The sequence below is a fragment of the Clytia hemisphaerica genome, unplaced genomic scaffold, assembly GCF_902728285.1.
Source record: "Clytia hemisphaerica strain Z4C2 unplaced genomic scaffold, Clytia hemisphaerica genome assembly, whole genome shotgun sequence".
In the NCBI taxonomy this organism is placed as follows: domain Eukaryota; kingdom Metazoa; phylum Cnidaria; class Hydrozoa; order Leptothecata; family Clytiidae; genus Clytia; species Clytia hemisphaerica.
Window position 1 is genome coordinate 131,614 of NW_027104041.1, and position 144,179 is coordinate 275,792.

Below are 144,179 nucleotides of genomic sequence, written 5' to 3' on the forward strand. Positions count from 1 at the left end.
TGTAGTGTCACTCACTTTCTGTAGTGTCACTCACTTTCTGTATGTGCCAGCTCTGTCATAAATCTACTACTAATAAGGTGTAGAAGAATGAAGAAGGGGTACAAAGCTGTAATAAGAATTGCCTGATTTGTAATAAGAAATATTTGCTGAGTCATCAAAAATCATCATCTTATCTCAGATCTGTAATAAGGTGTAGAAGAATGAAGAAGGGGTACAAAGTTGTAATAAGAATTGCCTGATTTGTTATAAGAAATTTTTGCTGAGTCATCAAAAATCGTCATCTTATCTTCGATTGTAACAAGACTATTTTCGAACTTCATATGAAAACTTCATATGAAAACCTGTAACAAGGTGTATTAGGTAGTATCAAAGTGTATCAAGATGTAACACATTGACTAAAACCTGTAACAGGAATGTTGATATCCCACATTTTTGATCTTGATATTAATTAGTAGAAACCTAGACTTGAATAAAATTGACATTCACATTTCTTGAAATTGTAAAGCTTCTTATCGTAATTGGTATTATATATATATATATTCCACAAGCTAATGAACTAAGTAAATTTTCTCTACAACATATTTTTGAATATAAATATTTAGTTGTTAGGTATTAATACAATACAAACCCAAATTTCTCAAATGCAAAGGCATATAGATAAACTCGACAAAGAATTCTCATCATATCATGCCTTGAAATTTTTGATAAATGTGTCTATTATTTTATCATCTTTGATACTGATCAAGTTTTTGCTTTCCTCTTTCTTTTTAATTTTGCTATTTTTAGGACTTTCAACTCTCAGCTTTTCTTGAAATTGTTCTGTTTGGGAAGATTCAGATTTGCTCTCATCTCCAGATAGCATGCACATGCCTTCCCTCTTGGAGCGCTTCAAAGTTGGTTTAGTTTGTTTCTTTGTTCTCTTTGGAGGTTGACCAGAATTGAAAGCCTCAAAATCAAACTCCTCAGATTCTTCAGAAGATGACATCAATTTGAATTCGTAAGAAAGTCTTTTAGGTCCCGTGTAATTGTTGATCTTATTTTTTGACATTTTTCAGTTATCTTAAAAATTGAAACAAGATTATTTAGAAAGCTGCTCAAGATAAAAGTAAAATTGAATAGAAATGAATGAAATATCATAATACATTTTAACACATTTGATATAATATTTACAATTATTTATTATCATTAAAAAGCTTTCTAAAGCAAGCACTATCAGCTCTAACCCTCAAAGAATCTCTACTTCTAGTTTCATGAAACTTTAAGTTAGGGTCTTTCAAAATTATAGCCCATGATTTACGACCGTATTTTTCGATGCCCTGCTTTAAACAATGATCTTCTGCACTAGTGAATTTCACATTTTTAGGTTGTTTTCTGTTAGTTTGTTGTCGAGCAGCCTCCTTTTTGATAACAATATTGTCATTTGGTATATTTAAGATGCTGACTTCCTGTACATCAGCCACGGCTGGAGTGTTATTAGTAGGAAAAGTTTCTGTGATGACCATATCTGTCGATTCGTTTAGTGATTCACTCACTGGTTGGTATGGATCGGTATCAACTTCCATATGGCTTGATGAGCAAGAAGCACTCGAAATCGAATTTTGAGCGTTAGGTTTCATACCTTCTATTATGCGTCGACTATGACTCAATACGTCGTTATCGAAAGAACAAGATATATTATTAAACATTTCAACAAGGTTTTTGTTGCCGTCAGACCTTGCGTCCTTTGTCATCTTTTCCATACATTTACGTCCCTCTACTGCAACGATCCTCGATTGAGTCTTCTTGTAGTGTATTTTAGCTACAGTAGAGCTGTGCTTTTGATCTTCGGTGATATAATGTTGCTCTTCCAAGTTAAGCCTTTCGCTGCTTTCCGTTTCGACTATTTGCCTATAACGAGTTGGGTTGATGTGCTTGCCAATGGCTTCATGAACGAGGATCGTCATAGCTGAAGTCAAGGATTGAAATTGAGTTCCATTTGTTGAGAGTAGAAGGAAGTCGCATTGTGGATTGAGACGAGGTCGGATGTACTCTAAGTACAAATCAATAATCTCTATCGTATCGTCTGATAATATCAAAGTGTCGAAGATATACCTTAAAACAATAAACATGCATTGTTATTATATTATACTATTAATAAAACAGTTTAAATATCATAACAAAATAATAATTATCATATGATAGATGTGATTTAAATGAGAATTAAACTTTGATTTAAAGATACAGTAAGTGATATAAAATGTATGGTATCATTTATTAGATCAAAAATCATCGTTTCTTAAAATTAGGATATCAAGCAGAAAGGGTAGACTTTGTCTTAATCTAATACAAATTCTTTAGAACCATAATCATACCTTGATGCTGTTTTGAACTCTCTTTGATCGACAAATCCACCATTATTTCTTGCTTTGTTAACCATTTCAACCGTGAGAAACTGGTACGTCATAGGTCTTGAGCATTTAACTCGGAGGAAAAGCAAAGTTGTGATGAATCGAATACAGAAGACCAATTCACCTTTCGTTAGAAATCTTGCTTCGTGGCTTTCAGAACACTTTTCAATTATCTTTTTGAACTGTTTCATGTGGAAAGGTATGACCACTTCCATTTCCTCCAACGTTGCCCAGCTGTTTCTGGCGATAAGGGTTTCCAAGTCGAGGTTTCGATTACAGTCTAAGTTCTTTTTCTTTCGAAGGTTTTCATTTGCTCGCCTGAGATAAACTTCCACAACTGTGAAGCAACGAAGAGTATTGTCAGAAACTCCATTTGCTTTTCGAAAATCAATGAAATCTGTAATACACTTTACGTAGTTTACAGCACCGGAGGGACCAACTTTCCATTCTTCTTCTATCACTTTTAGAAACGATATGAAAATTGAAGCAGATGACAAACAACAGTCAACAAATTCGTTAGTTAGGTCAATGTCATTTTCATTGTTACCCATGGCATGCATAAAATATTTCATAGCTCGTTTGCCAATCTGTCTAGCCTCCTTATTGCTTTTTCCACCTCCACAAGATGTTCCAAGCCAAGTTAAAAGTCTCTTCCAATTCCTTCATCCAATGAAAAAGACGGCTTACCGGCAGTAGATGCTCTCTTTGGTGCAACAGGAAAGTCAGTCATGTCCTCACGTTTAACTTCAGGCTGCTCGTCAAAGTAATAGTACCAAGGATGTTTAGTGTTGATATGCTTTCTCAACCCTCTGCAACTTTTGAAGTCACCATGTAAACATAGCTTTATAGGACACGTGTAAAGGTCCCGCTGGTTTGGTCGGAGTTTTAGCGTTCTTTTACCATGTGCAGCTCCCACTAAGCTCTTCCAGTTGACCTGGAGTCGCCTTGGGCGACGCATTATGAATGACCTGATTTGAGAAGAGCCTTTTATGTTTTTTCTTGTCAAATCTTTACAAGGGGGTTTCATTTTACTTTTTATTTGTTCGAATTAAAGAATAGAATTGTTCAATTGACCCCCGTTAGCTAAACGACCAATATATTCCCACCGTTAGCAAACTTGTTCTCCAATAGGGAGAGGAAAATCATACGTCTAGGGAATATAAAAACTTGACATTAGTCATTATTTCGTTCCCGCAATAGAAAGTTAATAAGGAACTCAATATTCTATTATTAAAAATACATTAGTGTACAAATTGTTCCTTGTTATAAAATTGAAGAAAGAACAAATTTGCTCCTTAGCGAAAGTATACATCTTATTCTTTTGTAAGAGAACAAATTATCTGTCAACACAAAAAGAACAAATAATTCATCCTATAAAGGAACAAAGGAACAATTGAAACACAATTTTGAGATTGGAGTCTAAACCATTCCTTATTGAACAGTTTATTCCTTTATGAAAAACAACACAGAACAAAGAGATCCTTAGGGATCAAAGAGTTCTTCAGATAAAGGTTCCTTGCGAGTTCCTTAAATACAAGAACAGACCAGAAATTAACTACAGTAAGGTATATACGATGGCCCACAACTGCCACGGCTAAAAAAGAAAAGCTACGTCAAAAAAAAAATTTCATGGCAAAAAAAGAAAAATCACGGCAAAACGAGTACTTTTGACAACTAAAAAAGAAAACCTACGGCGATCAGAAAAATGTCACGGCAAATAGAAAAGTTCACGGCAAAAAGAAAAAACGATCACGACAAAAAGAAAATGGGCCAGCGGAAGAATTCTGTCAGTAGGGTACTTGCAGGGGCTTGCTACCTCAACCAGCTGTTACCTTGCAGCTGTACCGAACAAAGTTTTTCATCTCTTTGGAGATTTTTTTTGGGACATTTTTTTACCAAAGTATGAAGAAATTTCAAAGAAATATGCCATGCTAAATGAGTGTAAATTGTACCTAAACGAATTCCAATCGGAAAAAAAGCTTCGTTTCAATTGGGATAAAAAAGCAAGGTGATTATTTATTCATGCAAACTGAAAATTAAGATATTAAAGACATAGTGCTTTTTTACATTCCTGACAAACACCAAAAATAAGCCAAGATAGGTCATTCTCACTGGAAGTATAAACTTTAGCTCCTACCGTGAAATCGGGTATTTAGCATCTGTGGAGAGAAACTTATATAGCCATCAAATGCCTCACCAATCAAAGCAGCAAAATTTATAAAATTGCTAAATAATCGATTCTCAAACTAAGTGGTTGTATAATTTTAGAGCTCCCCCATTATGGTGGAGAGCGACCCTTTTTGGTGGAAATACAGATGACTGCTCTCCCTCATAGGGCTCAAAACGCTGATTAGTCGATTTTCAAACTAAGTGGTTGTATAATTTTAGAGCTTTTCCATTGTGGTGGAGAGCGACCATTTTTGGTGGAAATGATACTTAGGAATAGTGGCTAACATATTTTGAAGTTTAAAAGTGCAACAGATGACTGTTCTCCCTCATAGGGCTCAAAACGCTAATTAGTCGATTTTCAAACTAAGTGGTTGTATAATTTTGGAGCTCCCCTATTGCGGTGGAGAGCGACTATTTTTGGTGGAAATAATACTTAGGAATAGTGGCTAACATATTTTGAAGTTTAGAAGTGCAACAGATGTCTGCTCTCCCTCGTAGGGCTCAAAACGCTAATTAGTCCTCAAAACGCTAATTAGTCGATTTTCAAACTAAGTGGTTGTATAATTTTAGAGCTTTCCCATTGTGGTGGAGAGCGACCATTTTTGATGGAAATGATACTTAGGAATAGTGGCTAACATATTTTGAAGTTTAGAAGTGCAACAGATGACTGCTCTCCCTCATAGGGCTCAAAACGCTAATTAGTCGATTTTCAAACTTAGTGGTTGTATAATTTTAAAGCTTTCCCATTGTGCTGGAGAGCGACCATTTTTGGTGGAAATCATTTTTAATGGAAATGATACTTAGAAATAGTGGCTAACATATTTTGAAGTTTAGAAGTGCAAAAGATGACTGCTCTCCCTCATAGGGCTCAAAACGCTAATTAGTCGATTTTCAAACTAAGTGGTTGTATAATTTTAGAGCTCCCCCATTGCGGTGGAGAGCGACCATTTTTAATGGAAATGATACTTAGGAATAGTGGCTAACATATTTTGAAGTTTAGAAGTGCAAAAGATGACTGCTCTCCCTCATAGGGCTCAAAACGCTAATTAGTCGATTTTCAAACTAAGTGATTGTATAATTTTAGAGCTCCCCCATTGCGGTGGAGAGCGACCATTTTTGGTGGAAATAATACTTAGGAATAGTGGCTAACATATTTTGAAGTTTAGAAGTGCAACAGATGACTGCTCTCCCTCGTAGGGCTCAAAACGCTAATTAGTCCTCAAAACGCTAATTAGTCGATTTTCAAACTAAGTGGTTGTATAATTTTAGAGCTTTCCCATTGTGGTGGAGAGCGACCATTTTTGATGGAAATGATACTTAGGAATAGTGGCTAACATATTTTGAAGTTTAGAAGTGCAACATATGACTGTTCTCCCTCATAGGGCTCAAAACGCTAATTAGTCGATTTTCAAACTAAGTGGTTGTATAATTTTAGAGCTTTCCCATTGTGCTGGAGAGCGACCATTTTTGGTGGAAATAATACTTAGGAATAGTGGCTAACATATTTTGAAGTTTAGAAGTGCAACAGATGACTGTTCTCCCTCATAGGGCTCAAAACGCTAATTAGTCGATTTTCAAACTAAGTGGTTGTATAATTTTAGAGCTTTCCCATTGTGGTGGAGAGCGACCATTTTTAATGGAAATGATACTTAGGAATAGTGGCTAACATATTTTGAAGTTTAGAAGTGCAAAAGATGACTGCTCTCCCTCATAGGGCTCAAAACGCTAATTAGTCGATTTTCAAACTAAGTGGTTGTATAATTTTAGAGCTCCCCCATTGCGGTGGAGAGCGACCATTTTTGGTGGAAATAATACTTAGGAATAGTGGCTAACATATTTTGAAGTTTAGAAGTGCAACAGATGACTGCTCTCCCTCGTAGGGCTCAAAACGCTAATTAGTCCTCAAAACGCTAATTAGTCGATTTTCAAACTAAGTGGTTGTATAATTTTAGAGCTTTCCCATTGTGGTGGAGAGCGACCATTTTTGGTGGAAATAATACTTAGGAATAGTGGCTAGCATATTTTGAAGTTTAGAAGTGCAACAGATGACTGATCTCCCTAATAGGGCTGAAAACGCTAATTAGTCGATTTTCAAACTAAGTGTTTGTATAATTTTAGAGCTTTCCCATTGTGGTGGAGAGCGACCATTTTTGGTGGAAATGCTACTTAGGAATAGTGGCTAACATATTTTGAAGTTTAGATGCAACAGATGTCTTTTCTCCTTTGCAGAGGAAAAAGTCGAATATCAAACTGAATTTCGAATATCAAACTGAATATCAAACTGAATATCAAACCAACTTATTTTTAATACCAAAATTACATGGAATTGAAATATCATATTTACCAAATTTACAGAGAATGTAAATATCATATTTCCTATGAAATTGTAAATGTGGTAAGATGACATCCCGGATATTTACATGGAATGGAAATATTATATCTACCAAATTTACAGAGAATTAAAATATCATATCTACCAAATTTACAGGGAATGGAAATATCATATTTCCCGTGAAATTGTAAAGGTGTTAAGATCTGGTAAGATGACAATCTTGTAAAAAGTCCATATTACAAAAACTACACAGAAAGGAATTTTAATTTATAATCAATTTTAAACGACTCCCAAAAAATGGAAAACAAATAGGTACTATGGAGTTTAGAAAACACAGAATGAGGGTCTAATAATAAAGTATTCTATTTCATGAAAATACACTTTTCTTTTTTAAGGTAATAACAGTTTTAAAACATATTGCAGTATTTATATATCTACTCTCTTTAAAAAGATAAAATAAAATGAAAACATATAAAATATAAACTTGTCTTAGACCAATCACACCAAAACGTTTCAAAATGGCACCTTGAAATAAATCAAATAGCTAAAATGTAATAACCTTATAGAAATTAAGTTTTAGTCTTGCTAAATTTTCATACCTGCTAAGCCCAGCTGATATTAATTGCTTGTAAATGCAATGTTACTTGGACCGCAAAAATTAGTTCCGATAATGTAAAGGACTGTTCATGTAGTCCATATGAACATTATGTGAATTTTCGGTTTTCTGCTGTGTAAATAAACTAGTACATAGCTTACACTAACATGCCACCGCAGCAATATAATATTTAAAGAATTCTATAATAAATTGTATAATCATAACAATGTCAATTGCAAGATTATAAGAAATGCATGGGGACAAAAAAATAGTAAGTAACTACACGTTTGGTTAAACGAAGAAATAAAAGATTTTCTTTTTTCCTGAAAACCATATCAGAGTAATTAGACTACTCGAGTACCTAATAAACGTACAGTAGCGAATAAACGTACAGGGTCGAAAATGGAGGCATGCAAACCTAATTGAAGGATCTTTTCAATGAGGTTAGGGGGTAAATATTGGGTAATTTGCTTTCTTTTGACGAGTAGAACAAACCTCAAATGTCAAAGATGGATATTTATCATTAGAAACAAAAGTATTATATTTTTTATGTTCTTCTTTTCGTTTTGATTTTTTTACCCTTTTGTCAATTTTTTTGAACATATCATCAAGTTTGCTTTTTTTATTGCTTTGATCGCAAAGACCTGCATAACTGGTTATATTTCGTTTTCGGCTAGGATATTCTTTTTTGGTCTCAATATTCTCACTGACTTTCGTTGAAGCGTCAGCTTTTTTGTCATTAGTTTTAGCTGATTGAAGAATATCAGTATCAATTGCAAAATCAATTTCTTCTGAATTAAGTTTTTTGTAAAAAGCAAAGAACCATCCTCCTGTATTTTCTGCGAACAATTCATTTATATTTTGATATAATATTTTGTCAGGATTTAAATCATCAATGTAAACCCATTTGTTTTCAATAAAAATTGCACACGCAAAATGGAAACCGCAACTCCTTACAATGGCATGTAATTTATAGTTAATTTCTTTCACTGAAATCTGCTCAAAAAATCTGCAATTGTTTAGGCATAATGGAGTGGAAAATTCTATCAAGAGAAAACTTGGAAGATCAAAAGCTTGAACCTATATTGACAGAGCAAGTATCGCAATTTATTACTGAACTTGGATTAAGAAGAGAATTCAATACACAGTTTGGCCATGAACTTGCATCAATCATTATCTCTGGATACATAATTTCTGAAAGGATACTAACAATGTTACCTGTTTCTCTACGTTCTTTTTCACAACCGCAACTATTACATGTACCTTGAATTACGGAGCTCACTTCAAAAACATGTTTCTCTCTTTCTGATAAGTTCTTGAAAATGTTACTTCCAAAAATCTCTTGAAACTCTGCGTCACTATTTCTTTTTGTAAACGTACTACAATTTTCAATGATCCTTGACCATAATGGTTCTCTAATTTCATCCAGCAGTCGAAAAGCATTACTTTTAACATCGTCATTTTCAAATGGAATTTCCATTGATCCACTTATTTGAAGCAAATTAAAAAAGTCACTTGATTCTTCAAATGATATTTTGGCTTTTATTTCTGGGAGAAACAAGCGATAACAAATTTCAAGAAAACAGTCAACAGCACAAGAAAAAGTACGTCCACCAGTTGATCTGCTAGAATTTCGGAACTGCATTGAATGTTGTGCAGTTCCGAAATTCTAGCAGATCAACTGGTGGACGTACTTTTTCTTGTGCTGTTGACTGTTTTCTTGAAATTTGTTATCGCTTGTTTCTCCCAGAAATAAAATTAAAAAGTCCTCCTCTTCCATTTCTTTAACTTTAATTCCTTGTACTTTCAATCAGCTTGAGGTGCTTACTCAAACTGGGTTTGACAGTGTTTAACCCAACTGGAGGTGCTTACTCACAGCTGGCAGTTGACCGTGCTTCGATCAAACTGTTCGGCCAAAAAATTAGTCAATCTGAATGTCAAAGACAGGAGACAGATTGTATAATTTGACTGTCAGCAAATTCACTGGTTTATATGTCAATTTTTGAAAAAAGTAATGCAATTTGACTGCAAGAGACCTTTAAATTAGAGAACCAAGTGCTTTTGAAAATCCAACTGCTTTTGAAAATCCAACATGTCTGCCAAAAGCCAGAAACGTGACTTCACACTGATATTTACACAATACACTTGATCAATTTCCAAGAACCAATCAGATTGCGGGTACTCAAACATGGCGGCGTTTAACGTAATTTGATTTGTCAATAAAATCTTAAGAGACCAATCAAATCACGCTATTTTCGCCTAATTATTATAGAGATCAGTGATTTTTTACCGTCATTACATGGCGTTCTAAAAGCTGTAAAAGATCCTCTCAAAAAACATGAAAAAATGTCCGCCGCGCATGCCAAAAAAGAACCACTATATTAAAGCTAACCGGGCAACAAACTTTACGGAGCATAATATTAGCCGGAACATACAATACGAACAAACGCGCGCGCGCAAAAATTCGAGATTCCTGTCCAATATCCTTGCGTGAAGCTATGAAGGCCTCCTCACTCGCTGCGCTCGTTGCGGGGGCAATAACATACAAAGAAAATGAAACTAAAGTAAATAAACGTGAAAAAAATAAAAAAAATCTGAACAAAAAGATGTATACATAAAAGAAACACTTTTTAATACGAAAGATTTTGTTATAGAATAAAAAATTCTTATGGTCAAAGGGGTGATTAAAAAAATAAAAGCTAATCAAAACTGAAAATACAAAACGTAGTTTCTCAAAATTTCAAGAAAATCATGAAAATTATTTTAAAAAGCTCTCACTAGGGTTTCAAATTTTTATGACTTCGACAGAGTTAAAATATATAGTAGGGGCTTTGTAATAATAACACCAACAATAAAGGCTCTTGTCTTCTCTTTAAAGTTATATAAAGTTAAGAAAAGAAAATACTTACCGTGAGATCGGGTAACTTGCATCAGTGGAGGCTAACATACATGCATAGCCCTCAAATGAAAGACTTGGCTGGTCATTAAAATTTCTTGTCTTGACCAGACAGGTCATTCATTTGAGGGCTATGCATATTTGCCTCCACTGGTGCAAGTTACCTGATCTCACGGTATAAAATGTCTATCAGTTACATCAATATGCCAAAAACATTTTGTTCAACCACCTTCACTTCAAGATAGGCCACCATAGAATGAACTTCCTTTTATAGGATGAACCATATTCATGTCGCTTTCAGCCTTGCACTCCATCGCAGAGCCTATTTGAGATATTTTTATTCATCCTATAAAAGGAAGTTCATTCTATGGTGGCCTATCTTGAAGTGAAGGTGGTTGAACAAAATGTTTTTGGCATATTGATGGGTCTTTGACAGGTTTTGACACTTTTTGACGAAACATATGGGAACCTCAAAAAAATGCTTTCTTGGACAACCTATCACATAAACACAAATTAATTGATAAAAAATAAAATTGAAATAACCTATCTACATTGGAGCACTAAAAGATAACCCTACAACAATCCAAACAAGAAACAATGTCGCCGTTAAAACATCAAAAAACATACTCCAAGCCAAAATGCAATGTTTATCAAATACAAGTTCACAGTATCTCGTCAGGAAAACAACCAAAACAATCACACAAGTTTCAAAAGTTTATAAAATCCACAGAACCTCTGCTCTGACCTCATTAATGTAAGAACAACTAAGCATTAACTTGTTCCAGAGGTATTGTCCATATAAGAGTTTGTATTCCAAAGCAAATATTTCTTGTACTGTCCATTCTTCTCAACAATTCTTCAACTTGAACCAGTTTCACATCTCAATAGAATAGAATGTTAATACCATTTTGCCAATCATTTAATGTCCAAAGTTATGGGGATGTAGCGTTTTCTTCGTGTCAAGCAAATGTCTCTCAAATCTTTAAGTTGGTTGGTTTGGTATACGTATACGTTCAAAGTGATCGTTTGTCCTTCTCTCGTACCCATGTTGGGTTTTTAGCTTCAACCACTGTCGAAAGGTTGTCTGAGTCATCCGAATATTTTTATCTTTCATGAGGCCCCCCCCAGCGGTTGGCGTGATGGCGTGATGGAGGGTTTTTCATGGCGTGATAGCGTGAAATTTTGAAAAAAACGGCGTGATGGCGTGAAAATGAAGTGCCGGCGTGATCGTGAAATCGAGGTTTTTTAGGCGTGATGGCGTGAAATTTGCAGTTCAGCATGATCGTGAAAGTTATATTTATTATTTGAATCGTAATTCTATGTCCATTTTAGCCAATTAAGAGGGTTTAAATTTCAAAATTTTCTTGGTCGGCCCCAAATATGGTGGGGCCTCCTATAGCTCTCATTTTAAAACATAAAAGAAGCGGTGCAAACAGTTTTAAACACCTGCCATTTATCCTTGTAACATCCAATTGTCTTTAGCAGTTGCTAGCTAGTCTTCAAAATAAAGTCGAATGCTATGAGAGGCTCAAAATTTAAAAATTTTCCCGTCGGCGCAAACCATGGTTGCGCTTCCTCCGTAACTAACATTTTCCTCTCTTTCTTAGATGCTTATTCTTAGAAGCATCAAAGACATCGGGTCCTTTATTTCAGGAAAATATATATTTATAGCAAAGGCTTAAACAGAAAGAAGCAACAGGTTCATTATGAGGTGTAATTTTGAGCAGATTGGCATTGATCAAAGGAATCCTGTGATGTTTAAACCATATTTTGGAAAAAAGAGAGTAAATGAGGGCGATTGTAGCCATACTAAATTGAAAATTTCTCCCGTCCGCGCAAACCATGGTTGCGCCTCTTCGTTCCCCATTTAAAAACTATTCACGCTAATTCACAATTAATGCCAATGGGTCCCGTCAACAGGGGGCCAGAGGGGGCATGGCCCCTCATGTTTTACCAAAAACCTTTGTACTTTTAAAAGATTTCCATTATTTTTACATGAATTATTTTTCAAATTGAATTGAAATGGGTCCTAAAATAGCACTTTGAACCCTTCATAATTCAAAAATTTTCTCCGTTGCCAACCCCGTGGGCTTTGTCAATTTGCTCAAATATACCTCAGCCCTAAAAACCAGGGCCCTTTGATGTGAGCCACCAGTTGTCAAAGAATTTTTGATATGCATAAGTCAAGATAACGTCATTTTTCTATCGGAAACACCCGAAAAAGCTTGAAGTTGACCGCTGTGTATTACTAAAAATGGAAAAACAGGTCAAATTCCTTCAAGATTTTTCGGGTGTTTCCGATAAGAAAAATGATATATTCTTGACTTACGCGAATGAGAATGCCAAAAAACTGATAGACGATCAAACACATACCTATTTATAGGCATAAATTAAGTTTTCATAGCAGCATTTTATCCATACCAATGGGTCTAAACGTGGTCTAAAATAAAACTGAATCAATCCAGAGAATACGAGCGTGAAAACAAAAGTTTCTAGGCGTAATGGCGTGAAATCGAAGAAAATTGGCGTGATCGTGAAAATCAAATTTTTCAGGCGTGATGGCGTGAAATCGAAAAAAAATTGGCGTGATGGCGTGAATTTGGGGTCCGCTGGGGGGGCCTCTTTCATTTTAGATTTGCTTTTTCTCAATATTGCTAACTGAAAATAATAAGTGGTAGATCGATTCATAAAAGGAAATAAAGATAAGACACAAAAATTGAGATTTCCAACTTTGCATCATTCTAGCTCATTACATCAAATTTGACTCTCTAATGTATATCCAGCAATATCTTGACAATCCCATCGAAATATACTCTCAAACTTGGTACTAGGTTTGCGAGGTGACGGGTATGTCCGAGCCGAAAATCGAAAATCGACCCTTTGAGAGACAAAATTTTGGTGATTTTGGGACCCTTTGAGAGACTTTTTCCTAAATTTTGGTCCATTTTTTCCAAATTTTGGTTTGATTGTCACCAAATTTTGGTCCAAATTTTTGGAAATCGTGACCCTTTGAGAGAGAAATTTTTGATTTTCGTGATTTTGGGACCCTTTCAGAGACTAACTTTTGAATTTGTACCCCTTTGAGAGACTTTTGAGGAATGAGAAAAGGTACCCTTATGGCTCGCACATACCCGGCACCCATTTTGCCTAAGTACCCCCCCCCCCGGATTTCAAGTTGTTCGAAAAATGTCGAAATCTCATATTTCGATACATTTTTATTAAATGTAAAGTTCAAATTTACAAATTTTGAAAATATAGTAAATATCATATTTCAAGTTCGTCGAAAAATGTTGAAACATAAAATTTCCAACATATTTCTCAAATTGAAAATTGGACTTTCCAAATCCATTTGAAATATAGTGTAAAGTTCGAGTTTACACTATATTTACAAGTTAGGAAATCTATGATTTCGCCCAGTGAAGATTTTTTCTGCTACAGAGCTTAGTTTACCACTTACTTCAATCCAGGTAGGAGCACTAACATAGGGTGTCGTATCGTCCGCATAATTCGCAACCTTAGTATCCTCAATGATGAAAAAGAGGTCACAGATATAAATAGCGCTGAAATTCTATTGTCACGTGACCTAGCTAGGATTTCCTACTTAGCACGACATCTAGCCCTTCGGGCTTTATAACAGTAAGTCACTAAATTATTTGACTATGGCCCCCCCCATAGGATAGGTAGGGTATAACAATTTTCAGTGATTTACCCCCCGGACAAAGTGACTTTTGGTCCACCGGACAACCCAAATTACCCCCGGACAGAGCAAATTTACCCCTGGACACAGCAAATCTTGATGATTTTTCGCAACCCCCGGACAATATATCCTGCACCCCCCCCCCCATGTACGGACATTTTGTGGAAGAGCCCAATCCGGCAATTACTTCCAATGCAATAGAAAATCATAGTAAACTTCCCTCAGCCTTCTTCAGGCACTCTCAACTCAACACCACTTTGCAAATGATAAATCAAAACACTTTTGACAAAATATAAACAAACTGAAACATTCGATCTGGCCTAACATCCTAAGAAAATTGAATAAATTAATGAACATAATAATACGATTTCCAATGCAGATTCATTTAACAAAAGCTGTTAAACTTGATCTTCTTTCTCGCGGATTACTAAATCTCGTAAGTAGTGCGTTGCTAGTAAGTAAAAAGAAACTGATCCTAATGAACACCCCTGTCTCAGTGACCGGGTGATGTTTGAAAGCCACCGCCTTGGCTATGAAAAAAAGTTAAATTTCGCTGAAATTGAGTTTGAGTTCTCAAAAACCTAATGGAGCCGAGAACTGTTACTTTCACCCTGGGTAGGGAGAATTTAAATTTCAAGCATTAGCAAGTCAGGCTCTCCTAGAATTCATTAAAATGTTGTGTTTTTTTTCGATTTTGACCGGGTCGATCTAGATTGACCAAACTGAAACGCTTATTAGAAACCATAAATTTCCAGGTTTTGATCGGAGTAGAGAAATTCGATTAATTTTGACAGGGCTTTCTCCTCATCATAATACTAGGGCTTAAGATTAAGCTGTTTTAGGTTCGGGCCACTTTTACAGAGGTGAGAAAGAGAAAGAATTTAGAGCTTTAATTTTCCAAATAGGGTACATTTACCCACTTCTCATACGAGGCTTTCAAAGGGTCCCTATAGTACAAACTCTACCATACAAAATAATTTCTTTAGTTAGTGTGGCCATTTCCCTCTCATTTAATTTTCCTCACTTTAAAGTATCATTTACTAAACCACTTGGCACGTATTAAGTAACCAGATACAAAAACATACTTTAAAAAGCCCGAGCGTAAACAATAAAAAGGCAAAAAGTGTTTCGACCCCATTAATTTTGACAGGAGCTCAATTTACTGAATCGAATATCAAATCTAAAGTTTTCTGTGTTTGTATAAACTCCGATTTTCGAATCAATGTTTTAAAACTTTACAATAATAATATTTCTATAGCTTTTTATATTAACATTTGTCAGATATAGATTGCCCATGTAATAGTATATGTTAATTTTCTCTAAAACTTAACAAACCCCGCTAATTGGGCTGTTCCATTTAAAATCTATACAGGGGGAGACAAGCCCTATCAAGAATAGGAGAATTTACACAACTACCTACTTTTACTACTGTAAAAAGGATTCTATTGCCCTTAGTTAGAGCGCTTCCAAATCGTTTGTGGCTATAAGATTTCGTGGGAATTTCCCTTTTTTCTTAAATTTAAGATAGGGTTCCACTAGGTCTGTAACGAAAAGGCATAAAATCTTTTTATAAAGATAGATGTGAAATCTAAAAGGAAGCCAAATTCAAAATTATACTTAACTTTTCAACGTGGAATGAATCCGATCTCCCCTCTGTACATATAGTATAGTGTTGTATCTTGAAGCCACTTCGTGAATAACAAGGCAAAGGGGTTTTCATAGCAAGGGAAAAAGATGACAAAACAGGGTATAGTACCAATCAGGACAACACCTCAAGTACACATATTTTTTATAAGAGCATCCAAAATTATTTAAGTCTTCAGATGTTCTTAAACTTTTTAGCTTTAAGACTTAAAATGTTCTTAAAATGTTCTTATGTGTGCACCTTTTAGTGAGGATTCAAGGGCGATTTAGAGTCCGCGAAGCCTTAAAATGTTCTTAACTTGTTCTTAATATTTTGATCATTGAAGCCTTTTCTCTTATATAGTCTGCCCTCGTATAAAAAAGGTTAAAAGCCTTTTCCAAAGAGTTTTTCCGAATTCAGTTGGAGTTCCGAAATACATAAGGATTTATTGAAGATAGCCTACTAATAAATGTGTGAAATTCGCAAGATGGGTATTAAATATTTAGAGTGCTATATTTTTCATTTCCGAATGAACTTCTTTTTGTCACGAAGACAAAACTTACTATTCGAACTAAGTCCTATCAGCTGAAAAGTGGTTTTTAAATACTCCCTGTAATTCGAGTCTTCCACTAAAGAATAAACCGAGCCTCGGTCAAAATTTACTTTATTGTTTCTAATAGAAAAGCTTCACACCATACATCCCCTTCTCACAGACCCGGTGGGATTTTTTCAGCTAGTAGGGGTAAAAATAGTAGTCCAAAACTCGATGGGGATCGATATTCCCATGTTTGATTATGACTGGGGATTTGAATTCCATTGTTTTCGAGCCAGAAAATTCAGTGGGGATGGGAAGAATAGCACGATAATTTTCAGTGAGGATCGGCTTATCTGTTTTTTAGCGGGGACAAAAATTAGAGTATAATTTTCGACTGGGGACGATATTTTGGCCAATTTTCCAGTGGGAAGGGTTCCCATTGGGTCTGTGAGAAGGGGGTCTTACCATCTTACATCAATTTGAGTCAGAAAATTGATTTATTTTTTCCACATTTTATTCAATTGTATATTATGAATGTTTTACAATATCACAAAAATAACAGTTTTGGTATACATATTAACATTTGATCAAATATTTACAAGATAATGCTTTTAAAAAAAATGAAAAAAACCCTTAGTTTTCTCCCGCTTACAATATATCATTGATGGAATAATGGAGGGCAAAATAGGGGGACAACCACAGAAGGCTAATACCCCGATATACCATAGACAAGATAGTCACATATTTGGGTTGGCTTCAAAATTTTCAATTCTTGAAAGAATTTAAATGAGGCGATTTTGCTCTTTTTAGCTTTTTATGCCTTTTGAAATGTTTTTATTAGGTTTTAGTTAATTTTTCTGTTGCTTCTGTTATTATTTTACTGATAAATAATTTTGGGTTTTTAAATATAAACTGATTAAGTTTTGGTTTTAGATTTTTGTTTATTTTTTTTTGTTCGTTGATGATTTTGTATGTTTCTTCTGGTTTCTTTTTGAAAAAAAATTCTTTATGTTTTTTTGTTGCATGTGTTTTTTAAGGTTTGTTAGTTTTATTTTGCTTTTTGAAAAAAAAAGTTTTTGTTTTTTGTGCATGTGTTTTAATTTTAATTATTTTTTTCAGGATTTTGTTGGATAAGTTAATTTCGAGATCGGGTATGAATAGATGCCATGAAATAAAAAGGTCAAATACCTAAAAAGAAATTCCAGAAGTTCTTTATCGGTTTCCCAAACATTAGAATATATGAAAATTAATTTAAACATGCTGTGAAATCGAAAACGAAAAAAATTTCATCTTTTGACAAACAGTATTATAGTTGAGGGCAAAGAGATCTTGTTTGAATACTGTTGACCAAGAAAATAAATTTCAAATGTTTTAAATACAACATCATGAAAAGAAAATCAATATAAAGTAATTTTTGAAAACCAAAAATATCCGTAGAAAGTTCTGGAATTTCCTTTTGGTATTCGAACTTTGTTCATTTGTGTTTTCACGAAGTAATGTTTCATACGGAAGCACTCAAAAAAAACTGGGTGTTTGCCACTGATTTTGAATTTGTAATCATAAACCTAGTGAGAAACACCCGGGATATTTTGGGTGCTTCTGCATAAAACATTACGTCATGGAGACCTCGACCGACCTCGAAAGAAACTTACACATTGTTTATAGGAGAAACGACTGTCTCTCTATCTTCAGGGGTAGGGGTTACCTTTTGGGTATGGTTGGTAAAAGATACCCTCTGGGTGGGGTTGGTAGGGACCTGCCCTAATTTGGGATTGGTTAAATTCTCGCTTTTTGACGTTTTAGTATCGTTATCCTTTTCTACATGGATATGATCCTCCTCTTCTTCTTTTCTGTCGTTCAGTGGTGACATGGGCGTTGTTCCAATGGGCGTTGTTCCAATGGGCGGGGTGGTTTCTTGATGATTACACTGATCTACATCTTTGATGATTGTAGATTTGCATTTATCATCAATCAATTCAGTGGATGTCTGTGACAAAGATTTTTCTAGTGTCTTTGATTTTCTGAAGACTCTACCAAACATTGATGATTTTTTAGGTTTTTCTTTTTTGCCTTTCTTGTTGTCTTTCTTATTGGCTTTCAAGTTTTGTTTGGAAGGTGTTTCGGTACTTGTGTTGCTACTGGTAGCAGAAAGGGGGGCGAGGATGGTGGTATTGTCTCTGACAGAGTCAACAGTCGGTGAGCTTTGTTCAGCTCCACACTCGGTTGCCGGTAGAAAGGGCATACTCTCGTCACCCGCCATTTCTCGAAACCGAGTTGATCTTGCGCTTCCACACCAACGACCTGGATTACTTAATTTCTTCAGAGAACTTCCAGCACGCGATGCCTTCATAGCAACTCGTTGCGCAAGCGTTCTTTTCTCGCTCGCATCACATAATAGCTTAGCTTCCAGCCTACTTTTCTCATTACGTAAGAGCTCAATCTCTTGCTGATTAGTCAAAAGCTGATTATCTTTATCAGCACACACAGCGACCAATTCGTCGATACGTGTCGTGGCTTTTTCATAGCGCACGTTCGATTCGTTGATGCGCGTTGATCCAGTATCAACTTCCGCTTGTAAATCTGCGATTTTGTAGTTCCGCGTTGCAATGATCTTATCCTGTGTAGAGAAAGACAGAGTAGATTAATGGGCTCTTCCAGAAAAAATCCGTTCATGGGGGGTGGAGGATATATTATTTTTTCATGAATTACCCCTGGACATTTTGATTTTTAACCCCCTGGACACGGGTTATACCCCTGGACAAACATCAAATCAACCCCGTGGACACAAAAAATTACCCCTGGACATTGGAATTTACCCCCTGGGCATTGCAATTTTTTGGTATTTTTTCAATACCCCTGGACAATTCATCCTCCACCCCCCATGAACGGATTTTTTCTGGAAGAGCCCAATTTGCTAAATATTATGAGATCCCCTAGCGGTTTTCGTGATGCCGTGATTGGCGTTTTTCCAAGTTCGTGATTTTGTGATTTAAGATCTTAAAGTGCATGATTTCGTGATTGGAGGAAACAACTTGATTAACGTGATTGTGATAGAAAGGAAATTTAACTCGTGATAACGTGATTTGGATTTTTTTTTGCGTGATTTCGTGATTTGAAAGGTGACTGGGAGGCCTCTATTATAGTCTGTTAAAAGTACTTTTGTCTCAGTGAGGTATATAAGGAGGCTTTCCCATCTCGAAATTCTGCATCTTTCAGCTAAATTTCAAGAATATAAACTAATTTGCTGTATAAAAAAAATAAGTGGATTCATTCCCTTCCAAGAGATTTAAACCTAGCATCTTTGGGCTTAGAAATGAATGGTTCATAAGGAGCGGATTGACTACAATCAAAGTCATAATATTTGAGAAAAAAGGGAAATTCCCACCAAATCTTACAACCACAAACGATTTGGAAGCGCTCTAAATTAGGTTGGACGAGTAGTGTTTTAACTCTGAATTTTAACGCTAGAGTTGAGACTGAGGATCTGAGGAACTAAAAGTTCAAGAATGATCCGATAGGGCTCAGAATATACCCTGGAAGTCTATAAACCCCTCCCAAATTGAAATATTCGAATGAATTTATCAATTTGCCCAAAAGCGACTTTTTCTTCCGATCTTTAAATATCTGAAAACAAGGAATTAACCAAAATTCCCAATATATTTTGACCCTAATTGTAGGCCGAACCACGTAATATTATTGCGTTTAAGTAGTGTTTGACCAATCGAATTGCTCTAAATAGGTCACGTGACTTGTCAAATATTACACCCTCTTTTGATATAACCAGAATTCGCATTATTTTCTTAGTAATTTGTCAAATCTGAGGCTGGAATTGTTCTTGATTTGTTCATATAAAAAAAGTGCACTTTTTCTGCAATACATGTTTTTTCTTTTATAAGCATAAAATTTATAAGCATATGAAGGCTCAGTTTTTGGTACCTAAACAATGGCTCTATTGTTCTCAAACTAAACATAATGCGAGCCTGATATAGGGACAAACACTTGCTTATAAAAAAAACATGTATCGTACCCAAAAGCCACTTGCAGGACTTGAACTTTGGAATCAGAAAAAGGGAACTAAGGGACTGGGTTTGAGTTTGAATTTCCTTACCTTTTCGCTCATCGAGTTTTGTAAACGATTTTTATCATTTTCAGAGTCCTCCAATTCATCTTTAAGTGAGTCGATCATACATCTTTGATCAGACATTTCAGCATAGACATTTTCTAATTGTTGGCTTGCCATATCCATCATCTCGCCATCAGCAAACACTTGATCGTCAAGATCTTTGACTTTCGATTTGAGGAAAGCATTTTTTAATGTAGTGATTGTGAAACGTTTGATAAATGTTTTTCTGGAATACTTTGTATGTGTTAAGTCCTAGAGAAAAGAAATAAAAGTGTTTTTCATGTTTCATGATATTGATTACGTAATGTTCGAAGTGGCTGCTCATATTTGAATACACCCCCTTCGCTCGCAGACGCACTGGGAGCCCTTCCCACTGGAAAAATTAGCCAAAATATCTTCCCCAGTGGAAAATTATCCTCCCATTTTTGTCCCCACTGAAAATTATTAAATAAACCAATCCTCGCTGCAAAATGTTATGTTATTTTTCCATCCCCATTGAATTTTCTGACTTGAAAACAAAAGAATTTAAATCCCCGGCCATAAGAAATATGGGAATACCAATCCCCATCGATTTTCAGTCAGTTATTTTGACCCCCACTGGCTGAAAAAATTCTACCGGGTCTGTGAGAAGGGGTTGTTTGAATAGTATATAGTTCATTGAGAAAATCAGTATGACAAAAAATACTTTTCGATTTTATGATTATGGGAAACCTATGATAGCTTTTAAAAAGTGCCTAACCTAAAGACAACTGCTGACAACAAGTTTAACTTTCTTTTTTCTAATATATCCAACCATAGTTCGTATAAACAACTCTGGTCTGGAAGCTTATTTATTGTTTTAATCTTTTTTTTTTAGCTTTTTCCTTCAAAAGATAAAAATCGATTGCTCAGTTTTTGATCACGTTACCAAGTATTCCTCGTGGGATTGGTTTAAGATTTAATCACATGATCAAATAGCGAGCAAAGCAAAATAATTTCTCAAACACAAGTTCAAGTAAGAAACAATGGAAAGTTTTTTATATGGACTATGATTCAACCACCTCCAAAACTACTTTACCGTGAAATGAAAGCAGAACTTACTTTACGTAGAGACGATTTATCCGATCTTAAACATCGAATGGTTTCGTTATGTTTAGTGATTATTTCCTCTAAAGTTTTGACATAATCTTCTGCATTTTTATCAAGAGATGTTAGAGATGGAATTGAGGATGTCATCTGGACCTCCTCATTGAAGGCAACTCGTTTACGTTGTTTAGTCGTCTTCTTATTATTACTTGGATACGATAAAGTTGATGGTTTGGTGTTCGGTTTGGTCACGTTAGAGTCTCTGGTAGAAATGGTCTCAGTACTTGGAATAGGTAGAGTTGATGATTGGGTAGTGTGTTTTGTCACGTTAGAGTCATTGGTAGCAATGGTCTCAGTACTTGGAATAGGTAGACTTGATGATTGCGTAGTTAGCTTGGTCATGTTAGAGTCTTCGGTAGGAATGGTCTCAGTACTTGGAGAAGATACAGTTAATGTTTGGGTAGTGTGTTTTGTCACGTTAGAGTCTTTGGTAGCAATGGTTTCAGTACTTGGAATAGGTAGACTTGATGATTGCGTAGTTAGCTTGGTCATGTTAGAGTCTTCGGTAGGAATGGTCTCAGTACTTGGAGAAGATACAGTTAATGTTTGGGTAGTGTGTTTTGTCACGTTAGAGTCTTTGGTAGCAATGGTTTCAGTACTTGGAATAGGTAGAGTTGATGATTGCGTAGTTAGCTTGGTCACGTTAGAGTCATTGGTAGCAATGGTCTCAGTACTTGGAGAAGGTAGACTTGATGATTGGGTAGTTGGTTTGGTCATGTTAGAGTCATTGGTAGCAATGGTCTCAGTACTTGGAATAGGTAGATTTGACGATTGCGTAGTTGGTTTTGTCACGTTAGAGTCTTCGGTAGGAATGGTCTCAGTACTTGGAGAAGATACAGTTAATGTTTGGGTGGTTGGCTTGGTCACTTTAGAGTCTTTTGTGGCAATGGTCTCAGACTTAACAGCTTGGGTGGATGTTGGCATATCGCACTTAGCTTCAATGCTAGGTGAATGATAATCTTCAGCGCTGGATTGACGGTTAGCAATTTCTGTTGACTTTGAAATAGTGATAATATCAGAAATGGTCGAGAGATTCTGCATCTTAGTGGTTGTTTGAAAGCTAGATGTTTTAGTTTGCAAGGTGGTCGCAGCAGTGGAGAGATGATCTTCAGTCTTTGGTTGAAGTTTAGAATCTCCTTTAGACTCAGAAGTAGTGGAAATGTCAGTAAGGGATGAGACATTCTCTTTTATCTCTGTAGCAGTATGAATGTTGGATGTTTCTTTACTCTCTGTTTGCGAGGAGGTTGCATCAGTGGAGAAATGATCAAGTTTAAAATCTTCTTTAGGCTCAGTAGCAGTGGAAATGTCAGTAAGGAATGATACATTCTCTTGTATTTTGGTGACAGTATGAATGATCAATGTTTCTTTAGTTTCTGTATGCGATGTCAATGGTGAATTATCCATTTTATTGTTTGTATGAGAGACGGACAGCTCATTTGGTTTTAATGAAACTGTTTGTGTATTTTCGTCAACCAGTTTACACGTTGTTATTTTGTCACCTTCTTTAGTAACGAGTACATAAGATGAGTAAGTATCAATGTTATCCAGCAAAACAAAAACTTCTGATGAATTATTAGATTTTCCGACTTCCACATTGGGAGAATGTTGGCGTGGTTCGGATTCGCTGGAAGCATCGGTTTTTGACATAGATTGTGGCTCATGATTGGCTTCGGAGGATGATAGTATGTTGGTTACAGCAACTTCTGATTCAAAAGGAGCTTTAGATTTGAGAATATTGGCATTAGAATCAGTATGGTTTTCATCAGTTTCAATGATGCCACACACTTTGGATTCGTGAATGTTAGCATCCTCGTTATTTTTGGATGGTTTGGCGTTGAAAACAGTTGTTGTGGTTTGGTGTTCACATATATTCTCCGAAGTCCCTGATAGGGTGTTATCATCTTCGGTGATGACGGTTTCAATGTATTGTGTTTTGATTCTATTAGTTTGAGTATTATCAATTTCGATTTTATCATTTCTCATATCTACAGTTTCAGCGGCAGCGAGGGCGTGGGCGTCAACAGTTTCGTTGGTGGGAGTATCATCGGATTTAGAATCTATATCGACAGTGGGATTATCACCTACAGATTTGTTGGTAGTAGCATTTCCAGCGTTATTACACTCCTCTTGGAGGTTGGGAAGGGCGTTGGTTAGCGAGTTGGCGAAAACAATCACTTTCGATTCTTTACTGCCTCCCTATAAAAGTTTTAGAGAATATCTTCTTTAATCAGAATGTTCTTGTCTTTCGATACCAGAGCGAACATGAGAGATTTGGCATGAGAGGGGGGTGGTATTTTTTTCACTTATATACTCGTCAAGAATAGGTTTACATAGCTTAATGAGAACTCGAGACTTAAATTTGACCAAAACCCAAGAACAAACTCAAAACATGGTCGGTCCTTGGAAATTAGAAATTTGCTGAATCTTTAACTCTTCCAGCGCGCAACATTTAAAAAAATGCAAAATTGCTCAAATTCAAGTCTGCAACATCAAAGATGTAAAAGTTATCCAGTATTTGCCTTCATTAAACTTCTAAACTTCAAGAAATGATTTACCTATGTTAACTTTGGGATTTATTAGCCTTACGGACACTTGATAATTAGAAGGTCTAAGAAATACTTAGTACAAACAGTGGAGACACCCAGGGTGGGTTAAATAGGCAAAAATGGGTGCTGAGTATTTGCGGATGATAAGAGTCGGTCTTTTCACCTTCCAAAGTCTCTCTAAGGGTTACGAAAATCAGAAAAAAAAATTCAAAGTAGTCCCTCAACGTGTAAGGACGATTCTTAGGGAATTTTTTTTATTTCGAGGGGAAAAAATGTAAAAGAAGTCTAAGGGTGGGACATTTTTCAAAAATTGATGAAAATTTTTCAAAAAAGTCTCAAAAAAAAAGAATCGAAAGCACGAAAAACGTCCAAATATGAAATGAACATCACTGGGGCTAAATAAAGTTAAACTCATTTATATCATAGTATATACCTTTTTATCTTCAGTGACGGTTGATGGTGGCAATACATTCTTCGATACAGTTACAGATGTAGATGCAAGAGATGGATTATTGGACTCGGAAGTCTTCTCAGAATTGGCTGTCACTCCTAAAAATAATGAACAGAACCCGTCTTTGTGTCAAATAAATCTGTGTTATTTTTAACCCTATTCGTCCTAGGGGAGGGGGCTGTTTCTATTTGGGGATAAAACTATTGTTAATAGCTCCTGAAATAATAGAGCTTTTGGCATGAAATTTTCTGTAAATTCTTAACTTTTATTTAGCTTCAAAATACAAAAAATTTGTCACCTAACAATTTCCACACCCTTGAGCGTGATGACATTTCTGACAGTAAGGTGTCACAAAAATTGACACATTTTCAATACAAATTTATTTTTCATGTCAAATAATATATCGTTTAAACAGTAATTTATTGAATATTTAGGATAAAATAAGCATTTTAGACGACTCAGGGAACTTTTTTCTAAAGTGTTTGTTAAAATACATACACTTTTTTTTTATAAGAACCAGTAAATCTTTGTTGAGGCTCGGCTGTTCTTATTTTTTTGGCACTTTGAGCCTTGAATTGTTCTTATTTTGCTCTTATTTTTTCTAAGGTAAAAAACAAGTTTTGGCTATTTACTTTACTATTTAGAGGATTTTAGAAACCAGTGATTCTTTTTGCTATAACTCTCTAACTTCAGCCTCTCCACTGTTCTTAAATTGTTCTTATTTTTTGGCATTTTTGAGCCTCATTGTTCTTATAAAATTGTTCTTATATAAAAAAAAGTGTAGCTTTTTAAAAGACCATGACGAGTGAAGTCATCAAAAGTGGTACAGAAACAACCCCCCTAGTTTTGAACCGCCTCTAATAGCCTAGTATGAATAGGGTTAAACAGTCGGCCAGGCAGAAGTCTTAAGTTTTATCTTATGGCAGAAATGATGCTCGGAATTCAAGGCTTGGTAGACTTGCTTTGACGTCAAAGTTGAATTTAGAACGCGTATGCTTATGAACGAATAAATATTCACTGAACGATGCTTCTTGAAGTCGATTATTTCACAACGTTGTTTCCTTTTTTTTAATTTTCTATATTGATAATGTATTCCACTGCTAACTATCTTCCTAACGACCATAGATTTGTAAAAATCCTTCTCTTATTTCCGATAGTGAATTTTTCATACTTGCCATGTACAAAGTATAGATTTTTGCCTGATCATAGTCATTATAAAAACACTGGTCTGGAAGGCTTTTTGTCTCTTTTTATTGTTAAAAGATGGAGCTTACGTGCCAACATCGATTTATTTTGCAAACTTTTTGATCATGTGATTAGAAAATAGACCAATCCCAAGAGGAGATTTTGGTAACGTGATCAAAAAGTATGCAAATCGCAACTTGTCTTTTGTTTGTAACAAAACAAAATTGAACAAAAAGCTAAAACAATGCATTACCAGACCGGGTTTTTTTTATAATGACTATGGCCTGATGTAACCAATAAAACTATGGCATGTTTTACATTTTCTGTTACGCCAATTATTCCTGAATCTGAAAATTTAGAAATCGGAATGAAAAAAATTGATGAGAAAGAGAATGAAGATTTTTACGAAGAAGAGTACGTATTTCAACTTGGAAGGCCTTTTTTTCGGCGAAGAAAAAACATTTTGAAAATTATTTTTGCATTATAAACCAGCAAACTAAAAAATGAATTTTCGGAAAACTTTTGTAAAAGCTTCTTTGTCTCAAAATCTTGAAAAGTGTTTTTTGACCAATTTTTTGTCCTAATTTTTTTGTAGAAAAACAGTCATAATTTTTAATACATCAATTTAGAAAATTTTTGCGAAAATTTTAAAATAGCGTTCAATTCTTTGCGGATAATTTAAAAACATTTCGGAAGAAAAAGGTTGATTACCCATTGAAACTTAGCATTTTTTGTCAAAGAGGGTGATAGAACATTTTATTAACGTCTTCATAACGTTCATAACGTCATTTTTGTTATCAAATTTTAAATTACTCTAGACAGAATGAATCTGTAAACAATTTGTAAAGGCTGTTGTTAGTTAAAAATGTCAAGGAACCCAAAACAAAAGTTTTATCTTCAGATCCCTTAACAAATTTTTTGACAATGGTCAGAGCCCTTAAGTCATACCTTACTTATGTCAACTTCCATTAATCTTTAGAATTTGGGCTTTTTGAATATCCATCCGCCTGGAATGTAGCTTCCAATTTAGTTACTCTCGGGCGCTTAGCAAACGGAGGAGGGAGGTCTTCAAAAATTAATAATAAACGGGGTCCCTAATTAACAGGTTATTAATTAATTATTAATCATTAATTAACAGGGTTAGAAATTCTAGAAAATATTTTCAGAAATAAGTAAACATTAAGATTAACGAGCAGGGGGGGCGTTTATTAGGCACCTGAGATAAGTCATTCACTGTTAAAGTCCTTCTGAACCTTGATTGTTACTCTTTGGAAAGGTGGAGTGGCTTATTAAACACGAGGACAAATCAGAGTCACTAAAACTACCCTAAGATCACAAGGTGGAAAAAGTTTAACTTCCGGTAAATATATAGTCAGCATCCGGCAATAAATAACTGCTTCCCCTACACTTTTCTGTAAACAGACCCGATATTGGAAATTTCCAAAATCATTGCTGTACACTGTGCCACAGGTGAGATACATTCTGGCACAGCGTAACCCTACATTAACAGCCTACAGGTGCTATATTGAAAGGGAAAATCCATCCGAAATCTAAGAACATATTACATTCAGTTTGAATGCTAGAAAGCTTCATTATGATTTCATCTATATGTTTTATTCAATTACTCTAAATCGAAATTAAAATAAATTAAAATTTATATTATACCTTTGATTTCATTAATGATGTCATTTATTAGTTCCGGTGATGACGGTTTCAAGATTTCACGCAACTCCGCAAAAGGGTCTTTGGTGAGCGTAATAGCGGCAGGGTTGACGGCATTTGATTTGGTTCCACTTCCGCTGGCGGATACCATGTTAGCCATACTAAATGTGCCACTATCATGGCTTTTATAATCACTGTCTTTAGAGACTGATCCACTAGAGCGTGGTCTGGCTCCTTTACGTCTCCATTCGGTCATCTGCGACTCAGGTGGGGCAGTACCAGAAAGTAATGCAGGAACGCTTGATATACGGTTACGTTTAATCTGTTCTTTAGTGCACGAACATGTTGAGGAATTAACCGAGGCTAAATGTAACCCACTTGCCATTGGTAAAGTAGCAGAGCTAGGCGTACACCAATGCATAGTGACGACACTTTGCGGAGCCAACAAGGCGCTCTTTGATATCCCATTAAAAGCTTTTGGAGTAGTATGGTTCTTTGGAACGTTTTTATTGTTTTGTTTACTCATGATGATGTTGTTGTTAATATAAGCAGTGTAAAATGTTCTTGTAAGTGTTGCTGAATGTTCAAAGTTGTTTTGTGAGTGAGTGTTGGTAAGAAGTTGAAGAGTGGTGTTTAGAGCGTCATGTTGTGTTAGAAGCAAGAAGTATTTACATTTTTATCTTACTCTTGGGCACCTTTTTATAGATGAAACATATTGACGTCAAATACTGATCACTTGTGACGTCAAATATTGCTTTTTAATTATTTGACGTCATATTTTTGTAAATTTTCAAATGATGCATCATTTGTTCCTGAATTTGAATTTTAAATCATTCGCACGGAGGCAGTCCCGGCGCGCCAAATATTAAATATATACTACACAATTTTTGCATGGAGGCAGTCCCTGCTCGCCAAATATTAGATATGTTAAATAAAACAAGACGACTTAAAGTCGAAAATTTCGCCTAGAATTTAAACTACATAGGAAAAACAAGAAGTAGAGATTGAAGCCAATTTGAAATCTACTTTACATCGAGCCTTGATGAAACAATTTTACAAGAACAACGAAGCTTAAAATCGCTAAAAAAAGAGACCAATTTAAGAACAACTGCTGTTTAATTTTTAAGAACTAATAAACAAAGGTAATATCACCGTCTATCAAAAGTTATTTATTTGATTCTTATAAAGTATATGCTTATATAAGAAAAATAAGTAAGCTCATATTGTGCGCCATCCCTTGTTTACTTTGTAAGAACTAATTACCGAAAGGTATATCACCGTCTATCAAGAGTTATTGATTTGATTCTTATAAAGTGTATGCTTATAAGAAAAATAAGTAAGCTCATATTGTGCGCCATCCCTTGTTTACTTTGTAAGAACTAATTACCGAAAGGTATATTACCGTCTATAAAGAGTTATTGATTTGATTCTTATAAAGTAAATGCTTATAAGAAAAATAAATGAGCTCATATTGTGCGCCGTTCCTTGTTTACTTTGGAACAACTAATTACCGAAAGCTATATCACCGTCTATCAAGAGTTGTTGATTTGATTCTTATAAAGTATATGCTTATAAGAAAAATAAGTAAGCTCATATTGTGCGCCATCCCTTGTTTACTTTGTAAGAACTAATTACCGAAAGGTATATTACCGTCTATAAAGAGTTATTGATTTGATTCTTATAAAGTAAATACTTATAAGAAAAATAAATGAGATCATATTGTGCGCCATCCCTTGTTTACTTTGTAAGAACTAATTACCGTAAGGTATATTACCGTCTATCAAGAGTTATTGATTTGATTCTTATAAAGTATATGCTTATAAGAAAATAAAGAAAAATCAAAACTGTGGAGCTAAAGACACAAACATATATGACGTCATCCAAAGAAAACCCGCGAAAATCGTCCGTGGTTATACGAGCGTGTAATTTGTAAGTTAAATTTAGTGAGTTCGTCCACCGTATCAAGCACTTTCGTTTTCTAATTTTTTTTGCGAGGACACCGCAGAAAGGCTATCGTAATACTTTCGCTAAGCGAAATTAACTAGGTCACAGTGTGGATCTAAACCACACTGAAACGACCGCCTACCATCACGCATCACGCTTGCAAAATAGCGCGCACACATTATTAACGCCTACATGTCATCTCCAGTACATTTTAGATTATTCATTGAAAACAGATTACAATATAGTCATTTTTCATGTCTCGATTATTCAATTCCGAATCAAAGACATTCAGGGAAAAAAAGAGAAACACCTGGGTAATCTAGTTAAAAAACCGAAAGTAAATGGCAGACAAAGTAACGAGCCAAGGCAAAACGAGATTAGCGTACCACTATGAAAGAAACCGCCTCCGGCGGTCGATAAGTTTTGTCAAAAATCTAGAAGGAACACAAAAATTCAGAGTCACTAGAACTATATGAGAGCGAAGAAGAAAGACTATCTTTGCTCTATGGAGTTCTGCTGCCGCGGAGGCACAGGAGAACCGAACTCAAGAGGGCAAAGTTAATCTTTCTTCTTACCCAAGTTTTCGTGATGGCAAGGCAAGATGTTTCGTTTCTCTCCCCATTTCGTCCATTGCGGTGAAAACAATTGGGGTAAAGGAGCCGTGCTCAACTTTCATGATTCTTGAATTGTAAACGTTATTTTTCTCCCTTTCGTTTGCATCGCATGCTTTGGAGACAGTGGAATTCCTGAACTTTTTGGCGATTGGGTTGAAAACCCTTACGTCGAAGAATGCCTTCTGGCCAGGAATCTAAAATCCCCTAGCAGCAATGTCGAGACGATCTATGGTCTTGGATGTTGGTCGTTTTAGTTTCAAAAGTTTATTAGAATTTTAAATGAGTAAAAAACCTCTCGAGCAAATTAACGTTGGTTTTTGCCCCCGCAGGAGCGCAGCGACGAGGAGGCACTTATAGTTTCACGCATAGATATCGGACTGGAATCTCGAATTTTTGCGTTTTTTGTTTTGTTTTGTTTTGTTTTGTTTTGTCGCGCAAGCCTACCCGTAGTTAGTCTCTTCCGTAAATGTTCGGTTTTTTTTCAGGGACGGCAGTTGCTAGCCTAAAAACTTTTTCTTTATGATAGCAGGCGCCGCGGGCATTTTACTCAGCTTTCGACAGTAGATTCTATTCCGCTTGTAGAATTTTGCCCGATTGGTCAACATGCAGGAAATGGAATGGAGAAGTTTCTGGAAGTTTTTTTAAATTCAAGCTCTCTCTTCCTGCAGTCAAAATACTTGTATGCATTTACTTTTGACTTTCGGATTAAACAAGATGTATACATATACCAATCAGTGAATTTGCTGACAGTCAAATTACAATCTGTCTCCTGTCTTAGACATTCAGGAGATTGATTCATTTTTCGATCCAAACAGTTTGTCCCCAATAGCAATAATAGTGAGGTTAAGTATACCAGGATAATCACGACGACGGACGAAAAATGTAATAGGCTAGTGGAAATACGAAATTTGATTGGTTGAAACTCACTAGCCTGTTAAATTTTCGTTCGTCGTCGTGATTTTACCGATTTACTTAACCTCACTAATAATGAACAATGATTATCAGAACAGTGATTGAATATGGACAAAAGTGATTATTGTTGGTGGTTGAATTGGCAACGAAATTCCACTGTAACTAAATTTATTCGACAATCGTCATTCAACATACTCTACTCTCAACAAGAATGCTTAAAAATCCTGTGTTATGGTATACTCGACAGTAAGTATAAATATTTTTTTCTTTCTGTACTTTTATAAGACTTGGTTTTATTAATCTTTTATGTTTAACACAGGTCTGTGTTCTTGTTGATACTTACCAGGCACTATTTGGGAAATTATTATCAAAGATTGAAAGAAACTTTTGCTTTGGTGAACTATTTTTGAGGAAATTTCAGTACACTCACCATATCATCTAATTTCATGTTTCTTATTTTCCCTTTAAGCTTTTTATGAATGAGGATTCGTTTACCTTGACAACGCAATATTACCTCGTTACTGCTACTATTACCACGTTACGTCATGATTTTCCATCCTTCTACACGATGTTGCTGTTACAACAGCATATCTTTTTAATGTAAACAATTTTGTCCGTGAGATCCCTTATCATGCCGTTGGAAAAAGTCCTGAATGTACGCTATTTCCTGTTAATACCTGCTTCCTGCTCATCAATATTGCCTCGTTACTGATACTATTACCACGTTACGTCCTATCATCTTCCATCCTTTACACAACGCTGTTACAGCTTCTAGATTACTGGTAAATCCATTTATTGTAAACAATTTTGGATCACGATATCCTTTGTTAAACAGTTGGAAAAACTCCTAAGTACCGTGAGATTGGGTAACTTGCATCAGTGGAGGCTAACTTGCATAGCCCTCAAATGAATGACCTGGCTGGTCATTAAAATACAAAGTTAAATCAAAACAAAAATGGTAGAGTAGAGCTGCGAGCAGAGCTGCGTAGTTGTATTTTAATGACCAGCCAGGTCATTCATTCGAGGGCTATGCATGTTAGCCTCCACTGATGCAAGTTACCCAATTTCACGGTACGTTGTTACCTGTCAATTTTTGGTTCCTGCTCGTTATGTTTCTGGCTCATAGCATTTCTTATGCTGTTTGGTTCTACTATGTTTCATTTATACCTATTTCAAATTGGTTGAAATAAATATAGTTGCATGTCTTTTGTCCGGTTTAGTATACACAAAAACACAAAAACAAAAAACAAATCTGTAACTGTCTGTAATTGATTCTACCTGGACACTTTTCCTAATGAATGTTTTAAGATTCGTATTTTATTCTTTGTAAAAAGTAATTCATATTTTTAGAAAAAAAATGTCTCATTTATGTTAGCTTATTCATTGATATCTCAAAGAAAATGCTGAGAAGAATCATTCTAACTATTCCAAATCATTTCCAAACTTTTGCTATAAAACATTAAAAAGCCTTAATTAGCATTAATTAGTTTTACAAGCATTTGTATTAACCCTTTCAGTCCCACGCGACCGCACTGCGGTCCCTTTGGACCCGTCGTTTTTTCCCAGAGGACTGCATAGCGGTCCCTGATTTATATTTTAAATTGTGATGTTTTGGTGGGAAATAAAGAGATGTCTTTAAACAGCTTTCAAAGAAGATAGGATAGCGCGTCGTGTGCAAAAGACCGCGTAAAAAAAGCTTGTTCGAGTAAAAAGTTTTGTTTACAAAAGTATTTACAAAAATTTTTGCAAGCAAAATCTGTAAGGCCGAAAATGGGATTTTTTACAACTTCTATCAATCATTATGATTTTTCTATGAGGGCTAATCAAACAATTCTTTTTTCAGTTAGTAGATACTGTTCTGCTAAACATTTATCAGAAGAATGAATGGGTTTAAATCATTTTTTCATAAAAAAAATTACCATTGAATGGCAAAAAATTGCTGTTTTCAAATTTTTTTTTGCCTTTCTCTGGTCACGTGACACGCTGATGATGTCATTTTGCAAATTTTTTTCTATCAAAATGATCCTCATACTATACGTGAAAAAGGGTAAAAACTTGAGAGGCCTAGGTTTAGTGATTCCAGAGATATTGAAGCATGAGTAAATGCATTCAAAAACTCGTTTTACGGCTCTGGGAAAGTAGCTGTGAAAATTCTGGGACTGAAAGGGTTAATTAGCGGGTGGCAGTTAGTGAAAGCTATGGCTAGTATAGAAAAAAATCCGAAAACTCGTTGACTACAGTTTTTCCTTTCAGAGTGTGGGTGAGACTCAAAAAAGTGACAATACCGACCATCAAACTGACCCTGGTCCCCTTAGTGACCTCGTTGCTAGGGAAAATGCTCGTTTTCAAGAGTCTGCTTTTACACTGAACAAATTTTTCAAAAGTGGTAATTGATAACTAATGCGTGTTCTTAGACAAAACGAAGCGTTTCTTGTATAGATCATAAGAGCATTGAAGTTGACAAATTTGTTAAAAACCAATAAAATCGATAAAATCGGATGGATAAATAGCCTCAATATGGTACCCGAAGGAGTGAAGTTGACTATTGGAAGAAAAAAAACTATATTTGCTATACATATGATGTATCTAGGGAAAAAGCTGTAGTTTTATAGTGCTGTGAAGCTAGAAAAACATACTAAAAACAGACTTTTACAGCTTTTCAATAAGATTTCCTATAAGTTCAATCCTTCAGTGTCCCAAACAACCATTAAAAGTATTTAAAGTCACTCGGATTACTAATCACTGTCCCTACTTACCGATTCGCGCTAGTTCTTGTGTGGTAAAGCAGGGAAATTCCCTTTGAACAACTAAAAAATCCTCTAGAAAGTGAGACAGGGGTATGTGGAATACATACTAAAAAATCAAAAAATCACATTTTTTCTATAGGAGCCTAGAGCCTTCTTAAAGCATGTCCAAGTTTACCAAGTTTACCGTTTCCACCCTCTAAAACATGACAATCTATTTATCAAAACATGTGGAAAATTACTGTTATCTGCCTGAGACGGAAAAACTTTTAACACGTTACAGGTTGATTTTAGAATAATTATGCTTTGTCGAAATGATATAAACAAAAAAAGAGAATATTTGCGACAAGCTTGTCTATTCAGAAGTAAGTTCCTGTTGGTAATTTTTAACTTAGTTTTGAAAAGCGATTGAGAAACTAAGACAAACTTTCAACCTACCCGAGTCGATCTTGCTTATAATACAAACAAGATTGTTTTTTATAAGAAGTATGTTTACCCCTATATCAAGCTCGCATTATGCTTAGCATTCTATTATTTTTCTTATTTTCAAACAATAGAGCCATTGTTTAAGTACCAAAAACTGAGCCTGAATATTCTCATAAACTTAATGCTCGTGAGAAAAAAAAACATGTAAGTTGCACATATTTTTGTAAAACAAAATTAAACATGAACACCGGAAATTCCATTAAAACTTCAATGTCTTTTTCACTTTTTAAAATATCAAAACTATCTGTGTTTCTGTGATATTACTCGGCTAATAAAGTATAAAAATGTTCTATATATAAATAAAATAATTCTAAGTAATATAAATTATACACAAGCTCAATAATAATCTGTTCGGGAAATTGCATATAATAATAGTGCTGCGAAATTCCGCAATTTTAGCGTTGTCAAACTCTTTTCCGCTGCCAAATTTGACAACGCTTGCCAAAAACAGGGTCGTAGGGTAACGAACGGGGTCTCGAAATCATGTGAATTTTGTAGAATAACCCAAAAGTAAACTTTGAATTTCTAAGGATTTTTCACAATCATTCATGATAGTGAGGCTACTTCAAAAAAGCGAGAGTTTGCCTGATTTTGCTTGTGTTTTCGAGAAAATTGGTTGGCGTTGATCTGAGTTTTAAATCACAAGCTTCAATTGGAAGCTTTGAGTATAATAACATCGCACTACTGTGAAAAAATACGAAATATCACAAAAGTTGCGGAACTATGCCATTTGCCGAACTGCATGATGTAATGCTAAGTTCAAATCATGGAGAAAAATATACCCATATCAGGAGAGATAAATGTCTAATTCTACGAATTATAGAGTGTTTTTTAAAAGCATATTTTGAAAATAATCTAAAAGTTTTCTAAAATTTAAATGAAATGAAATTGCAATCATTACACTTTTTTCGAAACTGAGGTCATCTCAAAATTCGAACTTCGAATTTGGAAATAATTTCTACCTAGCGAGCAGGTACTTCGTATACTGTTTTCAAGATTTTTTTCAAAATTTCAAGGCTTTTGCTCGCTTATAAAAATGCTTTGATAAGTGTGAATATCTTTTGATCTATTTGGCCAAATGACATAAAAAATATTCAGGGTCTACCCTTTAAGATAAATTAGATTGAAAAATAATATCAAATAATTCATTATGTGAGTTCTATAGATATTCATATTTTGTTCAATTTCAAAAAAGATGACTGGCGAAATCAAATTCAGAAAATTTTGCGATCTTTTGAAAGATTGAATGCAAATAAAGTAAAGCAAAAAGAGCAAGAAAAAATAAACAAGTCAACTATAAAGTTGGAGGCAGAAAAAATAAAAATCGGTCTGTAATTTAAATAGAAGTGAACGAAATCAACTTATAAATACATAAACAATTATATATATGTTATTCCGGGGTGACACCATAGATATCATTCATACACGAAAACGCGTATAAAATTGATTAACTTTTTAACGCTTTCTAACATGAGGGCGTCCTGGCCAAGATCCTTAACTACAATCATGGTCGAAATATATTGAGAATTCCGGTTATTTTAACGTTTTTCAAGATTTAAAGTTCCGGCGAGAAAGTCGATTTTGGGCTATCTCTTTAACTTAATCGAATATTTCGATTTGGGATGGGTTGGCAGACTTCCAGGCTATATTCTGAGTCTTATTGAACTATTTTTGAACTTTTAGATCGTCAGATCCTAAGTTCGTAAGTCCTAAGTCTAGCGTTAAAACTCTACCCTTCGAACCTATACTTTAGAGCACTTACAAATCGATTGTGGTTTCAAAACTTTCTGGGGAATTTTCATTTTTTCTCAAATATTATGACCTTAATTATAGATAGATCCCGACCGGCGATAAAGACGTTTTGACATTCATATAACGTTACGTAGGCACAAAAGCAGAATAAAAATGGCTAATATCCAAACAGATCCTAACTGCTCCGCGCACGGCAAAAATTCCTTGTAAAGGCTATGTTTCATGCCGATACTCGCCAAATTTATAACCTGGTAATATATTGTGCAGTTTTTTATTCATAGAATTATATTTCACAGGTCTATCGACCTCTACGAAATAATTTTAGATTTATAAAATATTGTCTAATTCATAGCCCTTTATACACACGGTATCACCCCTTAGTATCAATCGTTTTTCAAAGGAAACGCTTTACGTAACTGTTCAAGAAATACCCATGTTAGGATGGTGTGCGGACCAAGGCGGATCCAGCGTGGTACAAAACCCTGTTGAATAAATATCAAAAATTAATCAGTTTTTATTATTCTGTTAGTATTCAAATTTTGGTCTCAAAACAATTTAACGGTTATTTTTGATGTCATATTTCCTAACGGACGCACCAGAAAAAGTCGGGTTTCGGCCACCGTGTTTCTATTTTTAGTAACAAACACATCCCCCCCCCCCCAAATATTTTCCAAAGTAATCTTTTTTTACTTTAAAAAATCTTATATATACAGTTTAGAGGGGTGAAACAAGGGTGAAAAGTTTCTTCGTCGCCCAACCATGGTGGGCAACATATTTTTTTGGCCCCCTCAATTCGATTGTCACGCCGGGGGCCATGAAACATTTGTCAAATCCCGGCTTTTTTCGGGTTTTTTTTCCATTAGGAAAACGACTCATGCATATCAAGAATATTATGTTAAAAACCAATGGAGCTTTTAAACGACATTTCTGAGGCTGTTAACATAGAAATTACTTGTTTGAGTTACAGCGAAATCCATTAAAGTCGCAGAATATATTGAAAAGCGCACCCTAAATAAAGTGGACGTAAATGAAAACACGTCTAGATGGTTTGAAATTAGTTCGAATAAGAAAATGAAGTGAGTCTTACTCGGTACAATCCTTTGAAGATACCATCTTTTGATATGTCTTTCGCACAATGATAAATACCCTGCGCAAAAAAACAATTATGGATGAAAATTTAAGTCCCAGTAGCATGATATTTTCCTTTGATTTGTTTTTGGTGAGGTTTCTGTTCCGTTAGCAATCCACTTGACACGCAACGTTGTTTCAACGTTCATTTAACGTTATATGGACGTTGTGATCATTAGATGAACGTTGAAATAAACCAGCTGCGCTGGAAAGTCAGCCCAAAAGGCTTAGAAGGCTTAGAAGTACAAATAAGAAATATAGCTTTGTTAAAATCTGAAAAGCTTGAAAGAGCGTATCTATTTGCTTGAAACGTTCAGACGAAAAAGTAGTGGTGCATAGTGGGATCCGTCCAAAGCAGAAGTCGGTGAAACAAATTAATACCATTGCTGTATTGAATTTGAATTTCGCTCCTCAAAATGACAGTTGATGAATTAGCCAATGAAAGCTTGTTTTAGTTTCTCTTTTCAAACTGCCTCAGAAAAAAGCGCGATTTTTTGTGGTCCAGTCGTTTACTCATTTTTATTCAGTGAGTGAGTCCTGCGCTTGTTCAACTGTTAAAAATGTGAGTCCAAAATTGGACTCACAGCTCGAACCTGTCTAGTTTATATCAGAGATATCAGATTATAAAAAACACTCGAGGGGTGTCTTGTCATGACAATAAAATAAAAGACACAAATAGAAGAATTTCTACAAGTAGTATACAACTTAACATTATTCAAAGAAAAGTAATTTCTTTAATACTCACTTTCTCTATAATTAGTTCTCTTTCTTTATTTACAATGCAAAAGTATCTTTTATTAACTATTGAATATGACGCAAAAAAGAATATTTTTCCTTTTTTTCTTATTCTTAATTATACGCGTCTTTTTATGTTATGTGTTTTTCTCGTCCTATTTTATCTTACTAAGAAAAAATTATTTTCGCGCGCTAAGTAATTCCGAAATCCTGTTTCCCGAAAATAATCCGAAATCGGAATTAAAACTTAAAGTCTTAACGACGACGACCAGCGGGAAAAAAATCGTCGAACCGATTTGAAGAGTCACCTGGGCTGACTAATAACGTAGTGGTGCCAGCTGGAAACCCACCTGATATTCACCAGGTTTAGCATTCATCATCCGTGTTTTGATGACGTCAAACGGCTGTGTGATACTTGTCGCTATCGTTCCCTAGAAACAAATAAACATAAATATTCATCTGTCGGCAAGGCGGAGCCGGGACCTTCATAAACCCTAGACTAAGTTTTATTTGCCATCTTTGATTATAGTTTCTTCCGCAAGGAAGCCGTATCAGTGTTAAAGGTTTGTCTAGCGATTTTGGTTGGCCGGAATTGAGAAACTGACCCCAGTGGTTCATCCCTTCTACTTATGTTAGAGTCAAAAAAACACTGGTCTTTTTGTAAGGCTTTTGTCTCTTTTATCGTTAAAAGATGGAGCTTACGTACCAAAATCGATTTATTTTGCAAACTTTTTAATCATGTGATTAGAAAATAGACCAATTCCAAGAGGAGATTTAGGTAACGTGATCAAAAGTCAGAAAGCTAAAACAATACATTGCCAGACCAGGGTTTTTTATAATGACTATGGATACAGAAAGCGGAAGTAGAGTATCATATTTACTCTCAGCTTCCAGTTGGTTACCGCTTGTTCGGATCAGATTATCCAGTCTAAGCGACTCATTTGCTGAGTTGGTGGGAACTTAAACACCCCCTCCCCCTTGATAATACTTAAGAAATTTATTTTTCAATTTTGTCCAGATTATTCATCAATACAATATTTAATCCTCTTCTTCCTCTTCTTTTTAACTGACAGCTAACAGAGTAATGGTTGATTCCACTCTACAATCCCCCAACAAATATCTTGAGATAGAAGAATTCTAAACATTATTGAAAGATAAAAATCCGTCCCCCGGACCCAAGGCCACTAACAGTGTTGAGTCCGGAAATGGCAGAGAACTCAACGCTGACAATGGGGGAAAGGGGGAAAGGGGGGAAGGGGGGGGCATGTTTCAGATATAAATTAGGGGATTGTAGCTCTTCGGGCTTTTAACTACATGGGGAGAATCGAGGAATTCGCTTACTGCAAAAAAGCTACCAAGGACATGCGTAGGGACATTATCTTTGAAGTATCTGCGAGAAAAAAAAAGGGTATAAATTAGATTTACGCAATCATTTCCCAACGATACTTAGATATGGGTCCTACTTTCAACAAAAAATAGCGAAAAACAGTCCCAAGTATCGTATTAGAAAGAATGAATTTTCTTCGTCTTCAATGAAACTATTCTAATATTCAAAAATTTCAAGAAAACCTTTTTCGTGAATCGAGCTTTTAAAATATTTCGCACTAAAACACTTTTTTTACTCAAGGTTTTAATTAATTCATGTACAATCAGGGCTAAAATGTGTCAAAATTTACTTTTGAGAGCAGTTATGTAGAAATGTGACGGTCAAAAATTCTTCCGCGAGATTTTTTCACTAAATATAGAAAACTTACCCTGTCATAATGAGTATCTGTTTTGTTTGGTCATAAGTTGCTACCTGTTTGATGATTGAAGAAGAGGAGTAAAAGGTTACTAAGCGGAAAGCAAGGTAGACATCCCGTGAAAAATACCTTAATGGTATTAAAATTCGCGTGTATTAAATTTCGCGATTGCCAGTTTCTGGAAATTTTCACGTGTATTAAATTTCGCGATTCACTAAATCGGGCATTTTCAAAAAGTGGGAATACGGAAAGAAAATGACTGATTTTGCTTGAAACACAACGTATTGGGTGTAAACATACCAAAAATAGTAACAAAACTAATGGCAAAAATAGTAACTAAAGGGCTACATACACTACACAATATATTGTCAGGCAATATATTGATGATATATTGCTGAGAGCCGGCCGGCAACATATTGAAAAGGTGTCCAAAATATATTGTCAGCTAGATTTGCAATTTTCTAACAATACAGGGGGATCGTTTACAGAAATAAAATTACTTTTTATAATCGAGCACATGTTATTTACGTCTTACATTACGGTCCGAAAAAGATATTGCCAAATATTGTACGTCAATATATTGTGTAGTCTAAGTAGACCTTAAGTGTCACAAAAAAAATCGCTATTTTCGGCGTATTTTGAAAATTCTCGCGTGTATTTAATTAATTTTTAATTAATATTTAATAAATTTTTGAAAAATTTAAACGGTATTAAAATTCGCGAAATTTGACCTAAAAAATCGTAAAATTAAGTACCCGCGAAATTTTGTAACACGCGAAATTTAATACCATTAAGGGCTCTGACCATAGTGAATTTTTCATAATTGCCGTGTTTAAAATGTGTTTTCTGACTGGTGTAACCAACAAAACTATGGCATGTTATACATTTTCTGTTAGACAAACTATTCTTGAATCTGAAAATTCAAAAATTGCATTGAAAAAATTTGATGAAGAAGAAAATGAAGACTTTTGCGAGGAAGAGTATTTCAACTTTGAAGAGCTTAGTTTCGGCGAAGAAAAAAACATTTTGAAAAAATTTTCGCAGTAGATGGTGTATCTTTTACCGAACAATAAAAAATTTTGCGGAAAATTTTTGCAAATGCTTCTTTGTCTCAAAATCTTCAAAATAGTGGATTTTCATCAATTTTTCATCTGGATTTTGCTTAAAAAAACAGTCATAACTTTTGACACATCTTTTTAGAAAAATTTTCCGCAAAATTTAAAATAGTTCAATTCTTTGCGGACAGTTTGAAAAAACTTCGAAACAAAAAGGTTAATTACCCATTAAAACTTAGCACTTTTTATAAAAGAAGGTGATGCAACATATTATTAACGTCTTTTTAAAGTTCATAACGTCATTTTTGCAATTAAGTTCTTAATTACTCTTAAGGTATTTGATTAAAAAGCAATTTATAAAGGCAATTCTTTGTTAAAAGTGTTAAAGAATCTAAAACATAACTTTCATGTTCAGATACTAAAATCAATTTTCCGACTATGGTCAGAGCCCTTAAGGTATCAGGTTTGCTTTTTGAACGAAAATCAAACGGAAACTCGTTGAAGGCAAATGAAATATTTTAGCCAGTACGTCATTGATTTCAAAGCCTCGAAGGTGCTAGATCAGAAACTCCTGGATGGGAAAACGTGAAACGTTCAGGACAAACGTTCCTTTAATTGTAAAGAGTTCATGTTATGAATTGACGTCAAAAAGTCGTAGCATTGATATCCTCTCAAAGGTAAAGATTTTCGAAGTCATTCCTTCCTAGGAGACTTGGCCACAGATATCTTATATAAAACACTAGATAGAGCTACTCTATCTTTTCCAAGCCAAGACAGGTGAAGCTAAAACAATGCGCCATCTTTGCTGAAAGTAGGTCACAATAGGTCACAGTAGAAATCTTGGTTTTCACTGTTGAAACTTTTTTGACATTTAAATAACTTCAAAATTTCAAGGATCTCGCAAGCTAATTTGTGACGTCACTACATTCAAGATGGCGAATTGTTTTGCTTCAAATAGGGTTGGAAAAGCTCTATCTAGTACTTTATTTAAGATATCTGTGGACTTCATTCGTGGTGTTAAGGGTTAGTAAATGTAAGTGCAAGTTCAGAATAGATCTTATCGGAGTTTTTGATTTTTTCTTAAAAAGTGATGCAGTGTGGGAATGTTTCGGGAGTATTACAATAGAAATCTCTTAAAAATCCCTCGAAGGAACTCTATTGTAATACACCTGAAACAATCCCACAATGTATCGCTGTTTTAGAAAAATCAAAAACTCCGATAAGGTCATATTCTCACATTTGATAAACCTGACGTCATTTCCTTGTCAATTCATTACCAGACCTCTCAAAAGCCGACCGCACCGTTAACGGTTTTCTTTTGTACATAAGTGTTTCCGTTTCATATCAGACACATATTTCATATCAGGACAGTGTCTTGCTATTGTTATATTATGCTGATATAAGCAAAAATGTTTTTCTTTTCCTCTTTCTGGCCAATTTTGCTCCACATCTATGCCAATCCAATGCAAAAAAGCTCGTGAATTAAAATTGATGAGTAAGCAAATGATATCACTCTTATTTAAAAACAAAACCTTTAACGGTTGATAGGTGTATTCCCAGCTGGCACACAGCGTTGTTTCAACGTTCATCTAACGTTATATGGACGTTGTGATTGTTAGAAAAACGTTGAAACAATGTTGTGTGCCAGCTGGGTTAAGAAATCTCCAAACCTGTCCAAGAGTCATGAAAAGACCTCTCGTTGCCGTCATCGTTACACCAGCAAATAACGTGTGGAATCTTTCTGAAAGTAAAAAATTCCCATATTCAAAGTTATAAAGGAAAAGAAATTCTTAAGACGTACAAACAACTCTAGAAACGAAAATCGCAAAATTTAATGTACAAACTCATAATCATCAAGCTTCAACCAAACGAAAATCGCGAAAATTAATGTACAAACTCATAATCATCAAGCATCAACCATAATTATCAAGCAAGCAAAAAAAAATCAAATCAATTTTGACATTTTGAGTAGGTCAAAATTTTCAGCTTTTTAAACATAACTTTTGTTTTGATGGACTGAATTGAAATTGAAGTTTTATACACCAAAATTTAAGTGGCTTTCTTCTGTACAATAAAAAGAGAATCAACTGGAAATGTTTATCCGTAAACTCAAAACAATTTGGCAAACCTGTATACTTTATTTTGGTGCACCCGGTACAGTAAAAGACCTATATGTAATTTGAAAATGTTATTATTCATTTCATATTTAAATCTAAAGAGATGGAACAATGGACAAAATTAACCAAGGTCCTTACCTTCGACTACCACACGATAAATACCATCAAACCCATGTTTGTAGCTGAAGAAAAGTTTAAAGTGAAAACTGTATTAGAAATGTAGCAGTGAGCAAGATCATTCATACAAGCTGCTCACAATCCTTAGCAAAATTAAAAGACGCTTGCCAATCAAGACAAAAAACGAACATAAAATTGTTTTCGAATTTTGAATGGTTTTAATAAGAGATGGTTGGTTGACCAAACCTCCTAAACAAAACTGGGCGAATATGAGTAGTTATTATTAGAAAGGGGAATAACCAGGAAAAATTTCCTATTTCTAATTCTGCCCAAAGCTCCCATTATGGAGATGAACAGAAAATCTATATATTTTGTTTTGTTAGGAAAACTGAAATTTCTTACATGATAAAGCAGTCAATCTAATTGTTTTCGCGAAAAGAAGACTACAGGGTGACTCACAAAAAGTCACGTGTCAGAACACAACTACAAGTAGAAAAGTTTTTGCGTGTGTATGTCTAGTTTCACTCACACAGCACTGTAATTAACAGTTAAATTGTTACAATGAAACAGAAACGCAATAAACTTATAAACATGATTAAATTTTCTACTTGCAGTCATAGTTTGACATATGACCTATTTTTCGGGACACCCTTTTTAACCGCTCTCCAGAGGAAGGGGTACGTTACATTGTGTTCTTGCTAGACTGGATACCACTAGCAGAGACCTTTTGAGTGCCGCTACGCATGACCAATTTCTTAGCACCCGCCGAGGCGGTTGGAATGTAATTGACCTCTTCCTCTACCTTCTTTTGGATATAGTTCTAATCAGGTCTATAAAGGAGTCTACCGACATGCCAAAACGGCAAAACTGACTTCGCCATGCCGAGAATTCTCTCATCACGCCATTTATACACCAAAAAAAAACTCTCCCATCCCATCAATCACGTATCACGCTTTTCTAAATCATAGATCATGCCATCACGCTAAAAATCACGTCAGCGCTTAAACCGCTGGGGACACATTTTTAAGTCAATTTCGAGGTGAAACTAATTTTATAAGAGTGAGAGTTTATAGATAAGTGTTATACTTTTGTGAAGTGCATTGTGTTACGTATGTGATGGTCCTGGTAAGCATGCTGTGCATAGTTGAGTGCAATAACAAGGGTATCTGAGAAATAATTGAAGCCTAAGTCAGAAGAAATATTATCATGCAGAATCAAATACACCTACCAACCCTTAGAAGCGCGGTCGGCTCTTTAGGGGACTGGTAATGAATTTACAAGGAAGATTTATTCTCGGCGCACGGCATTTTTTCAATTCTAAGGAAATTCCCGCAAAAACTCTAGAAACATTTTAGAGAGTCTCTGCAGTCTCTACAGTCGAGTGCAAACTATTTTTAGCATTCGAATTAATCTTAACTTTATTGACATTACTTTATCACTTCAATGAAAGGGCATCTTTTGTATATGTTTCACAAGAGCACTCCTACACTTGTGTTTTTGATACATTCGTCAAGGATAATTTCACTTGTATTTTCGTCACAAGTCCGACCGCGCCGACAAGGATAGACAAGTTTATCCATGATATGCACCACTGCAATGACTTCATGAAATTGGGCTTTTCCAGAAAATTTTGAATATGGGGGGGTGGAGGATATAACATTTTTTAGAAATAAATCTACCCCCGGATATCGTGACTTTTGACCCCTCGGACAGCAGGTCTAACCCCCGGACAAGCATTAGTTGACCCACAGGACACTCAAAATTACCCTCAAATAGAGCAAGTTTACCCCCCCCCCCGGACAAGGCACGAACGTACGAACATTTTCTGGAAGAGCCCATTATGTTTTTAATCAAGCAACCAGCTATTGTAAAAGTTACGTTATGTCAGCAAATGTCACAGGGGTGCATATCCTGAATAGAATATTATCTTCAGTGCTCTACTCTAAACCCCAGATACCCTGTAAACTTTGAGGGGTGAATATTGGTAACTTACTTTCTTCGCATATCTTTGGGCAGTCTGACATCATTTTGCATTCTAAATGGAAGAATCAAAGTCTTCATAAACCTTGACATGTATCATTGTAGATCATTGTAGATCCTTGTAGATCCTTGTAGATCATTGTAGATCCTTGTAGATCCTTGTAGATCCTTGTAGATCCTTGTAGATCATTGTAGATCCTTGTAGATCATTGTATGTATCATTGTAGATCATTATAGATCCTTGTAGATCATTGTAGATCCTTATAGATCATTGTATATCCTTGTAGATCATTGTAGATCATTGTAGATCATTGTAGGTCCTTATAGATCATTGTATATCCTTGTAGATCATTGTATATATCCTTGTAAATCATTGTAGATCCTTGTAGATCATTGTATGTATCATTGTAGATCATTATAGATCCTTGTAGATCATTGTAGATCCTTATAGATCATTGTATATCCTTGTAGATCATTGTAGATCATTGTAGGTCCTTATAGATCATTGTATATCCTTGTAGATCATTGTATATATCCTTGTAAATCATTGTAGATCCTTGTAGATCATTGTATGTATCATTGTAGATCATTGTAGATCCTTGTAGATCATTGTAGATCCTTATAGATCCTTGTAGATCCTTGTAGATCATTGTATGTATCATTGTAGATCATTGTAGATCCTTGTAGATCATTGTAGATCCTTATAGATCATTATAGATCCTTGTAGATCATTGTAGATCCTTGTAGATCATTGTAGATCCTTATAGATCATTGTATATCCTTGTATATCCTTATAGATCATTGTAGATCCTTGTAGATCATTGTATATATCCTTGTAGATCATTGTAGATCATTGTAGATCCTTGTAGATCATTGTAGATCCTTGTAGATCATTGTAGATCCTTGTAGATTTCTAATCAACTGATGAATGCGTAAGGAAGAAACTTAAAGTATTGAGAAGAAATACACCATTTCTTAATCATGTATCATTGTAGATCTATACTTTGCCAGCTGGCAAACAACGTTGTTTCAACGTTTATCTAACGTTCACAAGGTCCATTTAACGTTAGGTCAACGCTGAAACAACGTTGTGTGCCAGCTGGGTTATGTCGCATAAAGCGTTCAATTTCATTATACAGTCTTGGCGAAGAAAGTGGAGTCCTCAAAAAGGCGATTTTGAATAACTTATTGAAGTCATTGCACAAGCTGAACGATATTTCTTTCATGACTTTGAGTCACCCGATTTATAGACGCAAAATCTAATAGTACTTAAAATCACTTGACATGGGAAGATCTTTTTACATGCGCTGTTTAAAGATTTTTTTTGTGTTTAGTAGAGGACCAAGCCTGGGGTCCCGTTAGCCTAGTTAACTAAGCCCGTATTCACAAGGCTAGGACACACGGCTTATGTCAATAAAGTGTTTTTATTATATTTATTACATTTTTTATATTTACGGATTTTAAGTTTGCCTTGGAATACTGGCTTAGGGAAAGGGCGCGTTCATAATATGAACGCAGGATTCGGTGAGCTTCTGATTGGTCAGAGTGGGTCACGTGGTAAAAAATCGGGAGTTTTCGTGAGTGATAGAAGTTTATAATTATTTTATCAGAAAACGAGTAGAAGAGGTGGGACTCATTGAATGCAAGATCTTTCTTCGATTATATTATGATGTGAGACTATTACAATGAGAGAGCCGAGAGATATATTTGGAATACTGTATCAGAAAAAGTTTTCAAGACCTGATCCCGACCTGATAGTGCTTCTCTTGTTTTTGGGAAGAATTGAACTGATGAAGAAAAAAGAATGCTATTCGTCGTAAAGACAGCAAAAGTTGCTTGTTTCCAGAATGGCAAATAATAAAGTAAAGATTTGTGATTGAACATTGACTATAGTATGTGGCAATATATAAGAGAGAGTACTTGTACAGATCCTATGCTGTAGTTCTGTATTCTAATTGGATTGCATGTCATGATATTGTATTATACTGTAATCGGCGTAATGGATAGATGATAGACAGTTCTTGGTTTTTGACTGGTTATGGCTTCTTGTTGTTTTATGAATTTGAGACTTGATGCTCGATTTTACAGACAATGACATCTTTCGTTTTCGAAGAACATAAAATTGTCGGTGCTTATGTCAGTGACAGCTATACGAATTCAAGACTCAAGAAAATGTTTTTTTGGGGGATTACATTGTTTTGTATAATACGGTATTTTAGCCTGCTAGTCTAAAGTAATCTTTATTTATTTTGTTGAAGGTTATTTTTATGATGAGCTTTGTAAAAATCGTACAAAATACTTTTATGTCAAATCACAAAATTATCACTCAAGAAACGAATTTGTCTCTTGTTGACTTTTCCATAAAACACGAGCATAACTTTTTGAAAAAATGAACAAATTTTTCCTTCACTCTCCATCGGCACACTTTACAATAGAATTTCATTTTATATTTTACAAAAGGAGCGCATAAACTGTAAGACGGAGGGTTTGTTTATCTAATCTTACAATAAGAGCCAATCAGAAGATAGAAAAAAGACAAAATAAAAAAATTCTAAATAATGTTTTGATATTATGTTCTGTGTGTATATTTTTGATATGAAACGGAATTAAGTCAACGACGAATAATTATGCAAATTATGTAAGTTTACGTTATCCCTCGCCGCGAAATTTGAATTGTCGTTGTTGTCAGTTGATAAGCTACCGAGTTTACTGTCCCTAAGCTAGTTATTCAGTCACAACTTAACCATCAGATTTATCCGAGTGACTGAATCAAACTAGCTTAGATTTCTAGGCTAGGGTCCCGTGACATCTTTCTACGACCCAACCATTTTTAGTCTATTCCAAAGAACAGTATACTAAAATATATTTTTGAGAGGGAGGACGTGGATTAGGCCCGGGAAAACTTTTTATGACTAAAATAGTGACGCTATAGGCAAAATTGCAAGGGGAAATAAGGGGTAGGAAAATGGCTGATTTTTTAAAGTCAAAATAAACGAAAATTATTGATACCATCTGAAAGAGCATGTAAATTCTGAGCAAAAAAATGTATTATAATAACCCCTACTAGTTGCTGTTTATTTGGGGTGCCTAAAATTCAGAAGGTACCTTATTTTCCTAGGGTGGACTTAAAACATGTCATGTCAAAAACCAAAAGGGTAGAAATGGCTCAGTATTCAATTCTAAATGGTTGAATTCAAACCGATCACTACTTGCTAAAATACTAGCAGTATTTTTAAAGGATGTTGATTTTGCCAGCTAACAAAACCTAAACAGTTTGGAAGATTTTTAAAAATTAGGAAGTTATTGCATTATAATGCGAAATTTTACTCGAGTTTTTTAATTGAATTTCTTTGATTTTTCAATAAATGGACCACAAAAGTAATTGACGTATAATTTAACGATGGTTTATGATTTCATAATTTACCTGGTCAGAACCATGTCTGCAGGATTGCCAACAACACCAGCGACAAACCCTAAAAACCAGAAAATGGACCATCATTTAAAAAGTTTAATGATTTCATCCACCTTGTAAGAAGGTGTACAGTTTAAAAACTGTTTAATTCTTTAATAATTGATCCCATTTTTAAAACAAAATTTGAATGATGAATTTTTCGACCTAAGCTTAATGTAAAGAACAAGTTAAGGCTTTGAGGACTCAAAAACACCGAAATTCTTGATAAAATGGACAAAAATATTCATAAAATGAGAAAAATAAGAACATGTTTAAGGACATTTTTAGGCTTAAAACTCAAAAAGTTAAGAACATCCAAAGGCTTCAAAAATTTTAGATGTTCTTATAAAAAAAACGTGTATAAAGGTTATGCTTATAAAAAAAGATTGTATTGTTTTGATACTGTTAAAGGAGACACCGACTCTCTACTTTGCAATGATTGGAGACACCATCTTTGTCAACTTGTCAATAATCATAAACAAAGAGCTACATATATCCACAGTCTTATATAGCTTTGAACGATTATCTCTATACAACTGGCCTAGAAACATGAAAAACTTTAATTGAAAGAGGGTTTGCTTTAATTTGTATTATTTTGTAAAAAAAATGTCTCTCTCCAATTTAGAATTTTTTTTTTCGAATCGGAAAAGAAATATATATAAAACTCACCACTTACACAACCAATAGCAAGCTTCTGATAAAACGGTAAGGCATCTAAAGGAACAATTTTAAGAAATATTATGCAATTTAAAGTAAATCTCGTGATAACAACATATTGGATATAGATCTTACAATTCTTTACGTAAAATTTTTTAAGTGGTATATAGATTATTACATAGTGCAGAAGGTGTGGTCTTTGGGTCGATGAAGGGGAGGAGGGAATAGAGAGGTGTTTTGAATTACTACCAACAAAATACCACATTAAAAATGTCTTCAATATGAAAAATGGACATTGATTTGGACATTGATTTCTTCCAAAGAAGTCAAGATACAGCAAATTATATAATCCTGACAAAATAAGATATATAAAAAATTGCTTATCCAAAATGACATCCCTAAAATTATCACTTCCAAATAAAGATCCTCACTTTCTAAACCGTTCTTGACCCTTGAGCTTTGTACTCAGTCAAGTCTGACTTAACTCATTACTAAAGATACTTCATAAAAACTTACCATTACGATTTTCCAGTAGTTTTGCACTGAGTCTTTCATATAAGGCAAAACGTGTTGTGTTGTAAGTGAGCTAAGCAAAGAAGAAGACAAACAATTACAAAAATGTTTGAATGGGATGAGTGTAGGTTAAGAGTCTATCTTCCCTAATACCCTGTTAGGAAAGTACTTGGGATTTGAACACGGTGCAAGTCTGTGATCGGAACATTCACAATAACAAGTCAGCAGAATGTTAGTGAGACAGTGATATTATACAGATCGGGAGTGAATTTATATTGAGTTTATTGTTCTACACCTGAAGTATGAGCTTTGATATTATCAAAATGTCTATCTTCTAAAATGTCTGAATACTATAAGAATATCATAGAATATCAAAAGTCAAATTTAATCGTTTCAAGTGCCCCTGAGACTTTAAATTGCATGATTACATAGACCTTGTACACTGAAGGAAAGAAGATGTAATGATGAAACCTGTCGTAATATGGAAGCACTGATACCACCATACAACCCTAAGAAACCATCATTCTTGATGACTTTCAAAGCAGTTGAGATTAATCCTCTATTGGTTGTTTTTGCTTGCTGTAGGTGAACCTAAAATAATCATATAGTAATGAAGTGAATACAGTAGCTCTCATGTTGTCTTCTGACCAGCCACCGAGAGCCATTCGAAAACCAACGGATCCAGCAAGACTTGAACTCATAACCATGCCATTCGTGGGCATTTGCTCTACCATTGAGCTACGGGTCCATGTGGAACTCGAGGACTTAATTGCCACTTGGTATAGTTGGAAGTGAATTTTGGTTTACTGACTGAACAGAGACAGTGAATTGGGAGAAATATCTATTATATCTATTAAAAAAATAACATCCCTGTTTCAACTTTGGTTTATTAAAAGGTTAAACACCCAAAATTTACACATCAAAGCCTAATGTGACTTATTATGTGATTCGAATCTGTTTAAAGTAGACAAATAATTACATGGTATTGTATTCTACCTTGAGCAGATCCAATGGATGAGTGAACATGACCGCTCCAGCACCAGCTGGTCCACCCAGGTACCATCTTTGTCTTTTTGGTTTATTGCTCATTGATCAGATCCTATTATAAAATTAATACAATAGTTAAAAGTAGGACAAAGAAAGTTAATTAATTTTTCTGATAATAAAATTACATATTTCTTTTTTTTTTTAATTGACAATATACATTTCAAATTATTGAACAATCATTTTCTATCAGAAGACAGACTCTTGTCTAGGGGTAAATGGATCCTATGATGTCACTGGATTCCCAAAAAAAACTTCAAAATGCAATACTTAAATTGAGCAATATATTGTTCTGTTATCGAACTATCAGTCACGGAAATCCTTGCATTTGCACGAGGTGTGCATTTGCAATGGTTTCAACGATTTTTTCCGACCCTGTGCAAATGAGCTAGAACATGTAAGGCAAAATGCGTGAAAATTCACAAATCTCAACTTTAAAATGAAAATGGCATAAAACGAAGACGAATGGCATTTCATTATTTCTTTAGAAGATTCTTTATTAGCCTTTTTAGAAAATTTATGTCTACGGGTTAAAATTTTGATCTATGCATTTTTTTATAATCAAGTGAAACATTTTTCCACTCTGTGTAAATGCAATAAGTCGCAGTGATTGAGTGTATTTGCACGGGGTTTTTTCATCACTTTTGTTTTCGACCCGTTGCATTTGCCGCATGTCGAACCCTGTGCAAATGCAAGGATTTTTGTGACTGAACTATAATCAAACAGTTATTTCCGGTAAAGTTAGATTACTGTTCGATTTGGTTCGGTAATCGAACATTTATTGTTCGATTAGCCTGATTAGTTCAATGAAATTCGATTGATCCATTACGAAAATTGGTTCCATAACGTTCGGTTGACATCGCCTGTAATAGGCCATTGCCATGACAGCAACATAGGGATGTCTACAGATATCTTTTTTAAAAGAGAAGGACTATAAAAATGTTGCAAATGGGAGGGTTTTTGAAAAATCTTTAAAGACTGCAGTGAACGTAAAAGTCAAACAGCTCGTTTGTCGTTATAAAATATATGGCGTTTGCATGTCATTAAGGGTGAGGAGGCTCTGGAACACTTCACAACTTTTATACATATACAGCTTGTTGCTGCAAAGGAAAAGGTAGAGGTAAGACTAGCCTAGTTTCTAATCCTGATATGGGAGTTTTAGTCTAGGCTAAGAGTCAATATTGTCAATATACCGGGTCCGCCACAAAAAAGTTTCTCTCTTTAAAAGTAATTTTCTCGAAATTTAAAAATTTTAAAGGAACCATTCCTATTTTATACAAAAGAAGAAAAATAAACTTAAATTTTGATGGGTCATTTATTGAATTCGATTCATTAGATCAAAAGTTATGCTCAATTGAATAAAAAAGTTACTTTTGGAAAGTGCTCAAAAACGTTAAAAATCGACCTATCAAATTATTCAGAAGCATAATTACATGATATATCAGTATTTTTGATTCAGTCATTAAAAATGATAATTAGCTGTCTAAATGACCTTTTGTTATCTAAAGGAAGGTTGAATTTCAATGAAAGGAAGAAAGTTCGTCGAAAAAAGCCAAGAAATCTGATAGAATTCATAAAAATACATCAAATATGGGTTTCGAGGTAGATTCAGCCTTACATAGACTTAATCCAGTCTAGAACCAAAAATCTGAGGAAAATTTCGGTAAAACTAAATCAAATTAATTTTGATGAAGATTTTGAACCCTTTCGACCCTTCAGTTTCAAAATTTATGTGTTTAGTTAATGAAAAATGTTCATAATCATGTAAAGGCTATTGCGATTGCCAAATTTAAAGTAAAAATTTGATAGGTCGATTTTTAACGTTTTCGAGCACTTTCTGAAAGTAACATTTTTATTCAATTGGATATAACTTTTGATCTAATGAATCGAATTTAATAAATGACCCATCAAAATTTAAGTCTATCTTTCTTCTTTCCAATGAAATAGGAATGGTTCTTTTGAAATTTTTAGATTTCGAGAAAATTAGTTTCAAAGAGAGAAACTTTTTTGTGGCGCACCCGGTATATAATAGTTTTATTATACTGTATATACATTTTTCGTAGACTGGTTGGAATACTTTCTTTTACTCGCGGGATTGATGGTAACTTTTCATCTTCGTTTTTTTTTAAATGAAGCACAACCGAAAAAAAATGAAACTTCAAAAAGTTGCGTATTTCCAGTGAGTAAACGATTCTGACAATTAACAAAATTGATGATGATGATTTTTTTTCGGTCAGGCAAATGTCTCGTATTGGGGGTTCTAGTCTTGACCCCTAAGCCTATGCGAGATTGAAGCGTTTGGGTAAACGAGACAAAACTCCAAAAAAGCTGGTGTTTTGAAGCGCTTCCGTGCGATCGAAATGTCGCTGTTTGTGACGGACTGATTGTCGATATCAATCGCGCATGGCTGGAAGACCAGCCTACAGCTATGTCGAAATAACAAGACGCATGTCGATATTAAACGACTCTACGGTACAGTCAAGTATCAATATTTGGGGTATTACGAAAAATCAATATTTTTGATGAATTTTTGCCGTAATCGCTTTCGTTTTTAACATAAGGTCTTAGCAATGAGCATAGTTACAGGGCATTGAGAAAAAATCCTAACATAGAAATTCAAAAAGATTCACACTATCATATTCTGCATTACAAAATACACCTGTTCTATGTTGGGTTTTTGCGAAGCGAATGTACATGAGCGAAGCAGTTTTGCTATCGTGTGTGCGTACCTTTAACTTTCCATTCTTTCAACCATCTATAAGGCAGGAGATGGGAAAAACGTTTAGTATCTCCGAGTCGCGCGACAATGAATATTAAGGGGATAAAATATGAAGGATATTCCCGGAAATGATAGAGAAAATTATCTCCATTACATTAAATTTGACGTATTCGAATTTGAAATTCCGTGTATGACTACATGGCTCATATTCAATCGAGCTCCGAGCGAGAGAACAGTAGAGTGCCTTTTTTTGAGACGGACAACGTTATTTTTGAAGGCACGTCGCGGGAAAACATCACTGCGGTGCTTTATTCTCCTTGCAGATCGGGGAACATCGCCCGGTTCGGAAGGGTATTGATGATTAGACCATACTGGTTTCTAGCCGTCAAAACATTAAGATGGCGGCAACAAATTGACAACAAATACTGCTCCTCGGTTATTTTTCTTCGATTTTCATGCTTCAAGAGTCGAATTGGATCATGTTTTTTGTCTGATTGGCACAAGAAATGGTGGATGATAAAGTTTTCTTATTATCCCTCCCTGGATTTGATGTTTTGTTTCAATTCTGTTGGTTTGGAATGAGAGATGCATTTTCTTGAAAAAACAGGACATGTTTGCCAATTTTGACAACAAAATAACTTGAATTTTACCTGTACATGTTAAAATGAATTGTAACAGGGCTAGTGACTGAATATTTTTGGAGAAATCTGACCATGTTGTGCCTGAAAATGAAACACTTGCAGCTTTAAAAAAGTCTGGAGAAATTCCTTGCCTTACTATATAGATTGAATTTTACTTGGTGCTTCTTCTACAACAATGACACTCAACTGGTAATTGAAACCTCTTTGAGGGGGAAATTATATACGGTAGCGGCTTATTTCCAACTTTTGAAGCTGACAACCACAGCCAGCAGCCCAGGCGGCCTGATGAATAATAATGTTATGTCAACCTCTGAAAAAGTAAGCTGGATGTAAACAATTGGAATTATCACCTTTCATTGAACTTCGAAATTATCTTCCGTTTTGATTATAATGTGGAAAATGTGTCGTGAAATATGAAATTATCTTCGCTTCGGAATGGGTTTAAAATATATGGAAAACTTTTGTAGCGAACCATGAACTTTTCATTGCATGTGTTCAAAATTTGGAAAACTTTTGTCATGAGAACATGCAGCTTGCTGGAAAAAATTTGTTTTGCTATTTTTGATAACTTAAGATCATTGAAATAGAACTTTAAAGATAACTTTTATGTACACAAACAGTATGAAGTAATCTCTATGTATCAAGTACTAATGCACAAACTTTTAATTACAACTGGGTGAGAATATCTACTGTAAGAAAACGACGTTTGATACCTTGAACGGTCAACTTGATTTTCTTTATGATGGTTCATATTTATAGTACTTTAATGCGATAAACTTTTGCGGAATTAAATTTCGCAGTTGGGCGGGCGGCCAATCCCCAAAATTGATTAATGACTTAATTTTGTGGATGGCACTATTGTGTGATAACATTCTTACAATTTTTTTGCCTGTACTGTCAAATCACATTGGTCGTTTAAATGCGTATTATTAGCACTTCTTTGATGCCATTAAACATTCAAAAAGTATTTATTTAACATTTTTTGAGTTTTGTTTAGAAATATTTTGCTGATAAGGCCTACTCAAATTTTCAATGGGATTTAATTATGCAGATTTTTGGGGATGACACGCAAATCCGTGAAATCCGCAAAATTTAATCTCCACAAAAGTTTATCGCATTTAAGTATATATTTTTGCGACCGGGTCAGAAAAAAAGTTTTCTCACTGGACCGGTTTCCGGTAAAACTACACTTTTTAAATTTTCGCCTGAGCTTATAATTTTTTTTTTGATATGCATCTAAAACATGGAAAACCTTTGTCGTCAACTACAGTATATAATATTGTCTTCCACGTTTAAAATGTGAAAAACTTTTGTTGATTACAATTGCAATTTTTTTACGTACTAATTGAAAATAAGGAAATAATTCCTGTTACAGTATGAAATTTTTTTTTTTTACCTTTTTGATACCTTAAAGGAAGAAATTTTGGCGGAAAGAAAATTTGGCGGATTTGGCGGATTTGGCCAGAATCCGCCAAATTAAGTTCCCGCCAAAATTTCTTTTTTCCGCCATCCGCCAAATTAAATTCCCACCAAATTAAACTTTTTGAAAATATGATCTCTTTTAAGGTGTTTTTGCATTTTTTTTTGCTGTTTTTACGCCATTTTAAGGATAAAATTTTCAGCAAACGCCAAATTAAATTCCCGCCAAATTTAGTTTTTTCGTCCATCCGCCAAATTAAATTCCATCTAAAAAACTTTTTCGGCCATCCGCCAAATTAAAGGTATATATATTTTCTGAAAATAGGTCACCATCACTAATAACTGGTTTTTGCGCTGGTTTGCGTCGTTTTTAGGTTAAGAAATTAATTGATTGTTTGGTCGGCAGCTGAAACGTCAGAAAAATTGGATTTTCAAACTATGTGTTGGGCAGAAATCAAATCCAACGAAAATTTTAAATAAATAGCTACTGTATTGCAGTGTTCAGAAAATTAAGAAAAATATTATCAGTCAGTTGGACAGCGCGAACTAGTTATTTGTGATTGTGGCCTTATAAAATGTTATATAACTTTTCAGAATGCTTTTGGAATGGAAAATGGCTTCTGAGAGTGGAGTTTTTTTCCCTTAGGGCATTCTTTCAGATAAAAAACTTTTTTTCCAAATATACAAGACATTTTTCCATCCTTTTAATCTGTTGAACTTAAGTATAATATGAAATTGCTTCTTGTTTTGAAAGTTTTTTTCCTTTTAAACATTTTCAGTTATAAATTCCGTTTTTTTTGAAAATATGAAATATTCCTATTATTTGGAACTATATGTTTTGCTTGCAACTTGCGAATCGAGGTGGCTCTGGATCGCTTCGCAACTTTTATACATATACGGCTTGTACATATACGGCTTGTTTCTCGGTGTTTGTAGGCTTAATTATCGTCATACAAAGTAAAGGCTGAAAGGGGGTTCCGGGTTCATCACGAAAATAATCTTACCAATTGACATCAGCCATGTACAAAACTAGACAGAGAGAGGGAAACTCTAGTGTAACAGACTTTGTAAAAAGTTTTGCTGTCAGGCTGCGGCTGACAGTCTTCTTCCAGCTTCCGCGGCTTGACTTGACTTGAGCAAGATTGAGAAATAAGATAGTGAAGTGATTTCGTGAAAAAATACACGAACCTTTTTTCGCTGATTCAGCAAGTTGAAATCTTTGAAATGGGCGTGCAGGGGCACGGGGGAGAAGCGGCGGAACGGAAGTCAGTAGACGATGCTATTATGATTCGTGATTAGAGGGCAGAGTCAGTAAAAGCGCTAGCCTGCTGACATCCACTAACGGATTCGTGTTCCTATACTACAGTCAGGGAAATCCCTCAATTGCGGTATACTGCAATTGCGGTAGTTTTCAATCGTGATTAGCCTACAAAGGCTTATAACAGCTACATATAGTGCTGGTCGACAAAGATAAACAAACATCGACTGTAAAAAATCGTACAAGAAGATAGCTTTTCTTTATCAAAAGAATCTGATCTACGGAAAAAATATTTTGTCTGTGCGTTAAAAAGATATGATCAATTATGTACAAAAAAATGCCTGTTTTCTCCTTGAATCTTGAATTCTGGTTCTTGAGTATACTGCAATTGCGGTACATGAAAAATTTAAAAGTGACGTATATACTGCAATTGCAGTAAGAAATTACTACCGCAATTGAGGGATTTCCCTGACTGTACTACCTGGGATTTTTTAGAGGTCTGCGATTCAGACTATAAAAGTGCGGGAAAAAATACACATGCGCACTGCGCAGAGTCAGTATGTGCCGCCCTCTTAAGGGTACCTTTTTTGGACTTCCAAAGTCCCGCTAAGGGTGGAAAATTCAGAAAATCAAATTTGAAAAATTGGAAAATTTCAACTTTCGAAAGTCGGGCGGTACCCCCCCCCCCGTCAGCTCGCAACCCTATTACCCCCTCCCCCCCCCCCCGGGGTCAGAGGGCGCGTGAGGGTTTACGTTACGGGAATAGTGGCGGTGGAGTTTGGAACACTGCAACCTGCCCCCCGTGTGGTATTTACTTACGTCAACCTCCTCATTTCCCATCCCATATTATCAGCTTTTTTATGCTTTAACTATATGGCGCTAGATTAATGCGTCGTCTATCAGTAGTGTAAATAAAGCCTGGGATACACGGGCACGGGCACGAGGTTGTACTTACGTTACTTATTGACGCCAGAGAATCTATCTAGCAGTAGCAGCGCTATAGTAAGAATCAAAAAGCGTAAAGAACAAGGTTGGGAACGCTGTAAACACCTCAGCTACTGCTTAGCTTACTCCATCCACCCTCGTTCTAACCTACCGTTGTATCCTGTTTTTTCAAAGAGAAAACATTAGCGAGTTTATATATTTGCACTTTTGAGGACGGTACAGTGACTGAAGCGATTTGGAATCCGCAAAATCGAGGACGGTAAAAGTGCTAATTTCCCGTCTTCCTCTGTTGGTCAGGATCTAGTTGAATTAGAACCTTACCCTACCGTCTCTCTCCGTCACAGAAAACACACATTAATACCTCTGACGACGAGATGGGTTTTTTTTTTCAATCGGGTCGGAAAAGTCTCAATGTCAATGAATGTATATAATAGTGCTCAAAGTAACAAAATCAACCACGGGAGAGTGCGTTTCTAATTCTAAGAATCAAATCAGAACAATACAATGGAGTTTATTTCAGTGCAGAATATCAAGAAGCTTGAGATAATTCAACCGTCTAGTCATGATTTTTTAACGTGCAGTCAACAATTCTGATGGAATTTGATATTTTTTCCATTCAATCATTGGTAGTGGGTGTCAGGAAATTTTCCCCCGACAAATTTCCCCAGGAAATTTGACCCCTCTCCCCAAAATTAACCCTCGTAAAAATTAACGTGAGTATCAGATCACAGCTCGAATAAATATTTTCGCTGATAAAAACTTGGCCTCTGGTACCCAGGGTATGGAAAATTCCCCCTAGGAACTTTGCTCCACGTCATTTCAAAACGACAATTTTTAACATTCGGGAGATTTGGATTACGCAATTCTACTTGATCAACTTTCTTGGTGTTTACTATAAAGTGCCTTCACATCTCACTGTCGTTTTTATACATAAAAATCTTGTCCCATTTCTAAAAAGAATTTTATTTTCATTGACTGACTCATCAATAGGGACATTTACTGCCAAAAATTTGATGGAAAATACGCATCCAGAGTCGCATCCATGATCTCGATGAGAAAGGAGGGGGCAACATTCCGAGGAGTAATTCTCCTAGAGAGGAGGCATTTTCCAGGGGCAATTTTCCGGGAGAAAATTTTTTTGGAAGCAATTTTCCGGGGGGGGGGCACAATTCCCAAATTTTCGAAGCGAGGTAGCTTTCTGCCCTGCCTGTTTTTTGTTGTTTTTTTCTTCTTTTTTTCTAGTGATCGTCAGTTGTACCTTAGTATCCGCATCTAATAGTAAAACACCCCCTGTCTCACAGCCCCGTTTGGCACTTATTTCCCATAGTGGGGGATGAAGGAAATGTTTTATCGAACATATAATAAGATGGAGATAAAAATTCCATTTTTCCACAAGGTGAAAAAATTTTGTGTGAATGGTTTAGGTTTGGGGAGCAATATTTTTCCATGTTGAATTTGAAAACAAAGTCAATTTTTTAGTTGGGCTGAAATTGTCGTATTTTCCATATTTTTGAAGTGGGTAGTAAGCTTTTAAGACGGGTCCCACCGTTGTATAATACAGGGATTCTATATAAGAACATACCAAATATTTTTAAGACTTTAGACGTTAACTTTTTTAAGTTTTAAGCCCGAAAACATTATTCAATATCATTATTAATTACTTACTATCCTGATTTTCCTGAAAGGAATTAACATAAATTTTTTCGTCCCCAATGAAAATATCTTGAAATTTTATTCTACACTCAACCCCGATATGGGAAAATTCCGACAATCAGCATTGGGTTTTGACCTGTAAACAATTTAATCTGAAACCTTACCCAATAATAAAAAGGATTGTGTGAGGTTGTTGAAAGTTAAATTTCGTATTGTATTCAGTCCCTTAGCTCAGCTTTTGATAATTCTGATAGCGCGCTCAGGATTGTGCAAAATGCTTCTCTACACAAAGAATGAGTAGATAAAATCGTGAAACATATGTTTCACATCTTTAAGAGGAGTGGCTTTGCTTATTTAGATGATATTTTTATCTCTATAATAGTAAGTTTAGGTTCAACTTAGCTTTATCCCCCTAATACACCCACACCTCCACTCCAGCGAAGAACAGAATCACTTTACCAAATTTGGATATTTATAATCTTATACGATTCCACACGAAAGTACCACATAATGCCAATTTTTAAACATCGATTGCAGATTCAAAGCTTTTAATAAATCCAGAGCAAGAGCAACAAATATACACCCTCTTCTCACAGACCCACTGGGGCCCCTTCCCACTGGAAAATGTTGACCAAAATATCATCCCAGTGGAAAATTATAATTTTTTGTCCCCACTGTAAGTAATTAGATAACCAAATCCTCACTGAAGACTCTTGTACTATTTTTTCCATCCTCCACTGAATTTTCCGACTCGAAAACAATATAATTCGAATATCCCCAGCTATAAAAACATAGAAATATCGATCCCATCGAGTTTTTTGTCCGTTATTTTTACCCCCACTGGCTCGCAAAAAATTCTATCGGATCTGTGAGAAGGGGATGTACAAAATATATCAAAATATTACTCGGGAGAGCCATGGAGAGCATACATGAAGCATTTACACAAAGGCAAAACATGTTGATACATTTTGTATACAAACAAGACTACAATAGCACCATCAAGAGCAGCCAACGGCTAGAAAACACAAAATAACTGTTCAGAAGCGTTCCCAGGGCTGGAAAAAACCATCTGTTATTTTGACTTTTGGTTTCTTGGAAAGTACATTTGTTCGATGAGGAAATTCGGGCTCCTAGAAAAATGTATGTGTTTTATACAAATCGATCCTGGAGTAAAAAAGTAATTTTGTTCTGTTTTTGTTTCCCAAAATGTTCTTACTGGAAAAATATATGTGTTCTTTTTCATGATTACTCCTTGATTTTGCTAACACAACAGAGTTCTGCAGGAAGTGGAAAAATATATGTGTTCTTTTTCATGATTACTCCTTGATTTTGCTAACACAACAGAGTTCTGCAGGAAGTGGAAAAATATATGTGTTCTTTTTCATGATTACTCCTTGATTTTGCTAACACAACAGAGTTCTGCAGGAAGTGGAAAAATATATGTGTTCTTTTTCATGATTACTCCTTAATTTTGCTAACACAACAGAGTTCTGCAGGAAGTGGAAAAATATATGTGTTCTTTTTCATGATTACTCCTTGATTTTGCTAACACAACAGAGTTCTGCAGGAAGTGGAAAAATATATGTGTTCTTTTTCATGATTACTCCTTGATTTTGCTAACACAACAGAGTTCTGCTGGAAGTGGAAAAATTGATGTGTTTCTTTTTTCAAAGGCTCCTGGATTTTCCGGAACAGATATTTTAATGAAATTGGTGCCTGTCCTTTTGATAAAATTCACACCTTTATAGATTTTCATGTCTGTTCGCTAAGCAAAATGTTGCTGGATTTTCTCCCTAAAATTTTCTCTCCTGGAAAAATAGTACAGACAAGTCAGATCAGAAATATCCGTCGTTGGCTGCTGCTTTTGCACTATTAAGATCTTTTGTTGATGATACCTATTAATTAGGGGGATATTTTATTCAATTAAACTTATCAGCATCGTACTACTATTTTATTATTGAATGTAATAAAACCAAGGCAAGCTAAATTAAAAGCTGAAAATACGTAATAGTTTAGCCATTTCCGGACGAGAGATTTGGCACAAAAAGGGAATTTAAAACTTTAAAACTGCAAGTGATTTTTAAATGTTTTGAAGTACGGTTGAAAACTAGAGTTTTAACTCTGAGTTTTAACATTAGACTTACGACCTAAGGATCTCAGGATATTCCAAAAACGTTTCCTGAAATAAAATCAATCATTTTTACTATTCTACTTTCGAATCATATTGCATACTCAAAAGAACTGGGCATGCGGGTTTTCCCATATCATCGAGCTTAGAGCAATGTCAATCAAAATTGTAAATCAAAGCAATTTTTCCCCTCTTTTTACGTAGAATTTGATTGTTTTTAGCTGAATCAACGTTATTCATTTCTAGTTGAATTATTTCTCTAGATTCATGTCTCTTGTTTCTAGTAGAGAATTCAAAAAACTGTATTGAATTCTGTGTATGTAGAGGTGAATCTGAAAGTTACTTTCATTTTACAAAGTTGTAAACAAGTTTTTTCATGAGAGCTTTTTGAACATATTTTCCACTATCACAAAAGGAGTGGAAATGGCTCCGCCAAACCAGTATCAAGAGAATCAGGATCAAGAAAATCTTCCACCAGGTAGGATGCCATATATGGTAACTAGCAGTTAATGTCACTTTCAATCTAGCGTTTGTATAAAAACTGAGCGGGCCTCACAGCTGACACACAACGTTGTTTCAACGTTCATTTGACGTTATATGGATGTTGTGAACGTTAGATAAACGTTGAAACAACTGTAGGAAATAAGTGTTTTCAAATCAAACATAAGAGATTCACTCTAGCCTTTAGCTTTATCACATTGGCCTCGTGCGTTGATGATGATTATACACCCCCTTCTCACAGACCCACTGGGACCCCTTCCCACTAGAAAAATTGTCCAAAATATCGTCCCCGGTGGAAAATTATCCTAAATTTTTGTGTCTCCACTGAAAATAATAACTCAACTCAACTAATTCTCACTGCAAAATATTATGCTATTTTTGCCATCCCCACTGAATTTTCTGACTTGAAAAACAAAAGAATTGAAATCCCCAGCCATAAAAATGATTGGCATATTATCGAATTTCAGACCGATATTTTTATCCCCACTGGCTGAAAAAGAAGGGTGTGTGATTATTTTATAGAAACAATGACTCTACATTTCTTCACTTTTTAGGGATAGTTACCATCCTCCATTTGTTGGATAATGATGATGTTCTTCAAAGATTCATCGCTGAAATGGATAGGTTTACTGAGAAATGGTTTATACGTCTTGTTGAATGGTTGATTGCTAAAAGAATCATTAACATTGATCGTCAAAAATTTAACTGTTTGGAACGAAATTTCTATGGTGGTGGTAGCTCAACTATGGCATGGCTTAATAAAATGGCAACACATAAACCTGGAGAACAAGTCATTCGTTTAAGAGAATGTGCACGCATTAACGAACGTGGCGATGTATTAAAAATCCTACAAAATATCGCAAATGATTTCCTAATATCTAAATTAAACCATGGGACCAGAGCACAGATTGCAGATTGTCTTGATGAGAGGGTTGTTGCGGCTGCTGATTGGTCGGCATTTGCATCGCACTTTGGATATGGTTACAAAGATCGACAGCAATTTAAAGCAGCTCAAATACCACCAAATAGTTTCAGTCCAACTATCGCTCTCTTGGATATCCTTATCCACGAGAATGAAGAATTGCCAATTGACCATATCATCAGATGGGCTAAATCCAGAGAAGCCGGTCGTAATGATATAGGAAAGCTATTAGAAGAATTCAAAATTTCCTTTTTGGAAAGAAGAAACCAGGCTAGAGTTGAAGGGAGAAACCAAGCTGGAAATGACGGGGGAGGAAACCAGCGTCCAGTAGCTGATGGGAATGATGTACGAGCTGAGAATATGAGGCTCGTTATGAACGCACCTCAAAACCCTCCCCCAGGGGCACCCCAGTCTAATGATAATCAAAATGTGCCTGATAGATCACAATCAATTGGGAACGCAGACCATGTAGATGCCGCAAATGGTCACGATGGTAATCCACCTCTTGGTGATGACAATGTTGATAGATTAGCTGATAGAATATCAAATTCTCTAAGGTTGCGTCCTGATGGCACACCAGACCTCTCATGATCAATCGACTCCGCACTTTACTGATAACTGATAACTCATTTCAATTGTAAATGACCACTGCTCCTCATACCAAAAATACTTGACATGTTCCCCTCGAATCTTGTCCATGAAGAAATAATTTTTTGATACAATTCTTCAATTTTTCTGTTTGTAATATAAGGAGCAATTCTGTAAATTGGTTTATCATATGATGTGATTTATAAAATAAATTAAAACTTTTTCACAAATGACCTCAAATATGGTACCCCTCATCATGCTACCGTGAAGTCGGGTACTTTGCATCAGTGGAGAGAAACATGCATAGCCATCAAATGACTGACCAATCAAAGCAGCAAAATTTCAAAACAAAGGAGCTACACAGTTTCGCTCGCAGCTCTACTCTACCATTTTTGTTTTGATTTAACTGTGTATTTTAATGACCAAACAGGTCTTTCATTTGAGGGATGCATGTTTGCCTCCACTGATGCAAGTTACCCAATCTCACGGCATTATGTCTAATCATAATACAACCATAGTGAAGTCACACCCTGTCTCACATCTCACAACTCTGTCTCAATGTAACTTGTCTCAGTGAGAACTTTTCAGTTAGAATGGCGATATAAATGACGAGTCTTGTCTTTGTCTCCAATTTCGTTGAGTTTAGATTTCTGAACTAAGATTCAACCTTTGGATTTAAATGACTTTCTAAGGTGTTTTCCTGGCGTGTAGCGGACAGAAGAAATAATTTCTAAGCTAAGCTTTTAAAAAAACGTAGCTTCTAAAGACATGTCACGAAAAAAAAAGGTTTTATCCAACGGATAGGCTATCTTCCGGTGTCTAAACTTTCTTTATCATTTCAAAGGATTTTTTGGTTGAGTAAAAATTTTTCAGAGTTTTCATGGTTGAAGGAATCATATTTTCAAAGTCCTGTAGAGTCACCCTTACTAAGCTTTCTAAATTTGTTTTTTCAAATCTAAAAACTCCTTCTTCTCACAGACCCACTGGGACCCCTTCTCATTGGAAAAAATTATCAAAAATCAATAATCAATAAACCAATCCTCACTGCAAAATATTATGCTCTCCCCACTACCCACTTCCAATCCCCACTGAATTTTCTGACTTGAATTTAAATCCCCAGCCGTAAAAAATATTGGATTATCAATCCCCATCGTGTTTCAGTCTGTTATTTATACCCCATTGACTTAACAAGTCCTACCGGGTCTGTGAGAAGGGGTTGTCTAAAAATAATCATAACTTGCAAGGTTTTCAAGGTCTTGTAGACACTCTGACCTAAATTCCCGAGGTTTGTTTTTCATTTAGACCTTTTTCAGTTCCATTCAAATTGGCCACAACGATCCATTTCGGAATCAAGTGTCGTTAGAAATAATCGACTTGTCGTTAGAAATAATCGATTGACTTTACACCCTCGCTGAGTCGGTACCTTTCAAACGTTACTTGAACCGACTCTTATACCATACCATATTGTTAAATTATGCTGATATAAGCAAAAAAATGTTTTCTTTTCCTCTTTTTGACCAATCTTGCTCCACATCAGTGTGTCAATCCAATATCAAAAAGCATATGAATTAAAATTGATGAGTAAGCAAACGATATCACTCTTATTTAAAAACAAAACCTTTAATTTGGTGCCCCCATCTCCCACTCTCAGCGTTGAGTTCTTATCTTATCTTTACATTGATAGTGGGACGGCATTTCTATTGTGCAGAAATATTTAGAAATTTTCAGTCTCAAGATATGACAGGGTGAGCAAATAAAATATAATGGTCAGACAAAATATTCTGCTACTTGCAGAGTAATTAGTGTCATAGAAATCTATTTCTTTTTTGTTAAGGCTTAGGGACACGAGAAGTTTTTTTCGCGTTGGTGCAATGCAACATGCTCCATCCAACCAACACTAGAATAATAGTGCGTGTCTCATGCTTTCTTTTTTTGTTTCATGGAACAAAAAGTGAGCGAAATACCCAAAAGAAAAATTATAAATGATTATAAATAATACCTTAAAGGAAGAAATTTTGGTAGGAATTTAATTTGGCGGATGGCCGAAAAAGTTTTTTAGAGGGAAATTTAATTTGGCGGACGGACGAGAAAACTAAATTTGGCGGGAATTTAATTTGGCGGTCGCTTAAAAATTTATAACCTTAAGATGGCGTCAAAACAGCAAAAAAAAATGCAAAAACACCTTAAAAGAGATCATATTATCAAAAAGTTTAATTTGGCGGATGGCGGAAAAAAGAAATTTTGGCGGATTCTGGCCAAATCCACCAAATCCGCCAAATTTTCTTTCCGCCAAAATTTCTTCCTTTAAGGTATTTAAAACAAAGGATTTGTAATTCATTAAGAAAGAAATTTGGTTTAGGAATGTATTGTCCGAAAGTTGATAGAATATCTTCAGGGACACGCCAAAATGTGATAAAAAGACAAAGAGAAGCTTTCAAAGTTTTAGAATTTCTATGGTAGATTACCATTTCCACACTTAGATTTTTTTTCAAGATTCACTTTTCCGGAATCTTTCCGCTATTTTTCCCGGGATAACTGGCATGAGATTGGAAAGGTTTTGCTTCTAAAGGTACGGAAAAACTTGTGTTTATTCACTAAACTGCCCAACTTTACGAAACTTATTTTTGAACTTCCAAGTCCTGGTCTTTTTTTGCTAGAAAATTGACAAAGGAATCTTGGAGCGGAAATGGGAATCTTATACAACACGACGGTCCTCTGCAAGTAAAACAATATACCTTTTTCCGGTTAGCCGTTTCGTATAAAAAGTCATGTACGTCTTTTGCTACCAATGAGATGGTTTGTTTACTCGAAGCAGCTAACCGTAAAAAGGTGTATTTTTCTGGCCATAATTCTTTTGCCCTCCGTGCAGTCTGGGAATTGTAGGACCAGAATTGAGAATTGAGAGTTGCTTCACAAACATCGATTGCTTGCTATAAATTTATTTTTCATGGTCCATTAGTTTAGCATTTACAAGGTTTCAAGGGTAAATAATTGATTAATTAATTACTGTATCGCGTTTTCGTTGGAAAGATCGAGTTGAGTTGAACATTTTATCAACAATAATAATATATCTACACAAAAATGAAAAATAAAACAAGAAGTGCTCATATTCAGCGAGCGCATACCGACCAGTGAGATATGTGATGAGGTCATTTTCCACCTGATTATTTTCTCACACGAGGGTACAGAACAATAACCATAACGCAAAATTGATCAACAAAACTACTCTGGAGTAACTTTTTCTGGGGTAAGTTTTCGGGAATCGAAAAATGGGTTCAAAAAGATAAAGCATAATAAAAATAACATCAAAAATAATCTAAATAGCATAAACGACCAGTTGTCTTTAATAGTCCTTTTCATAAATTACGTCACGAACCTCACTTGCCTCGTTTTGGTGATTAACTCCTAGCGGATTAAAATTACTTTCTATTTATAAAAAAATCATTTAATGTCTCAAGGGACATAATCACTATGAAAATTGTTTGAATACGAGGCAAGTGATGTTCGTGACGTAATTTATGAAAAGGTCTATAGTTAAGTTCAGAAGCAATGCATCTATCAACCTGTAGCGCTGCGGTCGGTTTTTAAGGGGTTTGGTTATGAATTAACAAGGAAATGACGTCAAAATTCTTTGTTTGTAAGGAGTCAATGGAACGAGTTCAGGCATTTTGAAAGCATTCTTTCCTACACGTTTTTTTATAAGAGAACTGTATGAAAACATAAGGCTTTGATGGCCAAAATGTCAAGAGCAAGTTAAGAACATTTTAAGGCTTTGCGAACTCGGCCAATTTCTCAAGAAAATGGACAAAAGTGCTCACAAAATGGTAAAAATAAGAGCATGTTAAAAACATTTTCAGGCTTAAAACTCAAAAGTTAAGAACATCCTTTAAGGCTTCAAAAATGTTGGATGTTCTTATAAAAAAACGTGTAATAAAATCGAACACAGTCTTTTCATGCTTTAAAGGCTGATAGGTGCATACTAACGAGGAGCAAACATTAGATCTGATGGAGATCCAGACTTCATAAAATCTAAAATCTCAAAATCACTTCACCAAGATAAATGACCATCGAAAAAGACAAAGTATAGCTTTAAAGGTTTTATTTTTACATAAGTGTTCTCGTTTCATAGCAGACACATATTTCATATCTAGACAGTGTCTGCCTATTGTTATATTATGCTGTTATTTTTTATTATGCTGATCTTTTCCTCTTTCTGACCAATATTGCTCCACATATGTGTCAATCTAATGCGAAAAAGCTTGTGAATTGAAATTGACGAGTAAGCAAACGATATCACTCTTATCTAAAAACAAAACCTTTTATGAACGACAATAAAAGAAAATTAACAAGAGGCAAAAAAAAAGCAAAAAATAATTCAAAAAGATTGTCACCTAATTATATCATTCAAATCAATAAATTTTTTTAATTTAAAAATAATTAACTACTATCCAGCGATATTTTAATTGGGTTTAGTTCATACCCCATCCATATTAATAATAAACCTTTTTCAAAGCTTTTATCTAGGGTAGCCATTATGGTTCATGATGGTTGACGAGGCATACCTTTAACCTTTAACAATTCAAAAATGACAATAAAAGCCATTTGAGCCACATGCAGAACTCAGTATAGCTTCCTCTAGAAAAGATCCCTTAAGTGATTCAAAACATTGATTTCTAAAGAAACTCTAGTAAAGGAATACACCACGGAAGAACCCATCTTCACTTTCAAAATGGCAGCCGTAGAAAAAGATGATAAAAGGTTTATTTCCAAACTAGTCCCTTCATCTTCTCTAATAAGTAGTAGTTTAAAAAGTTCTTCATAATTTAGGATACTTTAGTTCTCCTTCTGCTGCACTTTACTTGCAAACATTGTGCATCCATAATAGTCTTAAATAAAGTCTTTTTCTTCCTTACACTACACTTCACCACGAAGCATTACACTACCAACGACACAAAACTGTTGTACTGTTGAATGTTTCGACGCAGAATATCGACACAAGGGCCCAGGACACGTTCAAAACGTTGACGATCCAGTTTGACGCATTTCAATTGGCCCTGTGCAACGACTGTGGCCGCACGGGGTCGGTTTAGAACCAAAGCAATTTCACCTGAGAATCAAAAAAGTTGAGGATCAATCGATGAAAAATCAAATTTTCTGTCAAAAATTATCATTTTGAAAAACGGGACTTTAAGAAAGCAAATTTTAAAAAAAGGTTAGGATGACATCTTGTTTTGGAGTATTGAAAAGCCTTAAGATTTACTGCCCTAGGGGTTGCAATGTTAAATGAGTCAATTAGGTGCTTATTTCAGGGGGTGATACAGGTGTCCAGAGGTTTACAAATAAATTTACACAAAAATATTCTTCAAAGAAGCAACCAAAAAATCTCATTAGAAAGAAGGAAAAAACATCCTACCGAAATAGTCGGAGAGGCCGAGTCGGCTGACTTCAATTGGATCGTCCGTTTCTGTACGTCGTTGCAAGACAGTCGCCGTGCCCTGAAAATGAAGAGCAATGTCAGTGTTTAGTTGACTGGTTGTTCGCCAAGAAAAACACAGCACGAACATCACATAAATTAGTGAATTATAGAGAATTTTGAGATGGAAAAGCCTTTTTATATACTTAGCTGAGACAACTCTTAACACTGAAGTATAAGAATTAAAACCCTCAAAATTACAAGTGAATGAATGAGTAAAAGATTAAAGCAATCTACCTCGACAATGATGAAGAAATCATCCCCAGGTTGTCCTTGAATCACAATCTCTTCGCCGTCGTCAAAACTACATGGTTCCAATGCATCGCACACTGTCAATCTTTCCCATTTGTCCAGAGATTCCAAGATGGAAACTTTCTCCAAGAACTGCTCGTACATCTTTCGTTTTCGCATTGTGCTACCCATCAAAATACGACGGTATGTCACTCGATCGATTGCCCATAATTTGACGTCTGTTTTTGCCTAAAGAGAAGATAATTATGTGGTTTGAATTCTGCAAAGTCTAATAATGAAACAGAAATCTTGAACTAAGTACCCACCTCTGACGATGAAACAAAAGGCTATTATCCAAAAAACTCCAGACAGAAAAGAAAGATGTTCTAATTCAGGTTTCAATAGCAATTTGGAAAAGATAGGCCCAAGTAACATCAAAACTTCATAAAAAGGAATATCGAAATTAGACTGAAACAAGCAGAAAAACTGAATATATCTAGTAAACTAAAGTCTAAAAACCTAGCGCACCAGAACATCTATGTAGGTAAATCAAAAAGTGACTGATACCTTAACAGTAGCAGCTCGAGGTGTCCCATAGATGAGAGCTAATTCACCGAAACTTCCTCCAGGAGAAATACTCACAACAAGTTGATCGTTTACGTAAACCTTAAAAATATAAGGGATAAAAATTGAGAAGAACTTTTTTATATTTATAGCAAGAGCAGAAATGTAAAGGAAACAGTTTGGATATTTAAAACTTTTGGACTTATTCTAAGGTCGTTCATAAAACCGAAATTTGAGTTTTAGTACAGATTCTTTAGTACAGTTTTAGTGCACCTGGGTGCAATATCTCAAGAGACCAAGATTTATTGAGTAGCAGTTGGGACAGAAAACAAACCCAATATTTCATATTAGGAGGGTTTTTTCAAGTTACATAACTTCCGCCATTATGGAAGAGAACGTTCGATGCACGAAAGGGATCGCCTCCACAGATTCAAACGTTTGCCGCAGAAATTATGAAACCAAACATAAAAAATCTCTATATGACAAATTGACCCTAAAAACAAAAGAAAACTACCAAGAGTGGAGAATATAAAAAGAGGGGAGGAGAACAAATCTTTCATACCTCAACATCACCATGGTCAATGATATAGAAGTTATCTCCTTCATCTCCTTGGTTAATGATGACCTCTCCTTCGCTGTGCTTTACCATAAACATTGCATCGAAAATATCACTGTTGAAGAAAACAACCAATACAGTGGAGTTTCTATAACTCTAACACGTACCAGGAACACAAATTTGTTCAAATTAAAGGAGTTTTGAGTTATGGAGTAAGGTTTATAAGGCATTGTTATCTTAACTTGAGAGACGAGAAAACTTCGAGTTTAAAGAGACATTCGAGCTATAAAGGGTTGAGTTAAAGATGGTCAGATAAAAAACTACAACAAGGAAAGTGGATAATCGAGTGTCTGTTTACCTTCGTTCGGAATCGTCTAAGTGTGAAAACAAGACATTCTTCTCAATGGCTTTTGATAAAGCTGCCATGGTTTTGTAATCTTTGGGAATGACCTAAATTCAATATTTGAAAAAGTTTATTAAATGATAATTTTCTATCCAAGACATGTTCTTGTCCTTCCTTCATTAGTGCATCTCAGGCAAGCGAGCATAGCTGAAAAGATTGATTTTTAAAACTCATTTCTTGACAGGATGTTTGATTGGTTTGATTTATATATTTACAAAAATTCAAAAAAATGGAAAAAAACATATAATTATAAAAATATTAGTGCCTTTTTATGTTTCATCTTTATTTTATTTAGTATTTTCAACACTTTCTCTCCTTGAGGTCAGATCTCTGATCTTCACCATATATATAAAAAAAGAGAGGCTACAAAAAAGAGAGGACCTTAAAATCAATATCAATTTGAGAGCTACCTATTGAGTGATGAAATAGACCTCGAAGGACCTAATTTGGACAGCCTAGAAAATCAACAGAGAGTTGCCAGTTTGAATCCTTTGATTGAAAAGATAGAAGGAGGACATTGCACTGACATCAAAGGAAAGCCCCAAATTGATTTCCTACTAACTTTTGTCAAAATTGAGGGAAAGCTTAAGGTAATAAGTTAACTACACAACTCTAGCTGATCTTAGACTCAATCAAATATTAAATTCTTTCCAAACCTTTTTAACATAAGAAGCGGCATCTTCTTCTGAGATGACAGCTGCACTGACAGCACCTCTACGCCTCCTTTGAGTGGCTGAGGGTGGTGGTCCTTGTATTACTGCTTCTGGCTCGTCAACACCAAGACTTTTAGCTTCCTCCTGTAAACAAAAGACAAAAGTAAAACTTTCTTCAAATAGAAAATGACAATTGTAAATAAGTCTTAGTTTTAACCTGCAAGATATAAAAGGATAAAAAATTGCCAGACCAGACTCAATCAATTGGATCCAATCAATTAATTGAACTGATATTTTGACAGAAGGATCTAGCCTAAACGGGATACGCTGAATATGTATATATCTCATATAGGGGATATATATTGTCTATAATATTTCTGTCCCAACTAACCCCTGTCTTTTCTTTTTTCTTTTTTGATTATGTGTCATAGCAATACAATGACTTCTTTTTTTCTTTGTTCAATGAATAAAGACTTATAATTATGAAAGCAACAACACAATGACTTTTTTCTTTCTTTGATTTGATGTGACAAAATTATAAGCTCATGCAACCTTTTGTTACCCCAAATTTGGGGTAACTCTCGAACAAGAATTTCATACATGTTAGGTATTTTCTATATCAAAATCAACTCCGAGAATGCGCGCAGTCTACCCTGACCTTTTCTCCTTAAAATTTCTGATTGAATAGGGGGTCAAATTATCTTCCAACTCCTTTCCAATCTCGAGACTATTTTGATGACACCAAGTGAAAACGCCCAAAAATTTTATAGCTAGATTTCAAAGTCACTTTAATTAAAGCCATCTCATATCCTTCATCCAATGAGGGGTCAACGACTTCCCAATTTTCAAACTCGACTCGAGATATCCCATTTTCACGTTTTTCAAAAATCTGTGATGTCATAGGGTCGCGAGGGTAGCTTATGCCCCAAGGGTCCCAAAAAACTGAAAAACATATATTATTTCCACGGGAAAGTCATGGGATCATCCCCCCCAGGAAGATGGGGGGGAATCAGATTTTGGTGCCAGGGGGGAAGTGAAAATTTCAAGCTTGATGAGGGGAGAAAGGCGAATAGGGGTTATATTCAGTCCTCTACCTAGTGGGGGGAGTAATAGGATAAATACAGACCTTCCTGGTGTGTTTGGGCATTCAGGCTTGTTATGAGCCTGTCTTTCTAGGGATTTTGAGAGTCTTTTTTTTGCTATAGTAGCTTGCGAATTGAGGCGAGTCTGGATCATCACTTCGCAACCCTTATACAATACGGCTAGGGGGATAGCCCAATTGGGGGGAGCACGAATTTTAAAAACAGGTGGGGGGAAAGGCCAGATGGGGAATTTTAGCTCATATTAGGGGGGGGACCAAAAAGCTGGAGGATGCCATGAAAGTGAGCAACTTCTTCCAGATGGTCTTAATTGATAAAACCGATCATTTATTTAATTCGATGGATAATCGATATTAATCGTTAGCTAATTAAATCACCTTAGCATCTCTTATCAATTTTCAATCAATTATTATTGATCCAATGTCAAAGTTTGCCTATTTGAAAAGTTCTTAGAATCGTATTTCAAAAATTCAATTGGGATTCCAATTAAGGAACAAAAAAAATTAAAAGTTCAAAGTCTGAATACTTCGTCTTACAGGCCCTTTTTTATGCTAAAAATCAAATAACAGAGCGAAAAAGTGTTTAAGAGGCTCTCTCAAAGGAAAAAATCAGTAGAGAATATTGCATTCATTTCAATATATATAAAATGCTGAAATATAAAGTCATGCAGCACTTTCCAGGAATGACGGTATGGACAAAATAGGTGTCTCGATTGATAATAGACACAAAACATCCATTGATCATTAATCGATTAGACCATGTTTGACGAATGCATTTCAATTTGTCAAACGTGGGATTTGGTAAAGATAGAGACAGCTTAATCATTGTTTAATTGGTTTGCAGAAGTTCAATTTATTTAAGAAGCGGGGATTGTACTCTAGATAAGAGATATATTATATGAAACGTAATTATGCATGACATCACTTATAATTAGGAGATATACATTTTACCACCCGCAAATTTTGTAAATCAGGTTTGTTTTTATTTAACTTTGTAATTTAATGACCAGCCAGGTCATTCATTTGAGGGCTATGCATGTTAGCATCCACTGATGCAAGTCTTCATAGTGTCCTCCAGGGTTTGTTCCCCCACCAACTTCTTGATTTTTGTAAATCTTCCCCCTCTTTTTTTCCCCCTATGGCTTTTCAGTTTTTTAGTTTCCCCAGGGGGGGGGGGTATCGAGTCAGTGTACTGGCCCATAGCTGGTGGGGTGGTGTATTTTTTAGATTAAATTGAGTTAGTACAGTGTACTAAAAGGGTGGTCCTCTGAGAAAAATACAATGAAAAAGTTAGTACAGTGTACTAAAAGGGTGGTCCTCTGAGAAAAATACAATGAAAAAGTTAGTACAGTGTACTAAAAGGGTGGTCCTCTGAGAAAATTACAATGAAAAAGTTAGTACATTGTACGAAAAGGGTGGTCCTCTGAGAAAAATACAATGAAAAAGTTAGTATTGATACACACTGAGAAGTGAGTACATTGCAGGGGGGGTCAAGGTCCAGGATACCAACCCAGGGCCCAAAAACCTGACTTTTCGAGATTTGAAAGTAGCAGACACCACCACCCCCTAAATTGGTATCAATACCAACTTGAAAACCCCAATTTTCTAAAAAAGGGGGGACCCACCCCCCTAAATTGGTATCGATACCAACTTGAAAATCCCGATTTTTCTGAAAAAGGGGGAACCAACCCCCCCCCTAAATTGGCAATCAGTAAAAATGCAAGAAGTTTCTATGCATAGGATACTGCATACAAGGGACACTAAACAAAATCTGTGGATTTTTTTATTCAAAGAACATTCCTCTTATTAATCACTTATATTATGTACCACACTTTAGACTCCTGAAAATGAAAACAAGTTTTTCTCATTCTAACACAACGTAAATTAAGTTTCTTGAACTAAATTGGCAAAATATATCAAATTCATAAAACTAGTTGGTAAACTAGACTAGATAAAAAACTCATTGTATTAGGCACGCCTAGAGTCAACATAGCCTTAATGATGAACGTTATGTACAGAAATTTTATCACAACTAAAAAAGTTATAAGATCTGCTAAGACTTGATTCAGTTCGTTCAACTCTAGTTTTGAATGAATTTTGGTTGATTGAAAGGATTGAGAGCAGCAAAAGTTAAATAAAAATTAATTTCAATTATAGAATGAAGAATGCTTTTATATGGAATCAGGGTATAGTGTAAACGATTCAAATAAGTTTTTATACTTACATTATACAACATTTTAAGTCAGATACCAATTTCAAATTCAGAAAAAATTAAAAAAAGGACCCACCCCCTCATTTTGGTATCGATACCAACTTAAAGATTCCCTAATTTTCAAAAAAAGGGGGACCCACCCCCTCATTTTGGTATCAATACCAACTTGACTTTTTGAAATTTGAAAAAAAAAATTGACACCACCCCCCGGCCCTGGGTTTGGTATCTGGATCCTGACCCCCCCCTGTACATTGTACTTATTTCAGTGGTAAAAAAAACACACAAACCCAGTGAATTCCCATGTATATTTGGCCTAATTTGCCAGGTCCAAGCTGGTCCGAGACCTTCAAATCAAGGCTGGTTAAGCTATACAAATTGGTACACTGATTTTCTCCCAATGTTTCCTGTTTACTTGATTGGATTTGTTTCAGAGTCGCAGCATGCGCAAGTGGAGACCGGCCTTAATTCCAATCTTGTTTACGTTCTTTAAGGCCCTATCTACATTATGGCAACAACAAGAATTTGAATGTGTAAACGTTCGAATCGAAGCTTTCAAGTCTTATAAAAACTCTATTGTTTTATGTTTTTTAGTAACCTTGTTGGATTGATGTTAATTGAGAAAAAAATCTGTATATAAGTGAAATCACCGGGGGGGGAGGGGGTGAAAACGACCGTACATTCGGCCAAAAATCAGGTCTCTAAAATCGGTCCCTTACAGTGCAGGAAAATTTGGCTGAAGATCGACCCTTATAGTGTAATTTTTACAAATTTTTTGCCCTTTTCAGGGCAAAATGTTTTGAAATTTCTCAAATTTGACCTAATTTGGTATTTTATAAAATTTTACACCCTTACAGTGCACTTTCCAAAGTCCAAAAAACCTACCCTTAAGGGCCGCACGTCCGGTAGGTCACTTACCTGGAGTGCCCCCCCCCCCCGGAAAGCACCTTTTTATATATTTTGTATAATATTACATTTGATAAAAGATTTTCCATTTCAGTTTGTGTACAATGTTATTAAGTCTTTTATTTTTATTTTTCTAAAAAGAAAAACTGCTACAGCTTGCCAGACAACCAGAAACAAGTCACAAGAAGGGAAATAACTCAAAGTTGGTTTTGAGTGTTTTGACGTGCTAATTTCAGCTAGTTTCACTGTATTTGATTGACTTTGCTTTGTCTGTTTCATTGTTTCAGTGTTTGTACTATATAAAGATTCAAGTATTTTAATATTCAAATCTTTCCTTTTATATAATTTGGTGCTTTTCTTAGCAAAATACTTAAAAACCTTTGTATATGGTGGCAATTAAACTTATCTGGCTAAGAAGAAATTAGAACAGTGCACTATAAGGGGTGGTTTCAAAACTTATCTGATCGAAAAAACAGCTAGTACAGTGTACTAATAGGGTAGTATAAAAAATCATGTCATGGAGAAGTCAGTACAGTGTACTGAAAGCGTGGTAATAAAAATCTAGTTGTGGAAAAACGTCAGTACAGTGTACTAAAAGGGTGGTATCAAAGCTCCGGCTGTGGAAGAAAGTTAGAGTGTACTAAAAGGGTGGTGTCAAAATCCTGACCGTGAAAAAAAAGTTAGTAAAGTGTACTAAAAGGGTGGTGTTAAAGCCCCGACCGTGAAAAAAAGTTAGTACAGTGTACCAAAAAGGGTGGTGGTCTAATTTTTTGGAAAAAAATACAAAAATCAATGGTCCAGTACACTGACTTGGTACCCCCCCCTGGTTTCCCCGATCTTTTTTGCTTTCCCGCAGAAAATTCTTAAAATATCAGTTCCCCCCATATACCCATATAAATTTCTCAAATTTCAACCTGACACAAACGTAAAATTTTGCTGCAAAAGGAATACTACAGTAGACACAATATTTGTGCAAGTTTATGCTTGCATGCAGCATAGGGTACAAAGTCAAAACATGTGTTTCCCCTAATTTGTGTATGAAGATTTAAGTTTATATTAGCGTCCTACCAAAATGCGTATCAAAGCTTAAGAGCCATTTTTTTTAAGAGTCTTCAGGGTGTGATACCTCATCCTCTTGGATTTTGATGAAATTTTGACCAAATGATCCATCACACAAGAAAATAAGACCCTGAAAATTTCACCTTGATATCTCAAGTAGTTTTGAAGATACAGCGTCTCAAAGATAGGCTACTAAGCGGAAATTGACCCCTAAAAATCATGAACTCTGGTGGGGAGCAGATTTTGAAAGCCAATGAATTTTTATTCAAGTACATTAGAAAGCTGATTTACAGTGGATTTCAAGAACTTTTTGTAGGGAATCAGAAAAAATCAAATTGAGTCTCCAAAATTTTCCCCAAAAATCTCTAGCACCTCCTGTAGAGGGCTTCAAACTTTGTGTAATCTGGGTTTGGAAGCACTTTTAGCTGTCTGCTGATGGTCCTTGAGACTTTTTTGAAGCAAACTTTTGACCTGGAGTGGTTTACTGGTGAGTTTTGGCCACAAAAATAACATTTTCAGGATTTCTATTTTTGCGTAACCGTCAAAAATGGCCGAAAAAATTGCTATTTTGGCTGATCTGGAGCAAAATTCAAGATGGCGTATCTTTTTGAACCCCCTACAAATTTTTTTGAAACTTTCAGTAATGCTTCCTTAGTAGGTCTAGTTTATAACCTCAAAAAATCTCAGTGGGGCCTTGAAGTCTCTTAAAGATATGATCAATTGAAAATTTGCTTAACTTCGTTGTTTTTTCCCTCCTAAAATGCTAAATCAGGCCCACTTAAGGGCTCTAAAGGTAAATTTTTGTCAAAATATTGGTTGATCTTCTCTAGCCAACTAATCATTGGCATTAAGGGAACAACTGTAAAAAAATTCAGGTCATTTCCATTAACAGATGACATTTTATGACTGTTTCTTTATTTTTAAGTTTAGAATATGTAAAAAAATGGGACTGACATCTGGCCTTTCCTACCATTCCAGGGCCTATATTTTCAGGAAAAGCCTCAACCTTTTACAGTTTGGTAAATATTACTCCTAAATATAAGCAGGTTACTTCAACTAAATGGGTTTAACAGTACTTAATTCCTATTCAAAAACTTTTTAGAATCATTCAGAAATCCTACTTTGACAATAATTTGCGCTTTACCGCAAAATTTCTAAGTCCAAGTGTCGTGATTAACTTTAGACTGTCCAATATTTCTTGTCCAGAAGATTTAAACATCATTGTTTGCAGTATCTCATAAAATATCACCCTAGTAATGTTGCTTAGTTATTTAAGAATCAACAAGTAAGGCTGTCAGTGTACACAAATATAGAGATATTGGACAGTCTAAAGTTAATCACGACACTTGGACTTAGAAATTTTGCGGTAAAGCGCAAATTATTGTCAAAGTAGGATTTCTGAATGAGTCTAAAAAGTTTTTGAATAGGAATTAAGTACTGTTAAACCCATTTAGTTGAAGTAACCTGCTTATATTTAAGAATAATATTCACCAAACTGTGAAAGGTTGAGGCTTTTCCTGAAAATATAGGCCCTGGAATGGTAGGAAAGGCCAGATGTCAGTCCCATTTTTTTACATATTCTAAACTTAAAAATAAAGAAACAGTCATAAAATGTCATCTGTTAATGGAAATGACCTGAATTTTTTTACAGTTGTTCCCTTAATGCCAATGATTAGTTGGCTAGAGAAGATCAACCAATATTTTGACAAGAATTTACCTTTAGAGCCCTTAAGTGGGCCTGATTTAGCATTTAAGGAGGGAAAAAACAACGAAGTTAAGCAAATTTTCAATCGATCATATCTTTAAGAGACTTCAAGGCCCCACTGAGATTTTTTGAGGTTATAAACTAGACCTACTAAGGAAGCATTACTGAAAGTTTCAAAAAAATTTGTAGGGGGTTCAAAAGATACGCCATCTTGAATTTTGCTCCAGATCTGCCAAAATAGCAATTTTTTCGGCCATTTTTGACGGTTACGCAAAAATAGAAATCCTGAAAATGTTATTTTTGTGGCCAAAACCCACCAGTAAACCACTCCAGGTCAAAAGTTTGCTTCAAAAAGTCTCCAAGGACCATCAGCAGACAGCTAAAAGTGCTTCTAAACCCAGATTACACAAAGTTTGAAGCCCTCTACAGGAGATACTAAAGATTTTCGGGGAAAATTTGGAGACTCAATTTGATTTTTTCTGATTCCCTACAAAAAGTTCTTGAAATCCACTGTAAATCAGCTTTCTAATGTACTTGAATAAAAATTCATTGGCTTTCAAAATCTGCTCCCCACCAGAGTTCATGATTTTTAGGGGTCAATTTTCGCTTAGTAGCCTATCTTTGAGACGCTGTATCTTCAAAACTACTTGAGATATCAAGGTGAAATTTTCATAGTCTTATTTTCTTGTGTGATGGATCATTTGGTCAAAATTTCATCAAAATCTAAGAGGGTGAGGTATCACACTTTCTTTATTCTGAAGATTTTTAAAAAAAATGGCTCTTAATGCTGCAAAAGCAATATATTGTTTACTTGACTGGCAAGCAAAAATTGCGCCGCAAAACTTCTAAAGGAATTCATGAAAAAATAACCCTTCGCTTTTTTTGTCAGACCTCAAACACTGACACATTTACAAGTGCGGAATTATTTTAATCCAGCGTATAAACAAGGTCTAAAAATCGAAGCGCTGTCTTGGGAATTGAATGACAGTTGGTTGATATTCTGGCTGCTGCACGTTCGCAATCGTTTATTTTGTTTATTTTAGGTTTTCAAGTTCTAATTAATTGTCTTGGGAGCTTCAACTTGGTTCAGGTAAATATATTATTCTTGTTGTTGCAAATACATTCTTTAGATGACTGTTATGTTGTTTTTTCTGATAAGCTTGATTTCTTAGTGTGACTAACTGTATGGCAAATAGGTCTATATGGAAGATAACTACTGAAATTCTCCAGAGGTTTTTTTGTATGACTATTTTGGGTTCAAAATCATTGTCCACAAACGAGACTGTTCGTCAACTGGGCAGGGGACTCGTCTGTTTGACAGTGACTTCTGGCAAGGACAAAAGCACAGTGGTGTAGAAGTAAACTTTCTGGACTTTTAATGAGAATCAAAGCCAGAAAATAGAATGTTTAGTTATGATTTTTTAAGTATCAAAACACATAGAGAAATGAAATCAATGTTTCAGGTAGATAATCTGAGAAAAATGGCAATCATGGTGAAAAGCTGACAAAACTCAATTTGTAAACAAACAAAAAAGGTATACCTTTTCTAGCTTCTCAAAGTGTTCCCTGAGAAATTTATATGGTTTATCTGGTTTGTTGATACAAATTTGTACAATAGCATCTTTTAAGAGAACTTGAATGTTGTGTTTGCTGACATAATCTTCACATTCTTTGATCATTTCAGCATCTGTCTCTTGGTCCGACGCCATTTTTCCTTTTACAAGTTTTCCAGTGTCTTCAAAGTTCTAGGCAAAAATTGATATAGGAAAGTTGGTATAATTATCCAAAACAACCAATCGACAGGCTCGAATATAATTATGCAAAGTACACAGCTGTGATCTAGTGTTGCCTACCCGGCTTCCTCAACCGGGCTAGAAAAACGACGGAAGATACCGGTTAGGTAGGCCGTGCGTGCGTGTGCGTGTCTCTCCTCGGTCCTCGGTCGGTAGAGACAGAGGTTGCGAAACGCATCATTACCTACACCGTTTTATATTTATCGACGAGCGAAAAGGGCACGAGTAAAGACATTACCGATTGCATTGTTTCCGTTCTTGAGATTCCGTGAATACAGAACATGAGTAGCGGAAATTGTGTAGTAGTACTAGTAGTAGTAGGTTGAAAAAGGAAACCACTATCGTCGTTTAGATTAGAGAGCAAATAGTCCCCATGACGATTTGCTTTTTATATAGGATGTACCAAATCGATTCGAAACGACCACCAAAATTATAAAAAAGTGAGAATCAGGCCCTGGGGGAACGAGGTTGATTGGAGGAAGAATCTCTCGAAACATAACCAAAGGTAGATCTCGTGATCCAAGCTCGATCCAAGCCACGATAAACTTCCAATATGAATATCACTGGGTCGATAAAATTATTTTGTTCACCAATCTTTGCCGTGAATATTTACACAGCTGGCAAGCAAAGTCGTAATTTGAAAAAAAAGCCAGTGCTAAAAAAAACTCCTAGTCCTACTAAATTAAACCCCCATTTCTACCATTCATGTTCTAACTCTTTTTAAATGAAAATACAAAAAAATTCGTACCCTGAATATCAGAGGTTAAGAATATTTCAACCTCTGAAGACCAATAATATAAATTTTATCGCGCATGTGTCAATCTAATCACTGTAGAAAAAATCAAAGATGTAGAGCAAACATTACCATATTAATGTCTAGCAGACTGTATCAGTATATGCAGTTTACTATCTACAGATTCCCCAGAAACCTCCAAATATAATTAAACTGAGTTTCTTTCAAAATAAATCTTTTACATGATCCCCAAATGTATAACAGTAATTACTAAACTTTTAATTATGGAAATGTCACTTTAATTGAATTGAAATAATAGACAGACTTTATGTAATGATTCTCTATCACTGGCTCTTTTTAAAAAGCAATGATGACATTTTTGAGTTGTGTTTTCAACGACGGCAATAATAATATCAACTTTGAACCTCATCCAAGATCTTGGATGGTCATCATGGTTACTTTTCTCTGCGTTGATTGCACGCTGAATAGAATCTGAATTGGTCGGCACAGTGTCGATATATGATTTTGACCTGTGCTTTTCACGGTAGAAAATTTGATCTTTAAAAAAATTAGATTCAGAGTTCAAAAATTCACAACAAAAGAACCTACAGAGTCAAGGTCATAAAATTTGAGAAGAAATTTTGAAAACCCATGTAAGTGCTCTAAAGTACGTTCGAAGGGTAGAGTTTTAACGTTAAGACTTAGATCTTAGGATCTGAGAATATCCAAAAGTTCAAAAATAGTCCAATAAGGCTTAGAATATAGCCTGGAAGTCTGCCAACCCCTCCCAAATTTAAATATTCAATTAAATTAAAGAGATAACCCAAAATCGACTTTCTCGCCGGAACTTTAAATCTTGAAAAACGTTCAAATAACCGGAATTCTCAATATATTTCGACCATGATTGTACTCCTAGAAATGAATATACCTTTTTCTCCCTCAAAACTATTTAGATTCAAAAACTTGATCGATGATGTGCTAATGCAAGATGATAGTTAACTTGCTATCTGTTTTTCTTCCTGATATATCTTCTTTTAATCTACATCTTAGAAAATTCAATCTGTTTCCAATACAATGCCTTTTTTTCAAAAGAGTTGTTTTCCTATAGTTATCGTGTTATTACCCAGGAAAAACCTCTCTACCTGATTAATGGTTTGGAGAGAAAGATTCGAATGAGAAAGAGTTGACATTTTCCTCGGATGTCATCAGTTGTAGGGCGGGGAAAATCATCCTGCCTGAGGATATAATCACGGATCTGTTTTCTCATTTTTCTAGGAAGGAAGAGCTCTCATCTGAAAAGGACAAACAAATATTTTCGAAGAAATAGCTCGTTTGCTTCTTCTGTGAGAACATAGTCATTATAAAAAACCCTGGTCTGGGATTGTATTGTTATAGTTTTCCTTTCCTTTTATTATTATTTGTTGTAAATAAAAGGCAAGTTGCGATTTGTATACTTTTTGATCACGTTGCCATATTCGTTTCCTGGAAAAATATAACAGCTATTCTCTAAAAAAGTTTAAATGTTCCTAGAAAATGAGACCTTTTAAGAAAATTATGAAGCTCCCTGGAGAAAAAAATCTGGTATCTGGTTGTATTTTTCACAATTTAGCTCCTGGATTTTTTGAACAGATTGTCCGCTGGAAAATTGTATGTGTTTTCCTTAAAATGTGCTTCTGGATTTTAGAAACAGATGTTTTTAAGGTGGCCCCTGGATTTTACCTGGGTGTTTTGAGGAAAGTCCCTTCTAGATTTATCCATAAAATTCACTCTCCTGAAAAAAAAGAACAGATATTTCAAACAAATTTATTGTAATGTAACAAAGTTCTAGGCGCACGAGGGCCTCTGGAACTGATCGTGGTTATACGTATTTTACAATTGTCTTGTGTTGAATCTTTTCGGGTGTTTACTCCATGCAGTGTTGAGTCTTTCTTTGAAAACTTTGACTGTCTTTGCCTCAGCGACATCTTTTGGCAATTTATTCCAGGTTGGTATAGTTCGATAAAAGAAGGAATTCGTTTGTACACCACGGAGTCCATCGCTTCCAAAGTTTGGAATCATCTCAAAGTTGTGCCTTCCTTCGACAAAAGTCTCTGTTGATCTGCTTTTTTCAAGTCTTTTATTTATATCATAACAAAGCTAACAGAAGCAAAATCATCGTCAGCTTGTCAAAACTCCGACCAATATTATAAAATTTTGACTGAAATTTTGGAATAATGTTAAAGGGAGAGTGTCACATTCAAATTATGAAATTCCTATTGTACAGCCTTTAAATACTTGGCCATACTATTTTCCTCAAGTCTTAAAAGAATTTATTGCGGAGTGATAAAAGTGATTCAAAAGTATACACGCAGTTGAAATTTTGCACTTCAGCGTTGTAAAATGTTATGATAAAAATTAAAACTTTTAGCTAAGTAATTCGAAGAAGTAATCACCGCTTGAAAAACTGGGATTTCTGTATTCTGTATGTTGAGAAAATTTTCTTGGAATAAATATCATCTTTTCCTGTTTTTAGGAAAGATGATCTTTACTTATGCGTAAATTTAGAGTAAATTTGATATTTTCGTCAACTTTTGTTGCGGAAAGTTCACATTCAGATCTTTGCCCAAAAATGAACTTCATATTTAAAAAAAGTTAATGTGCTAAAAGTTCACATTTACACATATTTCATGCTTTTTTCAGGGTCTTTCACATATCAGAAATCCCAGTTTTTCATGCAGTGAATCTTATGATGAAATACTGTCGGATTTTTGCTTGCTTCAAAGAAAAGATACTAGAAGATAGTTGTCCAGTCGTTGATATGTTTATGGTGCTACACAGATGCTTTAAAGTTTATTGTGTAATTTGAATTCGAGTAGTCGTTTGGATCATTAAACGAGAAACTTTCTTAAAGGCTTGGGGACACGAGAAGTTTTTTTCGTGTTGGTACAATCAGTCTGTTCCTCTAAAGGATCCTGCATTGTAGCACGCATACGTAATTTATCGTATGCAGGATTCTTTAGATAAACCCCCTCACAGATAAAAAAAATTCACTCCATTAAGAATTAGTGAATAAGGTGGTCCATGTATGCCCTTGCAGGCACGGCCACCGTTGTTCTTTCAGATACGATCCTGAAAAAGCGGTAACCAACCCGTAAAAAGCGGTAACCAATCCGTACCGAACAACACTCGCGACAATGGAATGAGTAATTTCTATTTGTCAATAGGAGGAGTTTCATATCTCGGAGCTCCAATTCAACAACTAACCAGAGATACGATTATCAACCACCATCAACCTACTTTCATGTTCAACAAAAAATATCATTTCTGGCGATGCGGAACCATCAATGTACGGTCGTTACAAGAAAACTCTAACCCCCTCGAAATTAAACACACTATTGACAATGTCCGACCATATTATAAGAAAGCCGCGGCTTTCTTATACCATGGTCCGACAAAGTAGACTCGACATATGTTCTTTACAAGAGACACGATTACTCGGTAAAGACTGCTTAGATTTCAAAGACTACCCGATGCACTGGTCAGGATTTGTTCGCAAACGGGAACAAGGTGTCGCACTTATCTTAAAGAAACACAACAGCATCGTTATTGAATCAATCGAAGGTATCTCATCTCGACTAATGTATGCAGATTTATCAGTTTGGGGACTATCCCTTCGAGTTATTGCTGCATATGGCCCGACTGAAAAATCCAGTGATTCAATGAAAGATGAATTCTGGAAAGATCTGAAAAAACTGTCAAATATTGAACGTAAACGACAACCAATTATACTCGGTGATTTTAACGCAACAACCACAGTCATTCGTCATAAAGCCACTTACTTTCATGGTCAATCGCTTGAAGACGCCCAACATAACGACAATGGAAATCGATTGGTTCGTTTCTGTGCAGAATTTCAGTCACCTATTCTGAACACGTACTTTCGACCCGCAAATTCATATACTTGGTATAGCAACGATAACCGTACCAGAAAGATATATGACCTCGCCATTACCAACAATTTTCTTCAACGCTTTTGTTTAGACTGTCGCGTCCGTAGATCCTATGATTTTCACAGTGATCATAAACTTGTTGTTACACGTTTTAAAACACCGAAACACAAAACATTGTTAAAAACTTCAAAATATACAAATTCAATATCTAAGAAGTTTGATTTCAAAAACCTCACACGAAATAATAAAGAAAACTTCGCCAAATCCCTAACGGAAAATCTTTCACCTACACAACAAGTATCACCAGAAACCATAATCGAAACCATACAACTATCGGCCGAAGAATTCCTTCCTCGTATCAACAAAACCCAAAAACAACCGTTTCCATGGGATAACGATTATGAGCTGAAAGGACTTCTCGAGCGAAGAAAACAATACCACATCAAACACGATAAAAAGCAATATCGAGCAACTCAAAGGAAGATTCGTAAACGAGTAAAACTCCTACGAAATAAACACTACGCAAATGAAGCATCTAAGTTTACCGCTGCACAAACTGCTCGTGACATCGCCCAATCCTATAAAATCGCTAAAGAACAAGCGAAAATTCACAGAAAAAAAAACCGCCAATTAGACTGTCCTGGTCTACTCGAACATTTTCGCGACCATGTCAACCCTGATCAACTAAATGTACCAAACCCACTTTCACTACCATTACCACGAGATCAACCGCTAGATATAAATGATCTTCCACCCACCATAGATGAAATAACCAAAGCTATTACCAGACTTCGTAATAACAAAGCAAGTCTTGATATTTCCGCTGAACTACTAAAACTCAGTCTTGAAAGTAACGAATTCAAAAGAACTATCCACAAATTTTTCAATGACATCTGGGAAAATAGAAGAAAAGTTCCAGACTATTTTGGCAAAGGAGAAATAAGTGCCATATTCAAAAATAAAGGCTCTCCCCGTGATCCAACGAAATACCGCGGAATTACCTTATCGAGTATTTTGACCAAAGTGCTTGTGAACATTGTTTTGAATAGATGTCTCAACTTTTATGATGATATACTGAATGAAGGACAAATGGGATTTCGACCAGGGAGAGGATGCACGGACGGTATCTATTGTCTGAAAAGAATTCATCAATGGGCGCGAAAACAACAAAAAGAACTTTAATCGGCATGGTTGATTTGTCCGGTGCTTTCGACCACATCCGTAGAGATTGGCTATTCACCATTGTCAAAGGATACTTTGGAAACCTAACAATGTTCAAAATCATTGAAGATATGTATGATAAAACTAACTGTTCAATGAAAGGTTGTTCTATAATCTTTGAAACTACCTCGGGAGTCAGACAAGGCGGACCCGAAAGCCCTCTTCTATACAATATCTACGCTAACCACACACTTGAAATATTTCAGCAGAGGTGTCGTGAAGCTGGAATTCGATTTGTTGATATCCCCTACAAAATTCCTACTGAAGTCACTGGAACCGAATATGCCATAGCAGGAATTCTACTTCTTTTATGGCTAGGATATGCCGACGACATTGTCCTAGCAGCTTGGTGCATTGGAGATCTCGAGAAAATGATTGAGATATTGAACGAAGTATTTGTTGAATACTGTCTAAAACATAATCCAGATAAAACCGAAACCCTTATTCTAAACTGGAAATTAGGGAAACCAACTATAAACGACATATATCCACAGTTAATTATAACCTTGAATGGGATCCCAATTAGAAACTCAAAATCATTCAAATACCTGGGAGCATTTATCGAATATGACAACAGTTCGACAGGAGATATTGAAATAGAGCATCGCATCACTTCAGCCATTTGCAAATTTTACGAATTGAAACCTTTTTTCACGAATTATAAAATCAAACTTCACACCAGAGTTCTATACCTCGAATCACTTGTTCGCTCCCGTCTCATGTATGGATGTCAGTGCTGGACATTGACCAAGAAACAATTCGATCATATTGAGAGTCAATATATCAAATTCTTACGTTACCTAGTCAGAGGAGGTAATCAACGCAAACCTGAACTGATTGAATATACAACAAATGATGGAAAAAAAGGAACATTCAAAAAACTACTCTACTCAAATGAGCAAATCAAAAACCTTATCGACCGGCCTTCGCTTTCTAAGTACCTTCAAAATCAGCAATACAACTGGATTGCACACTGCACCCGAGCTTCAAACGAATGCTACATAAAAAAGTTAACTTTCGAACAGTACCACCCTGGTCTAAAAAAGAAACCAGGTGTAACGAATTCGACATACCGTGAAGTCATCAGAGATGCAAAGTTGTATGGACTGAGTGAGTCAGATGCACTCACAATGATGGTGGAAAGAAAATCCTGGCGCTCCACGGGCGCCAACCTCAATAGAGTCTAAAACATATTTATAAATATATTTAGTATTACTTTTTAACTCTGAGGAAAGATATTATTATAATATTATAATGCAACATGCTCCATCCCACAAACACAAGAAAAAAGTGCGTGTCCCATGGTTTCTGTTTTTGTTTCATGGGACAAAAAGTGAGGAAAATACCCAAAAGACACGCTGAATTTGTCCTTGGGACAAAAGCGAGATTTCACTTTTATTGATAGAAAGAAAAATGGGGTAGTGGCACGAGAAAGCGTTTCAGGTTGGTGGGATGGAGCATGTTTCATTGCACCAACGCGAAAAAAACTTCTCGTGTCCCCAGCCTTTAACGCACTTATCAGCAATCAAAACTATCCAGCTCCCTCTTATATCTGAAGAGGTTTTTTGTTAATATATTACACCCAAGTACCACTTTGATTCGATCTCCGTTCGCAAATGAAATTGCGACATAAATTACAACACTTTGCTGGTAGGAGCGCGAGGTGTGATACTGTTCTATCAAAGTATGCTCTCAAAATATGCTCTCTGGTTTTTCAAATAAAATTAGGTCTACCAAGCCTCATTGTCTTTGTCTCTAAACGGCTTAACAAGCAATAGTGGAAAGGGTAAGGTTAGAGGAACCCCCCAACAGACCCTCAATTCACGCAACCACGCAATATTTTTTCGAAATTCACGCATTCACGCATAAAATAGTCCAAATTCACGCATTCACGCAATCAAAAAGTGGATTTTCACGTACACGTAAGTTTTTTCAATTCACGCATATTCACGCATTTTTTTTTTTTAATTCTCACGCATTCACGCAACCGAAAATGCCCATTCACGCCCGGGGGGGGGGGGGGGGGGTACTTAGGCAAAATGGGTGCCGGGTATGTGCGAGCCATAAGGGTACCTTTTCTCATTCCTCAAAAGTCTCTCAAAGGGGTACAAATTCAAAAGTTAGTCTCTGAAAGGGTCCCAAAATCACAAAAATCTAAAATTTCTCTCTCAAAGGGTCACGATTTCCAAGAATTTTTACCAAAATTTGGTGAAAATCAAACCAAAATTTGGAAAAAATGGACCAAAATTTAGGAAAAAGTCTCTCAAAGGGTCCCAAAATCACCAAAATTTTGTCTCTCAAAGGGTCGATTTTCGATTTTCGGCTCGGACATACCCGTCACCTCGCAAACCTAGTACCCCCCCCCCCGGATTCACGCAAACCCCAGGTTTTTTTTTGCATAAAGATCATACAAAAAAAAAACCTTTCGAAAATAAAAATTAAAAACTTCTTAAAAATCGGGAACAAAACTAAAATTTCAATCTGCACAATTTATCCTCCAGACTGGCTATATCAATAATCTGACAGCTCTGTTTTTTCAGCGAAGTATATACACAATCCTACTATCCATAGTAATTGATTTGCGGTGTTCTAATTGTAGGAACAGTTAAAAGTTTTTCAAGAATATATTGGTTTTTCTGACTGAAGAATTGTTTCCTTGTAGTCATGTTACGAAAAGAAAAAGATTACACAATTTGATACAGTTGATGATTCTTGGTCATCTCGTTGGAAAATGAAAACATGATTCAGTAGACCTACAATCAGGGTCGAAATATATTGGGAATTTTGTTTAATTCCTTGTGTTCAGCAATTTAAAGTTCGGGCAAAAAAGTCGCTTTTGGGCAAATTGATAAATTTATTCGAATATTTCAATTTGGGAGGGGTTTATAGACTTGCTAGGCTGCACACATCCCCTCTGATAAGTTTTGATATAGGGGATGCGAATCAGACTCACAAAACCGTTCCGAACTTAGCAAAAAATCTGCTAACCAAAAAAGAGTTGAATGATAGAGAACTTTGATTGACAGTTTGTTGTCTTTTGTTATCTTGAGAGTTTTGTTTGCTAATTCAATTAATTTCGATAAACAAAAAGAAAGAGAGGAGAAAGAGAGATTTCTAGCCATATGTTCTTTTTATTTGAATCTTTATTTGATTTCTATTTACGTCATCAAATAACTCAAACAATACACATCGAGTTTTTTGAAAAATACAAGTCGCCAAAATTCTGCAAAATACATAGCTATTCGGTAATTTTCTCGGAAGCGATATCAGAGCCTGATTCGCATCCCCTATATCAAAACTAATTTGGGGATGCATGCAGCCTATAGACTTGCAGGCTATATTCTGAGCCCTATTGGATCATTCTTAGACTTTTAATTCCTCAGATCCTAGGCCTTAAGTCTAGCGTTAACTCAGAGTTAAAACTCTACCCTTCGAACCTACTTTAGAGCGCTTCCAAATCATTTGTGGTCGTAAGATTTCGTGGAAATATTTCCCTTTTTTTTCAAATACTATGACCTTGATTGTAAGAAGAATTATGAAATATTTTTCCCCAAACTTCAAGGTTTAGGGGTAAAATAAAATCAAGATTCGTTTTCTCTAAAAATTGTAACATTATAATATTTTTCCCTGAATCGGTTTACTTCTTGATCACTCATTTGTGGAAGATAACAACAAGGTTCAAGACGAAGAAAAATTACAATTACAGAGAGGCAGCCACGAAGTTGGTGAGAATAAGAGAGTTTTCCTTTGGCGCCGCGGGCGAAAACTTCTTTCTCAGAAAAACAACTGCCAAAACAACTTAAAGGAGGCTTTACAAAGGTCAAAGGTGGCGAGAAAAAGGTCACAGAAACTACTTTACCCCTCTACATTCTATTGGGAAAACTTTTACTTTTTTGTCAATTTTTTTTTTGGGGGGAGGAGGGGGCGAAATAGGAGAGCACTCGATTTGTGGAGCTGTTTAAGCCTCAGGGAGTGCCCAATTCCATCAATTCTACCCCACCCAACAGTGACCCCCTTCCGTTTAAGCTGCTGAAATCCGAAGAAAAGCGGTCTTACAAAAAAATTTGCTTCATTCGTATGAGAGAGGAAAGAGTATAAGCTTATCTGAATGGTAATACTCGATAGTAATATCTTTAAAACGAGTTTCTGACCTCAAAAACTTTTGAAAAGACAATATCATCAAGGATCAATTTAAGTTTGGTTAAACATTTAACACCCACTGAAAAATGACTTTGTAATGAGTAATGTGAAAGAACTCGTCCAAAAAGTGATATCGAGTTGACATTTCATAAATTGTCTGTAAGGTCAGAGCAAGGAGATAATTCTACGGTCTGAAGACCATTGAAGTTATTTTTTAAACACTCCTAAATTATGTCCATGTAGGTCTGTCACGTACATAACGTAGCTAGAATTGTCTAGCATTAGACAACTCATTCAGACACAGTAGAAAATAAGCAAAACATAATGTAAAGAACAACTTGTAATTTATACAAACTGACATTATCCTGTAACAATTATTGTATTATCATATACCACCCATATTACTGTATTACACGGATAATATAAACGAATACAGTCTAGGACATCCAGAGAAAGACTGGATGCAGATTATTGTAGCAGTGGTTATGAACTTTCTTTGATAGACCATGGCCTCCTCGATATTTCGTTAGAACGATCATTCCAGAGTAAGTGTACGCTTACATCACATTCGTTGTCGACTGGATACCACCAGTATGTCACGAATTGGAAAATAATACTTTCAGCCCGTCAAATTCAAGTGCCCCCTTACCTAAACATACCACATTGACTTCTAAGCCCGAAGGACTAGACACGAGACTTCGTCCTGGATGGGAAATGAAGTCACTTATTTCCCATCCTAAAGGCGTGACCCACGTGGTTTTCACACGAACGCTAGACTGAACATTTGGCCAGATCTCGAAAAATACGCCGCGTGAAAACAAAGAAAGTGTTAGATTTAAACCGTCATTTTAATTGCGTCACAAATCTTAAAGGCTTCACTTTTTCTTGCTTGAGAAAGGTTGAAGATTCATCTCTAGCCCCTTCGGAGCTTCAAACTCAGTGGTTAGGCAACTTCAGCCCCCCTCAATTAATTCAATTAAGCATTTGAGCTTTTAAGACGTTTAAAGAAACATAAAAAAATATATAATTTTGTTCTATTGTACGTTTGTTTATCTTTTTCATTTCGTGGTAAAATAGGCTACACTTTATGTACAAAATAAGCACTGTCGGTAAAAAATGACTATCTAAAAAACAAGGACGAAGCAGGTTATAAAGTTTGACCAAAAATGATTTCTCCAAAAAATAGTAATATGTAAATACCACACAAATGGTAAACGAGGCCTCCATTACCCAGCGAGTCTTTCCATGTATGAGCAACATGCAATCGAGACTACGACTAAATAAAAACGACGTTAACTCCACCAACTCAAGAGGCCCAGCCCAGATTCACTGATTGACGCCTAAAAATAACGAAACAATAAGTTGAATTAAAGTATGTCTCAAATGTATGTGGGCACTTTCTAACATAGCATAAATGGGTGCTGAGAATTCTTTTGAGACAGACTTTGGAACATAATGAATCTTATAAAGCATATTACAAAAAAATTGGCGGACCGCACGCTGAGTAGGCTAAAAATGGCCAAAAAAATGGCCAAAATCCACCAAGTTTGGAGGGCTTAGAACCTTTGATCAACGACAGATATGAAAAATCTGAATGCATATTTGAAATCAGCGAAGTTTGAAGTTTCAGGAAAATGTAAACTTAAGAATTTCAGTGTTGTAGATCAAATCTTCATCTTTTTAATCTTCATTTTCAAAATTTTCAAAAGATTATGAAGCCATAAAAGAGGCCCCCAGTGGACCTTTAATTCACGCAATCACGCAATTTTTTCCCCCAAACTCACGCATTCACGCAATTTTTTTTCGCAATTCACGCGACGTTTTCCAATTCACGTATTCACGTAATTTTTTTTAGGATTTTCACGCATTAACGCAAGTGAAAAAGCCGATTCACGCATTCACGCAAGCCGCTGGGGGGGGGGGCTTAAAATAATGCGCTCAAACTATCTTTCCATGAAGTTATTACTTTTAATTATATATTTTTCTCCTTCAAGAGCAATAGCGAGTTTATGTATTTGCACTTTTGATGACGGTAGAGTGACTGAAGCGTTTTGGAATAACCTGCAGTTTTGACCCGCAATATCGAGGACGGTAAAAGTGCTGATTTACCATCGTCACTTTCTAGTAAAATTAGAACCTTACAGTCTCCGTCGCAGAAAAAACACATATATAAATTTGGTAATAGTGAAGTTAAGCAAATCGGTAAAGTCACGGCGACGAATGAAAATATAACAGGCTAGTGAGTTTCAACCAATCAAATTTCGTATTTTCACTAGCCTATTACATTTTTCGTCCGTCGTCGTGATTATCCTGGCATGCTTAACCTTAGTAATGTATCAAGATGTGCGGACTGCCAATTTTCTTGAAATAAATTTTACATTCGTCGAATAAGAAAGGAGTATAGATGAATTTAGTCTCCATCTTCCTTCCCAAAATGGAAAATAGAGTTAATACATTTTCGATCAATCCTCTGCAGCCTCTGTAAAAACGGCAAGGCATAGAGTCGCTGAAAAAAGTTCACGTGACACTTTTTTCAAATGACCAAGATAATCAAAATGAGGAGCCAAAGAGTAGTTCATGCCCGGGGGGGGGGCACTCCAGGTAGGTGACCTACCGGACGTGCGGCCCTTAAGGGTAGGTTTTTTGGAATTTGGAAAGTGCACTGTAAGGGTTCATTTGTGAGTAAGTGGGAGAAAATGCACCGTAAGGGTGTAAAATTTGAGAAAATACCAAATTTTGAAGTAAAATTTGAGAAATTTCAAAAAAATTTGCCCTAAAAAGGGCGAAAAAATTTGAAAAATTGCACTATAAGGGACGCTTTTCAGCCAAATCTTTCCTGCACTGTAACAGTGTAAGGGTCTGATTTTAGAGACCTGATTTTCGGCCGAACGTACGGTCGTTTTCAAAATCGAGTGCCCCCCCCAGGATTTTATGATTTTTGAAAATGAAAACGACACATACCGATATAGAATAAGGCGAGCGTTTATTTTCCACCACGGGCGCTGGTTCGCCATCAACGGGTGGAGGGGCGGGTCCTTCGGGCGTTAGATCAACGAATTCTTCATCAATGATACGGAACCGAATTTCTTCGTTGATATCCATAAACAAATCATGCGTACCGTCTTCCGTTTCGTACTCCCAAACCCAAAGTTGCTCTGTGTCAACACTAAAACGGGATATTATCGGGGAAATAAACAACAAGAAATCGGTAAATCGGGAGATTGAAAAAGCGTAATCTACTTGCTTAAATTTACTTGAATTTGAGTAGGTAATCGTGTTCCATTTTCCGAAATAAAGACATTTACTTTCGCGAAAAGGGCAAAAATTCGCGAAAATCGCGAAAGTTTCTGTTTGCGAAAGTTTCTGTTTGCGAAAGTTCATACGCTTAAAGTACGCAAAATCGTACGATTATCGGAAAACTCAACAGAATAATGAGTCATAAAAGAAAAAAAACCATATGGAGGAAGATAAAAAGTTATGGAGTTCATGATATGCAACACTACAATGTCTTCTGACATTACATCACCGACCCAATAGCTAATTGGTTGTAAGTGACGTAAAATCAGTTAATACGTCACTTAATAACTTACAACCAATCAGCTGTTGGGTCCTTGGAAGACATTGCAATGGTGCATATCATGAAATAATAACCAGACTGAATGTCTTGTCATCCATGTTGAAATTAAATTAACAGAGAGATTATGTATTCATGATATGCACCATTGAATGTCTTATGACATTACATCACGGACCCAATAGCTGATTGGATGTAAGTGACGTAAAATCAATCAGATGTTGGGTCCGTGGAAGACATTGCAATGGTGCATATCATGAAATGGAGATATTATACGGCTATTATAGGGCTGCCCATGCGGGTACGGCAAAAACACAAAAAACACCAAAACACCGTATAAGCAAAGTCGACATAATGCCGTACGTCAAATATCGAACTTGCTTTCACCCGCCATTACTTGTCTTACTCGCCATTTCCCTCGCCATTTTAACCGTAGCCGTAGAGAATTCCAGATAATCTCGCTAATACTGAAGTGCAACCTCTCAATAACTTACAATTTGGATTTTTGTTGCAGATACTCTTTAGGTATTGTGATATCATCGAAGAAGCCCAACGATACTAAAAAGATATTAAGAAATATTGTACACGAAAAAAAGGAAAGAAAAACCCGGGTAATGATGGTGGTTTAAAGGGCTACTTAGACTACACAATGTATTCATGATATTCATGACGTAATGTTTTCTACGGAAAGACCCCGGCTTTTGCCAGTAATGGCAAAATTTTCACAACTTCCATAGAAAACATTACGTCGTGCATGAATATCATGAATTGAAGAGCAATATTTGACAATATAGTTTTCGGACCGTAATGTACGGAGTAAATAACAGATATTCTTCTTTAAAAAGAAATTTTCTTTCTTTAAACAATCCTCCTATAATGTTGGAATATTGCTAATGGAGGTAACAATGTACCGTCATTCTTCTAATTTAATCCTCCGGAAAAAATAATTATTTTGAAGGGGTCGTACTAATAATAAGAGGAAATAAAATACCTTGGAAATTGACGTTGATTGTCGTACTAATAACAAGAGCCGCAAAGATGCGGATAAATATTTCCTTTACAAATGTTAAAATAATAATTGATGCCCTCAAAAGATTTCAAAGTGCTTTAATATTAAATCTCAGATAACATCAAGCAACGCAAGAATTTCAAAATTCCATTTATGTTATTGCCAGTATTTACAGGATTATTCATAAGATGACTGTAGGTTCAAAGCTACGGATCACGGAATATATCCAAGCTGAACCCGACTGAGAACAACAATGCAGTAATCAAATTGGCTGGAACTTCAATTTTAGTTAGGTGGACTTTAAATGGATTTTAGTATTATACTAGCGGTCACCGGGCGTCGCACCGCCAAGTAGAGTGTTGTTGAACACATCAAAAGACCTGATTATATAATTATTATTTTAAGCGCTGATTTCCAGAAATATTATATAGCCAAAAAGGGCAAATATTTAAAATGAAAGAATGACAAAAAGGAGAATATTTCACAGTAAAGAAAACCAAAAAAAATTTTATATATTTTCAAAATGAGATGAAATATTTTGCATTATACTTTCATATATAAAATATTGTAAAAAAATGTAAAAATTTAAAGTAACTTTCGGAGTTTTTTTAAATAATGTACGTGCTAAAAAGTAAAAATCTTTCAAAAACAGGGAAACAATTTCATATTTTCCGACAGAATGCAAAAAAAAAAAAAATCTCATTTTTATATACTGGGAAACATTTCATAATCTGAAAGAATGTCGATAGGAAAAAATTCCCCTAACAGAAGCCATTTTATGATTTCCAAAAGCATGCTGCAAGAGCAAAAAATGTCACATACTTGGAAACAATCAAAATTTTCAAAAAAATATCAGAAAATAAAATAAATTGTCATGCCAGGAAATCACTTGAGTTTTCTTCATTTTTTAAATGCATGTGGAAGAAAACGCAAGTTCAAGACAAAAGTTTTCCACGTTTTGAATGTACGTGTAAGAAAATCTCCAAATTTATCACAAAAGTTTCCACGTTTTAAATGTACATACTGTCAACTGCTTTAACTTGGGACGATTGGTCGAAACATGGGACTGTTTGATATCTGGTCTGTATTTTCACTAACTTGTTAAATCTCTTTGTACCTCTTTGACAACAAATTTGTTTTGATAACTCCATCAAGTTTATCAATCATATATACTTCCTTTCATAACATGTCACGATAACTTTCACTGATAGCGACGATTGGAGAATTAGAGAATGCCTGCTGCCTAACCGCCTATCGCCCAAGGGATTAACAAATAACGCGTGTGTAACTTGCCGCCCGAGTGACGTCAAACGCTTCATTGTTTTGCCATTTTTTTAATACGCCGTTCATTAACTCAAATCAAATGACTTTGGAGGTTCGGTGAAATGGTGGCCAAATTGCCGTCCCATGTTTTGTCAGATAGTCCCAAGTTGGAGCAGTTGACAGTAAGAAAATCTCCAAATTCACGACAAAAATTTCCACGTTTAAAACACATGTTGCAAAAGATCTCTAAATTCACAACTAAAGTTTTCCACGTTTTAAAATGCACGCGGGGAAGAAAATCTCCAAGTTCAAGAAAAATTTTAATTGTACATGTATGTGAGTTGATTTCAAATTAATTACATCCATATTCAATGCAATAAACCTTTTAAGAAGTATAACATAACATTCTTCATTGTTCATATTGGGGCTGTGGTGTTCCGTATCCGGTTATCAGCTTTAAAATTTGAAATTTATAACCGCAACGAGTTTTCACTAACTGTCACTATCCCCCAGCAGTTAATTCATTGTTGTAGATAAAAAACCAAGGGAAATTTAATCATCAACCAGTCAATTTTGCTCCATGTTTAAATTTTTAGCTAAAATCAGTTCATCAACCATTGTTGCATCATCATTGTTGACTTGCTTCCATTCGTGTCCATTCGTTGGGTGCAAACTTTTTCTATATTGCAAACGTATGTAATTTTTCAGGTATAACCATGGTCAGATTTATTCACAGTCACTTGCCTTCGTACGATTTATGTAAATATGCAAAGAAAGTTGAAGTTAATTTGTTGTGAAAGTTGATAAAATGTCTTGTTTTTCCAAGACCAAGAGATTGTATTATCATCTCTCTCATTCCAGCTCATTCAAAACCAACAGAATGTAAACGAAACATCAAATCCAGAAAGTAATATTAAGAAAAGTTCACTATCGACCATTCCTTGTGACAATCGTACAAAAATCATGATCCAATTCAACTCATCAAAGCATATAAACCAAAGCAAAGAAAAGTAGCGAAAGAGCAAAAGTTGTTGTCTGTATTTCCTGCCATCTTTGTTTTGACAGTTAGAAACAAAGCAGTATGGTCCGATCAACAATACGCTTCTGAAACGGCCGACGTTGCCCGATCGACAAGGAGAATAGAGCGCCGTACGGATATTTACCACATACGTTTCTCGAAGAAATGACGTCTTCCGCCTCGAAAAAAGAACATTCTACTGTTTTTACCGCCGGAGCTTGTTTTAAAAAGAGACTCATGTACAAACTCACGAAATTGACCAAAACCGAGCGTTAGACTTGGAGAAGGAGAAGGAGAAGAAGAAGGAGAAAAATTACCGTTTTAACAAATATTTCCTATAGATAGGAAATATTTAATTAGAGTAAAAGAGATATCAAATCGTATTAAATTAGGGGTTGAAAAATTAAAAACACACTTTTTGGTACTTTTTATTTATTTTTTCTTCCTTTTTCAAACTCTTATTTTGACCAACTTTTCTCTTTTCTTCAAAAGTTTCCAGTTCCTTGAGAACTTTCTCTCTCATTTGACTGTAAAGTTTTGCATTGNNAACATATTGTCGGCACTCAGCAATATATCGTCAATATATTGTCTGATAGCATAAAACTTTTTTAAACTTTAATATTTTTTTCATTGGTTACTAGCCCTAAAGATTTCAGAAGTAAGAGTAAAAAAAGGATATTAAACAATTCAAAACTATTTTTATATGCCGAGCGAAGTAGCGCTCTCATACTGATTGTATGGCAGGTCTGGTGTGCATATTTACACGAATTCTGCCATGAGATATGTTTACAGATGCTTGTGATTGGGATAATTTTTGAGTTGTTTAACTAAATGGTAGTTAATCAACGGAGCTCTACATCCGTTTCTACGGATTATATTCAAATGAGCGAGAACTTTTTTCATCCAATGAAATGAACTAATTAATCTCGTCTAATTGACATCTTTTTGTTATTCGTTAATCAATTCATTAACCCAATGCAAGTAATTAGTCTCTAAATGTCTTAACAAGTTTAAATGGACATTTTTATAGACACGACCGGTTTTTTTATAAGAAAATACATTAAAGATTGGAGTAAAAAGTTGCTTTTTCATCAAGGTCATCGTTAATTTTTTTTAAAGTCTTCTTCTACAGGTCTTGTTACACAACATGGTTGAGACTATAAAGAATTAGATCAAATTTTAAAGGGACATAAAAGTACTGACGAAATTTGTAAACAAACCGTATGCAGCGGGATACGAAATCAAAACGAATGTCACATGTCAAAATAAAAAATAAAAACAAATATGACTGATTTTGATGTTTCGATTGTTTTACAAGTTTGTTTTGTTTTGTTAGCTCAAAATTGAGAACTACCATATGCTACCGTACCGGGCCACTTAATTGCGCCATCCAGTCTAAAAACCTTAAGCTGACGTAAGTACAACATAAAAACTTTTTTTTCGAGGTACAAAGTTCATAACAAATACAAACACCAATTTAGGAACAAAAAGATTCAAGTTACATTCAAGTTACAAGCATTTCAAGAATTTTCTCACAATGAGAGAAATGTCATTTGATCTTAAGACAACAAGATTAAGGAGTGTTTACTGATGGACCGTTGGAAAACTACACAGACCTTTCATGGCATTAAACTAAAATGACAAGCAATCGCCAATGGATATTTCAGTTGTTAGAAAACAGAATTTGAAACCTTTATCCATGGAGCGAGGAAAAAAGTCATTGAGACTGGGGTGTTACAAAAACAAAGCATAGTACAAGCCCGCCTCAGGTACACAACTTGATCTTGAAACAGGGGGTGTAAAAGAGAACACATATCCATCTTATACACCATCCCGTGTATACGATCTGAAGTTGAGACAGGGGTGTATTAAAGAACACGGGATCACCTTCAATACCATCCAGAACCAACTATATGAACTTGAGATACGGAAATGACAAAACATGGGCTCGTCTTAGATATCATTCGGGACTTACGATCTGATCTTGAGGCAAGGGTGTGAAAAAAAACACGGTTCTACCCAGGGATACAGGAGGTAGGCTATCTTATTCATGGAGAGTAATTAGTTTCCATATAAGGTAATACGATAATAAAGTGCGCTCTCCTCCATTGGTTATAGCCTCCCTCTGCATCCGAGCCTGCTACCTAGAATACCATCCAGGACACAAGATTTGACCTTGAGATAAAGAACACGAGCTCGCCTTGAAAACCACCGGGAATAAACAATATGAAATTAAGACAGGGGTGTGACAAAGAACACGGGTCCGTCTTGAAAACCACTTGGGACATGAGATTTGATCTTGAGACAGGAGTAATAAAAAAATCGGTTCGTCTTAAAAACCACCCAGAACATCGCATGAACGATTTGTTTTTAAGAGGGAGTAACAAAGAGCATGGGCTCGTCTTGAACGTCAACGGGGACACATGATATGAACTTGAGACAGGGGTGTAACAAAGCACACGAGCCCACCTTATATACCATATCCCAGGTACACAATTTGATTGAGACAGGGGTGTAAAATAAAACACGGGCTCGTCTTGAACATCATTTAAGACATACGATTTGATCTTGAGACAGGGGAGTGCCTTGAACACCCACCACCCGGGGACACGATTTGACTTTGAAGCATGGGCGTGGAAGAAAAAATATGTTTTTCTTGAGCACTTATTCAGAACACATGATCCGACCTTGAGACAGGGGTGTTAAAAGAACACGGCCTATCGAAGATCATTCGGGATAAACAATCTGATCTTGAGACAGGTATGTGACAAAGAAGACAGACCTACCTTGAACACCATCCGGCGTACATGATTTGACCTTCCCAACCAAAACTTCATCGATAAAAGGTCGGAACACAATAAATCGAAAGGTCACTATAACGAGAAAAAATATTTGAGAGTGTAAGATAATTTCAAGGGTTTCAGAAAGTTAACTTAAATTGGAAATTTTATTAAACTTTGTTCACGATAAGTGGTTCTCTTTGGATACCCCCCCCTAACCTTTATTATTTTTAAGATATTACAAGAGTTGCTTGTATTCCTGTTGTCAAAACTAATCCCAAAACAGATAATCCATACTGTGCATTCCACGCTCTGCTCTAAGAAGGGATAAACGTATGTAAACGTAGCCATGGCCTTTAGAGTGAATACGTGTCATACGCAGAATATTAGGATCTGCTCGAAGATTATGTGGATAGCTGGATATTATTCTGACTCCATTCTCATGTCATATATTCTAGATATGGTAATAAAATATGATGAATATTTTTAGCGTTGTGCTTGTTCTTATAAAAAAACCTTCCTTTGGCAAGATAAACACTGTCTCAAATAACTATCATTTTACTTACGTCAATGATGCAAAATAAACAAAAAGAGTTTAATGTAAAAAATGCGGTAAAGGAGAGAGAAATGGATATTAGAGAAGCTTTGTGTAAGCTAGTTGAAGACATTTTGTGTGATTTGTTTTGAACTTTATATAAAACAAGATGGCAAGTATCAGCGGCGTTTCAACCATTGGTCAGAAATTATTGCTGTTGCAACCAAAACCAATTGATCCTTTAAAATGTGATCCAAACAAATCGTTGTATTGGCAGATAATCAGAAACAACCAACCAACTTTGAATCGTCAAGCCAAACAGTTTAATTTGGGAAATACCCGCACGTTTAACGATCCGATCAAAGCTGCCATGTTTCTCCTTCAAAGAGAGTACGGCGATTCTTCGCTTTTCGTGAAGGATTTACACAAAGCTGTCTTCATACCTCCAACTTTTGTTTCACAACAATATACAAAGAAATCAAAAGTAGCCATACTTGATTATGAAGTTAAGAAAGATATGGAAAGACTTTTGGACAACTTGAAGGAAGATTCACCAGAACACTGGATGACGAAGGAATTAGAGAATTTCATGCAGACACAAAATGGTGCTGATCGTATTGACACCAAGGCGTTTGACAAATGGATTGTGAACCTGAAAATCATGTATTTGATCAATGAAGAGCTTAAAACAGATCGAGTCAATCTACCACCAACGCCCTCTGAACTGGGTGTCTTCGTTCAAAGGTGTATCAACGAATTGCCTTCGACATCACCAGAACCAGAGCTGAAAACTTTTCTACGCGAATGTCTTTCCAAGAAGAATTTCAAAAAGCTTCTTCAACATAAGATCGAGGAGAATGAAACACAAGATTCAAACCTCCGATGGCTTTTTGGGCTTCAGTTGTCAGAACTGGGAGAGGAAGTTGAACATCGGTTTTATGAAAAACTTCTTCCTTTAAAAGATGACATTCTCCAAGACACAGTCGTTCTTTCATCTGTCAATTTTTTGACAAATGTTCGAAACAAGATGCATAAAGAAGCAGACTTTTTGATCATCTCATGGCAAAGAAAACTCATCATTTCCGTAGAGATGAAAAGCGAACTTAATAACGATCGAGTTTTCGACCAATTGGAGTCGAACCATCAATTATTCGAAGAGAGATTGGGAGATCAGCTGGAGCCTGGATGGACTTTCTTTCCCGCTGTTTGTGTTAAAAACAGTTCCATCTCAGTCACCACCCAACATTACATCTCCATGGAAACCGACGTCAAACAATGGCTTGAAAGTATCCATGATAATTACCCAATCGTTCAAATCGCTCAAATTCCGACTCCACTCGATCAGGTCCAAAAACTTTTGAAGATTATCGTATTTTCGATCCACGTTTCCAAGAAGGACCTCATTGCACCAATAACCAGCTCAAACTGGGTGGAGTATATCCAGAATGCCATCGAAAATGTTTCAACTAGTGACAATATTTTGTTTTATTCCAATCAACAAATGGCAGTACTGAATAGCAACGATCCCCGCTACAACAAATTGATCATTTGTGGGCCGTTTGGAACGGGAAAAACAGTATTACTCCAGCAGAAAGCGATGCAGTTAAACGAAGAACCTCACTATAAAGGGAGAGTCATGTGTTTAATTAGGGGAGTTATATCACTAATAAGTGGGTTGGAAAGCATGCTTTACCATCGCATGAAAGTTGAATTGGAGGAGAAACACGGAATATTTGTCATCGAATTGTTTGTAAGTATTTCTTTACACTAATAAAGTTTGTACACCAGAAATCAAGTCTGAGGGATACGATCTTGACATTTTCGTAATCAATCTCAAAATACAATAAACAATCAAAAAGGATTCAAATTGATTCCAAAAAAAAAAAAAAACAAGTGATGCTTTTATGGACCTACCTGTTTATAAAACGAATGATAAAAGTTTAATGAAGGCAATGTAGAAACAAAAACTGAATAATTCAAAATTTTGTGAGTTGATGCCAAAAAATTTTTTTCTCGAAAAATGAACTTTTTCATATTTAGCACACTATAATTCTACGTCTTTGAAAATATTTTCCTATTTTTGGACATTTCTTGGGCCCAAATTGGTCCAGAAATCACAAAATTCCTATGATTCAATCCCGAGAAAAGTTGGTAACAGACGAACGGACCAACGGAGGTCCAAAAACGATCCATTATAGTAAGGGGGCATTCATTAGGGCCAGTAACAACAATTTCCCTAGTGGAATAACTCATTTTTAAGAAGCATTTATTTAGAAACTTTAGTAAGTGTGCGTGTGCGCGAGTTAGGTTCGACAGATTTTCATGGCCCAAAGACTAACTTTACAAGCAAACTCAACAGGAATAATCGATACCATCGGATAAAGCATAAAATTCCAAGCAGAACTATATACTGTTTATACTACTCGTTGACAAATCTTTGAATCTCAGAATCCTATTCGAATAGAAATGATGTCAAAAGATTTACATTCTTCTTAAAAATTGGTCAAAAAATTCCCACTTGTTACAATTGGTGTCCACAGGTCCCAAGGAGTGGGAGGGAGGCCCCTTACAATTACTGCATAAAGTTAACAAAGCTTTAAAAACATTCTTTGCTCGTACCATAGGATAATGACGATGAACAAATCCTTCAAAATCTCATGCAACACGACATCAAAGCCGTCTTTTGTGATGAGTTTAATATACATCATCGATCTGACTTGATAGAGAAAATGAATGAAATGGTTGATTTCTTGTGGGTCGTTCCATCAACGGATAATTTGTCTAATTACGATTTCGAACTTTGGAGAGACGAATTCACTTTTCTCGATCTTTCCCAAAATTTTCGTAATGCACGAGAGATCGTGAAATCGACTATATCATTTGCCGAAGAAAATGATTATCAATACAAACAAGGTATCGTTATGCCTCCCGAAAATTTCCCAACAGGTTGCCCACCGATTTTTGTTGACACTTTTGAAGAAGCAATGAAAGAAGCAAGAAAACGAACCAAATATGGAATTTTAGTCATTGGTGATACTGGGGCGGATGGCGTTTATTCAAATCAGATGAATGAGAAATGTAAGAGGTACAGTGACTGTGGAAATGATTTCAAAGAAAATGAGAATCCGTACAAATTTCTTCAAGAAAGAAACATTTTGATTGTTGATTATGATTTAACATATGGATTCGAGTGGCAAACCGTTGTAATGTTTGAATACGATATGCCGTATAGTAGTGCAACTATGCACGATTGTAATCTCATGATGAGGTGCAGCACTAACCTCTTTGTTATAAAATAAATAGTAATGTAATTTATGAAAAGTTTATTCAAATTAAGACTGTCAAATCTTTATGTATATAAACTAGGGTCAGCATGTTTCAAACACACTGTTGGCGACCACTTCAAAAAGAACTTTCTGTAGTATTTTTTAGGGAAGCATTTTCACTTTATCCACTCTTTCTTTTAACTGGTAACAAATCTTTACAATGCAGACTTTTGGCTGCTGCTTAGAACTGAGCAGTAAATATTGAAATTAAAAGTCGAGAAAAGTAGGACGAGTAGAAGTTTGTACTTACCTTACTTAGCTTAATTACTTATGACGTAATACAGGGTGGACAAAAAAAAAACGCAACATAATATTTTTTGGTTTATATCTTCAAATCGCTTAAAGTTATAAAAGTGGATTTTCTACTAAATGTTTTCCAACCTAAGATGAACCTTTACTCAAAATTTCATCAATAAACACACCATATTTGTTAAGTTATGAGCATTTTTATTACACATAGTGGAATTAGAGTTGTTACATTTGGTTACAAAATTGACGTCATGTTGCATTTTTTTGGCCCACTTGGTATAATAGAATTAAATATCTTTTGGAAATCTTTCTATTGTATTGTAGATAATTAAAGAATTTCAATGAAAGACTTTTTTCTTTGTTTCAGAGTATTTGGACTTCTGTATATTAATATTTTCTTATTTTTTCCGGGGGTCCTTGCTTGGAAAACATTGGGGAACGCAAATGCTTTGCCACCAATAATTTTTCGAATTTCTTGCTAACTTTGAAGGCTTAAGTAAATGAAATACTATCCAATTAAAACTTGATTCGCGTTTCTATGACTTTTTTGAAACGTCCTTTCAAAGTTTCAGATTGATTTCCAGCGTTAAATTGACGTCTTTCAGAATTGTTAGAATTTCAATTCAAACCATGAGATTAACCAGGAATCCCATGCTTGTTTTTCGTGAAATTCTGGATAAATTACCCTCGACCAAATTTCGAAACCTTTTAAATTTCCCTCGTTGCACTCGGAAAATTTCAAAAAATTTCAAAATTGACCTCGGGACCCGAATTTCCCTCATAGCCATGAGATTACTAGTACGAATATCAAGAATTCAGATAATTCAATGGAAGGAACAAAGCGTAGTTTAAACAAAACGATCATTATCCCGCTATACGATTGTTGCATTAATATATAACACTAAAGGTATAGGGCTACTTGAAACCAATTTCATCAAAATGGAACATAAACAAGTTGCAGTTCAATAGCTACCGTAATTTCTCTAATTTAATACGACCAAAAAAATAATTATTTTGGAGGTGTCGCACTAATAATAGGAGGATATAAATTGCTCTGAATCTGGAATCTTTTTATCGTACTAATAATTAGAGGAAAAACTTTGTAAAGGCGCGCTAAATTGGAGGAAAAATAAAAAAGACAATTTTTTTTATTTTTTCTATTTTTTGTTTTTCTGTTTTCTGTTTTTTGTTTCTTTCTTTTTTAAGCTTTTTTCTAACCCATATTTTCTTCTCTTTTCAAACTCTTCCAACTTTTCACGTGTCATCTGCCTCATTTGGGCGAAAAGATCAGCGTTCTCAGTCTTTAAAAATCAGTTCGTACTATAATTAGAGGAAAATTTGAACTTTACCGTATTAAATTAGAGGAAAATCAAAAGTAGGTAAATGGGTGCTCGCACTAATAATTAGCGGATTTAAATTAGTTCAAAATGACGAAAATAATTTCCTCGCATTAATTAGAGGACGTATTAAATTAGAGAAATTACGGTAAACTTTGTTTGTAGTGCTCCACCCGCCTCAGAGAAATCTCAACAAAACAAAATTAAATGATAACACAAAAAGTGCAAATAAACTTGAGATTGTTTTAGTATGATTTTCATAAAGTCCAATCTTTTCCAGATTTCAATAAAGTTTTTGAACGTTTTTTAGCTTTACGATTCGAAAAAAAAAGTTAAAAAGGAGAATTTCATTAACCCCTGGAAACTCAACAAAATGCCAGTATTAACGTCACAATCAAATGGTTTTTGATGATTTTGATCGAGTTCAATCTTTTCCACACTTCCATTAGGTTGTGTAGCAAAAGCAGGCGAAAGCAATGTACTAAACACGTACTAAAACACGTAATAAAAATTACCTATACTGACTTGAAAACCTAAACCTTTTTGCCGATTTTATCAAAATTCAACATTTTCTATGTTGTAATCACGTTCTTGAATATTTTGGAACGAACGAACGAACGAACGAACGAACGAACGAACGAACGAACGAACGAACGAACGAACGAACGAATACAAAATAAAAAAAGTTCAATACAAAATAAAAAAAGTTCAATACAAAATAAAAAAAGTTCAATACAAAATAAAAAAAGTTCAATACAAAATAAAAAAGTTCAACACAAAATAAATAATTCAATACATACAAAAAGTGGGACCCAAAAATGGCCAAAGTCTTATGTTGTGAGACTGGATACTTATCATTGACCGTGATGTTTAAGGTTTTAGTTAGTAAGGTTGATCTTTTTGGCTCCCATTACTTCAGGCTTCCCTGGAGTCCTCGATTGCAAGATTTTGGGTCCCACTTTAGCTTTTCAAGAATTTAGGGCCCCTGGTACCAATTTTTGAAATTTTTGAAAGTCCGGGTCCAAACCTTAGAGGGGGTTCCAATTTTTAAGATTTTGGGAGGTTTTTTGGTGGTTCACGAGTCCTGGTATTCAAAAATGCCATTTTTCATTTTGTGTTGTTTTTTATTTTGTATTGGAATTTTTTATTTTGTATTGGGATTCTTTATTTTGTATTGGAATTGTTTATTTTGTATTGGGATTCTTTATTTTGTATTGGAATTTTTTATTATGTATTGAGGTTTTTATTTTGTGTGGCCCTTCTCGGCTACCGTACTTACCTGAATGATAAAAATATTTCCCAGTAGTGTCGTCCGCGCGCGAATTTAGCGAGGCTTTCGGATCTTAATGTTTGCTATTCGCTTCACATTATTTACTTGGACAAAAAGGTGATTGATATGTGTAAAGGTGGTGATCCGAGCTTCGAGCAGGGAAGAATGATAGAAAAGCTGAGATATTTGAAAAGGTATATATTATTATTTCTGTTTTAAATCTGTGAAAATCCTAACCTTAGAAACGAAAGATACAGATAATCATTGGCTCATTAAAACTAAAGATATTCAGAATTCTCAAGATACTACATAATACATACTACTATTATTCAGACTTCTTCGCTTCCGGCCTCTCGCCCGCATTGATCTGTTGGCTTAAAAGCATAACTAGCTATCACTGGTTATGTTGTAAATGTTGGCCAGATTATACACAAGAAAAATGATTACTTTGATGTTGATATGTTAAAGTCTAAGCACGAGATTGTCAAGCTGCGTGTGATAGATGTGAAATTGAGAGACCGATTTGAAGAATTCTAAACTTCGCAAAGTCCAGCAAAGTGTTTCATGGTTTCAAGGTCAGTGGTATTTTTTAATAGATCATCCTCCTTGGCACCGGCACGATTTTTAATCCTCAAACTACACCAATTACAGTCAACGAAGTAATTAGAATACAACCAAGTGGCTCATTCCAGATGCAAGGACAAATCATGTGGAAAGAGGCTAAGCATCTATTCTTGCCAACACAAGAAATGGGCCAAAAATTGTTAGAGATGCTGAATTTTCAGACGCTCAAGAAAACTCCTTGCCACTTAAGATAACTTGGGATAAAGTGACGACTGAAATATAAAAAATTTGTTGCCCAGATATTATTGGAACCAAACTCAACGAATATCGCCAATGTCGTAACAAATTTTTCAAGAAAAGTTGCCAGAGCCTAAAAATGGTGCAGCTAGTGTTCGTTGTGATCATTGCCCTCTAAATTTGAGCTTGAAAAAATGTCAACTTGTGTACTCTATAGATGCTCAGATTGAAATTAAAGATAAGTTTGGACTTCACTCACTTTTTTCCCAAACATTTTGGAGGAGTTCTTTGGAAAGAGAACAGGTGAAGAAATGTCACAGAACTTGGTTACTGTTGAAAACTTTGAAATTGAGTACAATGTATCACAAAAGGTAGTGACTAAGATTTATGACCATATTCCAATCTAAGGATTATACTCTTTTTCTGTTATGTTGTATTGATTTAATTAAGACTTTAGTTTCAGACATTTGTTAATCTTTTGCGTTTTTGTGTCCTCCTATTTCAACGAAATTCATTTAAACGCCCCATAGCATTTTATAATGACCCAACGCCTGCTTTCTAACCCTCCCCCTACAGCTACAATTAAGCACAAAAGAGTAGACTCTTCACATTTTGACTGTTTCAACCAATACATTCTATAAGTTTCAAATTCATAAATTGATTTAACCACCCTAAGAATTGAAATCATGGAATATTTTTCCTCATTTTCTTAATTTTTAGTTCATAATTTTATTCTTGTGATATTTTAAGTTTTTATCTGGTAACACTTTGTTTGATTTTCTAACTGTCAAAATTTACTTGTACAGAGTGTGGAGTGTTAGGAATGTCTGCAAAAAAGAAAATGTTACGATGTAAACTAAAGATAAAATTTTGTAAATGACAACCAATTAGTCCCACCTCCTGTTTGATAGTAATTTGACAGTATGATTGTGTGCTTTTATCTTACGATATATTTAAACGAAATAGATAATGGTTTGTTAAATTGCCTTTAAAAAGAAGGTTGAGTATTTTTATGCAACCTACGGCATATATTATTAATCGTTTTTAAGTGTACATATTATTTAGGTTGCATTTTCATCAAACAATTTATTTGGAGCTAAACCTTAGCTCAGGTTAATTCCAAGTCGAATGAAGTACATCCCGCCACCGCACCGAGGCGGCTATGAAATAGTATATTTCGGCTGCCGGTTATTCTTTCCTTCGCCTATATATATCCTACCGTCAAGTCCCTTTTCAGCGCAGTTCAGCTCAGTCTTAATTGATCACAACTTCAATCCTTCCCTCCTACCCTCTCATCAACCCCTGTAATTTTCTGTTCTGCTTTCTGCTTCTTCCTTTTCTTTTTTTAGTTACCAACTGCGTTCTCATCCAAGCGTGGTGATTGCTGCTGCGACGGATCCTGATCTCATGGTTTCTCCTGGGCAAGGCTGTTAACCAGAGATTAGGTCATTTGGGATGCATCATGATACGTTTAGTTCTAGTGTAGGGTTACTCCGTAACCTTGGCAAGTCAGTAGTCAGTTACTTAGATTCATCCCCTAAGGTCAAGGATCCAGTTAGATCTGGATTAGGTTCGCACACTGTAGTCCCAACGGTGTTAAGGTTCGCCAGGGCAACCTCCCTGTTTATTTATTAGCCTCCGTCTTATACGGGGCGTATAAGCCGCCGTCATCAAAACGGGGCTTATCAACCTCCGTCATCAAAACGGGGCTAGGCGACACCTGTCATCAAAACAGGCTAAGTAAGACCCCCGTCATCAAAACGGGTTACACAGGACACCCGTCGTCAAAACGGGTTAGGCTCTCAGTTATATATATCTTGATGCATCCCCAATGTCATCCCAAGTTCTATTATACATTTTCCGCATTCTTGTTTACGTTTCGAAATATACTGTTTCCATTACTGCACACTTATGTCTCTATTCTATTTCCTCTGTTGCTCATATCCTTTGGTACCTAGATCAGTGTATTTCGACCACTTTCAAAAACTTCTCATCTTGCCTCCTTAGTCTGCCTTTTTTGTGTTTTTATTCCTAGGGCCTCATACTTTAATTGCATCTGAGACGTGGGAATTAAACCATTACATTTGTATAAAATATAAAAAAGTAACGTTGGTTTTCCTTTTATTTCCATTCATTAGCGAGTTTGTGTATTTGTGCTTTTGAGGACGGTAAAGTGACTGAAGCGATTTGGAATAACCCGCAGTTCTGGAGTCTGTTAAATGACACGCCTTACGCACCCACGCGCCCTACGCGCCTGAATTTCGACGCGCCTTTAAGTTTTGACGCACCTTCTTACGCGCCTTATTATCGATGTGCCCTAAATTTTTGACGCGCCTTACTTACTTGCCTTATTACCGACGCGCCCTGAGGTTAAGTATCAGTAGATAACTCAGGATGACGGACGAATTTTTGAAGCCTTCGTTCGCGCTACGGCACCTTTCTACAGGCTAATCCGAAAGCTAGGCAGACATACCCCGGGCAAAAATATCGGATTTGCTCTAGAACGAGAAACTGAAGGGAAACGTGTTCTAGAGCAAACCCGATATTTAACCTTGCTATTAGTTCTTTTCAAAGCAAGTAAGGAATTGTGTTTAATGTCAGCAATTTATTTTTCTTATAAGCATCAAAAAGCATCTTCTTTATAAGAAACCAATCAATAACTTTAGATTTGAGGGGATTAGGCTTTCGGTAATTAGTTCTTTAGCAAAGCCAGGAAGGAATTGTGCTTAACGTGAGCATATCTATTTTTCTTTTAAGCATCGTCTTTATAAGAAACCAATCAATAACTTTTGATTTAAGGGAATTTGGCTTTCGGTAATAACTTTTTTCATAAATCAAACATAGCATACTTGTTTTTACAAGCATCATTTTCGTAACAAAACTTTCAATTAGTTTCCTTCAATCTGAATCTCCTATAATTCCTAACAATTTTTCTTTAATTATGTGATGCCGAAGCTTTTGTCAAAAATAGTTTACTTCTTTTTGAAGAATGGTAGAATATGTATACATAGGCATTACATTATTATTGGTCAGATAGGGCTGATGCGTAAGCATACTTTTAAAACTATTGATTTAAAGATGCATGGTAAGCTTTGTCAAGTAGTATTAATTTCCAAATTAATCTGTCTGATTCATTTTTCCGTTATATTGTTAACAAAACTGTTGAATTTTTTTTCCAAGGGTGGGTGGGTTTTGGTTGGTTGATCTATTCGATTGGTAACGCACGTCAAAAATTTAGGGCGCGTTGATAATAAGGCGCGTAAGAGGGCGCGTCAAAATTCAGGCGCGTAAGGCGCGTGGTCGCGTCAATAAATGGAAGGCGCGTGGGCGCGTAATTTAACAGACTCGCAGTTCTGCCCCGCAAAATCGAGGACGGTAAAAGTGCTGATTTACCGTCATCCTCAGTTGGTTAGGATCTACTAAAATTAGAACCTTACCGTCTCCTACGCAGAAAACACACATACATAAACTCGGTATTACAGTCAAATGATCGCTATAGCTAATGATCTTATTTGATTTGATAACAATTTTTGTTGAAAAGATGTTTAGAATTAAGAACGTAGACCAGAAAATTTAGGACATTAGGCATTATAATTGCTTATTTGAAATTTGAGAATTTAATACTTTGATACCATGGATTTGCGATAAGAAAAATTTCTAGCAATTCAATGAAGTATGAGCTCGAAAAGGCTAGGACTCTAGCATAGAAATCTCTAACCTTTCTCAGGCAACAAAAAGTAAAGCCTTATAAATACAATTTTTAATGGCGGATTTTGTTTTTGAATGGTATATTTTTGGAAAGCTAGCGGAAAATTTTAGTATCATTTGTAGAAAAGCCAGGCGAGTCGCTCAAGACCGTTCAACTTTGGTGGGATGGGAAGGTTTCAAATCCCACCAAGAGAATTCAATTCTAGCGCTTATACTTAATTGATAGACCTTTTCATAAATTACGCTAGGAACATCACTTGCCTCGTTTTTAAATTATTGCCATGGTGATCAACTCCCAGCGGATTTTATTAAAACTACTTTCTATTCATCAAAAAATCATTTCATGTCTCAAGGGTCATAATCACCATGGTAATTGTTTGAATACGAGGCAAGTGATGTTCGTGACGTAATTTATGAAAAGGTCTATTATGCCTTATTATTTTCCAAATTTTAGCTAAATTGTGCTCATAAGCGTTATGCTTATAAATAAATAAGAGTGTAACGGTACAGCAATTACTCAGGCTAAAAGTAGCATTCCTTATTAAATTATCATAAATTAAGGGCTATGGGGGCATTTATAGCGATAGTTAATGCTAGTTAGTTACACAACTTTTGGATTTTCAAGCTTTCAAGAACAGCTGAGCCTGAAATTATTAGCAAATAGGCGAGACTAATTTAATTTGTTGCTTTACGGGCTACCCAAAAAATCGGTCGGTCGGCGAAAAAATAAAAATGAAAGTAAAATCAAGGAACTTGGTAGAATTAAACCTATAAAATCTCCTAAAAAGGCAGCAAAAACTACTACATCTTGACAAAAAGACACAAAAAGGTCGAACTCATGGATAAAATGAAAAATTGAACATAAATTCTCAAATTCTTGGAAAAACTACCAAAATTTTGAAGATTTGGTAGTCTGTAAAGCAGTGAAAATAAAATTTATTACCAAAATCAATTTTGTTTTTATTTCCATTCTCGGAATTTCAGGGTCGATCGGGTCCGTAAAACAACTAGTCAAATTGGTCTCGCCTAAAGGGTCAAAGTTGTAGAAATTGGGTGTGAATCAATCTTTTAAATAAATGGACAGTTTTCTAAAAAATTAAAGCCATTTGGTTTTTTAATATTTTGGTATATTATTGCGTGAGCATGTTTGATGTTTTCATTGATCCTAATTTTTACTGATAGGTAGGTTGAGCCTAAGCTAAATAAGTGCAAAGTAAAACAATGGATGGACCTACCGAATATAGGTAGTCGAAAACATGCTGAATGAATAAGATGAAAATGTTTGAACGGAAAAGAAAAGATAATAGCTTGGCATAGATGCGTAAGCTTGAAAACATGATGAAACTTGTTTCACGCTGGCTATCCGATGTTTTAGAGGTAAGGCGAGACCAATTTAATTTGTTGTTCTACGGGCAGATTGTTGGCAAAATATGGGTCGGTCGGTCGGTAAAATAAGAATAAGTTATTCATTTATCAGGGTTGGTAAGGTACTGAAAACATTTTCCAAAAAATATCTGGATCAAAAGTTCACTTTTTTATCTTCGATGAAGATCATAATATAATTTTAGTGTATGGAATGCTTGCTTGATTTTCTAAATTTTCAATTTCTTTAATTAATTTTCAGCTTTATTCAAATTTAATTCTTGCAAATATAGTGTGTGAAATATATTTTAGTGGAAATTCAATATTATTATTTTCTTGATTTTAGCAAAATAAGGCCGGTCGGGCCCGTAGAACAACAAATTTAATTGGTCTCGCCTAGGAAGCCCCATACAAAACGTTTTTTTGGAAACCAAACCATGCCTTTATTTGACTTTAACCAATCCTTTATTTCCTGTAAAGATAACTCTAAATCTTTAAAGATAAAATTTAATGAAGCAATTTCCACAAATCCGAAAATTGGCCCAAATTTGCCTAAAAACTTTTCCTTTAAAAAACTTGAAGTCTTAATGATTACCATTTCGCATCACTGTGTAACAAGCCGGGACGCTGATTGGACCTACCTGATGATTAAAGTTATTGAAAGTAGGGAAGTCTAATATAGTCGAGTGCTGGAACACCAAGGGGACAATCAGTAATCGTTAGAGTTGCGAAAATTTGAGTTATAGAGAGGCAGAATACCCTAAGAATCTCCTTAAGAGTTTATGGAAACAATCGAGTTGAGGAGGTTCGAGTTATGGGAGCGTAGACTGTAGTTTAAAGCGATAATGAAAAAGATCGTGAAAAAAGAACGGACATGCGAACGGTTTCCTAGTGATCTCCGGCTCTTCCGGCGATTTCTGAGGAATTCCGGATACTAGAATAAATAGTTCAATTGAAAATCAAAAACGCTAAATATCATCAGGCATTATCATTGTTCACACATTTGTGTGCTTGGGTTCAAGCTGGCAAATAAACACAAAGTTTTGACCCCTCATAAAAAGCCCGAAAAAAAAATTATTCATCATGGGGCCAGCCTTGATCGTTACTCAAAATATTCGGAGGTGTGCATTTTCCTGGGTACTTTCAAAATCACCTCAAGTGGATTTTTGCGTGGATTTCCGGCATTTTCAGTCCGAAAAAATCTTCGTGAAAATCGAAATCCGTCACATTTTAAACATGCTAATATGCATTTTGAGCAAAAAGATTTGAAGTGCCAAAAAAACGGTTTCCCCGGGATATTTCCGGGGTTTTGGCAGGAAATCTTTTTTCAAAAATCAGGCTTTGTCAGGTATTGCCAATTGGCATCAGTATGAAAAATTTCATGAAAAAATATAAAGTGCAGCTCAAGAAATTCAAGAGAAACAATTTTTCCGGGGATTCTCGGCTATGCCAGCAATCTTTAGAAAGTTCCAGCTTCAAAAATCAATTTTATTGACAACTGAGTCATGCTTGATGGTGGACATTGTTATCAATAATGTTTTGGCGTGAAAAAACAAAGAATTATTAGGAAAAAGGCATAATTCCGGCATTTTCAGCCAGAAAAAAACTTTCTTCAAAAATCCAACTTCAAAAATCGGAAAAACTAATGAGTCAATCTCCAGAAAAGCTGGTAACAGACGGACGTACGGACGAACGGACAAAGGTTAATTTATGGGACTTCCAGGTAGGTCCAAAAAATTAAGAAAAACTAACGAACCAATTTCACACAAAGTCCAAAAAACAAATTTGCCCAAAAAATTATTTTTTCGAAAATCGGGCATCAGATTTTATCGGGCTCTATCACTTTTTGGGTACTGTCATTTTGCATCATTGTGCAAAAAATCAGAAAAAACTAATGAGCCAATCTCGAGAAAAGCTGGTAACAGACGAACGGACACGGGTTAAATTAAAAGACCTCCGAGGTAGGTCCAAAAATTTGAATATAATTTGAGTCCGTCACTTACCAGGTGTATGTGATGAGCCGTCTCCTGGAAGAATGTACGAATCTCCAATCTCTATAATGTCAAACAGCGTGATACAGAGTCCAACATTGTGCACGACCTGAACAAAAAATATAAGACATTAAGATTGCAAATCTAAAAATAACATACCTTATCGGCCCTTTTTATGCCGGCCCTTATTGGCGTTATTTTTAGGTTCTTGACGTAATAAGGGCCGATAAGGTAATATAAAATCAAGCATGTACATTTTGACCTGAAAAATACATGAAAAAGAAGTAAGACAGTAAGATTTTTAAAAGGAATGGAATGTGATAGAAAGACTAAAATGTAATCGACCTGAATATTAGTATTAGTAATACAATAATATGGGTGTTATATGATAATACGATAATCATTATGGGATAAGATCAGTTTTTTAAACAACAATTTATCCTTTCAATGAATTTTTGCTTATTTGCTAATATGTCTGAATTAGTAGTCTAGTATGCTAGACTAGAAAAAGAGCTGGAAACTATTTCTCATTTGAACTTGGTAAGGTAGTACCCAAACCAATGAAGTACAAGCCCGAAGTCGCCAAATCCTACCTAAGTTGCGCGGTCTTGAGCGGCCCGTATGGTTTTTAAACAAATTCCGGATTGAAAGTAAAACCTTCCGCCAGACTTAAAAAAATATACCACTCGAAAACAAAGAAAACGCTAAATTCAATCAGTCGTCAAAAATACGGCGCATATTCTAAGGCTTCACTTTTTTTTCGTCTGTTAAAGGTTAAGGATTCACTTCGAGCCTTTCGGGCTTATACTTCATTGATCCAAACCCTTCTCTCGTTTGGCATAATGGTTGCATAAGTATCTTATATTTAAAGCATAAGCTTCACGCATCGCCTCTGATATGTTTTGGTATAGCGGATGGGCATCGTGGATAGAAAATTCCCGTCCGAGAGTTACGCCAAATTTGGGGCAACCTATATTTCAACTTCCTTAAAAAGGTTCAGAAATCCAATGATTGTATTGACCTAGGGTCAATCAAATTTTTAATTTCAAATTGACTATCTTTCATACATAACATACTAATGAAGCTAATTAAATTTTCAAAACTCAAAAACACAAAGAAGGGGGTACCTCTCGGACACGAATTTTATAAACGATGGACATCCGCTATATCAAAACATATCAAAGGGGATACGTGCAGCCTAATTAAAGCAAGTCTAACCACTGACCTTTATATATCCCTGGACCAAGTTACTCAATGCCGGCCAAGCAAAATCTTTGATCGGAGTTTTTTTGAAATTGGTACCCTAGTGGCGGCACTACTCAATAGCGGTGAAAATGCATTGAGAGCGCTAGATCTATTTTTCCTCGAATACTTTTAATGATGTAGCGTCGTTAGACATTGATTTTTAACATTTCAATGGCTTCTTCTCGGGTACCAATTCCAAAAAAACACCGATCAAAGATGGCGGATATAGCTTGGTCCAGGGATATATAAAGGTCAGCAAGTCTAACCTTGTTTGCAAATTTCTTGTTTAGACCAAACTCTAATGATTCTCTGACGTTGTACACAAAATTGAAGGGTTTGATTCGTATCACATCTTTCATCTCCGATAACACAAACATCTTCGTCTCTGATTGGTTAAGAATAATGCTTCCAGTGATTTGATTGGTTGATGAGTTCTCTATCTTAAATCTGATTGGACACCTTCAATATTATGTCTGGGTCACTTCTTGATAATGATTGGCTAATATCAAATACTTGAGCTATCTAATCGGATAGATCTCGATTCTGATTGGTGTATTGGGACGTCACGTGCTACCTTCGTACAATGTGATTGGTTATTCTAGGTTCAACTGCTTTGCGATCAATTGATGACTTCTTGATTGTTAACATGACATTTCTATTTTATTTACTCCCTGAAAAATATAAATTAAATGAGAAAATACAAACAAAAACTTATGCAATATTGCTTTAAATGTGCACTCTTTCTAGTACTATGTGGAAACCAGTCTGATTACCCTGACATGGTTTCTACGTTCAAAGTAGACAGAAAAAAATGCACAATTAAAGCAATAAAACCTTTGAGTAGACATTTAACAAATAAGGTATCAAATCTATACCCAGGCATTTGTATGCCCTAGCTGTGACAATATATCAATTCGAAAGATGTCTTTCTCTGGACACCTTAAAAGTAACAGTTTTCGTGTTGAATACACCTAGTTTTTTTATCAGATAACAATTCAACTAGAACATTGAGGCTAAAAAAAACAACCTTTATGCTCTGAGTCAAGCTTAAGAAAATCAATGGCCAAATCCATAAATATAAAGCAAAAATTTTTGAAATTTTTTAATCAAAAATACATTAAAGAAATTAACTATATTAAAGAAATTAACTATTTTCTTTAAAGTCTTTTTGAAATTTTTGTATGTTGTATCAAATCTTCAATCGTTTTTTCTCAACTCATTTTCTCACTCAACAAACGACATGAGTGGAAGGAGGAAGGCAGCAGCACGTATTGTGCTAATTCTTTTGAAACGGAAATTTGAGAGAAAATATTCAAAAAAGAAAAATCGAGCTAAAAGGTCTTGCTGGGAACACCTAGTGGTTAAAGTTGAGGAACGAAAAAAGTGCCTACAACAACATATTTGCTGAACTTTCGTCTACGTGACCAAGAAGAATTTAGATCTTGTTTAGAACTCATCCTATCTTTCACCCCTATCTCATATTACGTTTTAAAAATTCCAAACGCTAGAAAATCCATTCATCGAAAAAAATGTACAGAACTATCATGTCGGTGGCTTTGATCTCGAGAGAAGTGAAGAAAAAAACTTTAAACTCTTTACCAAAAAAATGGTAAAGAATCGCAAGAAATAATTTCTTTTTCAAGAATTTATACGGCTTTATTTTCTTTAAAAGAGGGCTGTTACACTTGTAAATTTTTTAATCATAAAGACTTGATTAAAAAATTTCAGAAATTTAGAAATAAATTAATGTAATGTAACCACGCCTTTAAATACCTCAAATTTTACCCATAAGCAAAAACGGAATTAGATCAATCAAAAGCTTGAAGTGCCAATAAAATAAAAACTTCAGAGTTAAAAAAATTGACTGATATTAAAAGATCGTATCAAGAGCAAGGAGAAGGACTGACAAAACGTTTTCTTATAAAAATTCAAGAGAAAAGTGACGAAATAGTGAAATAAAACTATGGTTGTATTTCCCAGGAATTCCTAATAAGATATAGAGTAATTTACAATTATCATAAGCTATGATCTTCATTATGTACAAAATTAAATTTAACATTCGACTACTGAATACAATGAATTTTTAAATTATAAACAGACAGTCTAAACATTCTACTCTTTAGCAGGTTTGTCAGCTTGAACCATGGAATTATCATAGAGACTCTGGATAAACATCAAAATGAAACGGTGGAGAGCAAAGTAATGTCTTTCAATTGTTTTAAAAAATAAGGACAACTGTTATGGCGGCTCGAAGTACTCTAAAAAGTTCTCTATTTTGTTTTTACATGGAGGTCTTTTCATTTATCTAGTGCTCTTCGCCATTTAAAAGAATGACTGTTCCAAAAAACATAAATTTGAAAATTAAAATTTTACAGTATAAAATGAATTTTGAAATTAATATATTATTAAGATAGTAAAAAAAATAACTTCTGATTAAATAAATCTAAGGACGCATGAAGTTGATTTATAATATAGTATGATAAGGGTTTGAAAGTCGGAACGAAATAATTAATCAAAAAAAGACGATGCAAGTGTAAATTAAATTTTTAAAAGTTGTTTTTCATTTAAAAACAATTTCTAACAAAAGGAGATATGGTAATATTTGTCAGATAAGAGAAACATCTTAATTGGTCGGACTTTACTTTGATGTTTAATGATACGTTTCATCAACATGAAAAATATATAAGCAATCTGATTGGCTAAAAACGCGTACATAAATGCTGTATTTCATATTGTACCGTACAAATACGTACTAGTTATCGCATGATTTCGAGTGCAATACGAGAAATATTTTACGAGTTCCGAGATTTTTCCGTAATATTTTTCCGAGCCTTTAGGCGAGGAAAAATATCGGTAAAATCTCGGAACGAGTAAAATATCGAGTATTGCACGAGAAGTCATGTGATAACTAATTTATTGTCGACTCAAAAAAATTGTCCTCTTTTTGTTTCAAAACTTACTTCCGCCTTCTTCTGCTTCTGTGTAGTTTCGAATGTTTTTATTCGAAAATCTAATTCGAACGTTAGATTCGAACAAAAACATTCGATAACTTCCCGCTGAAAATATTCACACAAAAACAAAACTTTTCGATCATTTTCGATCCAGAAGTTTTGTTTTGAAAAGTTGCAGATTTTTCAGAGATGTATTTGAAAGTTTCTAGATTGATAATTCAAAATGCAGATGATGTACAGTATGGTTTCGATAGAGAAGAAACCCTCCATCATTGGATTAATCAGATTGATAACATTCAGTCTTTTTCTATTTTTTTGTTTCGATGACATATGGCCATGGAAAAGAATAGCAGAGGAAAGGAGTCCCACGATGGAAATGTATGCTTGTAAAAATGGTTAAAGAACAACATTTTTTCAACAGCAAAACAATTTGGATACTTTCTTGATTATCGTCAAGCTCTAAATGTTTCGAATTTCAGAAGGAAGATGTAATGATTGTTGAGTTGAAAAGTCAAGGACGTACGTTGTTGTCGAGAAAGAGAATTAGGAGAGAACTTTTATAAAAATCACTCGTCATTTGGTTTAATACAAGACATTACACTTCCCTTGTTATGTTATGAGAATTTTTATTGGCAAACATTCAAGAATCTCAAGTTATTTTGCATGCATTGATAAAAAACTGTTTGGTTACCACACGGACAAATTTGCCAAAAGTTGAAAATATTTGGGTGGTGTCAAGTAGTTTTATAATTTCTTAGTTCATCAGATTTGATTTTAGTGTCTTTTATGGAAGAACTCCAAAGTAAAAGTTAATCTGAACATATTTTTGTTGCGTTTTTCCCTTTGATTCCCAAGTCAGTTTCTCCGAAGGTCAGTTCTTTTCGGCTGTTTTGTTTTGATTTTTCTCCCGCCGCTTACCCAGTCCCCCAAAAGTCAACCCGGTCATATTTCCAGACTAAAGAAATATGAAATATCGCAAATATCTCGATGCTCTCGACCAATCAAAACGCTGATATTTTTTTGGGTCGGCAATAAAAGACTGTGTTAAAGAAAGGGGTCTGGTAAACGAGAGATCGTATTTTGAACTTTCTTGCTGTATATCTTCGAAATTTATTCCCAGAAATGTTTTTGTTTTCCTCTCAAATCACAAAAAAGTTGTCCAATAAGAGTGTTTTGATCTTTTTATGAACATTCGAATCATTTTCGAATGTTTTGATGTTGATTTCACCTAAATACAGGAAATGTACCGGGTGCAGCAGAAAAAACTTTGGACGTTTGGCGAGCCACTGAGGCCGAACAAAGTTTTGTTTAGACTCAAAACCACTTTTATTAGAAAGAGGACATGCTAACTTAAATTTTGCGGTATAACTTTTTAAGCTTGGTCAAGTATTTGTCAAGTTATAAGCTTTTGAAGTTAAAATTCACTTTTCGAAAAGTGTGAAAAACACGTAATAAAAGGGTATTAAATTAAGCATTTTTAAGCGTTTTCGATAAGAATTTTTTTCAAATATTTCTAAAAACTGACTATTTACTAAAAACTGACTATGTTGTAAACGAAAACTGCTTTTAAAAGTATTTTAACAATTAATTATGTCGTAAAAGTCGTTAAATAAGTCAAATACTGAGCTATTTTTTCATTATTTGCATAAATTTAATACACCTTTTTTTACGTGTTTTTTACACTTTTCGAAAAGTGAATTTTGACTTCAAAAGCTTATAACTTGACAACTACTTTACCAAACTTAAAAAGTTATACGGCAAAATTTAAGTTAGCATGTCCTCTTTCTAATAAAAGTTGTTTTGAGTCTAAACAAGACTTTGTTCGGCCTCAGTGGCTCGCCAAACGTCCAAAGTTTTTTCTGCTGCACCCGGTATATACAAAACATAGACAAATGAAGAGAGAGAGAAAGTTTGTTGATATCTTTCAAGTTGACGTCACTCGTGCAATATTGAATATATTATTCTCGTTCAGACTTTCTATATTTATAAATATGACGAAAATTCTGAACTCGAAAAATATATTCAATATTGTACTCTGTACCGTGTGATAACTGTTACATCTACTAGAAGCTCAAAAATAAATTATCACTCTAGAACTTATTTCATGATGGTCTTCACTGAAATGGTGATGCGCCACAAATTTCTAAACCATGTAAACCATTGCATTGGCGACTATCATGAGTACAAATATCAAGGAGAACAAGAAATCACTCTCTGGTTATTTTTTATTAGCTTTCATAGCATCCTGAACGAAACTAAAAGCGTCCGAACTTTGACTTCGTCTTGAAGACGTTCCCTGGTTCATAAAGTTGAGATTCGATGGTTGTCCGAAATTTGATTGTTGTTGTTGTTGTTGTTGGTATCGAAATTGATTACCGGACATCTGAAAATTCATAGCCCCTCCTTGTTGTTGAAAATTCATGTTTCCACCTTGTTGGGGGTAGTTTAAATTCATTTGATTTTGAAAGTTTATGTTGGCTCCTTGTTGCTGAAGATTATTCATATTTCGTTGTTGTTGGTTGAAGTTCCTCGTTCCTTGTTGTTGAGGGAATTTGTTCATTTGTAGGTTTGTAGGTTGTTGTGAAGATATGTTAAACGATTGCTGTCCCTGTTGCTGGAAGTTGTTGGCCAACATTTGTGTGTTGGGTTGCGTTTGGAAGTTCGTCCTGTTTGTTGGGTTCATGGGCTGTGGCATGCATTGTTGTGTATTCATCGATGATGTTTGGAATTGATTGGCTGTATTTGGAGTCATGGGTTGTTGTGTGTTTAGTGTATACGATGATGATGCAGATGGTATGAGTTGGTGTGTAGAAGGTTTTTGCGTTGCTGCGAAATTCGAATTATTTAGTAGGTTACTATTACTGAGGTTAAAGCCCCCAAGTGTTTCATTTGGCTTTTGGTGGGATTGTAGGTTTCCAAAGTCTGCCATAAAAGAGCTTGTTGAGTTTGTTGTATTTGAAGGGAGCAGAATATTAGAGCTAGTTTGATGTTGGTTTGTAAGTAGAGAATTTGAAGATTTAAGAGTATTTGAATTTCTAACAGGCGTTGCAACTGAAGAATTGTTGAATGGGTCGAAGTCGTCACTCTTGGATGCTTGTGATAAAGTGTTTTGATCGTTCGTCGATGAAAGAGATCCAAATAGGTCTTGCTCACTTTGTAGGGCTGCTAGAGATGAAGTTTGGATTGGAGCAGTAGTAATTGATGTTGAATTGGTATTTATAGAAAAGTCTGGTGCGTTATCTACAAAGTCTATTGGATTTACTGTATTTTGGGATTCACTTAAGCTAAGAGATTTTCCATCATCCCATGGAGTACTGTGTAAGTCATCTTCTTCGTTTCTAGATTCATCATTGCCGAAACGCCAAGGGTCCTCATAGGACAGGTCCTTTGATAGGATATTAGTTGTGTTGTCTTTAAGAGACATCTGGTTTAAGCCGGCAAAAAGGTCTGTGTCCGTATTAACAGGTGTGTTGTTTTGATTAGATTGCAAAGGTTTGGACTGTGATGATTGGGTGCTGGATGGTGGTTTAAACAACATTGGTGGATTATTCTCTGGTGGTTTTGAAAGTATTGGTATGATTGAAGTTTGTTGTGAAAAAGGATCGAAGTTATTATGATCTTGCACGGATGCTGATGATTCAGATGAATTCATGCTGAAGTTTAGACCATTGAAATCTGCTTCTTTTGACTGATGTTGTGTTGACTAAGAGGGGGAATCAGAAAAAAGTAAAATCAGTCCTAATGACTAGAATCAAATTTTTAATTTCTCTCCATTGGGCTTTTACAGAAAGGATTTTTAACCCCACTGTTGAGGATATTGATTTTTCGAAGTATCGAACCCCCACTTTATTAGTAAAGACCCCCAGATATCCACTCTTAAAATATATGCTCAACCCGCTGGATATCTTCTCTTATAAGATGCTTACCCCTGAATATCGTATTTTTTACTTGAAAAGACACTTTACCCGCTGGATATCTGCTCCCTTGTAGATGTTTAACCCCCTGGATATCCACTTTTGAACAAAAATCGTTAACACACTGGATACCCGATATCCTCAACAGGGGGGGGGCGGAATATTTCTGGAAAATAGCCCATGATAGTTGCTAGTCAATGAAATGCCTCTAAATTTGTGAGAATGTGAGGAAAACGCAAATGAAGAAAAATAAAGTGATACTTTAACGTTCATTCCAGAAAAGAGATCGCCAGCATTTCCACCAACACTACCACCCCACAGATCCACTGATTGTCCTGAAACAAAAATAATACAAAAGAAGATTCGGAAAAAGTAAATGTAACATCAACACCAAAATTTAGAATAGTCAATAACGAAGAAGTCTCGTATGGGGAAATTTGAAAAATATGGGATATTTATTTATAGAGTAAAATGATTTTCGTAACCTATGAAACGTACCTGATTGTTTTGGAGCATGTGCAAAGAAATCAGGTTGTTGCTCCTTCTTTGGTGAAAGCAGCTCTAAGATCTAGGAGAGAGGTGAACAATACACTGTAACCTTTGTGAAAATACTTAATCAGGTTATATTCTGTGATTTCCTTATCAATATTTAGAAATATTTTTTCCAGAATTTTTTGTTTTTGGACGATCAAACCAATGTTTTTGAAAAAAATGGTGTATTAAAAGAAAACTATAGTATAGACAGCAAAAAAATAAGAAGTGAACAGAATATTTTCCCAAACATAAAAAACCTCCAGGGGACAACAATTGGAACAATCCACACCAATCCTTAACTTCAGACTCACGACTAACGTTTCAAAAAATTCAGAAGTTTCAAATGAAAAACAAGGAATATAAGGCAGGGGGTAATAACTATTACCTTATTAGCTTTATTCCTTGTAGCATTATGAGATTTCGTTTGATATTTCATAAGAGTTTCTTTGCACTTTGTTTCGATCAATTGATTAATGTCTGGTAATGTGCTTTCCAACATGCTTTCAAGTACACACATCACACGCTAAAAGAAAAACAAAAACTAAGTATGAGTTAAAAAAAACTGAAGCCCGCAAAAGATCAGTCAGAATAACCATCTCCATTGCAATTTCTGTTGGTTAAAAGTAAGAATTAAAAAGTAGCTTATTATTGCAGTGTACCTGAAAACTGTATTCAGACCTTCCATGGAAGAAGAATTTTGAAATTTCTTTTTTCTGAATTTTCTTTACAGAAAAATTGCACGATAGGAAAGAAATTTAAATTAAAAATTCCCAAGCAAAACTTGTTGCTGTAAAGTAAAGTAAGTATATTTGTTGGCGGAGCCAGAAATGAGGAGATCTATCCCTTTTCTATTTGCACGAGAACTGGAAGGTCGAATGCTGAGGTGGAGCTCTCAGCTCTCAGCTCCCAAGTTTAGTGTAGGGTGGCAAAAATTAATAAAACTGCAAAATGAAAAGATAAATAAATACTATTTGAACACGAGCATCTTCTTCTTGTAGTTTAGTGCTTAATTCTTCAATAACCACTTCACAATTCAAACTGTGACATCTAAAAAATTCAATGAAAAAATATTGTCGAGAAATCAGATCCAGATCCACAAGCACAAGTGCTGATTGAGAATAAGATAGATAGAAAACCATCTTCAGTGCTACAAATGATGTTAAAAATAGGAAATCAAAAAAGTTGTAATTTATGTGTTTAAAAGCAATTAAATGTAGTAAAAAAATGGATAAAAGAAACATCATAAAATACAAAAGGCAATGCATGTTAAGAGAATATGTAAAAAGTAATCAAAATAATTGACTAAGTTACTCCATTTCGGAAAAGAATTAATCGGTTTGAGTCAAGTTGGTCATTTAAAGACGGTCTCTTGAGGGCTATGATAGATGCCTCTAAATTCTTCCGTAAACCAGTTTTCTCAGAGGCATTAAAGATAACCTTCCAAACGAATTGATGATTAGGGAATTTACGCAGGTGTTTGGCTGGTTCAGAGTTTTTATCAATATTTTCATGTTCCCCCCATCTGGTTTCGACGTTTCTTTCGGTTTCTCCAACATAATTATTTCCACAAGTGCAAATTCCTTCATAAATTTTGTATGCCGGATATGGGTTCTTATCTTTGACATTAAACAATTGCCTGACTTTCTTTGTGGACCATTTAACGGCAAAATCAATATTATTCTTGGTGAAGGACTTTAATTTCTCTAAAAAACGTTTTGATAAAGATTCATTTTCCTCATAGAACGGAATTTCAATTAGAATAAACTTTCTTGGCTCTTTAAACAAGAACTCTGGGATTATGAATTCTGACGACGTGTCAAGCTTCATTTCAAATTGATTGATAACGCTCTCTGTAAAGCGTGTGGGAAAGCCAGCATTTTTGAACTTTGTACGAATTACTTGTTTCTCAAATTCAAAATTCATACCTATCCGATACGATCTGTTGAGATCACCATTGATGGCATTTCGTTTATAGCGTTTGGGAATTTGGGAAGACCAGTGAGTTGCCATTTTGTTCGGTTTTCTGTGGACTGAGGTGCGGACTTTCTCATTTACGTTTACATCAATATTGGTGTCCAGAAACTTCGAAGGTCCTAACTCTATTGTGAAATGAATGTTAGGGTGATAATTGTTCAAAGCAAGGAAGAGGTGGTCTGTTTCATTGATCTTTCTTCGAACAATGACGTCATCGACATATCTCTTGTAGAATGTTGGTTGAACCACTTTGACAATATCGGATTCCATTTTAGTTAGGAAGATATTCGCAAGTGTGACTGAAAGAGGTCCACCCATGGTACAGCCATCAGTCTGTTTGTAGTAATTGGATTGGAAAATAAAGGTATTCTCGGTTGATAATTTAACTTGTGGAAATAATTATGTTGGAGAAACCGAAAGAAACGTCGAAATCAGATGGGGGGAGCATGAAAATATTGATAAAAACTCTGAACCAGCCAAACACCTGCGTAAATTCCCTAATCATCAATTCGTTTGGAAGGTTATCTTTAATGCCTATGAGAAAACTGGTTTACGGAAGAATTTAGAGGCATCTATCATAGCCCTCAAGAGACCGTCTTTAAATGACCAACTTGACTCAAACCGATTAATTCTTTTCCGAAATGGAGTAACTTAGACAATTATTTTGATTACTTTTTACATATTCTCTTAACATGCATTGCCTTTTGTATTTTATGATCTTTCTTTTATCCAGTTTTTTACTACATTTAATTGCTTTTAAACACATAAATTGTAACTTTTTTAATTTCCTATTTTTAACATCATTTGTAGCACTGAAGATGATTTTTAATCGAAAAGCTTTTGCTCAATTTTAAAAACATTGTTGTTTTTTCTTTAAATTTACTTTTGGAATGGCAAAATTTCAAAGAAAAAAGAGATAGATAGAGATATGAGCCCTCCGAATGCATTCGGGATGGGTCCTACCCACAAAGGAGTAGGAATCACACGAGCTGCCAAGTCATGGTGTATACCAAGACACTCGAACGACACTGGGAGAGCAATGCTCAACCGAGGCCAAACCTTATGAGTGCCATGGCACATCATAATGTCTGTCTAATCTACCCACAATCTTGTATCAGAGTAATGATATTCCCCTCACATAGCATGGGTTGACCCGGGCGAGGGTATATTCACTTGCCAAGTGAATCGTAAAGACACGGTGGGTATCGAACTCGGGCCTCCCATGCGGGAGTCAAGGATGATAACCACACTGTACCACTACGCCCCATATGGTTGAGAATAAGTTTGATCTAAAGCTTGGGATTTTATCATTTTTGTTTTGATTTGTTTCAGCACTTTGATCATTTGAAAAATTTTGTGGCATATTTTCGCCTTCCTGCTATTTAACCTTTTGATTAGCTTATCAACATCAACTTTAGCTGGCTGAGGTCTTATCCCCTGAACCATTGAAATTTCATTGACCAGTCGTTTTTCTGTCTCGTTCATATCATATCTATTAGGTGTGTCTGTCTTGGTGTTGGAACTGTTGTATCTAAAAATAAATTGAAAATAAAACTGACTAAAACGAAATGACAAATGGGGGATGAATTGTGACTGAGGAGTGTTATTCGCCAATGTAATTTTAATATTCTGAAAACCAACATTTCCATGCAATGATTAGGAATTCAAATCTAAAAACAGAAAGATCGATAACTTGTAGATTATGTTTTAAAATAATATCGTCTGGTGTGGCTTTTCTTTATTCAGCTAAAATAAATCTATTAAGTCAATTAATGGTTCACTAGATTTAGGAACAAATTTCAAGATGTCTTACAAACTATTAGCACCATTGTTATTTTGGGCCCAATCATAACCAGGTGCCTTTGTTGGAACTAACTTCATTTGGTTTGAATCAATTGAAGTTCCTGGAAATCAATTATTAAAGAACAACATTTGAGCTAGATCAAAGGTGAAATTGATTTCATTTGGTCAACAAAATGTAAGAATCTGAAGTTACTTCTTATACTATCCACAAAATATTAAAAGATATCTTCCATCTATAAATTTTAAAAACACATATATTTTCTTGAATAAAATAAATAAAATTGAATACTGTATTTTATTCAAGAAAAAATATGTGTTTTTAAAATTTATAGATGGAAGTCACCATTTAATATTTTGTGGATAATAAAAAGTATACGCTGGCATGGCTTATTAATTGATAATATCTTTCACCACAACAAAAAGTATTAAAAAAGTACACTACTCAAGAGTTTTGTGCTTCTACTGCACTTGTCAGATGTACAAATAAAATCTTATGATCCACATTGAGTTTGTCTTCCAAACAGATTAATTCAAATTAACTTTCAGCAAAATACATTATAATGCTATAATCGCAATCTATCTACCATACCTAAAAAATCATTTGAGCTACTGGAGGACTGTGGTAAAACAACTCCCCATAAAGTATTAGATGGTCGAGATATATTGTTTGATTTGGTATTGCTCTCAAAACTGGAATATGAGTCTGACAAACTATTTGTTGATTTGGAAGTAGTGTTGGATTTAACGATCCCTTCAATCGCCCCTTTGACATTGTCATATATATCTTTCATGATGCCAACTGAAAAATAAGAATCAGAAATTTTAATTTTATACCTTATTTGTAAGGTTTATCTAAAAATCTTCTCATATATATACATCTGTAAATAACAATGTCTTTATAAAAATCAAATAGTAAAACTTTGTACAAGCTAGAAATTCAAAACATAAATATCTTCTGGTTTAGCATTGGTACTGAAAAGAACATAAGGGTAATGAAACGGTAAAAAAAAACTCTCATCTGCAATTGGGAGGTTATATGCGGAGAACATTTTTAGCAATATCTGATGCTTGGGAATAAAATGAGGAATTCGAAATTCCAAAAATTGTAAAGCAATGACTTGCAAAAGGATTAATTTTATTATCTTATTTTCGTTTCATACCTCCTTGGTTAGTTGACTGTGAAGAAGAAGAAGTGTTACCAAAACCTTCCATTTTTCCTGACATATTTGATGATTGAATAGGTGCTTGGTATAGTAGCTCTAGAAAATATTAAAGAAAATATAAAAATAAATTTTGTTTGGTGCAAGACAACTTTGGTAAAAATTTATCAAAAAAATCGTTGTAAAATAAAAAATACAGTTATCACTCAATATGATCAAGGAATTATAATAGTTAGGGTATACAACTGACTGAGTTTTGTTGATTTATCATGTTCAAGCCTTGTCTTAAGTGTCATACTTAGGATAAGCACGAGGTATTCAATTTAAGCAGATCATATACAAGGAGTACTTATACGAGTTAAAATAAAACAATATTTCCTGAAGACCTACTCAGTACAAATTCATCTTTCTTTGGACATATATTGGAAAAGTATTGCCAATTGAAAATTATGTCACTATAAGCATTTTGCTTTTTTTTTGTCAAATGATGCTTTCTCGCACTAGATATTACAGTATGTGTCTATCCGTTTAGTATTCTAGCTTTTATATTTAAACTTTTGACTAGTAAAAGTACAAAAAGAAAATAATAGGACACTTTTAAGAAATAAGAGTATTAGCCAAATTCTGGAGCCACTCGCTGCGCTGCAGTTGATGAGCGTGTCGGGACAAAAATCGAGGCGGAAGCCATTTTTTTTACATTTTGCTGGGGGGAAGAACTGCAAAACAGTAGATTTGGTGATTCTTGGGAAGAAAAAAGAAGAATACTGTTTGGAACCAACATCAAATGTATTGGAATAGACTTCTATCATACATTGGAATAACAGACAATAATTTGTGAACATAATGGATGTGTGAAACTTGCTTTTTTGTTTATAAGAAAGATAGATAAGAAAAACATAACATGAAGTCAAGTCAAAATACTCTCAAACACTCAAGTATGTTTATGTATAATTTTACTTTCTACCTATTTCCCGACCCAAAATCTACCTATCATACACAATTGAGGCCAATAGTGAGCAGAAAAAGTTTTTACAGGAAAAGTACTAGCCCAAATAAAGCTAAATACAGTACAAAAAGTTCATAGGCTATAGGCCAAAGACTGAGACCAGGATAATTGAAAATTTCCCAAACTATTAGTGATTATAAACGTTTCATGTTTGGAAGAGGCTTTTTCTTGAAATTCCAAAAAAGTTCTAACATAAATCCAATCTCTTTTTCCTACTTTTTGCTGGTAAATAGAAGGGGAAGTCTCACTATTTTCCTACCAAATACCAGCGCATCCCGCCTAAAAACGAAAGCGAAAGTAGTTTTTGTCCCTACAAGCTGCGCACGGCAGCGCAGCGAGCGGCTCCAGAATTTGGCTAATTAATCATTTTTTAAATTCAGAAACCTTCGAACTGACATGCGACTCTCTACACTTTTATTCAAAAGTTAATTTCTAAAAGTATGTATAATAATTTCATGGTATGATTTGCAGTTAACGCTAAGGTAGGAAATCTTGAGCAGAAAAGAACGATGGGTGACACGCACAATTCATCAAAATAAAGAAAAACCTGTAGATTTGGGTGCCTCAGCTTTTCTTTCCATATCAAACAAAACTTCCAATAATTTCTAGAAAACAAAAATCCATGACTCATACTCATACGTACAAACCGTACATCCTGTGCCCAAGTTCAGGAGTTGCCATAAAGCCATTATGGTAATAACCGGGAGGGCACATTGCTATACATTGTAGTACATAACTCAATAAGATATTTGAAGGATGAGACAAGACAAGACAAGAAAATATAAACTTTCTAATGAAAATGAAAGTTATCCTTTGCAAATCTTCAAAATAATATACTTTTTCTTAATCTTATCATATCTTTTTCATAAAAATAAATATTCCTATGAAAATGAAAATAACGATGATAATATACCTCAGCATTTTGTCGAATATCAAGATAAAATTTATCACCATGTAGCGGATCAGGGGGGCCATTTATAACTAAAATAAGAACAGATTTACTGCAAATTTGGGAATCAAGGTTTTCAAAAATTACAATTTCACAGGATATAGTGATGTACAAACAAGGAAATAAGAAGAGTTGTTTAAGAGATTTTACTAGGGCTTATTTAAATAGCACTTTGCATTAAATCTAAAAAAGTCACAAATCTGCACAGATAATTTGTTTATATATGACTTTCAATTCCATTCTCCTTTACATTAATAACATTTGCATGTTAATTACTTGCATAACCATCAAGTTAACATTACAGGAATCTGATTGGTCAAGGAGGATTTGGTGGAACGCAATTTTAAATTGTTAATTGTACTCTCAATTAGAATATACTGTAGTTTTACAAATAAAGTGTAAAACAAAGGCCCGCAGTTTTAGAAGAACAAGTTCTTGCAACGAAGCCAATTATATGATAATACATTTGGGTCAATTCTTTTACAAAATTTGTCTCTGATGCTTGATTTTTTCTCAGACAAGAACCCTGGCATAAAACTTGTTATGATCATAGTTATAATGATTAGGAGTACTGCCCAGGAATTGAATATTTTTAGTAATACAATCAACAATGATGAATCGTTATAAGAAGGAGAAAATTGTAATTTGATTGTCATTCTACGGACTTGCAAAAATCACAATTTTCTCCTTGTTACTTGCGTATGTTTAAAATGTGCGATTGCGAGTATATATGTATCAAAAGAAAAGTAATCCAATGATTTCAAAATGACTTAGATTAAAGTTTAAATAATCATAATGTATTTAACTGTGACGCAAGGTGCTATTATCGTAAAGATTTTGACATTCAAAACAGGTCCATCTAGATGCACTGGCATTGAGAAAAAAAATATTTTAGATTTGTAATCATTCAGATGCACTAAAAAAAAGTATACAGGTTTGTCAAGGTGAATACTTTTTTTTTGAGCACCCGTTACTGTCAATGTTTAGAGAAATTAAACCTTACTTTTGGTATCCTGTATACTTTGAGAATTTCTTCTCAGCAGCCTTCCAAATTCTGGATTTCCTTTCTCCAAGGTATATTTCATTACCAATAGCACCTTTCAAAAGAATAAAAATAAAAAGAATACACGTTTTCTTTTTATTAGAACCCAGTTTGTAAGAACATTGAGGCTGAAATTCGTCGAAAAATTAAGAGCATCGTAAGAACATGCCAAGCCTCAGTCTGGAAAAAAAATAAAAATCGAGAGTCAAATATTGTCCAAATTTTAAGTGCTCTTTATTTTGCATGATATTGTCGATTTAGAGTAGTCTGAAAAATTAAGAACGCATTCAAGAACATTTTAGGCTGAAAATTGCTACAAAAATAAGCACATCCAGGCTCAGCCAAATTTTAGGTGTTCTAATTTAAAAAAAAACGTGTATCTTGCCTTGTCTTAAAAATCTTTGGAAGTCTTTAAAACTATCAGAAAAGTAAAAACTTTTTATTCTCTTTGATTATAGTAGAGCCTGTTTTCAAAATAATGAAGGTATTACAGTAGGGAAAAACCCTTAGGAACCGTAGCATTTTTTGTGAGACACAACCGCATGTAGAAAGAAATTTGAGACTTTTTGGACAGGGGGTCTGTGAATTAGGCCTGGCAAAAGTTTTTATGGCCAAAAAACTGACGTTGTAGGCAAAACTCCTAACCCCCAAAACGAGTAAAAAATCAACGACTTTAAAATTCGAATTAAACAAAAATGATTGATACTATCAGATAGAGCATGAAAAGTATATTACAACAAGTCTTAAACTCAAACATTCAAAAAGATATGGCGATTGAAAGTTCAAAATCCCATGAAATCTGTTACATTTCAGACAAAATTTGACATCAATCGTACTCTAACTGACAGAATTTAGAACTACCAGTATTTCTTTATATGATTGAGTACAAGACAAGACTTGTTATATACTATAGTTTTATGGTATCAAGCATTTTCGTTTAATTCAACTTTGAAAAAAAATCCTATCTACAAATTTCGAACCAATCACATGCAGTTGCGTCCCAGGAAAGATGCTACAGATCCTAAGGATTGGCCCCTAATATTACAAAAAAGTTTCTATTCCTTAAACAGTATATTTGAACAATAGTTTTTACCTTTGATTTTACATGTAGTGACTTTTTGTTCAAACGATTGATGAGAAATTCCACTAGGTATTCACAATAATCAAAAGATTCTTTTGTGATGTCTTTTAGAGTGAAAGACTAGTTAAGAAAATATGATGAATAAATTTCTTCAGGAGTTTGATCTTTCACAGATACCGTAGCGTCGAAAGGATAGGTGCAAAATTTGCGGATGAGCTGGAGTTTTTACAACGTCGGCCATGATTTTTTTATGTGTATTTCACAGAACGCAAAAACAGAATAAGTTGAGATATATTCTATCTGAAAAGAAAATTCACCAACCGAATTGAAATATATCAAATTTCTATCTGAAAAAAAAATTTACACCCTCCTAAAGTCCCGAGGTCCCAAAGTCCCGAAATGTCAAACTTATGAAAAAAAATTACACCAACCAAAAGTCCCGAGGTCCCGAAAGTCCCGAATTGAACTATATCAAATTTCAAAGAAAAAAATTACACAAACCTAAAGTCCCGAGGTCCCGAAGTCCCGAAATGTCAAACTTATGAAAAAAATTACACCAACCAAAAGTCCCGAGGTCCCGAAAGTCCCTAATTGAACTATATCAAATTTCAAAGAAAAGAATTACACAAACCTAAAGTCCCAAGGTCCCGAAGTCCCGAGGTCCCGAAGTCCCGAAATATCAAACTTATGAAAAAAAATTACACCAACCAAAAGTCCCGAGGTCCCGAAGTCCCGAATTGAAATATATCAAGTTTCTGAGAAAAAAATTACACAAACCTAAAGTCCCGAGGTCCCGAAAGTCCCGAATTATAATATATCAAAATCTACCAGAAAAAAAAATTTACACCAACTTAAAGCCTCGAAGTCCTGAATGGAAATTTACCAAAGTATAGTCTGAAAAAAAGTTACCCCAATCAAAAATCCCAAGGTCTCGAAGTCCCGATGGAAATATGAAAACTCAAGTAGAAAGAGGACCGGGGGAAATGACTGATTGATTAAATTTGATTGGGCAGGGGTGAGATTGATTAAATTTGATTGGGCAGGGGTGAGATTGATGAAATAGACAAGGGTGTAATTTCCACACAAAGTTGGGGAAATCTATCAAAAGAAGTGGGGGTGAAAGAGGGGCGGAGACAATGAATGATAAATTGAATGCAGTGAGACAGGGGTGAGATTAATGAAATGGACATGGATAAAATTTTCACATAAGGAAGGAAAACGGGTGGGGTGGAACTAAAGTTGAAAAAGGACCAGAGAAAAAGAATGATAGATTAGACATGGTGAGACGGGGGATCGGATTGTTGAATTAGGCAAGGGTGGGCTGAAACTCAAGCAAAAAGAGGGGCTTGGATAAATGATTGATGAAACACAAGATAAAGGGTGAGATGACCCGTAAAGAGAGGTCAGAGATATACATGAAGACAGGGGTGAGATACTGTAGATGCAAAGGGAGGGTGAGAAAGGGGTGAGATGGATGTAAAGGGAGGTGGCAGAGATAGTATGAAAAGAGTAGGGTAAAAATCAATTAAGACGAGACATAGGTGGAAAGTTTTTCTCTCAGAAATTTGATATATTTCAATTCGGGACTTTGGGACCTCGGGACTTTTGGTTGGTGTAAATTTTTTTTGATAGAATTTTGACATACTTCAATTCGGGACTTCGGGACTTTTGGTTGGTGTAATTTTTTTCTCTCAGAAATTTGATTTATAGAAATTCGGGACTTCGGGACCTCGGGACTTTTGGTTGGTGTAAAATTTTTAATGATAAAATTTTGACATACTTCAATTCGGGACCTCGGGACCTCGGGACTTTTGGTTGGTGTAATTTTTTTTTCTCAGAAATTTGATGTATTTCAATTCGGGACTTTGGGACCTCGGGACTTTTGGTTGGTGTAAATTTTTTTTGATAGAATTTTGACATACTTCAATTCGGGACTTCGGGACTTTTGGTTGGTGTAATTTTTTTCTCTCAGAAATTTGATTTATAGAAATTCGGGACTTCGGGACCTCGGGACTTTTGGTTGGTGTAAATTTTTTAATGATAAAATTTTGACATACTTCAATTCGGGACCTTGGGACCTCGGGACTTTTGGTTGGTGTAATTTTTTCTCTCAGAAATTTTGACATACTTCAATTCGGGACTTCGGGACCTCGGGACTTTTGGTTGGTGTATTTTTTTTTCTCAGAAATTTGATATATTTCAATTCGGGACTTCGGGACCTCGGGACTTTTGATAAGTGTAATATTTTTTTCTCAGAAAGTTGATGTATTTCAATTCGGGACTTCGGGACTTCGGGACTTTTGGTTGGTGTAATTTTTTTTCTCAGAAATTTGATATATTTCAATTCGGGACTTCGGGACCTCGGGACTTTTGATTACTGTAATATTTTTTTTCAGAAAGTTGATGTATTTCAATTCGGGACTTCGGGACTTTGGGACTTAGGTATGGTGTGATTTTTTTTGAATAGATGTTTGATATTTTTCAATTCGGGACTTCGGGACCTCGGGACTTTTGGTTGGTGTAATATTTTTTTTCAGAAAGTTGATGTATTTCAATTCGGGACTTCGGGACTTTGGGACTTAGGTATGGTGTGATTTTTTTTGAATAGATGTTTGATATTTTGCAATTCGGGACCTCGGGACCTCGGGACTTTTGATTAGTGTAATATTTTTTTCAGAAAGTTGATGTGTTTCATTTCGGGACTTCGGGACCTCGGGACTTTTGGTTGGTGTAAATTTTTTTTTGATAGAATTTTGACATACTTCAATTCGGGACTTCGGGACCTCGGGACTTTTGGTTAGTGTGATTTTTTTTCTCAGAAATTTGATTTATTGAAATTCGGGACCTCGGGACCTCGGGACTTTTGGTTGGTGTAAATGTTTTTTTGATAGAATTTTGACATACTTCAATTCGGGACTTCGGGACCTCGGGACTTTTGGTTGGTGTAATATTTTTTTTCAGAAAGTTGATGTATTTCAATTCGGGACTTCGGGACTTCGGGACTTAGGTATGGTGTGATTTTTTTTGAATAGATGTTTGATATTTTGCAATTCGGGACCTCGGGACCTCGGGACTTTTGATTAGTGTAATTTTTTTTTCAGAAAGTTGATGTGTTTCATTTCGGGACTTCGGGACCTCGGGACTTTTGGTTGGTGTAAATTTTTTTTTGATAGAATTTTGATATACTTCAATTCGGGACTTCGGGACCTCGGGACTTTTGGTTAGTGTGATTTTTTTTCTCCGAAATTTGATTTATTGAAATTCGGGACTTCGGGACCTCGGGACTTTTGGTTGGTGTAAATTTTTTTTTCTCAGAAATTTGATTTATTGAAATTCGGGACTTCGGGACCTCGGGACTTTTGCTTGGTGTAAATTTTTTTTTGATAGAATTTTGACATACTTCAATTTGGGACTTCGGGACCTCGGGACTTTTGGTTGGTGTAATTTTTTTTTCTCAGAAATTTGATTTATTGAAATTCGGGACTTCGGGACCTCGGGACTTTTGGTTGGTGTAAATTTTCTTTTCTCAGAAATTTGATTTATTGAAATTCGGGACTTCGGGACCTCGGGACTTTTGGTTGGTGTAAATTTTTTTTTGATAGAATTTTGACATACTTCAATTTGGGACTTAGGGACCTCGGGACTTTTGGTTGGTGTAATTTTTTTTTCTCAGAAATTTGATTTATTGAAATTCGGGACTTCGGGACCTCGGGACTTTTGGTTGGTGTAATTTTTTTTCTCAGAAATTTGATTTATTGAAATTCGGGACTTCGGGACCTCGGGACTTTGGGTTGGTGTAATATTTTTTTTCAAAAAATTGATGTATTTCATTTCGGGACTTCGGGACTTTAGGTATGGTGTGATTTTTCTTAATAGATTTTCGATATTTTGCAATTCGGGACTTCGGGACCTCGGGACTTTTGGTTGGTGTAATTTTTTTTCTCAGAAATTTGATATATTTCAATTCGGGACTTCGGGACCTCGGGACTTTTGATTACTGTAATATTTTTTTTCAGAAAGTTGATGTATTTCAATTCGGGACTTCGGGACTTTGGGACTTAGGTATGGTGTGATTTTTTTTGAATAGATGTTTGATATTTTGCAATTCGGGACTTCGGGACCTCGGGACTTTTGATTACTGTAATATTTTTTTTCAGAAAGTTGATGTATTTCAATTCGGGACTTCGGGACTTTGGGACTTAGGTATGGTGTGATTTTTTTGAATAGATGTTTGATATTTTGCAATTCGGGACTTCGGGACCTCGGGACTTTTGATTAGTGTAATATTTTTTTTCAGAAAGTTGATGTATTTCAATTCGGGACTTCGGGACTTCGGGACTTAGGTATGGTGTGATTTTTTTTGAATAGATGTTTGATATTTGCAATTCGGGACTTCGGGACCTCGGGACTTTTGATTACTGTAATATTTTTTTTCAGAAAGTTGATGTATTTCAATTCGGGACTTCGGGACTTTGGGACTTAGGTATGGTGTGATTTTTTTTGAATAGATGTTTGATATTTTACAATTCGGGACTTCGGGACCTCGGGACTTTTGATTACTGTAATATTTTTTTTCAGAAAGTTGATGTATTTCAATTCGGGACTTCGGGACTTTGGGACTTAGGTATGGTGTGATTTTTTTTGAATAGATGTTTGATATTTTGCAATTCGGGACTTCGGGACCTCGGGACTTTTGATTAGTGTAATATTTTTTTTCAGAAAGTTGATGTATTTCAATTCGGGACTTCGGGACTTCGGGACTTAGGTATGGTGTGATTTTTTTTGAATAGATGTTTGATATTTTGCAATTCGGGACTTCGGGACCTCGGGACCTCGGGACTTTTGATTAGTGTAATATTTTTTTCAGAAAGTTGATGTGTTTCATTTCGGGACTTCGGGACTTAGGGACTTGAGTATGGTGTAATTTTTTTGTTGATAGAATTTCGATATATTCAGTATTTCAATGACTGTAACTTTGTAATTTTAAACATTGTAGTAAGAAAGGATGAATTGATGCTGTTCTGCAAAATTCAGCATTTCTCTATCTTGTAAAAACTCCAGCTTGTCCCAAAATTTGTGTAGGAGACAAAACTTTTATGACACAATAATTATCTAACTATAAAAACATAACCACTATGTCATAAAAATCTGTTCTCCTACACAAATTTTGTGCAACTCTTGTCTGCACTACTGAGAAACACAAACCTTTTTTATCCAAATAAAAAGGTTTTGTTTCTGCAAGAAAAATTCTTTTGAATGTGCTTACAGGTTTTGCTTATCAGCTGGAATTTACAAGAATAGTCACCACAGACAGATGACATATACATTTTTTTGATAGATATGTGATGTGAAAATTCATCTGAGAACAGTGAAGAATACAGACTTGAGTGAAAAACTAAAAATGTTAAAGCAGCAAATTTGATAAGACAAAAAGTTTTGACTCATTGAAACTCCGATACTGCATAATAATAATGAAAAGGATACTGGATATTTGGTCGTACAGATAACCAGGAGGAGGATTCAAATCATCTGATGTCGCTTTCATTAAAATCCCAATCTACAAGAAAAAGAATACCTATTTAATATTTAAGGAACTTGAAAAAGACACGCAAGAGGTTGAAATATCCTTCCAAAAACAAAAGTGTTTTATTTTTTACTTTGATTGGTTATATATCTTATGGTTTTTTATTTTTCACTTATTTAATAATCAATATAATTAAATCACTCATCTAATAATTAATGTAATCATTTCCTTCAAATATTTAGTTATAGTTTGTTTTAGTTTTGATAGACACCATAACCACTGCATAAATCATACACTGAGTAAAAATATCAGAATCATGATTCAGGCCTAAACTGCAATTAATAGAGAAACTATGATACAGCGATTAGTATCCTTATCACACTCATAACAGTATTTAACCCAAGTAAAAAGAGCCTTAAAAATACCCACTAATTATAAGGGTTTTAAGCCAGTAAAATAAGGTTGAAAGATTGATAATGTAAGCTTTGTTTTGGTAAGAGCTTTGATTGATGGGTTACCTGGAAGATTAATCATCAAAAATGAAGATTGGGCTTGGTCCCTAAGGTCGCCATATCTAATGATCTGCGACTTCTTTCTTTGGGGCCCACCTGAAGCATGTAATCTGGAATATTCCAGTTAATCAACAGCCTCAAACAATAAATGCACTTTTTTAAAGCAGCTACTGTGAGGGCTTGTAACAACTTAAATCAACAGATATTCAGAAATGATGGTATTGTATCTAGACCTCGTTGTTGTATTAAAGTCTGTCTCAATATAATTTGCAGGGGAGACAAAAAAGGCTGTAACTTTTTATAGAATTTGAAGTAGATAGTGGTTCTGTGCTTGTTAAAATATAAGTTGGAGTGGAATATTATCAAAAAAAAAAAAAACTCAAAAAAGATTGGAAAATGAAGATGAAAAATGAAGATGAAAAATGAAGAAGAAGAAAATCAACTTCTTGTATAATGATCCTATGATCTTCATTTTTATATCAGAATTTCTTTGATCTTAGAACGACATAAACGCAAAAAAAATATTCATTCAGCAAGATTCAGCTAAATAATACAGCTTAACTTTGCACTGGTTGACATAAAAAGGGCTCTTTTTTATGTTTTTTGATTGTTTTTGAAGTCAATTAGTGATAAATTTTGGACTATATTTTTCGATGGAATAAATTTCTTTGAATTCTTTCTTTATAATAATGATATTCTAAGATCAAAGAATCACTCGTGTGAAATGATAACTATAACATATTATTGAAGAAGTTAATTGTCTTCTTCTTCATTTTCAATCTTCATTTTCCAATCTTTTTTTCTTTATGATAACATTCCACTCCTGTTTGTCTTTTTAATAAGCATAAAACCGCTATCTAATTCAAATTATAACAAAAGTTATAGTCTTTTCAGGTCTTTTTTGTCTCCGCTGCGAATTATATTGAGACAGACTTTAATTCTAAGGGTTTTACTTTTCAAAATGAATAAAAACAAAAAATAAAAATATTCCATCCTTGTTGCTCAGATTCCCAAATCCTAATGTTCCCGTTGAAACTAATTAATTACCTTAATAAATATATTTGTGTTTAATTACTTGGCGTTCGTTATAAATGAAATTTGATACCCTGTTTTCTGATGATTTTTGACATTTGGTCTTTTTTTGAAAATGTTAATTTTATTAAAAAGGGCCTGTGCATTTTCATATAAATCCCTTCAGAAGTTTTAATCACATACTATTGCTTGCGAATCAAATAAACGATGTTATATATAAACGTTTTCCCAGCATCAATCTTTGATATGCATTTCTGCAGGACACTAGTGTAACTAACTGAAATGTCCCTCAATACCCCTGCCTGGTTTAAAAATGTCAATAGCTCAATTTGTAGAACTGCCCAGCTAGACCCCCTTTCTACCCACAGTATGGCCAGAAAATACCCCAATCATTTTTGGGTTTATGTTTTGGTAAAAATAGTTGTTTGAGGAACGCGATGGTCTTTTAGTTAACTAATTACGCCGTCAGAAATCTTTTTAATGATAACCGTCATTTTATTGATTTGTTTTTTACAATATACCGTCAACTGCTCCAACTTGGGACTATCTTACGCAACATGGGACGGCCATTCCACCACCATTTCACCGAACCTCCAAAGTCATTTGATTTGAGTTTAATGAACCGCGTATTAGAAAATACACGATTTCTCTTTTGCACCGAGTAGGCTTTTAAATTGAAATTAGAAAAAAATCCCTAGTGGAACACGCGCGAATGTGTGACCGTTTGACGTCACTTGCACGAATGTGAGCGTTTGACGTCACTCGCGCGGCAAGTTACACACTCGCTATTTGTTAATCTCATCAGGCAATGGCCGGTTAGGCGGCGGGCGTTCTCTAATTCTCCATTCGGCATCCGGTTATTTTAAATGAAAACAAAAATTAAAAAGGGCGCGCTATCAGTGAAAGTTATTGTGACATGTTATGACAGAAAGTATGATTGATGAACTTGGTGGAGTTATCAAAGCAAATTTGTTGTCAAAGAGATTTAACAGAAGTGAAAATACAGGCCGCCGCCAGATATCAACAATTCCTATGTTGCGTACACTTGTCCCAAGTTGGAGCAGATGACGGTAGCAAGGTACAACATATTTTATCCTGTTTGTACTGGCTGGAGTAATTTGTTATTCAATAGTCAGACTGTTGAGTTCTCCCAAACGACTATAGCAAAATATTCTTTACTACCCATGAAATAACCTATATAAAAATTAAATAGTAAAACATTATTTCAGCCCAAGATTGAACATTGATTGATGATCTGGCTAAGTTAGGATAAAAAAGCGTTTAAATTTTTGCCCCTGAAAGCCTCTGGCCCGCCCTAACATGCACAGCACAGGCAGGGGGGGTCATGCAGTTATTATATAAACACTATGACAATTACTACCGTGGTGGTATATAAACCAAAATTTGAGAAAACAGTTACTCCACAAGTGGACTAACTGCAACATGGGTGGTGCCTAAGCCCAAAATTGTCGATTTTGGTAGGGTATGGTGTACTAAGTGAGCACATTTTTCAAGTTTTCACTTAAAATTTTAGGTTTTTAAAAATTCCGGAAGCAAAAAAATTCAAATCATTTTTTTCAAAAGTAAAAAAAAAATCACAACATTTTTTCTTCAATCAAGGCATGAAAGATATTTTAACAAACTTGGAAAATGGTTGAGATATTTAACTTTTGAACGGTCGTTAATAAGACAGACCCAGTAAAATGGTATCAAAAATGAGGAATTCAGTGAAAAAATTGCCAAATTTGGCATTTTTGGGGTGGTATACACCAATTTTGAGGGTAAAATCAGTTAGTACACTATGGAATAACTGCAAGGGTGGTGGTGTCTGAAGAAAATGTCCAAAATTGCAGTTACTCCTCAAGACCCCACCTGGCACAGGGCCAAGTTTAGGTTATATATATTCGGGACTTTTTCAAGCTCAAATTTGGCAAGAAGTGGCCCAAGAAATTTTATGTTATACTGTGACAGTGGGTTGTCATTCTTTTGGTCCAAACGTGCTACGAACATGTGCAGGGGAGTGCAGAATGTTCAGGACTTTTTCAAGTTCAAAATGCATGAGCGACCCAAAAAAGTTTGGGTCATCCATCATAACGTGGGTCATCCCCCCACCTGTATGCAGCCCCAGAACATAAATCCTTGAAAGTACAAGTAGGCTGGGAAACTAGGAAAATGTATTTCATAGCAATGAATACGAAGAAACTTGAAGAAAAAAGAATACCTTTGCAGAAAACGAAACTTTACTCATTCCACTTGCTATTGCCGCCGCCATCTTGCCGAAATAATTTTTCGAAATCCGATCGTGGATAAGGATTGATCATGGGGAATCTCAGAGGCAGAAATTTGACGAGACAGGAAAAAATATCCGATTGATGTATATGGTTTAATATGATTTTCAAATGGAATCCCAAGACACCCGAGCGCCATCCACCAGAGGGTGTGAGCAACCTCCCGCCGCCCGTTCTTTCAACCGCGAAAAAAGCAGGGCACATAGGTCTGGTGACAGGACAATTGCCCTCCCCCCGTGACAATTGCCCCTCCCCCGGGTAGTTGCCCCGGGACAATTACTCTCTGCACAATTACCCCCCAGACAATTGTTACCCACCACCCTGGGTGTACCATCAAAGGACAAGTTTTCATCAGAGATAAAATTATCGATATTTATTGCCTATTCCCGGGTGGGGGGGGGGGTACTTAGGCAAAAAGGGTGCCGGGTATGTGCGAGCCTTAAGGGTACCTTTTCTCATTCCTCAAAAGTTTATCAAATCAAACCAAGATTTGGAGAAAAAAAAATGGACCAAAATTTAGGAAAAGTCTCTCAAAGGGGTACACATTCAAAGGTTTGTCTCTGAAAGGGTCCCAAAATCACGAAAATCAAAAATTTCTCTCTCAACTCTCAAAGGGTCATGATTTCCAAATATTTGAAAAATCAAACCAAAATTTGGAAAAAATGGACCAAAATTTAGGAAAAGTCTCTCAAAGGGGTACACATTCAAAGATTAGTCTCTGAAAGGGTCCCAAAATCACGAAAATCAAAAATTTCTCTCTCGAAGGGTCATGATTTCCAAATATTTGAAAAATCAAACCAAAATTTGGAAAAAATGGACCAAAATTTAGGAAAAGTCTCTCAAAGGGTCCCAAAATCACCAAAATTTTTTTCTCTCAAAGTCAAAGGGTCGATTTTCGATTTTCGGCTCGGACATACCCGTCACCTCGCAAACCTAGTACACCCGGGTCTTTATTCAAGCTGTGGACAATTGCCCCCTGGACAACTTTCCGCCCAGACAATTGCCCCACCCAGACAATTTCTTACAGTTCTTTCATTTTCAAAGGAAGCAATGTCAATTGAATGATAAAAACCTGTAAAAACCGTTCTTTATTCAATTGACATTGGACTTTGAGGAAGTACACGCTTTTTTTATAAGAATGGATACTCTTAACTTTTTTGGGAAAATCATCCTAAAATATTCTTACAACATTTTTAGGTTAAGATCCTAATTCAGACTAGATTTAACATTTAGTACATACGTCTCAAGCATAAAATGGCATATTTGTGAAAGAAGTGAGCTTTACTTGGGGGTAATTGACAATTTATAATTGAAAATGCTGTTCTAAAAATGACATTCTTAGCTTGAGTAGCAAAATTCCATGATGGCGATCTTCTTTAGCATTATTATTCTTAATTTTTTGACCATTTTCATTATGAAAACCTTCTCAAAGAAAAAAAGTAAAGACGAAAACCAAATTTTTGTTCTTCTTGTATCATGATCACAAGCAAATAGTTAGCTTACATTTACAAGCATGAACATTCTTATAAAGTGTATTCTTATAAGAAAAAGCGTGTAAGCTACAACGTCACAATATGCATTCTACCGGTGTTGTTGAACATACAATGCTCGAAAGCTGACAATAGATAAATTAGAAAATCTTTCTGGAGCATTTCATCTCAAAAACTGCCCGAATGCCTTCAGGGAAAAAATTTATCTTCAATTTAACTAGGTCTTGAAAGTCTGGCGGACAGGAGTTTAAGTCGAGAACCCATGTACTTCTTTGAATTGAAATGATCAACGGTTTTGCAAATGTACTCCAATGAAAAACATGTGATGTTTGACAGCCTTCTACAGCTTTATATGATCATTTATTTCCATTTAGTCCTAAAACATTGCGCACAATACCTCTCTATGGCGATTCAAATTTAAGTTTTGCTCAAAATCATGCCATACTAAAAATCCAATTAAAGAAGATTTCGTCAAAAAAATATTCATAGATTCCTGGAAAGTCATTTTCCTGCATTCAAAAGAAAGAGAAGAGAGAGAGAGAAGTGAACCGCCCTCTGAAACATCCGGAATGGGCCCTATCCCTAGATAGATACCTACCCTAGGATAGGGGAATTACCACGCTTACCAGACACTGCTAACTCTGCCCTCACGACACGACAAAGTTATTGGTGTAGACGATGATACTCGAACTGCACGGGAGGACATACATCTTCGCGGTGTTGAACCCATGAGTATCGTCACCACACCACATGCAATGTCTGGTATACTTCCCATACTCTTTTATTAGACCTGGGAAAAGGTTCATTCACTTGATGCCAAGTTAATCATAGCACCGAGTGAGAATCGAACCCTAGCCTCTCAGACGGGAATCAAAGTTGATAACCGGCATACTACACTACTACGCCATTCAAAAGAAAATAGCATACTGAAATAAAGATTTTTCAATTTGACTAAGTCATGTTTAGCTTCCACGTCTGATTTGCACAAAGTAGCCTTTTTTATATAATAAATTCGAACGCTTTATTCTGTAAATAGACGAATTTTCGCTAAGGAACATTACCTGAAAAACCTTATACCACCGAGGTAAAAACGTATTTTCTAACGAGGTATTAGTTTTTAGAGCTATATCTTTACTTTATCTTTATCTAATAATTATTTTATAAGCCAACACCTTCCCGTCCTTCATATCACTGCCATCAAAACAGCCTAGTGAGTAGATAGCACCGAGTGAGAATCGAACCCTAACCTCTCATACACCAAATAACCAATTTATTTTGGTCCTTGCTCATCTCAAACAAGTTCTTTGATACTTCAGGGTTCGAAACCCTGGGACCAAAAACCGTACCGACAAAGATTGATATAATAATGTCTGTGACGTAACTTTGAATTGAAGTAGCGATTGTTCAGATGACGGCTAATGCACGGCGTTGTAAATAACCGACGTGACGTGATTAATTGTGTCCTTCTCGTACCCTCGTGTCTTTTGTGCGAATTGCTCGTACCCTTAGTATCAGAGGCCGTGTTTTCAAAGTATATATATATACTTCTGACAACCAACTGTAGAAATTTTATTGCGCATGCGTCAATCTAATCACTAAAAGAATCAAAGATGAAGAGGAAATAAAACCATATTAATGTCTAGCAGACTGTATCATTATGCATGATTACTAATAACAAATTTCCC

At 35.2% G+C, this 144,179-nt stretch overlaps 8 protein-coding genes and 1 long non-coding RNA gene across 10 annotated transcripts; 1 reads left to right on the plus strand and 8 right to left on the minus strand.

Moving 5' to 3' along the window:
- Positions 1–1,172: 1,172 nt before the first annotated feature.
- On the minus strand, positions 1,173–3,027 carry LOC136811803 (uncharacterized). Its single transcript, XM_067068431.1, has 2 exons — positions 2,352–3,027; positions 1,173–2,091 (listed from the first exon to the last, which is right to left on the minus strand). Exons 1-2 carry the CDS (start codon positions 2,957–2,959, stop codon positions 1,173–1,175), a joined length of 1,527 nt encoding a protein of 508 aa, XP_066924532.1. The 5' UTR covers positions 2,960–3,027.
- A 14,546-nt stretch (positions 3,028–17,573) lies between these two features.
- LOC136811808 (serine-rich adhesin for platelets-like) lies at positions 17,574–27,987 on the minus strand. Its single transcript, XM_067068435.1, has 5 exons — positions 27,331–27,987; positions 24,463–24,578; positions 21,439–23,679; positions 20,344–20,610; positions 17,574–18,852 (listed from the first exon to the last, which is right to left on the minus strand). Exons 1-5 carry the CDS (start codon positions 27,851–27,853, stop codon positions 17,884–17,886), a joined length of 4,116 nt encoding a protein of 1,371 aa, XP_066924536.1. The 5' UTR covers positions 27,854–27,987; the 3' UTR covers positions 17,574–17,883.
- Positions 27,988–35,246: 7,259 nt separating this feature from the next.
- Positions 35,247–56,245, minus strand: LOC136811809 (mitochondrial dicarboxylate carrier-like). The gene is made up of 14 exons (XM_067068436.1): positions 56,102–56,245; positions 50,271–50,373; positions 49,746–49,865; positions 49,278–49,347; positions 48,774–48,818; positions 48,078–48,126; positions 44,667–44,708; positions 42,695–42,738; positions 42,110–42,180; positions 39,397–39,440; positions 38,984–39,032; positions 37,993–38,073; positions 36,867–36,926; positions 35,247–36,261 (listed from the first exon to the last, which is right to left on the minus strand). The coding sequence occupies exons 2-14, from the start codon at positions 50,361–50,363 to the stop codon at positions 36,163–36,165; spliced, it is 867 nt and encodes a 288-aa protein (XP_066924537.1). The 5' UTR covers positions 50,364–50,373; positions 56,102–56,245; the 3' UTR covers positions 35,247–36,162.
- A 5,121-nt stretch (positions 56,246–61,366) lies between these two features.
- On the plus strand, positions 61,367–63,324 carry LOC136811811 (uncharacterized). The gene is made up of 2 exons (XM_067068437.1): positions 61,367–61,559; positions 62,137–63,324. Exons 1-2 carry the CDS (start codon positions 61,505–61,507, stop codon positions 63,093–63,095), a joined length of 1,014 nt encoding a protein of 337 aa, XP_066924538.1. The 5' UTR covers positions 61,367–61,504; the 3' UTR covers positions 63,096–63,324.
- A 4,677-nt stretch (positions 63,325–68,001) lies between these two features.
- Positions 68,002–79,696, minus strand: LOC136811815 (cAMP-dependent protein kinase type I-alpha regulatory subunit-like). Its single transcript, XM_067068441.1, has 8 exons — positions 79,492–79,696; positions 70,976–71,116; positions 70,275–70,366; positions 69,923–70,031; positions 69,364–69,462; positions 68,803–69,045; positions 68,506–68,587; positions 68,002–68,199 (listed from the first exon to the last, which is right to left on the minus strand). The coding sequence occupies exons 1-8, from the start codon at positions 79,657–79,659 to the stop codon at positions 68,027–68,029; spliced, it is 1,107 nt and encodes a 368-aa protein (XP_066924542.1). The 5' UTR covers positions 79,660–79,696; the 3' UTR covers positions 68,002–68,026.
- Positions 79,697–90,794: 11,098 nt separating this feature from the next.
- On the minus strand, positions 90,795–115,907 carry LOC136811816 (DNA-directed RNA polymerase III subunit RPC8-like). Of its 2 annotated transcripts, XM_067068442.1 has the most exons (6): positions 115,501–115,907; positions 114,002–114,098; positions 99,417–99,503; positions 93,835–93,898; positions 92,728–92,932; positions 90,795–91,106 (listed from the first exon to the last, which is right to left on the minus strand). In XM_067068442.1, the coding sequence occupies exons 1-6, from the start codon at positions 115,609–115,611 to the stop codon at positions 91,059–91,061; spliced, it is 612 nt and encodes a 203-aa protein (XP_066924543.1). In that variant the 5' UTR covers positions 115,612–115,907; the 3' UTR covers positions 90,795–91,058. The 2 variants fall into 2 exon arrangements, with proteins under 2 accessions (XP_066924543.1, XP_066924544.1); XM_067068443.1 differs by lacking the exon at positions 99,417–99,503 and having other exon boundaries at positions 90,960–91,106; positions 115,501–115,700.
- A 4,258-nt stretch (positions 115,908–120,165) lies between these two features.
- On the minus strand, positions 120,166–123,183 carry LOC136811812 (GATA zinc finger domain-containing protein 14-like). The gene is made up of 4 exons (XM_067068438.1): positions 123,019–123,183; positions 122,598–122,667; positions 122,361–122,434; positions 120,166–121,888 (listed from the first exon to the last, which is right to left on the minus strand). The coding sequence occupies exons 1-4, from the start codon at positions 123,148–123,150 to the stop codon at positions 120,404–120,406; spliced, it is 1,761 nt and encodes a 586-aa protein (XP_066924539.1). The 5' UTR covers positions 123,151–123,183; the 3' UTR covers positions 120,166–120,403.
- Positions 123,184–123,576: 393 nt separating this feature from the next.
- LOC136811813 (uncharacterized) lies at positions 123,577–126,531 on the minus strand. Its single transcript, XR_010847275.1, has 3 exons — positions 126,421–126,531; positions 125,995–126,138; positions 123,577–123,680 (listed from the first exon to the last, which is right to left on the minus strand). It is a non-coding gene; the product is annotated as an uncharacterized lncRNA (long non-coding RNA).
- Positions 126,532–126,973: 442 nt separating this feature from the next.
- LOC136811805 (AP-4 complex accessory subunit Tepsin-like) lies at positions 126,974–141,083 on the minus strand. Its single transcript, XM_067068432.1, has 8 exons — positions 140,938–141,083; positions 137,133–137,205; positions 131,661–131,752; positions 130,529–130,622; positions 129,490–129,557; positions 129,124–129,181; positions 127,571–127,669; positions 126,974–127,209 (listed from the first exon to the last, which is right to left on the minus strand). Exons 1-8 carry the CDS (start codon positions 140,986–140,988, stop codon positions 126,974–126,976), a joined length of 771 nt encoding a protein of 256 aa, XP_066924533.1. The 5' UTR covers positions 140,989–141,083.
- Positions 141,084–144,179: the final 3,096 nt, after the last annotated feature.

What these genes read in the sequence shown, in the direction of transcription:
- LOC136811803 (XM_067068431.1), bottom strand. Translation starts at nt 2,959, where the DNA reads ATGAAATATTTTATGCATGCCATGGGTAACAATGAAAATGACATTGAC. An exon ending in GAGTTCAAAACAGCATCAAG is followed by an intron (nt 2,092 to 2,351) that starts GTATGATTATGG and finishes TATTGTTTTAAG; the next exon opens with GTATATCTTCGACACTTTGA.
- LOC136811811 (XM_067068437.1), top strand. Translation starts at nt 61,505, where the DNA reads ATGGCTCCGCCAAACCAGTATCAAGAGAATCAGGATCAAGAAAATCTT. An exon ending in TCAAGAAAATCTTCCACCAG is followed by an intron (nt 61,560 to 62,136) that starts GTAGGATGCCAT and finishes TTCACTTTTTAG; the next exon opens with GGATAGTTACCATCCTCCAT.
- LOC136811808 (XM_067068435.1), bottom strand. Translation starts at nt 27,853, where the DNA reads ATGAGTAAACAAAACAATAAAAACGTTCCAAAGAACCATACTACTCCA. An exon ending in CCGTCACTGAAGATAAAAAG is followed by an intron (nt 23,680 to 24,462) that starts GTATATACTATG and finishes AAACTTTTATAG; the next exon opens with GGAGGCAGTAAAGAATCGAA. An exon ending in ATAAATCGTCTCTACGTAAA is followed by an intron (nt 20,611 to 21,438) that starts GTAAGTTCTGCT and finishes TCTTTTCTCTAG; the next exon opens with GACTTAACACATACAAAGTA.
- LOC136811815 (XM_067068441.1), bottom strand. Translation starts at nt 79,659, where the DNA reads ATGGCGTCGGACCAAGAGACAGATGCTGAAATGATCAAAGAATGTGAA. An exon ending in TTGACCATGGTGATGTTGAG is followed by an intron (nt 69,463 to 69,922) that starts GTATGAAAGATT and finishes TATATTTTTAAG; the next exon opens with GTTTACGTAAACGATCAACT. An exon ending in CTCGAGCTGCTACTGTTAAG is followed by an intron (nt 69,046 to 69,363) that starts GTATCAGTCACT and finishes TCTTCTCTTTAG; the next exon opens with GCAAAAACAGACGTCAAATT.
- LOC136811805 (XM_067068432.1), bottom strand. Translation starts at nt 140,988, where the DNA reads ATGGCGGCGGCAATAGCAAGTGGAATGAGTAAAGTTTCGTTTTCTGCA. An exon ending in AAGTTTCGTTTTCTGCAAAG is followed by an intron (nt 137,206 to 140,937) that starts GTATTCTTTTTT and finishes TTTTTCTTGTAG; the next exon opens with ATTGGGATTTTAATGAAAGC. An exon ending in ATATTCGACAAAATGCTGAG is followed by an intron (nt 129,182 to 129,489) that starts GTATATTATCAT and finishes TTTGTTTTCTAG; the next exon opens with AAATTATTGGAAGTTTTGTT.
- LOC136811812 (XM_067068438.1), bottom strand. Translation starts at nt 123,150, where the DNA reads ATGTGTGTACTTGAAAGCATGTTGGAAAGCACATTACCAGACATTAAT. An exon ending in CAAGGAATAAAGCTAATAAG is followed by an intron (nt 122,668 to 123,018) that starts GTAATAGTTATT and finishes CCTCTCTCCTAG; the next exon opens with ATCTTAGAGCTGCTTTCACC. An exon ending in TTTCTGGAATGAACGTTAAA is followed by an intron (nt 121,889 to 122,360) that starts GTATCACTTTAT and finishes TCCCCCTCTTAG; the next exon opens with TCAACACAACATCAGTCAAA.
- LOC136811809 (XM_067068436.1), bottom strand. Translation starts at nt 50,363, where the DNA reads ATGAGCAATAAACCAAAAAGACAAAGATGGTACCTGGGTGGACCAGCT. An exon ending in TTTTCATGACTCTTGGACAG is followed by an intron (nt 39,441 to 42,109) that starts GTTTGGAGATTT and finishes ATCATCAAACAG; the next exon opens with GTAGCAACTTATGACCAAAC. An exon ending in CTAAACCTGGTGAATATCAG is followed by an intron (nt 36,927 to 37,992) that starts GTGGGTTTCCAG and finishes TTTTTTGCGCAG; the next exon opens with GGTATTTATCATTGTGCGAA.
- LOC136811816 (XM_067068442.1), bottom strand. Translation starts at nt 115,611, where the DNA reads ATGTTTGTGTTATCGGAGATGAAAGATGTGATACGAATCAAACCCTTC. An exon ending in CGGCTCATCACATACACCTG is followed by an intron (nt 99,504 to 114,001) that starts GTAAGTGACGGA and finishes TTCTCGTTATAG; the next exon opens with TGACCTTTCGATTTATTGTG. An exon ending in CTGCAACAAAAATCCAAATT is followed by an intron (nt 92,933 to 93,834) that starts GTAAGTTATTGA and finishes ATCCCGTTTTAG; the next exon opens with TGTTGACACAGAGCAACTTT.